Here is a 144179-nt window from a genome sequence, read left to right on the forward strand (position 1 = left end):
GACAAAGTAGATGCATTTTATTTGGCGAATGCCTTAGCCGTCCGCTTATCTGACAATATAAGGAATCAAAATAAGATTGTGTCACATCGACATTACATTACCGCCACAATTTTGGATCCACGGAACACATTTTTTTATGAACTGTAATGCAGTAATTCCTTTTTCAGAAGGGGATGTTGCTAAGTACAAAACTTTAATAGCTGAGGAAGCCACTGATTTAGAAAACGAATAGCTCTCAATTAGAGGCCTGCCAGTGCCAGCCCAGGACAGTGCAAGTACTACAGGGCATCCAGAGTCAAGTTCTTCTTCAGAGCATGAGAGCAGTGCGTTTGCTTCCCAGCATTCACCAACACTACTAATAACATAAACAACAGCACCAACTAGATCGGATTCATCAGACACAGCAAAAAAAAGTTGCTTGGTTTCTACAGAAAGGGATGGGTAAGTCCGTTGCTGGTGCAAAGTCAAAAGAGGCCAGGCAAATCGGAGCATCCCTGAACATTGAGCGGATGGTCCAGGCCTATCTGGATGACACAACAGAGGTCTTCATGGAGCAAAGCCCATTGGTTATGGTATGGGAAAAGAAGCCAATGGCCAGTGCTCAGCAGGCTGGCGATAAAGTATCTGGCTTGCCCTGTCGCAAGTGTCTCTTCTGAGCGTGTTTTCAGTGGTGCTGGTGCCATTGTAACTTGAAAAGGACCAGTCTCTCGCCCAAAAGTGTGGAGAGGTTAATCATGATAAAAATGAATCAGCACTTCATATCACCGGACTACAAAATACGTGAATCACAGCGGGTAGAGGACAGCGACTCCGAAGAAATAAGTAGTGGGTTACATGACAAACTTCTGTTCAAACCACCAGAGTTTGAGGACGAGCTCCTATTCCCTGAAAACTAGGCTTTCAAATTGTTACTTTCTCCCTTCCTTTATTTGTGTGTATATCTGCTTTTTTGGTTCAAATCAAACCACAACAAATCCATCACCACTGTCTCTTATTTTTATTTACCTATCGGAGTTGCACGTCTGTGCATTTAACTGTCCACTCCACTCCTCAGAGTCCTGATCCATCTTCCTGACTCGCCCTAAATACATTTCCATCTTGCCAGACATTGGATGGAGATGGAGAATAGTACAATAATGTAGCCTCTAACAGCCCCTCTATAACAAGTTAAACGTACGTGACTATAGCAATCTTCTGTTTGTTTCCAATCCGAAACTCATCACTGTCTTAACACCTTCCATGCTCATGATGAGCTGAGCTTGTCATGAGACACGGTGCTCCGGTGCTCAAGATCAGCTCAGCTCGTCATGAGCAGTGGCACGCTCACACACGGGATTAAGCCTGCTACTACACATTTGGACCTGGATAATACAGTAACTTTAGTCTCATATTCGTCTTTTAAATAATTTGATTCCTTTTTTCTCTTCATTCATTTTACGAGTGTGTGACTTTGTTTGCTAATTGCTCCCTACAACTATTTTTTTAATTTTCTTTGCTAGCTTTCAGCCGGGTACAGCAGGTAATTAGGGTTTCTCTGAGGGCATACAGGCAAAGCAAATTTCATATAATACTACTTCCCTATACTGTCTAATTGTGTAGTAGTAGTTAAGTACTACTCATTAACCATCAAGTTATCTTCATCATGCATGTGTTTCCTTTTTCTCCCTTTATAGATTTATTGGATAGTGGATCATCATCGTCTTCAAATATTGTCTTGCTTTTGTTGTCTCCATGCGTACTGTTTTTCTTTGTCAGACCATTCACCAAACCCCCCTTCCCATCTATTCATCAAACCCTAACCCTCTTCCCCCGGGCTGTGTGATTTTATATTGAGGTGTGATGTGACTACATTAAATGTACACCGACAATTGATCACACGCTTGCTGGGGCAGATGTGGTGAAAGCAACACTAATTAAATGTCAACGAGGCAGGGCGAGGATCTTCTTCTGCTTGCCCACCCATGCTCAGTCTATGTACAAGCCAGTTAATTTTCCAAACGGACCCACCAAATACATCATAATTAATTGCCGGCATTGATTGGATTTACAGCATTAAAGTTTACGAATTACGATTGTGTTCAGCAGTCACTCCCTCGACACAACTACAGTTTAACTTCATAGCTACTTGTACTAGGCTGTCCCCGCCACCATTATGTTTTCTTTTAGTTTAGCAGTTGCAATATTGTTTGTTTGGCAGTCTTCATATGTACTGTACTTTTCTACTACTCCCACAGTCTCTCTCAGGCAAGTGACTGTTTTTTTTGTTTGCAAATACTAGTGCCAGTGTTTACTACTACCACCACAACCATGGCATCTTCTCTATTCTCTTGGGAAACCATGCAGCCATTGCTGTGCCGAACGTAATCCTCATCAATCACAGGTAAGATAAGTTTGCTGGGAGGTATAATGGACTAGGAGGAGCGACTGGTAGTACTAGTATGACAAATATACCTCAGTGAGGGGTACCGCATCTATATGTTTGCATGTTACAAAATTGGCAGATTATTTAAATCAAACACTGGCTGCTGTCCTGCATCTGCAAGGAAACCTTGTGATGTACATACATTCGTGAAACAGTAACCCCTCACAAAACATTAACATCCTATGTGTAAGTATAAATAAATAATATTCATTTCCTAACAAAAATAGACTATCCCACTCCTCACCTCACCCACCCCTCTCCCTAACCCCAACCAATGTCCAAGTCTAACCAATGTCCAAAAAATAAGAAATCCGAACACCCAATTCCCACCCACCAACAAACATACTAAAAAAGGGGCAAATTAACAGGGTCCATCTACAATCGGCGGGCTTTCAGGTGCTTGTCCTTGAGGATTTTGATGTGCTCCTCTAATTGGCCCCCCAGCTGTGCCATCAGTAGGAGAAGTTTCTGGTGAAATGCACAGCACTTATATTTGCATCCATGTGGGGGGGCAGCAGATGTTGAAAAATGACGGCGGTGGGTGGCTGCTTGACCGCAGCGCCGTAATACTGAAGGCGGGGCCTGGCTGCCGCCTCCTCCTCCTCTGCCTGACCCACCAGCTGGCGGTATTCCTCACAGATGGCCTGCAGTTTCCGTTTCCAAGCCCTGGCTGCCAACTCCTTCCGTGTTGGTTTTTGAGAAGGAGGATCTATAAAGAAAGAAACAGAATTGTAACCAAAACTCTTATCAAAACAGTAACACAAAATTAATTCAACATCTAGTGGCACAGTAGCACTACCAAGCATAGTACATAACATTTGCGGTAAGTATCTATCCTCCTGCTTCCCCGGCCTCTAACATTTGTTGGAGTTTTTTTCTGGCATTATGCTTGCCCTAGTACTATGGATGGACTCCAGTACACAGAAGAACACCAGTCTTTTTCTTATCTCTAGTTTAGATAAATTACATAACCTTGTTGTAGGCTGTAGCCGGCAAGCCAGCTCAGTCAGCTAAGCTTGCGTCCAAGACCAACATACGAGTCAATACGCAGACGCATGTTACTTTTATTTACTAAGCTGCAGGTGGGCAAGGTCGTATATTTTTCGATTACGAGTGGCACTGGCCATACTCTCTCTGTTACATGAAGGGCAATTGCTGAATTTCACTTTCACTGTGCCCGGGCGACTAAAAAAAGGCAGAATAATAATAATATAATATACTTCTGATCCAATGATCATTGCTTATATGGAACGACATATCAGTCCAGTAGTGGTCAGAGGTGGGAGTGCTTGCGGGCGGTGACGTGGGGAGGGGCAGGGTGGGGGGGAGCAAACTATGGATTGCGGACAAATACTGGTAAGTAAACATATAAATAAATAAAACAAATTTTGTTGTGCGCACTGCATTCAGAATCCATAGTTTACCACCACCCCACCCTGCCCCTCCCACTCCCCACATCACCACCCGCCAGCACTCTTACCACCGATTGGTACTTTGTTCATTGATTGTGTAACCAACAGATAGGCCACCCTTTCCAAGGTGGCTGAGCTGACACAAATGAAAACAAATTAACATAGGTAAGAAGTGGTCCTTGGAGTCAGAGGAAGGCGCTTGATAGTATGTATATGATGTGCTTGCAAACTACTGAGTCATCAACTGTATTCTGAAATGAAATCCTACTTTTATATAAATATATGACCCTCTGCTTTGCAACTCTGGCGCAGTTTCTTTTACATTCTCTTCAAAGTAAGACTCTAGTCTGCATCCAGTGATAGTCTCAACCTATGATGAATACATCCATGGGGCATCCATCCATTAAAAGTAAATGTCTTTCATTCTTTTGTTATATGTATCGCTTAACAAACCTTAGCTGGTTTCACTTTCACCAACAACCACCCATGCGTCCACACCTTCCTTCCTTGCCTTGGCTTTGGGTTTGACACAAACACCGATGATGATACTTGCTAACCACTATCCACCCATATTGTGTCGCCCACAGAGGCAGGCATATTCTTTCACCTTCCACCCATCCTTTAACAACCCATGCATCTAATTCCTATCAGCCACCTGTATGCTGCTTCCAAAGTATCCTTCTCTGCTAGTCGCATTACATCTTGCCCGTCCTTCCTCCTTCCACTCTAGTTCTTTCCTTTTTTGTTCAACACATCCATCAAGGTAATCTGATCTGACTTTTAGTTTTCTCCATACTTTCACAGCTGAGTTGCAGTCTGATAGAAGAAGCCATTGGTTACTCAACTCACGCTGGTAATGCTATTGCTAATGCATTGGTAATGCTAAGTAAAGGGTGTCTTCTTCAACCATTGTATATTGTTCAGTACAACTTCAAGTACATACTTACCTAATAAGTCTCACAGTACAGTGAGTGAAGTGTTCCCCTTCCAGCTAGTAATGCCAAAAAGTAATGAATATAACTTACCACCGCCCACCGCTGCTGCTTTCTCCCCCCCGGTGCTCCTGCAGGTGCCGCATCTCCTGTCCCCTCCTGAATAGCAGCATTGCCATTGCCGCTGGCCCCGCCGGTACTGGTGGTTGGTACTGGTAGTGCACCTATAAAAAAAATTACACCTTTTTAGATGCCTATACACCTCCCCCTATTTTACTCGTTTGCAGCAGGAAGGAAGATTGAAAAAACAGTTAAAGTACTACATAAATCATACTAGTCTAAATTGCGTACCAAAGTAGAGTCAGTAGACAGACATTAGTAGTATTATTATATGATCCCTAGGGTCATCTCATCTCTACTCCCACTCCTACTCTACTCTTTGGAAAGTTAGCCTGAGCCATGTAACCATTTTAGATTCATGTCTACTCTTTTGCGCATGTTACCTCGCAGCTTGTTGCGCAGTAAGACACCTCTGAGGCCACATGAGTGTTGCATACAAGTTAAGAGGTTGAAAAACAAGCCACTTTTTTATGGAGTTCAGTTAGTCCCTATTGCTTAGCCATAATGTTACACTTTTTGGCATGACTGCAAAAAGCTTGCATAATTGTATTATATAGTCTAACGTGCCCCATTTTTCTCATAATAGGCAGAAGATTCCCTTCTACGAACCAGAGGTTTGCAGAGCTTAAGAAAGATGCATGGAATCTGTGCACAGTCAATGGTGAGGGATCTCCCAGAATTCACACAGATGTCTATCATGCACTAGTTGTACAAATGTGTAGTGTTTTAATCTTCTTTATTTTGCATGTTGGAGCTGGTTGTAACTTCATGGAACAACTTACAAAGCGTGTTATTATTTGAAATAAGTAAACCTTTTGAACTTACACATAGCCTCTGTGGTATTTGGTGTGGTGTTGTGGACTTACACGAGTGAGTGAGTGAGCGAAAGTGTGTTATGTTCTGGGTTGTGTAATAAAATCATTGGGTATCTTCGTGTGGGGGTTCGGGACCTAATGACTAATGAAACAAAATAGCCAGTCTGTCAGTGAATCATGGGTTCTGAGTTCTGACTGAGGTGTGAGTAAGGTCCAACCTCTCATTGCCAACATCCTATTTTCTTGTGCATAGTTCTGTATGTGGCTGTGCAGAATGCCCACAACAGTAGTAGTATGTACTACTATCCTAATAAAAAATACTAGACAAACATCTGGTTGCGCATTTTGTTGGTGGGAATTGTCAAAGCCTAGAGATTAAAGAGGACAACGCAAAGGACAGGAGTGGACCCAGTATCTACAGCTATTGTTCTATCATAGCTTTATTCAAAAGAAAACATTAACTAAAGAGTGAGCAGCCGGGCAAGCTTAGCTACAGACAGTCAAATAGTAGTAGTACAGAGAGTCATAGCAGAGGCAGGGATAACCACAATTTGGAAAACAGATAATGAAGATCAAGGAAGCTTTTGTTAAAAATTGAATTAGGAAGCGTAATTAATAGCTTGAAAAAAAGAGGAGCGCTCCTCTGGTGGTTGTACTGCCAACTCGGACCCGTCATCTTGCCCCTGGGTGCAGATCATGTAAGAAATAATACATAAAGAGAGAAACATTGAGTGCTGTGAAACAAATAAATCATTAAAAAACGCTCAAACATTTTAGGAAATAACTATTGCAATAAAATGTACCTAGCTAATCAAAATGACTACTGGCTTGCAGGATTCAAGTCTACTTATATGCACACTTATCAAATGTTCCATAATCATTCTGATTCCAGAATACTAACAAAGCCTAAGTACCACCTGACCTACACCACCTATTCCAGAAGGGCCAATTGTTCAGTAAGTCTGCATTTACATTTTATTTTTGCCATCAAAAATGCATAGATGAGATGGAGGACACAGCATAAATTTGTGCATACACCAAATTGTTGGTTGGTTGCGTCGTATGTTGTTCTGCTACTGACTGACAATGCTATTGCTAAGCCTACCACTCACTAAACAAACTACAAAAAGGTTCTATGGAGGACTGGGATAAGAAGCAGTCAGTGACAGAGGAGGCGTCACGAAGACCGTAAATAAAAAAGAACTAATACAAAGTAAACCTATTATCCGTCCACCACTATTTCACAGAAGGACAATGGACGGACTAGACTCTAGCAAAAGCATTAACTAACTTCAGTTCTCTAAAGTAAACTCTAACATCATTAATCAGCCCAAGCTACTGCAAAGTTACATACAAGTAAGAGACGTGCCGAGCAGCACCTTTGTCATACAATCACAGAAGATTTTAAAATGGAATTGACCTGCAATGTAACTAAGCGGACCAGTAATCATGTTATTCGTCCAAGAATTATACACAATACTTATACTACTATATATTACTAGCTACTCACTAAGCCCCACAACCTCAACACCTAGCAGGTCCAACAGGTCCTGCTCCCGGTCCAGGATGTCTGACCACCGGTGGGCCAGCTGGTTGTGGGTGCGCCGGATCCCCGAGCAGTGAAACACTGCCCAGCGTACCTTCGCCCACTGGCGGTGACGCTTCTGGGTAAGGTCGCCTGCTGCCAAGGTCAAGGGGAGGTGGCGCTGGATTAAAAAAACCAGGGTGGCCACCTCTGCCTCTCCAAAAAGTTGTCGGACCTGCACCCCTGCAGGGCGCATTCTGCCCAAGGTAGCCGTCTCTTGGGCGCAGGCACCTTGCCCTTGGAGCCGGTACTGCGGCCCTTGGCCATGGTTCTGGGGTGGAGACAGAAAAGAAAAGAAGGAAAAAATAAACTTAGGGGGAAGAAGTAGGAGCTTGAAGAAAGAAGTAAAATAAAACAGTATAAAAGTAACAAAAACACAGTGAAAGTAGAAATAAATCACAAAATATAAACTTAGGGACAGAGAGACAGAGATGATAAATAAAAAAAGTGAGAAAAACAGTGAAAATAAGTAAGGATTGCAAAGATTAAAGGTGGATAGAAAACTAGGGCCAGAACCATAGCATAGAGTGAAAAACCAGAAGGCCGCGCCCATCGCGACCACGTGGGTAAGTTTACGCGATATTTCTCGCGAACAGGCACTTGTCGTCGCGAACAAGTAGATAGCGTTCCCGAACATGACATTCACAACGCGAACACGTTATACGCGACCCAGAACAGGAAATAAGGCAATGTGAGCAGGCGGGACAATTGAAAAAACAAGATGGCCACGCCTATAGCTGACGGCATGGGTAAGTTTGCGAGCTAGGATCCCCTGAGTACGCAGACAGTGCCCCGAACACGCACAACACGCTCCCGAACAAGAAAAACGCATTGTGAACGGGTCCGGCAAGCAACTACACATGCTTATGAAGCTACGCAAAGCACGTGTGGTGCGAGAACGTATTCGCGTAGCTTCGCGTAGCATGACTACGTGCACTACGCCCAGGCCTAGTTAACAATCAATGCTCTAATTGACCCATGAGCATCCGTAAATGTCCTTGATGCTGAGGGATTCCTCAAGCTATACCTGAGACCAAAGCTGATACCCACAAAGGCAAAAATATATATATATGTATGGGGAACTGTCCACATCTACCCTGCTGCAAGGAGTGATATCTGTGGAAGTCACACAAACTGTTAAGCCATTGACCCTGCACCACCGATGTGTGCCTTTTCACCTTCACCCACTGGTTGAAGCTGAACTTGAGAGGTTGTAGAAAGCTGGGTGTCACCTTTAGTGATTGCTCCAACACCCAGACAAATCTGGGGCCATCAGACTATGTGTAGCCATAGATTACCCAATTAGAGGATCAGAAGAGAGAGACATATGACTCCAACAATTGAGAAGATTGTCGCAGACATAAATTGGCCCAAATGGTCCCAGGAAGTCAACTTGTATTCAGAATACCACCAGTTAATGTTGGATGTGTCCATTGGTTACATCACAACGTTTTCCACCCATGTCAGGCTGAGAAGGCTGAAACGCCAGAGATTCAAGGTGTTCTCAGTAGTAGAGGTCTTCCAGGATGCCATACTGGAAGCCATGTCAGGACTGGTATGAGTAATCAATGTAAGTGGCGACGTGTTAATCTTCTTTAGTACAGTGGAAGAATACCATTGTCAGCTGCAGGCCACCTTGCAGTGATTAGTCGAGCGAGGGTTGACCCTTCATCGCCAAAGGAGCTCCTTCTAATCTAACGAATTGGAGTGCTCTGGATGCAGGTTCTCCATATATGGTCTACAGGTGGATCCACAAAAGGTCGAAGCAATCAGAGCGGCAGCCACCCCACAAAATCCATCCGATGTACGCAGTTTTCTGGGCATGGCCAATTACAGTGGGTGAATTATTTCTCAATTGGCTACATAGTCTGAATCTTTGAGAGCGCTAATAAAGAAAAGTTCTCAGAGAATAGAAAGATGGGCCGTCCAGCTGCAGCAGTATTTGTTCGTTGTGTTGTACCGTCCAGGGGACAAATAACCCCTCCGACTACTTTTTGCGCCACCCCTTAGCAGCGGATCCCTGAACACAGTGATAAAGTGATCCCCGGGTGAAAGCATTTGTTCTGTCTGTGAATGATCACAGACATTGCTTGCCCTCAAGCAATATCGCTGGAAGAAATCAGTGAGACCACGAAGTTGAACAGCTGGATCCAAAAGGCCAAAGAGGTGCTAAAGGAGCGCCACTGGAAGAATTTCTTGGAGGGGATCAGTGGGACAAGAATTCTGCTATGGCAGTGCCGATATGAACTAAATGGAAGTGAAGAAGGGCTCTTAATGAGGGGCCACCACATCATAACGCCACAGAGTCTCTGGATGTGGACAGTCGAGCTGGCACACAAAGGACACCATTGGGTTGCCAAGACCAAGGCTCGTCTTTAAAGTAAGGTGTAGTTCCAGAGAATGGAACCGCTGGTAGAGGACAAGGTGCAGAACTGTCATTCGTGTCTCATTGCTTGAAAATTCGTCCCTCTTGAGGCGGAAAGCCGGGAGGTAAAGAGGCACTTTGTTTTAATTATTGTGTTGGCTAAATGTCGATTTTGGGACTTTTAGCTTCTTAAAACGGTTGGTTACTTACTTGTGCACGCGATTCACACCCGGCGCCCATAGACCTCTGCTGAACCCCCGCAGACGATTAAGGTGCTGCTACAGGGCAGAAACCGAGCAAACAGCTGCCATCTTGGGGGAGGTGTAAGGGGAGCGCTCCAGCTGCCTGGCCCCTCCCACCCTCTTCCACTTCCACCTTAAATGCCTGACCTTGGTCAGAGGCGCAGAGGACGGGCGCAGCGGGCGCGCCGGAAGCACGCCGAAGGCGTGCCAAAGGCAAGCCTGTCTGTGCCCATCGGTGACCGACCGGGGCCTGGGGCAGGAACCCCTGTGGGTTACAGTTTCCAAAAACACTATAGCTCCCTAGAGCTGAGAAACTTATGTCCTCTCATAGACAACACCTGTCTACACAGCATAATCATTAAGAATGGAGACAAAAAATGTGAGCACTGTCCCTTCGCCGTCAAGAGACAACTTGGGTCTAGGTGTAAGGGAAAGATATAAAATCTCGCCCTTTTAAACTGCTGTTCCCTAGGGAAACATAAGATGGAAATATATGACTACCTGATGGACGATCAGGTGGATGCATTATTCCTTATGGAGACGTGGCTTAACACCACATCGGCACCAGATGTGCGGGCTGCCCTTCCACCGGGATATGATATAAAGAGAATAGACAGGAAGAAGGGGAAGGGGGGAGGAATTGCGATAATACACAAACAAGATCTGGCCTGCACCCTAGAAGATATGGATATTGCAAACAGCGAGACGGGGTTCTTCTCCATCTCAGTGCCCCAGGGGTACTGTCTCAAGGGATTTTTAATATATCGTCCCCCTGGGCCTGGAGCCAGTTTTGCTACTCAACTGATGGAAACCCTCATGCTTTCTGCCCTCAAATATGAGAGACTCCTCCTCCTAGGGGACTTAAAATATCATTTTGACGACCCTGTGAACGCGAAAGCTCAGGAAATTAGACAAGAGCTGGCAGGCATACAGATGCTGCTAAAATCAGAAATGCCCACTCATTGCCAAGGTCATCTTCTGGACCCTATCTACGCTAACTGGGACACCCTAACCGTAGCGCCCCCAACTCCTGTGATTTGGTCAGGCCATTTCCTAGTCTCTTTTCCTGTAGCGGTCCCGGACAATGGACCTCAGAATGGGACCGGTACCCTAAATAAATGCAGGAAATGGGCAAAGTTCTCTACAGAGACATTCAATAAAATAATAATATCGGGAGGCCCTCCCGAGGGTGAGGGAATAGATTCCGCCTGCGAAGCATTAGACATGCGAATCCAAAAGGCGCTAGACTACACAGCGGCTTGGACTCGGAAAGCTCCGGTGAGGAAACCCAAATCTGCCCCCTGGTTCAACACTGAACTGCGAGGACAAAAAGCGAAATGTAAAAGCTTAGAGAGAAAATGGCGGAGGTGTTTCTCTGAGACAGAGAGAGCTGAATATAAGAAGGGCTTAAAGGAATATCACGCCCTTATCCGGAAAACTGGAAAACCCTATTATTGTACTAGAATCAAGGATGCCGACAACTCCATGAAGGAAATGTTTCTAGTATATAGGGAACTAGCAGATCTCGCCCCCCCTAGCAGCCCCTATAAATGGATCAGTCAAAGCCTGCAATCAAGTCGCAGAGTTCTTTGCCAGTAAAGTAGATAAAATCTACGCTGCTTTTCAGGAGGCAGCTAGAGTAGGAGATGGGAGGGCTGAAATTCCCTTGACTACACAGGATAGAAATTGCCTCTCGGCATTTCTAGTACCTTCACGGGAAATATTATGCCACATAGCAGGAAGCATTAAATCAGGATCACCGAGTGATCCAGCGCCTCCTAAAAGACTCTATGGCAGCATACCCACTCTGGAGCCCTACATTAGTCACTCTCTCCTTCGAATCAGGACAAGTACCTATCTCATGAAAGAAAGCAATAGTCCTTCCGCTGAGGAAAAAACCTAACATTAGTTTAGCGAAACTGGAAAATCTACAGCCCATCTCCCCTCTCCTGTACTTTGCCAAGATTGCCGAAAAAACAGTCAATAAACAACTCTCTGCTTTTTCTGAGACTAATGGACTGCTCCACCCCTCACAGTCGGGATTCTGCGCTTTTCACTCAAAGGAGTCGGCCCTGCTGTCTTCAACGGAAGCCCTACGAAGATATGCAGATGAAGGCCAGACGGCGGCACTGATTCTCCTCCATCTCAGTGACGCTTTTGACACTGTAGTGCATCACACACTGCTACAGTGTCTTAAGAAGGGAGGTGTGAGAGGCAAAGCATGGGAGTGGTTGGAATAATTTTTAACAGGCCGCAGCTTCCAGGTCGCACAGGGACATTTTAGGTCCAAAGAAATAAAACTCAAACAGGGAGTGCCACAAGGCTCCAGTCTCAGCCCCACCTTATTCAATCGGTATGTGGCCCCAGTCGGAGAGATCACAGACAAATTTGGGGTTGAGATAGTGTCGTACGCTGACGGCACGCAACTGATTGTGACCTTGACGCAACCAGAGGAGCAATGTGCCACCAACTTCACGATCTGCCTGCAGGAGTTGTCCAAGTGGATGGCGGACAACTGCCTCCGACTTAATGGGAATAAGACGGAGGTACTGATCGTAGGCAAATCCCCATCAGTGTGGACCTCAGCCTGGTGGCCGGACAAACTGGGTGAATTGCCTACACCCAGCAATCAAGTGAAGAACCTAGGCGTCTGGCTAGATAAAAACTTATCCTTCGAACACCAGACCAAACAAATGGCAGGCACTTGCTTTGGCATGCTACGGGTTCTTAGGAAAACATTGGACCTCATGCCCATGCCGGTACGCCAGACCCTGGTCCATGCCTTGATAACATTCAGGCTGGACTACGGAAATGTACAATATCTAGGGGCCAGATTAAAATGCTTCCTGAGACTACAACGCATACAAAATGCAGCTGCCCCCTTGATCCTACAACTGCCCAGAAGGGCATCAGCACAAAAAGCACTGAGGACCCTTCACTGGCTCCCGATTAGGGAACAGGTGACTTTTAAGACCCTCTGTGTCGGACACCGTATCCTCATTGGGAAAGGCCCCAGGTATCTGCATAGCCTTCTGAAGCGGTACAAGCCTACCCGCCAGCTAAGATCCTGAGGCACCGGACAGGTGCAGGTCCCGAAGTTTAAAAGAGCTAGAATGGGTGGAAAATCTTTTAGAGTCATGACTGCTAGGATATGGAATAAGCTGCCAGAAAGGCTGCGTCTGGAAACCTCTGAGCTCATCTTCTGAAAAGATCTTAAAACAGTCCTGTTCCACAAAGAAAAGTGCTCGGACTAATGACACTCTTGCAATCATGCCTCGACTCTATTGAAGCAGCTGCAGCAACTAGCGCGGAGACACACTTGCTAGTGTAACCAAGCGCTTTATAAATATATAAATAATAAATAATTGCTAGTGGTGAATTACCAGCCCCACCGATCATTATTGAGGACCCCTGATCTTTGGTGAGCCTATGCTTTGGGAGCATTAAAGACAACCAAGTCACTCTTCTACTCATGGACAGCAACACCAAGTTTTTGGCTGTGGAACATCAGATGTACAGCTCTTGAGTATGTGAAACCAGTTCTAGAAAACATTATTGCACTCCTGGGGTTGCGTGATGAGATCTAAACAGACAATGCACCACCTTTTCAAGGTCGGGAATTTCAGGAGTATCCAGTGGCATAGCTAGGCCTCTTGCCACCAGTGGGGTCCCTGTGTTTGCTGCCCACGGCAGCTGAATGAGAGGGGGAGTGGGGAGGTGCTGTCCATTCCATTGCTTGCCGCCCATGCGACAGCCACAGGTAAGAGCAGGGGTGGAGAGACAGCCACCCAGAAACTCATGCCACCCATGGCAGACCAACCACTCTTGCTAAGCCGCTGGGAGTATCTCAGCCATCTTGGGGAGGTATCAATATATATGAGAACTCCCACTAAGGTCTTTAGGATTAGAGTAGACCATAGAGTGAAACTAGAATGTTACTTACACCAGTTTCTGAGGGCCTACTGGTAGATTCCCCATAGCTCAACAGGGTGTGCAGCGAGTGATATACTCATGAAAAGACAAGTTAGCGATCTAGTACCGATAAGACTACAGTGGAAAACTCCATTTTGGATGTGACTGCCACTCAGAACAAAAGAAGAAACAAAATGCTGAAGAAAATCCAGGGTGGGGAGCCACCTGTGGAAAAAGAGGACGAAATGCTTAGTGACTCTAATCACAAAATCTGGGAGGACTGCTCTGAAAGTCCCGAGGGGGAACAAAAAAAAGCCACAAGATTGAATGATCTTCTTGGACCATACCCCAGTTGTCTGATGAGGCGATGGTCAGCAGTGACAGTCAAGTATCATAGCGAGGCCATCCCTATCACTTGAGAATGACTTGAGAATGACTACATCATGATGAACACAGATATACTATATTTCTATACGCATGCTTAATTATTCATACTGCTTAATTAAAGGTTATGGGGTTGTTGTGGGACACCTGGTGTTAGACCTGGCATCCTTGGCGTGGTTTCCCCCTACCTTTTTGCCTCTGTCTGCTGTGCTAGATTTCGTTTTTTGCTGGTTTAGGTGCTTTGGGCACTTTGCCACTGCTGATCAGTGTCAAAGTGCAAGTGCTCCTTGTATAAATTGTTATTGTGATTGGTTATCCATGATTGACATGTTTGTATTACCAAGTCCCTAGTAAAGTGCACTGAGAGTGCCAGGGCTGGTGATTCAAATGCTACTCGTGGGCCTGCAGCACTGATTGTGCCACCCACATGAGTAGCCCTAAAATGGTGTCTCAGGCCTGCCACCACAGTGCCTGTGTGCAGTCTGTGAACTGCCATGTCCTCCTGATCAGTGTCCCCACTGACCAGGCCTAACCCTTCCCTTTCTGTGCACATTGGTCACCCCATAGAAGGCCCAAGGTACCCCCTTGGGCAGGGTGCAGTGCATGCTCTGGTAGTGAATTACAGCCATTTTCGTTTTTCTCTATTGTAAGGCTAGCTTGCCCCTTAGGCTATCATGGGGAATTCTGGCTACATTGGCTACCAGCATACCTTCCCATAGGGGCAAGATAAGACATAAAAGTCTAGTATCCCTAAACTCAGAATTTAATAACACATCTTTTGGTAAATGTGTTTTTTAAATCCCGTGTTTGAGAACAGCACTTTTAGAAAGTGGCTGGTCTCTTGTCTGACCTTTCTGTGTGCCTTGGCCTGTTTGTGAATTGACTGTCTGGTTTGTGAGTGACAGGGGATGGGTGGCTCCCAGAGGCGGAGTGGGCCATCCCTGGGCTAAATAGCTCCATCTGCATCTAGAGTAGTGGGAGGGGATAGCACCTGGGCCTGAATAGGGCTCTGCCTGTCTTCCACAATGCTGGCTCCACCTCCTGCCCGGCGGCTGATGACCCTGCCCCTCACTCTGAAAGGAAAGTAGAAGCCAGGAGAACAAAGTGCTCAAGGAACACCCAGAACTGGTTCAGACCGAGCTCAGAGCCCTCTTGCACAAAGGGAACAAAGACTTTTTGGGGTATACGTACAGGACCACTCACTACAGAAGATTAGATCATCCTGGAATCAAGAAGGAACCTCTGCCAAGGAGAAAGCTGGAAGACTGAAGAAGGAAGACTGTCCTGCTGTTGCTTTGCTGGACTGACCTTCAGTTGCTTTGCTGCCAAGGAGAGGGGAAGGACTTTGTTGTTGCTTTGTCCCGTTGCTTGAAGAGATCTCCAAGGGCCTGTTGTGAGCTGGCCTCCTGATAAGAAGTCCCTGGAACAAAAGGACTTCACCCTCAACTTTCCCTGAACTCTGTTGAGAGAGTTCTGCCCTTCCTGATTGCTGAATCAGACTGAGGAGCATCTGGAAGTTGTGGCCTGCTGTTTGGAAAACCGGAGAGCGCATACCCGTCAGTGCAAGGAAATTCCTGCCGCCATGAAGATCGAGATAGTGGCAGTGCCTGTTGTCCACTGCAAGAACCGACGCACCCTTCGCTTGCGGAACGCATCGCTTCAGGAAAAGTACCATCGCTGCGAGTATCGTCGCAGAGCCTGTCATCGCTGGGTGAGATCACTGCACCGCTTGCTTGCGGACTGCATCACGTCGTGCGAGTATCGTCGCAGAGCCATCGCATCGAGGGGCCGCGAGAGGAGAAGTTTGACGCTGCGCCGCGCATGGCAGCCACACCTGAGATCGTCGCCGTCCCGAAGATCGTCGCATTGTGCCTTTGCAAGACGGAACCTATGCACCGGAATCCATACAAGGTATCGCAACCCTCTCCATACAGACCAGATTCGTCACAACATGCCCGCTGCGTCCAGCGGGGCTGTCACATCTCCTCCCCATGGTCTCAGGAGTGACGCATCGCTTGTTTTCCACCGCACCAGCTTTGTTTTGGAACTTTGTCACATCTAAAGGTACTGTTGGCTAAACGTGACACAACTGTGAACTAGTCTAACGCAACTGTGGATTATTTTGACGCAACCACTAAGAACTCTTTAAAAACCATATCTTGAACTGTGTATGTTGGATTTTTGTAATTTTGGTCTTGTTTAGTTTAGATTAAATACTTCTATTTTTCTAAACTGTTGTGGAGTCCGTTTGTGGTGTTTTCACTCTGTTACTGTGAGTGTTGATACAAATACTTAGCACATTGCCTTTGATAAGCCTGACTGCTCGTGCCAAACTACCAAGGGGGTGAGCAGGGGTTATCTAAGAGTGGTTCCTCCTTACCCTGACTAATAGCAAGGGTCCCTATTTGGACAGAGGTACCTACACCTGCCAACTAGAGACCCCCAGTTCTAACACCTGGCTACTGCGATACTTTATTACCACCTGCACCCTGACGGCTGGGGTTGGCGCAACTATTATAAATTAAAGGGCCATGCGGGCTAGTGCATGTAGTACTCAGCCAGAGCGTGGTGTGTTATTATTACTGGCTGCTATTTGGTCCAACACGAGGCCAGGTCCTGAGAGATGCCCTTGCTACAGTGTGGCCTGGCTTTTGAAAATGGGCTTTTCCCTGCAGAATTTATCAATCAACTGCTATATTACTGCTAAAGCCTACATTTTACATATTTTGTGTTCTCTGTTTAAACAGTGTGACCCTTATCCCAAAAATCTTCTCTTGTCTCCCTTTTTCCTCTACTGCCCACCTTCATCCTCCTTGCCATTGGATACAGTGCACTCATTGTACTCATTGTTGAAGACACTTTTACATTCTGGGGTCGCTTTAACACTTTTACACCTTTTAACCACCTTCTTCCATTTGGTGCTAAATTATCCATGCAAAATCCCTGTTTTGCAGCTATTTGTTAAATAAGAATCCTCCCTACATCGCAATAGTGATTTACTACTTTGGAATTTCTCCTAAGTTATCGGATTTTCCAATCACAAAATTACAAAAGTGCTATTTATTTGATTCTCTAAGGCATTCTTCAGAATGGCATTCCATGCATCAGAAAATAGAATTGTAGCAGTCGCAAGCCAGTTTACATCTGACACTTTATCTCTCATTCTTTAAGGGAAAACTTACTGTTGCTATGCTTTTAAGAAACATGAATACTTTACACATCCACCATGCCACATATATTTCTAGATTGGCCATTAATATTGACATAATGCACTGACATCATTGCTGATATTGACTTAAATCAGCGGTTAAAAGGACTCAGGGCCTGATGTACGACCATTGTAAACTGTGCCTCGCAATTTATGCTCGATTGCGAGTCACAAATTGCGAATCGCAATATACAATGTACACTGATTGCGATTCCCAATGGGGTTGCAAAATGCGAGGCTCATGAATATTATTGAGCCACTCACAATTTGCGACCCCATTGGGAATGGCTGGCCCTCCTAGGGATGGTGGCCTGCTGGGCTCAGCAGACCACCATGTCTGGGACTGCTTTTAAATAAAGCAGTTTTTTTCCTAATGCTGCCTAATTTCCTTGAAGGAAAACGGGATGCATTTCAAAAAAAAAAGATGAAATGCTTTTGTTTAATTTTTTAAGGGCAGGTAGTGGTCCCTGGGACCACTGACTGCCCCTAAAAAATATTTTGCCTGCATTTGTAAAGGAGAAGGGGCCCCCCGGGGACCCCTTCCCTTTTGCAAATGCATTACCACCCTCTTGAAGAGGGCAGTAAATAATAATAATAATCCACATTTGTAAAGCGCACAATCACCCTTAAGGGTCTCTAGGCGCTGGGGGCCGTCTGGAAGATTAAGCAAGCTATTGCCCAGAGTCACATGGTGCTGGGCTAATCTGCCGCCGGTGCCAGGGATCGAACCGTGATCCCCAGATTCCACAAGTGTTTTACGACCTTAATTGCTGTCGCAAAACATACGTATGAGTTTACGGTCGCTGTTAGGAAGGGAACGCGTCTTCCTAATAGCGAGTCACTGAACATTATTTTGTGAGTCGCTATTTATTTGCGACTCACAAAATAGTGTTTGTACATCTGGCCCATCGTGCTTTTCCAATGAGTAATTTTTATGGACACATTAATAAGAAGATTAACATTGCACAAATCATTGCAGGAAAGGATGTACCTGGATCTGAGTGTGAACTGTGCTCAGTGATACACAACTGTGTACAGCCAACGTTTGTATGTCATTTGTAATGTAGTTAATGTGTACTTAATGAAGTATCATTATTTAACAATGTTATAATCCACTGGGGTGGGTTTTTCTGGTGCTGCACAGAGCTGACTGCATGATTTATGCACCTACATGGTGAAAATTGAATTCATGTAACCAATATTTCTCTGACTTTGTGCTTTATTTTTAGATAGTTCAGCTTGGAAACAGGGTATATGTTTTCTTCCTTTTGTTTCAGATATGTGCTGTCTGAAAATAACCCGCTAATTCAGACAAATATCAGGCTAAAAGAATTCACTTTATGCTCTGCAAACACAAAAACAGGCGCCCGACTCTGCACAAGAAAAATCCATCATGAAACGGCCCCCAGGGGTCACTCGCTATTCATATGATAGTCTGTGCAACATATGTGTTCGTCCTACTGGTGCCTACTAGAGAGGGACATCTGAGCTGCACTTGATACAGGTTAATTGTCAACCTCACACAATATCTGATTATAATCAAGGCCATCTTGTGTGCATGCATATCCTGTGTGGACCATCCAAGGGACCCGCTGGAAAAGTGAATTTTCTCTCTATTTGATATCTGTCTCTTCTATTTTCCTATCTAAACTTTTTCTGCCTACGTTTATTTCTGACTGCCTCTCTCTCTCTGCCCAGTATCATCTTAAAGATTTTCGGTGTCCCAAGCAAGATATATTTCAACAAAGTTTAACATATAATTTAGTATTCTTGGTACTATTTGGGCCTGAGTCAACTGGAAATTTCTGAAAAGGGGCCCCAAAGTATGCCTTGCCTGGGGCCACCAAAATCTTGAAAATGATACTGAGACTGTCACCAAAATGAGGGGCATATTATCAAGGACGGCGTTAAAATTATCGCCGGTTTAGCAGCAGAAAACTGCAGCTAAAGCAGCAATAATGGGCCTGATAATATGCCCTGGAAAATGGCAATAGAGGCCCGTGTTCACACCAGAACATGGACTCCTATTGGAAATTTTCAAGGGCATAATATCAAGCCCATTATCGCTGCTTTAGCAGCACTTTTCTGCCGCTAAACCGGCGATCATTTTTAACGTTGTTCTTGATAATATGCCTCTGAATTCTTTATTTTTTGTTGCCGCTGTGACCTAGCACACTCTATATGTAGTTCCTCTGCTTCCTGATATCTTTGATCCTTTTTGTGTACTTACATCACCATTGGCTTTCTGTATGGTATCCCTCCAGATTGTGACCTTATTACGAATCCCAAACAGCCTTGGATCTGCCTTTTATATTCCCTCTGCAGAAGCATCTAATTCTCCCCAGAATGGATTTTTCGCAAACTACTCATTACAGAAGCTGATCTGGTGATGTTCTGTGTGCTCTACTGTGCTTTTGAAAAGAGCAGGGCTGTTTGCACACAAGGCATTTAAGCATGTTGCTGGGAAAGACGCCATGTTTGTCTTCAAGTATTGCTATTTGCGCTGTGACGTCTGTGGGCAGATGTTGTGCGATCTTTGCTTGTGTGCTTCATTGCATGTATTATTGCACTGTGTGTTCTGTCCGTGCTTGTTCAGTATGCATTTCAGCGTCCGTTTTGTGCACTGCATTAAATGAGGTGCTGCGCTTTGGGTCGGCCAGTTTTGACCGGTCAAGTTTTTTTGTAGATTGTTTCAGGACATCCTTGGCCAACGCGTTCTAGTTCATCCAAGATAAAAATAGAGCAAAAAAATGTAAGCACAGTGAATAACAGCTGTCTTCTGTCGCGAAGGTTGTTTCTGGGAGCTCGAGGGAGGTTATGTACAACGAACAAAGTTTAATTATACATGACTGCTAAAAGTGCAATATTGGGACTTTCACAAAACAAAAGTATCGTGATATTACTGAAATTAAAAAGATTACGGCAGTGTACCACAAATTTCTCCTGGGCCTAAGCAAGTAAAACCAGAGAGCTATGTATATTATGATCAAACACAACATAAGAAATAAGTGTTGCCAAAGAGTTGGATGCTAATGATTTCTTTTCATAAACTTGGTTTGTACTTCAAAGTCTTTACTCTTTGAATGTTATTTTTTTAACATGCTCAGCCCTTGCGAACACCAGCACTTACCTTTCAGAAAGTCTTGAACTCACTTGCTGCAACCCCAGTGTGAGATAATGACCCTTTAGGTAGTTTGGTTTGTTTATGTGATTTTTCCTAACAAGTTATTGTAAGTGACAATATAATAGTTAGGTGAATATATCAGTGACAACATTAACATTTTGTACTAAAATAAAAAACAGAAACTCGCCAGTTATTGTTAGCAGTTTACTATAACTTGTGCACCGCTTATGACCTCACATATTACACCACTGATGCCATTTTCTATGACATCACTGATGACATCTCAAGTTACATCATTGATGACAACACAGGTGACCAGATGGGAGCATGTTTCCCTGCCCGCAGTAGTGTGGGCAGGGAAACAACTGTGTCCTGGAGGAGGGCTTCCCAGTACACAGTAAGTGATCCAGCTCAAGGTTTGGGGTACCAGGTGCTATTGAAGGTTCAGGGAGGGGGCCGCAATCCTCTTTATTTTAAGTTTCAGCCCTGGGAGTGTGGTCTCCAGGGCCCCTTTAAGACTCGTACTGCCTGCTTCCCTTTTTATTACATTTGAGCCCTGGGGGATGTGGTCGTCAGGGCCTAAGTAGGCACAGGGGGCGCATGGACCACTCCGCATTTTTACAAAATAGTCCCGGGGGATTGGGTAGGGAGGGGGACAGGGCACCCTCTACTCTTAAAATATACCTACCCCGGGGGTGGAGTCCCAGAGCCCTGTTGAGCTTAAGAGGGGGACTTTACTGTAGCCCCCTTTCCCCATATATAGATGTATTTAAAAAATATGGGCCGTCCTTTTCTATGTTTTTCTGCCACAACCCTGCAGGACTCCTGGGTGGCATCAGGGCACCCATCTATATAAAACTCAGGCCCGAGTGAGGGGGGGCCCCAAGGCCAAAATAGGCTCAGGGATGGGAGCTGCGTGACCACCCTCCGCTTTGAAAAAAATACAGCCCTGGGGGATGGGGTCCCCAGGGTTAATGAGGCTGGGGTGGGGGGCATCTGGCCCCCTCCCCTTTTCAAAGGCATTGGTGATTTGTTGGAACTCAATCTTTCCTGTAGTGTCTGTCCAAGATGAGTGGGTTCTTTCTTAGTGACTCCTGGTCTGAGAGCAGAGATCATGGTTGTCCCTTTTAATTGCTAATGAGTAAGCAAGGGTGCAAAATCACCTACAAGCTCCGCGCATTTACCCTGGCACCTTCCAAGTTAGTAGTATGAAATGGTGTTCCCGCCATTTTTCCAGGCTGTTGGACAGTGTGTTTTCTTTGCAACTGCACATTAAAAAACTATCTGAAATCCTTGATGGAGATGAATGCCTCATACATTTGTTTGGAAGACAATCTCTTCCGTAGTGACTGTTCAAGAGGAGTGGGTTCTTTCTTGTCGTCTCCTGGCTGAGAGCAGACACCATGATTCTCCCTCCCAGAGTGGGTCTGTGAGTGGGTGCATGTGCCTCTGATTGGGTCTGTGAGTGGGTGTATGAGTGTCTCAGTGGGTCTGTGAGTGTCTGCGTGGGTCTCTGAATGGCTCTGTGAGTGGGTGCCTGAGTGTCTGAGTGCCATCTGTTTTGCCCTCTTCTGCTTCGTTTATGTTTTCTGCAAATTTTTCTGCCCACTGTATTGCCTTTTTCTGCCCTTTGTTTTGCCTTTCCTGCTTGTTTGTCTGCCTTCCCTTTTGCATTTTCTGCACGTTTTTCCATCCTCTGTTTCCCCTCTTTTGCAATGGGGGAGGGGGCCATGCTGCCTCTCTCCACAGGCCAGTTTTGGCTCCTGGACCCCATTCAATGAGGCCTAGCCATAATTCAATGGGGTAGGAGGGCCATGTCGCCCTCTCCTCAGGCTGATTTCAGTACCGGTGGACCCCGTCTCCCAGGGCCCAGTCACACCTTCCTGGGTGCCCTCAAGGCCCCCGCAGTCAGGTGGCTCTCCGCCTTCTGCTGAAGCTGGCATTGTACCTGCACACAGGCAAAATATTTATTTATTTATTTATTTAGCTCTTTTATAGCGCAGGAATTCGACCCCCCGAAGAGGTATCTCCGCGCTTTTGTTCTTTCAGTGTGCTGAGCCAGACAGAGACATCTGTGCAACATTGGTGAGAGGCTACTAGATCGAGAATAGGTGCGTCTTCAGGCATTTCCTGAACGCAGGCAGATTAGAATTTAGCCTAAGAGTGAGAGGCAGGGAGTTCCAGAGAGTGGGGCCTTTGTCTGATAAGGCTCGGCCTCCCTGTCTCTCTCTTTTAATCCTAGGTATCTGGAGCAAGGCTTGATTTTTGGAGCGCAGGGTTCGACCTGGCTCATAAAGTTTAAAGATTTCCGTTAGGTACCTGGGGCCAACTCCGAACAAGCATTTATGGATGATGCAGCATATCTTAAATTTCACTCTCAGGCGACTGGATAGCCAGTGTAGCTTATTTAACAGAGGACGAGAGGGGGATCTGGCTGGAGCATTTAAAATCAGCCTAGCAGCCGTGTTCTGGGTTACTTGTAGCCTGCCTAGCTGTTCCTCATTAGCAGAGATGAGCAGCCCATTGCAGTAATCCAGCCTGCTGATTACTAGGGTCTGCACCAGCGTTTTTCTGTGATGGTCTGCTAAGTAGGGGAAGACTCTCCTCAATAGGCCAATTACTCTCAGGCAAGTTCCTGTAACCTGTGTGGCATGATCTTTGAGTACCAAGGACTGATCAAGCTTAACACCTAGGTTTTTTACAGTTTCTTTTGGGCATGGGGCCGTACCTAATTCAGGAGGCCACCACTCAGGTGACCAGAGGAGCGGGGCATCTCCAAAGAGCATGACCTCCGTCTTGCCTACATTACACTGCAGGCAGTTGGAGGTCATCCATCCGGCTATCACTCTCATTCCTGCAGCAAAAGAGCTTTTTACCGCTGGTGTCATGTTCTGGAAAGGGAATAATAGCTGGGTGTCATCAGCATAAGATATTGGTGTGAACCCATGTTCTCTCACAATTTTCGCTAGGGGGGCCACATACACATTGAACAATGTGGGGCTTAGGCATGAGCCCTGTGTAATCCCCTTTGTGAGCTCCCTAAAGATGGAAGAGTGGGAGCCCATTCGAACACTTTGTGAGCGACCGGATATAAAGCATTTTAACCATGATAGGGCCATTCCTATGCAGCTTCCTGCATGCTGGAGCAATTGTTTCATCTGTTTCCCTGCTCACATGATAGCGGGCAGGAAAAGAGGTGAAAACTGATTCCTACAAGCTGGAGAAGTTTGACAGCTTGCTGGAAGCTGAGTTATGTTTGATCTTATTTGGTGGAAACTGTCACAGCTCCCATCAAGGGAGAGCAAACAGCTATGTCCCAGGGTGGGTACCCCAGCGCATAAGGAGCCAACCCTAAGGGGTGACGGTACTCAGGGCTAATAATGGCTCCAGGAGGGAGGTCACATGGCCCCTCCATTTTTTTCATGGGCCGGCCCCGGGGAGGCGGTTGTCCCAAGTTCCTTTTTTGCCCCAAGAGAGGGCCATCTACCATTTTCTCAGTTTCTTTGTGCCTCGGGGAGGTGGCGCCCCCCCTCTAATTTAATTCAAAAGCCCCAGGGAGGTAGGGGTCTCCTTTAAAGGCCTCAGGAGGAGGGCCATGTGCCCTGCTCCTATTATTAATATTACCCCCAGTGTAGTGGCATCCCCGGGGGAGAAGTTTCCCTTTCGGAGGGGGCTGCATGTACTACCCTCCAATTATAATTTTTAAAATAATGACCTTGGGACCTGGACAAGCTGGGGGCTCATAAAAAAACGTGGGAACCTGTGCTTGTTTTTTTTTCCACTGGAGTTGCGAATCCTTTACAATTTCTGCCAAAAAAGAAAATGCTTTTTAGCCCTGGCAGGATGTCAGGAGGACCCAGGGCTAAGGGGTCAGGGTATTCCTACGCTGTCCCCTTTTCCTTTTTTTAAAAGTTTTTTGGGGGACTCAGCTTAAGTTGAGTCTCAAGATGGCTGCCAACATTTCCTCGTTGAATTGTTGACAGTTAATCAGATATCAGCACAGGGACTGGCGGTTCCGGAGTGGATCCAAGGGGGTCATTATGATGGCGGAAGAACCGCCACTGCCGGGCCGACGGTGGAGATCTTTCCACCATCACCAAGCAAAGGCTGGAGGGGATTGGGTTTGGGGGCTTATTGTGGGCCCCCCTTGTGTTGGGGTAGTGTTGCTGCACTGGGGGGTACCCATGTACCCCCCTCATTTCCATGCACCAAGTGGCAGGCACCGTGTGGTGCTTGCCATGTAGTGCAGGAAAATGCTGTGCATGCACTTTTCACATTGCGTGCGGTGCTGCAGCCAGCAACACCACCCACAATGTGAAAAGCCCAGGGTGCACCCCCCAGTATGGCGGGTGCATCCTAATTGCAGTGGTGGGACCGCCACATGTCTAGCAGGTGGTCCCAAATACTGCTACGATGGTGGGCTGACCTAGTCCGCCCGCTATCGTAATCAGCCCCCAAGTCCCTGAAAGATAAATTTGGAATTTTTTAATGACTCTAAAACTACTGAATGGATTTTCACAAAATAACAAAAATCACTCTTCTCTTTCAGAAAGTTTCAGGGTGATCCATCAAGCGGGGGCTAAGAAAAAGGGGGGGGGGGTAAAACAATATGAGTTTCCCATGTTAATTACCATAGAGGTTTTGAACACGACTATAGCCAAATCTGCTGAATGGAATTACACCGAATTTGGTAGAAAACTAGCTCTTGGTCCAGAAAAAGCCCTTTTTGGGATTTTGTGTAAACCCTTTCGGTAGTTTTTGAGATATTAAAGGAAAAAGAAATGGGTATATCTGGGCAGAGTCTAACCACATATGTCATGATGAGATCTGATTGGTTGTCAGCACTTCAATCAGGAAGAGCTGGCAGCCATCATGGGACCAATAGCACCCCATTGAAATGCATCGTAGTGAATTGCAGGGTTTAAGGGTCACAAAAAGGAGAATGTATAAAGAGTAATAACAGATTTTAGTTATAATATAAATTGGTTGTTAATGGTACCATACTAATTTTATGACAGAGCAGAGTTTGCATAGCCACACTACGCGCAACTCCTCAAAATTTTTTGTCTCCCCATTCAGATATTTTACAGAGAAACTTGGAGTACAAACTAAAAGAAATAGTACCCAGGTGTTTATCACGGTTTTAATTCATCCCGATCCGGTTACAACCGGGAGTGGAAGTAAGATTAGTCTGGTTAGAAGGCAGTGAATTAGCGAGTTAACCTAATTTATTTATAGTAAAATTGTTTTTGCTATTATTTCTCCTTAGATTTATCCTATTTGTTCCAGCACGTTTTCCTTTTAATTGCCGGAACTTGAAAGGATGTGTTAACGATCAAGTCATACCATAAGACTACATTGGAGATATCTTCTCAAAAAGTAGCTACCACATGATCCCCTTTTTTGGACTACATTAGCATGGTCTATTGATTGGAATTAGGAGATAGTAGACTTATACAAAGAATTTTTCTTTAGTTTTGTTGCAGCGTGATCAGTGAGACGATTGAAGTACATACCAAGTTTTATTAGTTTTAGTGATCAGGACTCAGATGCAACATCATTGTGGTGGATAGAAGGTAACTTTAGGCTAGTATATGCCTGGGGGAGTGATTGAGTTTTGGAAGTAAGGACAAACACAAGGGCATGAACCTGGCTAGTAGACATGAGTGACACAGGATTGGTTAGATTGGAACGGAAGATGTAATAAGGATGAAACCTTTGAAAAAGTGAATGAAAGGACTAATGGTCCTCTCTTTTCTTCCCCTTCATTTTCTGTGCCCTTTCTATGTTTCTTTTATGGTCCCAACCTTCTTTCTATTCTTCTGTTGGCAATTTCCTTGTGTGGATCTGTCTTATTATTAATTACCCCCTCCCCTTTTTATGTTTTTTTTATTTTCTCTGTTTTTCCTCCAATTTCTTTCCTCCGCCTTCCTTTGCCTGACAGAGCACTCTTGTCAGTTGATGACAACAAGGGAAAAACCACTAAATGATGGTTCTGGTACTATAACTATATAGTAGGTTTTTTATTGTGGAAAAAGATTGCTCAAAATTCAATGACTAAATTAGTTTTAAGTATACGTTTAATGTTGTATTAACATTCTAGGTGTAAGAAATGTTTGTTTTGAATGAATGTGTTTTGTCTTGACGAATATAATAGACTTTACTGTACGCACTTATTTTATACACAGAATTACGTTGTTGGGAAGTAACATACCGAACAACAGAGAGAAGTCAAAGTATTTGTTGTCTTGATAAAGATTGGCGATAATTAGGCAAAACCATTGAAACGTGTCAGCGCTAAAAAACAACATCATTCGTGAAGCTACTGGACCTGTAGATACTGATATATAGGGTTTCCGGTTGCAGTAGTAACAATTGTTACACGAATATGCCAGTTTCAATGACAAATTGTATTGTCTCATAATTTTCTCTCTCCTTTTGTGGTTGATTTATTTTGCGTTTTTGATGTGGTAATGTGGTTTTGATCTTTGCTATGACACAGTTTTTATTGTGCAAAGCAATTTTTATTTGTGTAAAGTTTTATGAAATACATTGTTTTTTAACTTCAGCTGTCAGGATTGTGTGTAATACAATTGTGCAATTCTAACTCTAATTAGTTTTTTCTGGCTCTTATTTTTCTGACCCATTTATGGTTTCTTTTCTATTCCTCTTCTTGATAGATGGTGCGCTATTGGTGGGTTAAGGGATGATTGATTGTGTGGAAGGTAAGAAGTTACCAGAATAAAATTCCTTGTGGCTAAGTAGTGAAAACATTAGAATTCACTCTGAGTTTGTGGGTGTATCTTCCATATTGAGTGTGGAACGAACAAGTGAAAAGACACAATTTTTACTAATATTTTTTGCCAAATAGCAAGAATGCTGCTCACAAACAGGTAAGTTAAATTTACAAATAGTATGTCATCATTATTCTAGACAGGTGCTCAGTGCTAACTACTTGTACTTGTTGGCGCTCGCTTGGGCTGATTATGTAAGAAGTAATGCAGAGACTCCTTTGTCCTGTCACTAAGATAGTGGTTGTTAGTATTAGTAATTTCGCAGCACGCGTCCTCTCACTTCAGTTCTTAGAGCTGTTATGTTTTTATAGCTTGTACAGTGTCAAGCAACCAATTTGGTGTATTAATGTGTCCATCAATGCATTAAAGAAAAATGCTGGCTTAGAGAATTGGCCCGGTAAAGGTAGTTGAGATTGCCAATGAGATGAGTAACAAACTAGCAGCCAGATGCATCAAGCAAAGAAATAGAGAATCCTTATTTGTGTTTTTTAAGGAATCGCAAATAAGGTCTCACTATTACCTATACATGATAGTGATTGCAAAAAAATAAAGAATCGCTAAAAATCGCTAAATACATTAGCGATTCCTTGATAAAGAATCGCAAATGTGTAAAACCTGTGTTCTCGCAATTTGCGATCTCGCTATTTGCGATCTCGCTATTTGCAAGATCGCAAATTGCGAAATCACAAATTGCGAGATCGGAAAAACTACAGAGTCGCATTGGGAGCAGGCTGATGACCTCACAACCAGGAAGTCAATCAGCCCATTCTGCTTCCTGTGCACAGAGGAACTTAGAGGCAGAAGTAGAGCGCTGGGGGAGAGAGCAGAAAATGGAAATTGTTGTTTGCTGACAGGTTAAGACAGCCAAAATGTCCCAAACACCAACAGAAGAGGATGCAGTGGCCAGGAAGAGAAAATTAAAGTTCAGTGAGAGAGAACTGGAGAACCTCATTGAGAAGGTGACAAACAGCCATGATAAGCTTTTTGGGAAGCTCTCACTGAAAGTACCTGAAGCTGAAAAAAGAAGGATTTGGAACAGGATCAAGAACAAAGTAAATGCTGTGGGGTTGACACACCACAGATTAGATGATTTAAAGAAAAGATGGTACGACCTGCGTAGCCGTGCCAAGGAGCAGATTGCGCAAAGGCTGAAGGAGGCTAAGGTGACCGGAGGAAGAACCTCAACAGTCCCAGACAACACAGCCCTGGAGGACCTGGTTGAGGGCACTATCCAGCCTGAAGCAGTGGTGGGAGTAACGCAGCTGGATACATCTGGGGCAGCCAGTAGCACACAAGGTAAGATACATGAAAATCAACATATTAATGTACATACTAATTGTGCCCAATCTGTAGTTAACCACCAAAATCACAGAAAATAAATCCAGACCACATTTCACATAGGGACCCAAATGCATTATTGGACCTGTAGGCTGCAGAACTAAATTGCCAGTCCTAATACAACATTTTAAGCCCAAATGCTACAATAATGCGGCAAAGTCAGTGATGAGAGACAGTGAGAGCTGAAAGAAAAGTAATTTAATGTTGCGCAACTTTAGCACAAACACAAAATAATTTTGCACTGTTTCACATCACAGATGCAGCCGAAGTAGACACTGATGACTGTGAATGTGGAGACAGCAAACAGGTCATTGAAGAGGCTACCGTGTCGAAACCTGTGACACCACCAACCCAACCCAAGGCACCGCCGAAACGCAGGGCCACAGTCACACCACTGCAGCCAATCGAGACAGATCAGGAACATAAAACTGCTCCTGAGGCAAGCCGTCCAAGTGTGAGCCCCACAACTACACCTCAGGCACATGTCCGGATGAGTAGGAGACGCAGGTCAAGGACACTTATCGGGCCACAGGAGGCAGGAACTCCCAATGTGTGGGGTGGCGTGGAGTCACAGATGTTGCGGGTGCAGCGCCTGCAAGCAAGGCATATGGGAGCCATTAACCTGCAGATGACAAAAATGAACAAGAACATATCAGGCATGGCCGAGAGTGTGAGGGAACTGACTACAGCAGGTGTGGAGGCAAATAGACAGTCAAACAACACACTGCAGGAGGTGGCTCGTGTGATGCTGGAGGGACACAACACACAGAGGAGGAGGCATCACTAGTTTCTGACGTGCATGGCTGGCTATACCAGGTCTAACAACAAGATATGCAACAGCATTGCACTGCTGTCATGTAGGTCGGTGGAAATGCAAATAGATATGGGCCATTGTTGTGGGGATGTGTCCAAAGCACTTGGCCAAATGACCACTGCTGTTGAACTGATGCAGTCTAGTACTAGTGAGCACGGCAATGTTACAGGGGAAGAGGGTAGTGAGGCATCTAGCCTTAGCAGCCTCTCTGCGCAAGTCAGCAATGTCAGGAGGTGCAGTACCCGTAGACCAACACCTCCCGTTGCATCCCGGAGTGATGATGCAGATGCAGGTGAAAGATGTTTGGTTGTGAGAGGGAGGAAACGCTAAACAAAATTAGATTACTGGAATTTACCATGGTGACATAACCATGTTCAAGACATTCTTTGTGACTGAGTATCAAGTCCTTTGTGGGTCTCATTTGTCCTTTAGTGCATGCAGTTAATGTGCTAATGGCCACCAGCTATGTTCAAATAAACACCCCTACCACTTCACGTGCTAATAAATACATTTCCTTTCTGAAATTAAGTGTTGTGTCTAATCATTACATACCTCAGAAATAATGCTGGGTATGCTGTACGTTTCCTTTGACCCTCTGCTTAACTGGCCAAATGGGCCCGTCGTGGGTGTGCCTGGGGCTGGTTGCCCTCAGTGTCGGATTCCTCTATGGGAATACCTCTCCTTGTTGCTATATTGTGCAACATTGCACATGCAGCCACTATCCTACAGCATGTTTCCGGCTGGTACAGTATTGCCCCTCCAGTTTTATGCAGGATGCGGAAACGACTTTTGAGCAATCCAAATGTCCGTTCAATTACATTACGTGTCCTGTTGTGGGCTGCGTTGTACCTCTGTTGTTGTGGGCTGGCTGGGTTCAATTATGGAGTCATGATGAAATCCCTCATGGCGTATGCACTGTCACCTACAGGGTATTAAGCAAAGTGTTAGTGTCAGGTATGCATTGCCATTTTATACTTCAGTGATGAGTATATGTATTTTATTTACCTAGCAGGTGTCCCTCGCCAAATTCACCCCTGAACAGACGTGTGTGAATGCTACTATGTCGAAAGATGTATTAATCATGGGTGCTCCCAGGGTATTGCGCTACGATTTGCGGTTACGGAAGATATACTCACTTACTGCTGGGGGACATATGGCTATGTGGGTGCAATCTATGCATCCGATCACGTGTGGAAACTGGGCAACTTGGTAGAAGTCGAGTTTAGTTTGGGTCAGTTCCTGTTGGGTTGTGGGGAAGGTGATGTGGTTGTGAATCATAGCCATCATGGCGGCCAGGAAGGATTTGAAGAACCGCGAAAGGGAGATTTCTGATACCCCTCCAGCTTCTGCCACTACATCCTGGAAACTGCCTGACGCAAGCAGGTGCAGGCAACATAGCACCTGGACATGAGTTGGGATGGCATGGGTCCTAAGTGTCTGGCGCTGCATTAGTGGTTCCAATTCATCTATTAAGTAGTGAATCATTGCAGCATTCAGCCTGTACTTATCATATATTTGATCAGCAGTTTGTCCCAACAAAGTGATGCGCAGGCGGAAGATTCTCTCCTGGATTCTCCTTCTGGCCTAGCCTTTTGCAAGGGTCCTCCTCCTCGCAAACATGTAGAGTGCTGCCATTATGAAAGGCCACTCTGGGCTCATGGGTCAGCTTAAATAGCCTTCTGGTGATTTGCAGCTCAGTAGAATTATTTTTCTTTTTTATTTACACCTGATTGTAATTCCCCTTAATCTGCACTTGCTAAATAGCGATTTTCGATTAAATCGCTATTTGCGATTTTTCATGCATAGTATTGCGATTTTTTTTTGCGATTCCTTATTTGCCATCGCATTTTTGATTTCTCGCTAATAAGGAATCGCAATATCTCTTTTCCCTAATTTAGCGATTCAGTATTTTGCGAGATTGTAATTTTTGGTTGATGCACAGGAAAATGCTAAAAAGCGCTCGCAAATAGCTAAACGTTATTTTTGCGAGCACTTTTTGGTTTGATACATCTGGCCCATAATTTGTTGCAATTTATTAGTAATTCCAAAATCTAGTTTACTAGATTTGGAATAGGTCTAGGTAGCTTTAGGACATTTAGAATATTATAGGATGGTCCACTATAATACCAGTTAATCTGCTTTAAAAACGTTCCATGTTATTGCGATTGCCTTTTCCTGCCCAAATATTTTTTGGGAGAGATTATTTTATTGATCACCAATCTTTTTTTGTCTTTATGCCTTACATCAGCAGCAAGGGGCAAGAAGAGGACTGAGATGGGTGAAGGAGCTGTGGGGGTGCCTTCCAAAGTTCCTCTGCTGATGGCTCTGCTAGCCCCATTAAGTCTTGCTGTTGTTAACATTAATATTTATTTCCCCAACTTTTACCGCTCCTCATTTTGAATTATTATTCCTACCTGTTTCCTACTTGTTTTACAAATCCTCTTCGATCTATATGTTTCTAAATTCATATTTTCCCTGCATTATCCTATTTACTTATTTTCTATATTTCATGTCTCTGTATTTTACTTCAAACTGTCTCTGCACTATTCTGTCTGTAGCTTCCTTTCTTCTGCTTTGTCAGTCAGCTTTACCTCTCCCCTTGTATATTTTGTTGACTGCCTAGTGGTGGTATTGTAAGACTCAGAGAACCCATTGGTCACATACTACTACTCTGCCATGAAGATTGCATGCCCAAGTAAGGTATTCTATGCATGTTTGTTGAGATGAGAAGGCTTTCTTTTAATTTCTCATACTCAATCATTAAAAGAATAGAGTAGCTATGGGCGCGTTGGACATCCTAGGTTTGTGTATTAGCTAGTAGTTGGTGATGACCATGCACCATGGCTGGTAGGAGGTATGAGGAGGACAGCCCCATTGCATTTGCCAACCAAGACCATATGTCCAGTTGTCCACTCTTTCATTTCTTTTCAAGAACTCAGATTCATCAATAGCTCTGTCACTCCAGTGCAGTTTGTCGTACGGATTTTAAAAAATTGCCACCAACAAAATGCCTAACTAGATTTTTTTGATAGATAATACTGTAACCAAATTGTAGTGGTGTGTATGGTTGTATGTTGCTAGAAATGTGTAGCGGAAGGTTTTTCTGGCATTTAAAAAATCTGTAATGTTGTTTTCCTGCTGCACCAACCACAAGAGCAGGGGCCAGTAGTGATAGCGCCAGCCAGTCAGCAGATACAAGGGGGTGATCAAGCGGCAGTGGCGGGCAGTGGCAAGTCAAATTGCTTGTTTTTTGACAATTAATGACATACTCACTGCAAGGGTGTACTGGTGAATTGTGAACAGTTGAATACACCCCTCTTTCGCAGATACAGCAGGAGTTGAGTAATAGCCTCTTCTATCTGCATCTCAGCAGACACAGTTTCAGAAAGACCTTCAACTATGATGGGTTGATGGAAACGGAAAAAAAGGATGGAAGGAGACATGATGGGTGAAATGTAATATGATTGGAAGAGAAGGATGCGTGGGTGAAAGGATCCATACAGGTGGCTGATAGTATGCATGGGTGGATTAAGGATGGAAGGAAAGGTATACGGGTAAAAGGATGCTTGCCTGCGAGGGTGAAAGAGTATGCATGAAAGGATGCCTGCCTGCCTGGCTGGGTGAAGGGAATCCTCGGGTTCGTTTGAATGGTTGCATGGGTGGGTAAATGTATGTCGGAGAATGGTTCATTGAGATTGATAACCATGTTCGGACGGATGGATATATAGATGGATTGATGGATGGTTTTCAATGGTGTGGACTGGATGGAGAGAATGTAAAACTTGAACGGTGAGCAGCAAAGCCAAGGGTGAAAAATAATAATACTTGAAGAACAATGCAATGATATATGGAAAAACCCTTTGAATGAAGAAACAAGGGACTAGGGTGCTGCTCTGAAGTGGTGTTCTTCTCACCTTTACTTGCTTAGAATGGTTGTATCAAGGTTTTGATTCAAAGGGTTGAAGTGGTGTAACAGACTACTCCCTTGACTCACAGTAATTTTCAAGCACAACGTATATCATGTATATTCATACCTACCTACCCTTCATCAGTCACCGCCCTCCTTACCCATGGCATTTCCCCAGTGACACCAGCTGCATGGCTACTTCGGCGGCACTGCATTGTTGTCTGTGCACTGTGCATGTGCTTCAACTAATGTGAAGGCCCATTTACAAATTTCATGGCAATGCGAAAAATTGTGCATCCTTTCACTCCCAGTGCCACCTAGTAACTTCCTATTACATAACTCCTTTCCTAAATTTCTTCCATCCCAGCCTTCCGTAAAATTTGAAAAAAACATTCTTTGCATGTTCTACATTCTTCGGGCCAAGTGTTATATTCAACATGTGACTCAGTACTAGCAAAGGCTTAGGCACGGATAGTCAGTAAAACTTCCAACTACCCGGCCTAATACAGCCAACTTACCCGCAATAGAGTAATGTAATAATTATATTCCTTATTGCTAGACAAATCTTTTTTGTTGGAAAAAAGTAATGTCAACATTGGTGACAAAGGGTGAGGCCAGGAAGTAAAGTGGGACAAAGAGTAAGTGCCTTTGCATTTTGCAGATGGGATAGTCTGTGACGAACATGCTAAATACAATATCCTGTTCCTCAATCCTTTCTCTGTGCTGTAGTGCATTGCTTTTCAAACCGTCGACTTACGGGCGGACTGGGTGAAATTGAAAGGCATTTAACAGAGCACGACCATGCTAGAAACAAGATAATTCTCTAGTAGAGCTACCCTACCTGCATACATTAGCAAAGTAACATGAGTATGTCAATGATGCCAGCTGAGCTAGCATGTCTTCATTAATTTAGCTCAACAAGAGAGAGAAGAATACGTATGTACTCCATTGTGCATAATGTCTGAAACTCTAATCACATCAGACCCGAATAGCCCGAGGATACCAGCAAATGTACTGCTACTGTGCCAATATAATTTTATGTGTTTTGCTAAAAGCATTGTTTACAATTTCTCTTTTATCTTTGTGATATAGCTACTCTTGCTGATCCAACTGTTAACTGCCAGGAGATAGAAGCCAAGACCCGGCAGAGGAAACTGGGTCCCATCAGGGGCGAATACCAGCTGCTGGTGGTCCTGGAGGAGAAGGAGGCGGCAACAACAGCTGCAGATGCTCAATGCCCTAGCCAGGCGCCAGTGCCTCCTGTACGCTGTCGCCGCAGTCTGATTGCAGCTGTCCACCGCCATTCCATCACTGCTGCTCCCCCCTATTTCCGCAGCTTTCAGCAACACATCATGCAGAGGCTGCCGTGCATAAAAGCCAGGCATTAGGAATGGATGGAGAGGCACATGAACACCGTGAAGAAGCTCCAAGCCCACCATTAGAGCTCTCTTCTGCCCTTTTTTAATCGACTGTTTGGTGGGTGGGACTTGTTGTGGGAGAGGGCAGGAAATGTGGGATTTGGGGCATTTTGGGGATTTTCTTTATGGACAATTTCATTTGTGGTCTTTTGACGCTGCTTGGGACATTTGTTGGGGACAGGTAGAGGGGTGGGCCAGCTCTGTGGGTTTAGCTTATATTGTATGGGAAATACATTTTTTATAGTATTACGTTATGATTTAAATCTTTTTTGGGGTGTTACTGTTTTACTTTTCATTGTTGCCTTTGCCGCAGCCTGTTTTTAAAACCTGCTGGTAGCTTAACAACAACATTTTTATGCGGTACCCTCCCTTGTCCTACTACTCTCTCCTCCTAGTCTCTGCAGTCTGCAGATATATTAACTGCTAAAGGTTTCGAGTGGAGGGAGTGAATTTCTATTGTTTGAAGTTTGAAGTTCAACAATCAACCACAGTTCTCTTACCTGATTAGAAGAAGCGAGGGTTGTATGGTTTCCCAAGGTGGACTGGTGGTTGTAGTAGGAGCATGCTAGCGCACTAACAGTGAAGGCATCAGAAACAAGGTTCCAATCCCTGCTAGGCGAACTCAAAATGTATGATAAGTATGAACTAACTAAATTGAAATAAAAACTGAGTTAATGCTGTTATATGCAAGCTTTAAAAAATAAAAATCGACAGTGACTTGACTACTAGGAAACAAGAAGAGAGACAATAGAGAAAATATGATAAGCAATGCTAAATTGAATTTTTCAGAACAATGGTGAGCTTGTAAAAGTTACAAACTGAATTGGAATTGAACTACGAAGAGGACAAGGCTTGGCTATGATGCAATACAGTACCTAAATAATTATGGGCGATGGTGGTGGTAGTAGGAGCATGCTAGCGCACTAACAGTGAAGGCATCAGAAACAAGGTTCCAATCCCTGCTAGGCGAACTCAAAATGTATGATAAGTATGAACTAACTAAATTGAAATAAAAACTGAGTTAATGCTGTTATATGCAAGCTTTAAAAAATAAAAATTGACAGTGACTTGACTACTAGGAAACAAGAAGAGAGACAATAGAGAAAATATGATAAGCAATGCTAAATTGAATTTTTCAGAACAATGGTGAGCTTGTAAAAGTTACAAACTGAATTGGAATTTAACTACGAAGAGGACAAGGCTTGGCTATGATGCAATACAGTACCTAAATAATTATGGGCGATGGTGGTGGTAGTAGGAGCATGCTAGCGCACTAACAGTGAAGGCATCAGAAACAAGGTTCCAATCCCTGCTAGGCGAACTCAAAATGTATGATAAGTATGAACTAACTAAATTGAAATAAAAACTGAGTTAATGCTGTTATATGTAAGCTTTAAAAAATAAAAATTGACAGTGACTTGACTACTAGGAAACAAGAAGAGAGACAATAGAGAAAATATGATAAGCAATGCTAAATTTAATTTTCAGAACAATGGTGAGCTTGTAAAAGTTACAAACTGAATTGGAATTGAACTACGAAGAGGACAAGGCTTGGCTATGATGCAATACAGTACCTAAATAATTATGGGCGATGTTGATGGTAGTAGGAGCATGCTAGCGCACTAACAGTGAAGGCATCAGAAGCAAGCTTCCAATCCCTGCTAGGCGAACTCAAAATGTATGATAAGGATGAACTAACTAAATTGAAATAAAAACGGAGTTAATGCCGTTATATGCAAGCTTTAAAAAATAAAAAGTGTCAGTCAACAGACTAGACTACTAGTACACAAGAAGAGAGACAATAGAGAAAATATGATAAGCAATGCTAAATTGAAATATTCAGAACAATGGTGAGATTGTTAAAGTTACAAACTGAATTGGAATTGGACTACGAAGATGACAAGGCTAAGCTGTGATGCAATACCGTGCCTAAATGATGATGCTGGCAATGTTTTTCTCTGAAAATATCGAACACTGTTTTTATGCGTTGATGGATAAATAATAAATATGGCCAGTGTGGGCTATACTTAGAGCTGAAGATCCTCATCCTGCACTGTACTGGTGTTGCTTTAACCACATTCACCCCACCAAGTGTGTGATTAATTAATGGTGTGAATTATTAAGTCATGCCTCAATAAATCACACAGCAGGGGGAAGAGTGTAAGGGGTTTTATAAATTAATGGGAAAGGGGATTTGGAGAAAGGTTTGACAAAGACAAAAACTACACAAGTACTACATTCATCTTGGCAATGAGCAGCCAACCATCAGAAATCTGTTATGGGGGGAAAACGAAACGAAGTAATGATGAGTACAGATAATACAAACCAAATTGTCAGTCTGCCCTCAGAGAGACCCAAGTTACATTATATAGCTTAATGTTCTATGTTACCGAGCTTTGAAAGATAGCAAGTATATTACACATTAAAATATCTGTAGAAGTCAAGCAAATAACATACACTGTTCTAATGATTACTATAAAAAATGATACTGTATTGCCTAATTGGGAGTTGCATTTTCATTCTACTTGGACTGTCCATCAATCTTGGAAGCAAGGCAGATGCAGTCCAGTAAGTTAAGCATGAGTGTTATTTACATTTTCCAGTTTGGCACAGGGTAAGAGGCCCTGTGGATTGAAAAACAAAAATGATATTGAGAAATGATAAGAAGTGTACTAAGAAGGCTCATAGGCAGTGCATGAGAGAAGAGATAAATATTTCTGTTTGCACTCATTTATTTATGCATGTGTATGAACAATTAGGGGAGGGCATTATTACAACAAACAAAAATCACAAAAGTGGCTGCATGTAACAATTGGTATTGGGCTGATCAAACTCACAACTGTCATCATGGTCATCAATTCATCATCATGAATTATAACAATATTATGCAGCCTAACAGCACATGCATAATGTGATGATCATTCAAGAGTAAATGTCTGTTTTCAGGTACCTTCAACAAAAGGCCCCCCACCCAACCACTATTTAGCTTTAAATTTGAGCCAGACAGCACTAGGCACACAAACCTAGAAAAACTGCATGCCATTTTCCCAATCAAGTGAAATCAACGCACCGCTGTCATCATCACTCACCACCAATCCACAGAGTTCACTAGGCCGATTTAGGCCACTTTAAAGTCATCACCAAATCGGTTGATTTCAGTGAAGTTAAAAAATTCCTTCTTCTGTTGGCAGTTCTCGAAGTACTCACGCCCATACCCTGAGTCATTACATCATCCCTGATCCTCCTGACTCTGAGTAAGGTGTCCAACTCCTTGTTGACTGTGTCCGACTCAAATGCAATAGATCAACCTGTAGTATAATGTTGTTGTTGCACAAGAGAAATATTGAGCCATTTATTGTGTAGCATAGATTTGTGTTTGCATTATCTATTCTAAAGGGACTGGACAGGTCTGACTCTTTGAAAGCAGAAAACAATTAAACAAAGCAGTATGGAGTGAACCTGGTGAAGAAATGTTGCAATCTCTAAAAAGGGAAGGAAAAAATCACCTTCAGGGAAAAAATTATCAGCCGTCTGTAGGCCACCAACATTGTATATCCTCACAATCACATTTAAGAATAATAGTTACAGATAAACAAACACCCAGTGCCACTGCCTGCCTCCATATTAATCAATTCAACACCCTTACAAACAACAATAACTCAGCATGCAATGTATACAATTTACCTGTTCTAATTCAGGTGTGGTCACTGTGACTGTGACTGCGGTACATTGCAGATCCACTGTTCACGAAACGGACATTGGCTAGTCTAAATCAAATAATGTGGGGCAGTCCAGCTAGGGTAATAATAAACTACGAAAGGATAGATTGTCACGGCCCAGGGTTGAAGGCAGGCACACATTTGTTTGTATCTTTCCATCCAATGTCCTTGGGGGAAATGGGTGGGGGGATTCTTTTCTGTACACTGTTGGAACACCAATGTAGCAATGAAATGTGTCTAAGAGTAAGACGGTGGGTCTGAATTAATCAACCAGACACAAACAAATGAAATTAAATAATGTTCCCCTATCTATATCTTTTTTTCGGCCTAAAAAAAGAAAGGATATCAGTGATAGAGACTGAGAGTGTAAGTTCTATAGTTAGCCCAGGCCTAGTAGTCAGGGAAGTAGAACTCACCCTCAAACTCTGGTAGTTCACTCAGAAGTGGGTCACCTAACATACTACTTCCATGACCTGAGTTTCTCTCATCTTCCTACTGTCGTACCTCAGGTGTGTAATAATCTGGTGGTATAAAGTGCTGATTCATTTTAATCATGCTTAATATTTCCAAGTTTTGGGCTTAGATACTGGCCCTTCTCACCTTGACAACGGCACCAGCAGCACTGAAAAAACACTCAACGGAGAAACCAGATAGTTTATTGCCAGCCTGCTGCGCACTGGCCATTGCTGACTCTTCCTATATGAATATACCAATTTTGTTTGATCAAGGTGGACCTCTTATGGGTTATCTAGATAAGCCTATACCAGCTGCTCAATGGTCATTGGTGCTTCACCTTGCTCAGCCTTTTTTGCCTTTCACTCTGCTCTGGATGTAAGCCCTGCCAATAGAAACCATTTAGTTGCATATTTTGGGGCTGATGCTCCTATTCTTGTTGTTGATTGTGTTCTTGTTGTTGGTTTTGGCTGTTGTGAGACAACAGCACTGCCCTCCAGCTCAGAAACTGAAATCTGCCCCACAGAACTTGTGCCCTGGAGGAGTGGACCTCTAATTCTCTGCCATTCATGTTCTGGCTCACTCACTTGCTCAGCTATCCATGTATTGTATTTTGAAACATATCCGTCTGAAAAAGGATTGAAAGTGGACAGTAATTGTTTGTACCGTGGATCAAGAATTGTGGTATGGATACAATATTTGGATGAGCTTTCCACCAACTCATATGCATCGGTTTTTCCTCCATACCTGTGTACATTGCATACACCTCCTTTAGCTGTTCCTGTAGTTTGTGCAACAACGGGATAGCTTGGCTCATGGTACTGTCCTCCTTGCTGACTTTCAATGTGAACCCCCACATGGAGACAGCATCTCTGCCAGGCATTTGACTAGTGCCCATTGGTCCATCTCAATGATCATGCTTCTCACAGTTGCATCCCCTCTTCGCATGACATATTCATTGATCAGTCTGTACTGCTTAAACAGGCATTCAACCATGTAATAAGTCGATTTTCAACATGTTGGCACCTCCTGTATGAGTGCTTTCACTGGCATTCTATTATCACGCTGAATAACCCTCAGCTGTTTCAGGGCTTTAAGTAAATGGCTGAAATGAGTGCAGATCCTTCTGCAAGTAGAAAGTAAGTTGCATAATTGGCCTTCCTATATGAGAAAGTCCTGTACAATGGTTTTGATGCAGTGTGCCAAACACAGAACCCTGAAATAGTAACCATCAGCCATGGCCTTGACTATGTTACTCATGGAAAGTAGATAGGTTGCACTCCTGTTTTTAAGTCATTCATCATTTGTTTGTGTCTCAATTAAACCAAGCGTGCTCAATGGTTGAGTGCCCTGCCCCAATGGCACGTGCAAACAGACCATCCAAACACTAGGGCACTAGATAGTGCCCCAAACCACGGCACTGTAGCTGCTGCTGTTGCAGAATTATTCCACTTTTATCTTTAACTGTTTTTTAGTGCTGAATACACTTATTTTCATCACTTTTTCTTCAAAATTCATTTTTACATCTTCTCACATGTTACATCCACTTGACTATGTTACTGCCATTGTCTGTGGCCACAAATCCATTGATAAGGCCTTTTGGTCGCAGCCATTCAAAGACCTTATTGTTAAAATCTTACAAAATGTTTGCAGCTGTATGGGATTTCTCCATGGCGAACATGGCTATTGTTATATGCTTCTGAGTGCCATTACAAATCTCAGCAGTGTCAACACCTGCAGATATCTCTTCTCCAATCCCCACAAGAGAGATTCAGTGTGCACTGATGCACATGTAATCAGTGACTTGGCAACTGGGCCACCTTTCTGTCATCAGGTGGATAGTGTGAACAGCACTCCGCTGCAAAGCTTGTCCAAGCAATTTCAGCACATCGTGATGTAGTGCTGAAAAAGAAACTCTGGCAAAATAGTATCGGCTGGGAACCTTCTACTTCAGACAGACGGCTTCCACAAACTCAAGAATACCCACCCCTTCCACAAAAGAAAAAGGGAGGAGGTCCAGCACTAACATTTGAGCCAGCTTTGTGTTGTACAAATGTGTAGTTGGGTGGCTATGTTCATACTGCCCCTCTTGCCTAAACATGCCAGGAATAGAAATCGGTTTTTTTTTCTGGTGCCCCTAATGCAGGTGAGTTCTTGAAAGCAAACGTTGGTAGGCTCAATGTGCATTTCAGCAGGGCAGTCACTGTCCTCTCTTGCCTTGGTGTGTCGACCTGAGTCTTATGCACTTGTGATGTTGCTGATGTGGGTGATACTACTGCACTGCTGGGGAGAGGGCTGCTTTGTGTAACAAAAATCTCTTCCTCGTCTTCACCTTCCACTGTGATCAAATCAGATTCCCTGCTCAACCATTCACCCGCTTCACCAACAACGCTTGCAGTTTTTTGGCTGCTAAGGTGCGCCTCCCATGGCATCATATGGTGCTTTCTCAAATGGGTTGTTTGGTCCCTGGTTCCAAGTTTACCCTGACTAACACTTGCTCCGCAAATGGAACATATGGCAATGTTCACCTCCTTCTTCCTAACCGTAAAGAAGTCTCAAACTGGGGAGGTCAACATTCTGATGCTGGTGCCACTGCCAATGTCGGATGAACTGGCTGTAAGTGGGCATTTTGACTTTTACTTTCTGTAGTACCTACTTCTGCTGAGGTGGTTGTGGATGTAGGTCACTGCTGGGATTTTGCAAATATGGCAGCTGGCAGTGGTGGTGGTATAAGTGGTGCCCTCACAGCAAGTTTGTATGGGGTAACGTCATTCTCCACTGGGGCTGGGCTAACATCCATGAAAACTGACTCGTCATCATCCTCCTCTTCTATATCTGCATTCATAACTCTAAGGCTTTCAGGAACCTTCATTTTCCCTAGCCTCTTGTGGCATGTCTCACTCTCAGATTGAGGTGGGATTCAAGTGGTATCTAGATCATCAGAAGGGGGGCTTGGAGAAAAAGAAGATGCACTAACCCTCGTTTTTCTTACTGGAGATCTGGAAGACAATGAGTGATGGAGCGGCTTCCTGTACTTCCTCAGCATGAAGCTCAATCTCCTGAACTGCTCCTATTTTGTGAGGAACTATTATTGGTGGTTGCGGCTGTTGTCGTCCACTTCTCTGAGTTTCCTGCAATGGTTGGGTACCACTTTGCGATAGAGGTAAGTCAATTTCATTGTCATGCTTGTTGGCATGGCCATGATTAGACTGGCCAGGGATATGGCAGACATTGGCTTGGACCTAGGTTGGTGTAGGTCCACTGATGTGGTATTGCTTCTCTGAGCTTGCTCCCCAGATGCCGGTGCGGCAGGCACAATTTTTCCCCCTAAAAAAGGTCTGCAGCAACAAACCACTGGCAGTTTAGCTCCTTCTTCTTTTCACTGGCCACTTTCTTGGTAGTACCTTTCTGTCTGACAATACTGTGGGTGATGTCTCTTGTGCACTTAAACCTAGCAAGAAGAAAATCAGTAACATGTGGCATTGTTGCAGTTCAATTAGTGGTACAAACAATGTCATTTGGTGTGGTCACTGTTTACTCTTATTATAAATAACTAACAATACAGTGTATCCATTCGTAAAACGGAAAAACACACCAACATAAACTTTCATAATGTACCCTCAGGAAGGATAAGAAAGAGCAACAACAACAACATACAGCTGTAACTGTTTGCTTTTTTAGATCACGTAAGATGGCACTCAGGGAGGTGAAGCTGATAAATGACAATGGAACAATCCTTAGACAATGAATACTGTTGTGCACCTATAGCAGTCATGGGGTTGATTCATTAATGCCAGATGTTATGAAATGTTTTTTTTAAATACATACATAAACAAAAAAGTAAAACAATTAAAACAATTTAAACAAAATTAAAAATAACAGTTAGTTAAAACAAAAATATTATAAATATGTGAAGTTATCCTCAAAGATATAATAATACTTTATTAAACTGCTAACTCATTACGCAAGCATATGGCAAAGGTCCACACTGGCTGGACGCACAAAATGCCTGTTTGCCACCTGGCACCTGGTCAGCAACATCAACAACAACACTGAGCAAGAAGGCATTGGGAACAAAGAGGGACATGAAGGCCTATGGCAAATGCACACTGGCTGGCTACACAAAATGGCCCACAGCCACAGGGTCACAAGCAACAACAAGCAAGAAGGTATGGGGAACCAACTAAAAAGAACACATGGAGGCCTATGGGGAAAGCTCACTAGCTGGCTACACAAAATGGCCACCAGACACATGGTCATTGGTCACAACAACAACCAGCAAAAAGGCATGGCCACAAACAAAGAGGACATGAAGATCTATGGCAAAAGCGCACTGCCTAAGCAAACATCCCGCCAGCCAAATGGCAACAAGAAGCCGGAGGCCTGAAAAACAATGAAAACATGAATGGCTATGGATACTGACTATACAAAATGGGCCCTGACCACATGGCATGGAAAACAAACTATGGCAAACACACACAGGAAGTATGGTTAGACAGGCAGAACACACCAATGATTAATTCAGCAATACCAAAAACAAAAGTTGTCGAGGGATAAAAATGTTTACAACAACAAACATCTGCCAAAGTCATTAACCCACTGTTTGCAGGGGGAAAAAACGAGAAATACCACAAAAAACATAATTTTGTATTTTAATTCAAATGCAATCTATGGCCTAGATGATGGTATAAAGTGACAGACACCTCAAAAACTGTTGTTTTTCATGCACCCATGGATTGTACAGGGCCTACAAAATGGTAGGCCCATTCCATTGGCAGACTAGGTCACATATTGCATTAAAAGAATAAAGCAAATTTATTGAAAAACTTGGAGAAAATCTACTAAACTGTGGAACATTTTTCCTGTACATAAGAAGAAAAATCACATGAAAAAACCCCAAAACTAGCAAGAAGGCATGGCCACAACAAAGAAGACATCCAGGCCTATGGCAAAAGCACACTGACTGGCTAGACAAATTGGTCACTGACCACATGATCAAACAACAAGCAATGAGGCATGGACACAATAACAACACATGAAGGCGTATAGTAAAAACACACTGGTTGCCTTCACAAAATGGCCACCAGCCACATGGTCATAACAACAAGCAAGAAGCCTGGAAAACAAAGAACACATGCAGGCCTATGGACACTGGGCCAACTCATGAAAGTAGCGACTCGCTATATGCGACAAATTGCGACTCACAAATACTGAGTCGCTATTTGGTACCTACAACCCAATAGATAACAAGATTGTGAGCCGGTATTGACTCGCAATACTATTTCGCGAACTCGCTATTTGCGAGTTGCTAAAGTCACGCAAATAGCGAGTCCTGTTAAAAAGACCCATTTTGTATCCCCAATTTGCGAGTGTGCTTGAAACAGCCTAATAAAGCACTCTCAAATAGCACATTTCTTTTAAAAAAAGGGAAACATTTCCTGTGTGAGCTGAAGGACCCCAAAACAGGATGTGGTGTCCAAGGATACTCCTGATCAAAAGCTAAGCACATTTTCAGTTGCAGCAGCACTGCTCCACACTTCTGATTTAGCACTACAGACAGCATTAGCAGTAAGGCCAACAAGAAGGGTAACAATGAGATGCTAAAGAAGCTGAAGTTTTCTGACAAAGAGTTGGACATAATAATGGAGGAATGTTGCAATGAGGATTTCTTTGGTAGTGCCTCACACTGTCTGCCTGAGTCTGAGAAGAGCAAGATCTGGCGCCGTATGCAGCAGCGCATACTTGCGCTTGGAGTTGCACACCGCTCCGTTGACGACATCAAAAAGTGCTGGTATGATCTTCGCTCCAGGGCAAAGGAGAGGGTGACAGCATGGCTGAATGGCTGACGGGGGAAACATACCAGAGGGGGACCATCCACTGCAGCTGAGCCATTAGCAGCTGAAGCAATTGTGGAAACTACCCTGGAGAGAGCAGCTGTAGCAGGCTTTGGTAGACTTGACACATTCCAGCCAGGAAGAAATCCTGGTAAGTGATAAATGTGAATGTGATGTGTGAATACCCACTAACGCCTGTACTAAGCAACCAGAAACAAACATCCATGTACAACAAACAAACAACACTAGTGTTGCATCATGGGCAATGTAGTCTGTGACAAATTCAGTGTAGTGAGGGAATGACTTGAGCTGATAAACAGAGCAACACCACTGAAACAGTGACTCACGTTTTTTTCTATCATCTTTTGTCACGTATACACAGCATTGGAAGGAGAGAACACTGCTGATGACACAGTGGATAGCCAGGAGCCTGAGCAGATGGAGGAAGGGCAGGATATGGGGGAAACAAGTGGGCACAGATCATCTGACATCCCAGCAACTGAGGCAGCAACCACTTCACAGGCCTCACCCATTGTTACTTCAGCTGCACAGCAGAACCCAACACCACAAGGCTATCTGGCCACCAGGGTGAGGCTCTCACGGCCAACACAGCAGTCCCTGCATCATAAGAAAAGTCTGTCCTCCACTGGATCAGCCAGTCAGGCCATGTCTGCAGCACTAGATCGTGAGATGTTGCAAATCCAGTGCCTGCAACACAAGACACAAAGACAAAGAAATGTCAGGATGACCCAGGTCTTCCGCATGGTCATGGAAAAACTGGCTGAGAATCAGGCCCGGATTGAGGCAAAACTGGATGCCCTCACAAACACAGTGGCAGACCTAGCCAAAGAGTGGGCTGCGGAAAGGGAAAATCTTAGGCGCATGGATCGCAACAGGGGACAGAAACTAGACACATTGAGCAGGGCCATTAATATGCTTGCACATGCTACCAACAAACACAGCCAGCGTAGCCTTGGCCTGCAGGTGGAGATGGGCCACTACAGTGGGGATGTGCCTCGTGGTCTTGAGAGTATAACAGCAGCAGTGGAAACACTGCAGATCAATATGATCGATGGTGGAGGTGGCATCGGTGGCACTGAGAGCGAGGTATCAAGCTGTAGCAGCATTTCAGCTATGGAGACACGAGTAATGCACCGTAACAGCAGCCGGCACCTTGGGTTGGGTAGTGGCAGCTCTGGCCAGGCTGCTCGGAGGGGCAGGAAATAAACTGTGTTGTCTTCCAAGATGTTAATATGACTTAATATTCATTATTTGTGGTGACGTAATCCCACCTTTTTTTCTTTAAATTTTATGCCTACATTTACAGATGCAAAAAGAACAGTTGATGGACAGAATGCAGAACAATATCATACATTCACCCCATTACAGAGATCAGGGCCTGAATCCATTGTTTTTTGCTCCCCATGTCATGATGATGGATTAAACCCAGATCAGTTGACTTGGGGGGAGTGCTTGCAATGTCCAACACTCCGTCCATCATCCCCTTTGGTTTTGCTTTGTTCGCCCTAAGTTGCCAGGGTATGCTCAGACGTCGGTCCCTTGCTCTCTTTGCCACTGGATTCAAGCTAGCCTGGCTGATGACGGCTGATTAGCCAGAAACCGGTCCCAGGATGCTTGTTTCCAGTCCAGGGAAGACATGGCTTGGCAGTTCGGGCTGGACTGTTCCCATGAGGCACAAGGTCAGACTGATTGCATATGGCCATGTCTGAACTGGGGTGGCGGAGTGTGCTAAGGAATGATGATTGATTAAACCCAGATCAATTGACTGGGGTGAGTGCTTGCACTGTTCAAGACTCCGTCCATCATCCCCTTTGGTTTTCTTTTTACATTTACAGATGGGCATGTTTTCCTAAGTTAGGGAATGGATGCTTGCACAATAAAGCACCCATTGATAGTCATAAATTGTTCTGTCTTATGTACAGGTGAGTGTCTATCTGATGTGTACATACTTTTCAAAAATAGTTGTTAGCAATATGGTCCCTGCGCCTTCTCCCCTGTGCTGCAGCACTACCTTCCCTTTGATGTAGGGCAGGTGACCCGGGTCCTCATCCTACAAATCTGCATCAGACACATCCATGGGCATTCAACCCCTGCAGGCCATGTTGTGCGGCATGGCACATGTTGCCACGATTTTACAGATTGTCTCTGTTGCAAGAGCTCCACTACTCTTGTGTAGACACCTGAAGCACGATTTCATGAATCCGAAAGTACGCTCAATCACTGCCCTTGTGCACCTGTGTGCAGTGTTGTACTGCCTTTCATGTAGATTGTTGGGAGACAGATACGGCATGAGGATCCACGGATGCAGGGCATACGCACTGTCACTTGTTGTGAGATATGTGATGGTGATGTTAAAAGCTTACAGACATACAAGTGTATAAACATTTATCTGGGGACTGGTAATAACATTACCTGGGAGGTATTCATTATCAAAGTCACCTCTTTCTAACCTTTGGTATAGACCACTGTGTCTGAAAATTTATGCACATGGGTGCTTCCAGGGAATTTGGCTACAATGTCTGTGATGATGTTTTTAGGGTCACACACTACTTGGATATTGAGGGAATGTGTGTTTTTATTGTTACGAAAGATGTACTCAATGTTGGATGGTGGACATATGGGCACATGGGTCCTATTTATGCACTCTCTGACCTGTGAAAACCTTGCTATTCTGTAAAATTCAAGTTTTGTTTGGTCTACCTCCTCATTATCTCTGGGCATGTATATGTCTTGATGGATGTGGTATAGCATGGCGTCTAAGAAAATATGGAAAAAACGCGAAAGCATACTCTGACATACATGACCAGCCACTGCAATGACATTCTGGTGACTACCAATTGCCAAAAGGTGGAGGGGTAGAAGACCTGCACATGTGTGGGAATTGCATTGCTGCACAAGGTTACGCTCTGAAGTTGTGGCTTCAAGGTGTCTATGAGGTCTAGTATGATACTGCTCTTAGCCTGTACTGCTCATAAATCCCCTCCCCTGTCTTATCCAACAATGTCAGCCTGACTCTGAATATCCTCTCCTGTAAACTCCTCCTCTGCAGTGCCGCCATTATCCGCCTCCTCCTCACTAACATGTACAGGGTAGCCATTGTGGGAAGGTTTGTGATGCATTCTGGGTCTGTTTTTATAAATTGGGCCAGATTACCACCTGGTTCAGGTGAGTGGTAAATTGCATGCACAAGTGTTCATTTTTGCGCTTAGTCGCAATTTGTGACTACTCAATACATGCAATTTTGCATGTCGCAATTTGCAACTCGCAATTTTGGAAACGCAGAATGCGGTTTCTTTTTCTGGAAGTCGGTATTCACTCGCAGCTCAATTTTGACAATTACGATTGCCTTTCGTTCATTGTAAAAGGCCATTTTTGCATGCGCAAATCATTTTGCGAGCAATTTTGCACATGCAAAATGGTCGTAAGTCTGGCTCACTGACTATAAAAAATGCAGATACATTGCCCCAATCAAACAAACAACACCAGTTTTTCAACTTACAAGTCTCAATTACAAAGTCTGTAAATCCAATGGCATATGCAGCAGATGCAAAGAGTGATCCTTCCAGCTCCAAATCCAAATGAAATCTGACCAGAAGATGGACAAAGCACTGTGAGGAGCCTGATGGACAGAAACAGGCAGTTGGAGACTCTGGGGCACATCCTTCCAGTTGAAAAAAAGACACCACACACAAGAAAACCAACAGCAAAAGTCCATTTCGGGAAGAATTTAAGGCTTCTCGAGAAGAGAATCTTCCCCAGATTTCAGTTGCGGTAGATCCTGCACATTCTTTGGGATCGCCTACAGCTGAAATCATCCGCCCGAATGAGGTGTTGGCACCACAAAATCTTGTAGGAGCAAGCAGCTGGCTAGCACATCTTGTAGTGCCTGCGAACAGCTCTGAAAATCTCATGGGCAATTGTGAGTGCCCGGCAAGTTTATCAGTATGATTTGCTAGAGTTAGAATGGACGCCACTTTTTCTTATGAAGTGTGGCAGTCTCTATTGCAAAGGCTTAGCCATGCATCAGCAGTTGAATTTGCATTCTTTGGATTTGATCTTTGTCATAGCCATGTGGGTTTTTCGTCTGGACTGCTCAAGGCCAAAATACAAAACTTGTACAGGTGACATATAGGTTATGGGTCAATTGCATCTGGTTGCGTTCAAGTGTTTGTTTCGGACCCAGCCAACAGTCAGAGAACCTCTAAACAATGGTTGTGGAAGACAAGCTGTGGCAGGAGGAGAAAGCAATAAAGTAATCTTAGAACAAATTGGCGAAAGCCAGAAAGGAATGTTTTAAGCCATGATTTGAAAGGAAGGGAGAGAGGGTGTGGGATAAAGAAGGGAAAGCTACAGAAGGATGATGAGAGGGTAGACAAAACGAGGTGAAGGGGGAAAATAGAAATGTGCCAGATAGCAAGAGAAAGGATAAGGGAAAAGCTTTAGGACTGGTGCAGATGGAGAAAGGCAAAGCTGCAGTACAAAAAGGTCAGGTTCGGAATAGCTGATAGCACAGAAATAACAGAAAGAGTGAAGACCTGCTAGAGGAGAGTCTAAGAGAGAGAGTGAAAAGAATAAAGAAAAGGAAAGGGGGAAATAGAAGTGAAAGCTGCAGGGAGTAACGCAAAATGAAAGGGAAGGTGCAGGTCTAAAAGATCAAACCTGGGGAGGTGAGAGATGAAACCTTAGGAGTCATGATGGGCCTCAAGTCAAGACAAAAGTCCTACAGTAAATATAATCTAAAGATAGATAAAATGTTGTTGCTCTTCAATGTATGGGATGTGCTAGCACCATGACACCTATTGGAAAGTGTTACAGCATTCTATAGAGAGATAGAGATGCTTTCTAGGGTAAGACCAAGCTGTACGTCAACAAATGATATCACTGTCAATCAGCAAATATCACAAACTAACCCTCCAAGTCAGAAGGAGATGAGTGCTGGAATGGTACCTTAGCGCAATAATCCTCCTTACACTGGCCCTGTTATAGCCATTCCTATTTCGTTGGCATTGTAATGGTTACTTGCTTTTGCATGTAGGGACGCTAATACCACATGAAAATCTCACAGTCACTCAAAAGTGCCAAGTGGTCCTTCAGAACATATACCAATTGTATTTGAGTACCTCACACAGTGCTAATATATATAGGTTTTAGTAGTAATGTGGAAGGGACAAAAGGGAGTGAGTGGTTAAAGGGCAGACTTACTGCTAAAGGAAAGGAGATTAGTGAAGAGTAAGAGGGGTTTACCGAGGGGCTGAGAAGGCTTTAGAAAGGGCTACCACCCACACAAGAGTAAGAAAGTGTCTTTACCCTGGGAGTGGAGTCATGTAACTTACACTTTTTGTAGTAAGATTACATTTGGAGTTTGAGAGTACTGAAAGTAGTAAATAGTCAAAAGTGTAAACAAGCTATCCTAGCTGATATTTGGTGAAACCCCAAACCAAGCCCCTGGATGCTTATTTCTATTCCGGGAAGTGCCTGGCCTGGTATAATGGGCTGGAGTGTTCGTATGGGGAACAGGGTCAAGACTGATTTGAATATGGCTGGGTCAAAATTGGAATGGTGTAGTGGGTGAAAAAAATATGAGTTTAGGCCCAGTTCTCTGAACTGGAACTTTGTGTTTGATATTGCTCAACATTCCATCAACCAATTTTTCTTTTTGCATTTGTCGCCCTTAGTGGGACGGGTATGCCCAGACATGGGTCCCATGCTCGCATTGCCCCTGGAGTTAATCTATCCTGGCTGATTGGGGGTGATATCCTGAAAGCAGACCTAGGATGCTTCTGCCCAGGGAGGACTTGGCCTGGCAGTTTGGGCTGGATTGTTCCCATGTGGAGCAGGTGCAAGAATGATTTGCATATGGCTGGGTCCAAACTGGAACAGAGTGGTGAGGAAAAAAACAATGGATTTAGGCTCAGATCTTTGCACTGGGAGTAAATTGCTCAACAGTCCGTCCATCAATTGCTCTTTTTTAACTTTTAAAAGTGGCATTTTCAGAACTGTAATTTAAAATCTGAATTCACCGTAAAATAGTATTTTAAATTGGGATAATAGAGACACCGAACTTGGAGGTTTCATTTCTTCCCAATTGAAAATGACACTTATAAAATATATGTCATGGGAGAGACATGCCTTGCAGTAGTGAAAAACGACTTTGGGAGCTTTTCACTACCAGGAGATGTAAAACTTAAAGTACATGTCTTGCCTTTTAAATACATTGCACCCTTCTCTCTAGGTTGTCCAGGGCCTACCTTACGAGTAACTTATATGTGTAAAAAGGGAAGGTTTGAACCTAGCAAAAGTTTTATTGTATTGTATGTGTAAAAAGGGAAGTTTTGAGCCTAGCAAAAGTTTTATTGTGCCAGGTCGACATGGCAGTGTAAAATGCACACAGAGGCTCTGCAAGGGTTGGCCTGAGACATGGTTAAGACACATAAACACACAGAAATGCCCACTTCTAAAAGTGGCATTTCTAAAATAGTGATGACAAATGCGCTTACACCAATTAGCTGGATGTATCACTACTATTCCAAACATACCAAGCATGGTCCTGCTACCCCTATCATGTCAGAAATTACCACTAAAGCACATATCAGGGAATCCCCAATGCAAACCTATGAGAGGCAGCCTTTCAGCAGTGAGAACCCAAATAGGCTGTTTGTCACTAACAGGTCATGCCACACAGTTAAGGCACATTACTTACACAGCACCCTGCCCATAGGGCTAGCTAGGGCCTACCTTAGAGCTGACTTATATGTAGTAAATGGGTAGTTTCAGACATGGCACCGCTTTGTATGCCACGTTACTGAGGCAGTTAACTGTGCACGCAGGCTCTGCAGTGGCAGTGGCTTGAGACAGGTTTGAAATTCTACTTCGGTGGGTGGCGCAAGCAGTGCTGCAAGCCCACTAGTAGCATTTAATTTAGAGCCCCTGGGTATAGGTAGTTAATTAAATATTCCAAATGGGGATGAACCAATATTGGCCTGTTTACAGGAGAGAGCACAAGCACTTTAGCACTGGTTTGCAGTAGTCAGAGCACAGAGTCCTAATACCTGCAACAACAAAGTCAGAAAGGTGGAGTGGGCGGGCAAAAAGTTGGGGGGGAAGACCACCCTAAGGCTGTTGGGTCTAACAGGATTCATTTCACCAGCCTTATACATCACTGCATATGCAAGTAGATATACAAAGTACAAGAACTCCATGTTTTAGTGCATAATATTAGCCTTATTCAATCATGATTGGAGGCTTTTGTACATTTAGCATGCTATTTACATATGTGGCATTTACATTGCTGACAGTTGCTGACAGCTTGCTAATCTGGGTACTTGTAGGCCTAAACCTTCAGCCTTTTGGATGTTAGCTGTCTGATGTTGAGTACCTATTGTGTAAAATACTGTGGAGCATAGTTACAATCCCCTATCGCCACAGGAACATCACTGTTAATGACATTCCTGTGGCAATAGGAGCTTTGCCTTATTCATCAGACGGGTTAAGCCACTTAACACAGCTTAATGCCGACTTGTGAATAAGGCAAACTTTCACGCTATACTTATCGTGAAAGGGGAGAGCAATGGGTGTTGCGGTGAATGTTCCACCACAACAACCTATCGATTTTGACGCTGCCCCATGTTTAGAAGAAAGATAAAAAGGGGACAGCGAAAGGGTTTCTATAAGACATCATACAGAGAGAAATATAGGATTCACATATGAAAAAACGAATCAACTCTTTATGCAATCAATAAATTATTTCTTAATCTCATCTCTAATACATTTCCCAACTGAAGAGAGGGACAAGGGAATAGTGCACCACCGTAATCCAAGTGATTTTATTACTACGGGGAGAATGAGAACATGTTAATTCATGTAGGTAAGGTGAGTTGGGGTGTCCTTGTGGAGGTGGGGTGACAAGGTACATTCAGTTGAGCTGTTTGAGCTAACAGTCAGCTGGCTCAGCCCGGCTCGGATGTGAGCAACGCACCACTGTGGGAGGGGTCTGGCTTCCACCATGGCTGGATGGCTCTGTGCGGCTTGTGGGGATCTGGCCCCCACATTAAGGTGAGTCCAGTCACTGGGCCTTCTGGTGGTGACGAAGTGCGGGCATATGCGCTCAGGAAAGCAGGGCTTTTTCAGTAACAGTACACAGTGGCAGTACGGTAATAGGCCTCACAACTGGGGAATCTTTGGAGGCCCCATAAGCTGGGAGAGTGTTTGGAAGGTATATCTAGGGAGCCTCTGCATCAGCCAATTCCAGGCATAGGGCTGAACGTGCCCTTCTGATTTTGCCTTACTATGATTGGGGCAGTCTTGATGAATCCAGCTATTCATGGAAGAGGAGGCTTATGATCCTCTGAGTGGCTTGCTCAGCTGGCTCAACCTCAACTTTGGATCCTAAACAACTGGACCTTATCATTTGGAGCCCAGAGCAGAAGTAACAGATGGCAGCTAGAAAATTGAGGTCGTACACGGACCTTCAGACTGTGCCAAAAGACTAAAGCAAACCCAATGAGGAATAGAGCTCCCCATTTAGTTATACTCAGAGGTGGCAGTAAAACACCAACTTTCTTTCAAAAACTACGTGATAAATTCATCCTGATAGAAGCTGCACAGTCAACTCCATTAGTGGTGCCAAAGGGTTGGACCCCCCCCCCCCCCAACGTACAGGTAATAAAGGTGGATAATCAGTTGGCTGCTTCCATCTAGTCACATTATCAAACTCAAGTGTCATATTTCTTTGGCCAGGACTGTTCCTTGTTCAATAGGGGAGCAGACCTTGTTATGGTCATTGTCAGGGGAGAAACAATACTGAGGTATCACCCATTCCCTCTCCCACTCAGTCTTCACTAAGTTTGGACTATACTTTACCTGAAATCTCACCATTTAAGCCAGTGTCCCCAGTCTAGGACAGGAGGGGGAGCTACTGCATGAAACACCAAAGCACCAGAAACAGTCTATGTCCCAGTTCTCTGATAAAAGCACAAGGGTGAGGACACTGTTCCTAGGGAGGTGTGCAGAATATTGCTCACCCCTGAAGGGAAAGAGAGGGGAAGAACAAATCTTGTCCCTTGTTGCCCTCACACACCCCTAGAATGTCATGCTTCATCATCCGGCAGTTGCTTCTCGTCGGGCTGGCGCTGCAATGCCCTACGGGTCCCCCGAAGGGTCACTTTGTTGGAGATCTTCCACAAACTGCCGTATGGTGCATGCGGGTGTGCTGTGAGAGCCCTAAGTGGGAAGTGTGCAGAGTGTGTGCAAAGGTTAAAATTGACTAAGGGATACCAAAGGTATATGTTTTAATATGACGGTACTGTGTCAAAATAAAAGACCCATAGGTCAGGTGTTACCTTCAAAGCGTAATGTGCCTGGGTAACTTAAAAGGTCAACATGTTTTGCGCCTCTGGGGTCCCGTAGGATCCATGGCGCTTCTTCAGGACCAGGTGTGTGTTAAGTGCGGTGTGGTGCATTTGCAGTTCTCTGATAACATAGTGCAGTAGTAGAAAAGCTTTATGCGATTTTTGTAAAATAAAAAATCATAAAAGCATCAACATCAAAAATCAATGCATAAATAAAACAGTACAGTACAAGAATTAGGTAACAATTTTTGCAATGATTTTAGGAACATGATAAAATTTTCCTTTTTAAAAAGACACTCTTTAAAAAACTAGTCATAGTTGCCACACAAAGTTCATCATTTAAGAGCTGGAGATACAACAAAGCAATCCGACAATGTCGCCATGGGCCATATTTGCTCAAAAGTGGTTTAATCCATCGTACTCTTTCATGATGATAAAAACCACAAAAACAGGCAAAAAATGATCAGATCTCCCATCGCACGGACACTTAATACGTTTTTTGGACCAATCATTAATATGAGGGAAAGACACTAAGCGGTAAAAAATATCGAATCTAAATCTGGTGAATAGATACCTATCAAAGCCCCTAGGACACCAGATCAGAGTGTTATGATCTTGGATCAGGGCAATCTTTCTGCTACATCATAGTTGAACCCTCCAGTGAACACCTCAGCAGATTATATATGCTTCACTAGATCCTTGCAGAGTCTTGAACGTATTTTGGCATCCATTTTGTCCCTATTGGAAAAGAATACTGACATGTCAGACCACAATTTTGACATTCTATCAGTTATACTAAGGAAATAACTGTAAACTAAAACAAGGAATAGAAAGAGCCCAATGTAAAGAGTATCGTATCCAGTACAGCGAACATGAGTACCCAGACGGGTGAGCTTGTATAGTCAGGAAAAAATATGTGATCAATCCTTGGTCCTAAGTGATCTTAAAGCCCTCTTTATGGAGGAAGGTATACTCAGCCTTTGAGGCTACAAATAACGGACCATATCCCCGCTGCCCCACCCAGGCTCATCAAGGTGAAGATTTTCCCGTTTTTAACAAAGTCACTGGGATTAAGCTTGAAGTCTTTATCCAAGAGCCAGGCCATCAGCCGGGAAGGGGACTAACTCACAATAAACAAAAAAGAAAAAAAAAGGAAAGGTAAAAAGGAACGTGAGAAGAATAACCAAAATAAATGTATAGCTGGGACTACAACACCTGCGTAGTGTACAGTGGCGTATATTACTGAAACTGCCTCTGTTTCCATGGGTCCAGCTTCTCTTGATGTGGTAGCAATCCCATCCAAGCCCGTGGGGTTGATCATGAGGTTCTCTTGGCTCCTCAGGCAGAGGGGGACACACCTGTGTTAGCAGGAGTGGGGTATGCTAGATTGTAAGAGGACACATGGTGGGGGCTAAAACCCACTGCCAATTCCTATGATGATACCGCTTGGGTTCTCCAATTTGTGGATATTTTTGCTGACTCTAAGACAGATTGGATGCTCAATAGATCACATGTATTATCTTGTCTTTAATCAATCCAATAGCTGGTGAAAATCTCCTCTAAAATAGTTGCTTGGTCATCAAGTAAAATACTAGTGTGTCCTCTGTGGCCTGGTCACACGTATCAGTTCACTTCTGCTCCAGGGTAGTAGCGGTAGAAGTACGGAAATCACTGGACGCTCTTTGGCAGTCAAGTTTTGATGTTTATTCCACACCAATCCATCATCAGGATCGCCCGTTAATTCATCCATTGACCAGTACAAGTTGTGGGGTCAGGGTTGAGTCGTATTCCTCCTCATCCAATCATGTGTCCCTGCCTTCTGTTGCGGGAGGCCAATGGGGATTAGGTCTGGATCAGATACTTGTAGGGAAGACGGATAAGGGCATGCACATTTTTACTAACCGGCTGGAGCCTCCAGAAAAGAGCAAATTTACATGAAATTGGATGGGGGACAATCAATTCAAAAAGGGAGTCTGAAAAACCTTTCTTTCACTGATCCTAATGCTTCCGTGGTCAATCTCCTGTCCTGGAACATAGCTGGACTGAAAAGGAACTTTGAGTTGCTCCAGTCAGTTAATAAGGATAACAACGTAGTGATTGTTGCCTTTGAAGCAACCTGGGAAACAGAGGACTTGGTGTTGTCTGACTATGTTGTATTCAGCCTAAAGGCAGTGAAGTGGCAATTTGGGTGACCTGAGGGGGGGAATCTAATATCTTTAATAGCAGTTGAGCATGATATAGTGGTATCTGTCCTCTTTAGGGATTTCACTAATTTCTTGTAGTATCGGTATCCAGGCTTCCTTTAACCATTACACTCAGGGAAAGACCATATAAGGTGTCCTAACCTGATGCTAATAAATATATACTTCCCTCTGGAACTTTGCAAAGATAAACAACTCAAGGAGTTGCCACTTCTACTAGATAAGAATCAATCAGTACTTCCCTATGTGTCTATTCTTTTAACGGATTACTTAAATGTAAAAGTCTCTTCTAGGCATCAGAGGGATGCTATCCAAAGAGACAAAGAAAGTGCACTGAATATTCCCTGTCAGGTCTTGGGGAGTCAGAGAGGAGAGGGGCCTTAGGCAACTGGGGATCCTACTTAATAGTTTTAATATGACTATAAAAAATGGTAGGTGTCAGGGGAATCAGCCGGCTCAGCTGACGTTTGATATTGGGAGGGTAATGACCCTGCTGGCAGTGATCATAATCCTCTTATTCTTTCATTGTATGTATGTATGTATAATGTATGTATAACACACTTATAAAGCGCATTCTGTCACCCGACGGGCATCCTGGCGCTGAGATCAAACAGGTCCTGAAACACGATCAAAGAAGGATCATGGAGCAATTATCCTGACCTAGGAAACAAATGAGTTTTTAATAGTTTTTTAAAAGAAGGGAGGTCTCCTGAGCATCTGAGCGACAGTGGCAGGTCTTTCCACAGCTTGGATGCCGTGAAACCAAACGAGCGGCCACCCATTCGCTTTCTCCGGAACTTAGGAACATAGTCGGCAGGGCAGTTATGCTAAAAGATGTGTGGGCCAATAGTTTGCCCCGTACTGTAAAAATGATTGTAGAATAGTGTAGTCTGGCAAGGTAAAACATCATATTATAAATGCAATGAAGGTGTTGCTAAATGTGCAATCCCACTTACCCTTACACCACACAGTTAAGGCTTATAAAAAATGTATTTCTTCCATCAGGGTTATGGCGGACACAGGGTTGGAAACGAAATGGTCAGAAAGTACGCTCTGAGTTTTGAAAAGTCACAGACTAAAGCAACACTTATTACGAAAATCAGATAGGCATTTAGAGTAGGTGGGGAACAAATGAATAGTCTGATAAGACAGCATAGGAAAGCCTTAAGGGTAATACATGTGGCAAATCGAGTGGCAGAAAAAAAAAAACTATGGACAAAGGCAATATCTTCCCTGCTCACTTGCAACCTAAAGGGCTTTTAGAGTATTTCAAATGGTGTACTCGGGCTAGCCATACATATCACAGCAGTTTCAATCCCTGAAGAACCCTGCGTTAGTTACATCTCCGACTTGTATAAAGTCAAAGATGATGGGGAGGGCTGTGGAAATGCTGTTGATGAGTTTGAATGTTAAGTGGGGGAAGAGAGCATTATGCTCCATGTAGTTAGTGGCATAGAACCAGTGATCAAAGGTTTGAAAAGTTCAAGAGCGCAAGTCCAAATGACATTTACTCAGACATCATTAAACTTAAACCCTACCTGTGGGCACAGACCCTAGTACCGCAGTTTGGAGAACATAATTGTGGGGCATAATTTGCCGGAAACCTGAAAAGGCAGCATCAGGGTACCTTTGTTTAAAAAGGTTGATAGGGCCTTGCCATCTAATTATAGCATGATTATACTGATGGATAACATGTATGCAAGGAATCTGCTGAGTCTATTAGAAGATTGGGTGTCTCTTACTAAAATACTCTCTTTGACCCAAATGTGCTTTCGGAAAGGGTACTCAACTATAGACAGCTGTGCAATACTAAAGTTACTGACAGAAGATTATGCCCTCAAAAGTAAACAGCCCCTTTATGGGTCATACATCGACTTTTCAACTGAGTTCGACACCGTAAATAGATATCTGCTATGGGAAAAGATGGCTGGGTGGAACTGTCCACCAGGTCTTTTGAAGATGGCTGTCCAAGTGCATGAGGGCCCATGGACTACATTGGAACTGGGGGGGGATGGAGGAGGGCTATGGGGCCTGGTCCAAAAAGATCACCAGCCCTTATGGGTTGAAGTAAAGGTTTATTCTGGCTGTTGTCCCTGATCGACATAGTGGATGACTTGGGAGTTCTTAATCAGGTAAGGCCCTTTCCTCTTGAGCTGGGGGCAGAGCCTATATTTGTATTGTTTTATGCAGATGACACAGTGTTATTAGATTTACCGCTGGTCAGTCTGCAGAGGCAACTTGATGGTTTTTCACATTACTACAGGTGAAATGACTTACAGACAATCACTGCCAAAACTAAGATCATGGTTATCCCCTGGAGGTGGTTAATAAATACAGATATTTTGGCCTGCTATTACGCCATGAATTAGACTTCTGGGGTCATGTCTCGCTGCAAGACTCTAATGCCATGTCAATTGCTGGAGCACTCCAGAAATTGGATTCTGCTCTGGGCCATAAGTCTGCAGAAGTGCTGAGAGAGATGAATAATGCAAAAATATGCTTTGTTAGAAAAACATGTTAGGCTCATGCAAATTATAGTAACAACCATTTGGAAAAATGGTTAGGACTGCCCCTAGGTTCTGTGAGTAGTGCCCTGAGTCTGTAGCTGGGCCTTCTTAAAATTCTTTTTAAATGAAGACAGAGGGTGTTCAATTATTGGGCTGGGTTCTTAAAAGCCTAAGAAGGCTCCTTGAGGCATATAATAAAACTCCAATTACAGGGGAAGGACTTAGATCAATGGCATGTTGAACATGGCCCTTTTTGCAGGGTCATCCCAGAATGTTTTGCTTTCCTCCTGCATTTTTTCTGACTTGTTGACGTTGGTTTTATGACTCTGTGCACTTTACCACTGCTGATAAGTGCTAAAGTTCATGTGCTCGCTCTTGTAAACTTAGTAAGACTGGTCTACACTTGTTTGCCATATTTAATTTACCTGTTAGTCGCTTGTACAATGGTATCCCATAAACCCAGTACTTGTAAATTAAATGCTATCAGTGGGCTTGCAGCGCTGCTTGCGCAACCTACCGAAGTAGCCTTTCAAACATGTCACAGGCCAGCGCTGCTGCAGGGCCTGTGCGTGCATTTTTTTGCCACAATGATGTGGCATGCAAAGTGGTTGCCACATCTGAAATTCACCTGTTACTACATATATACCACCCCTAAGGTAGGCCCTTGCTAGCCCTATGGGCAGGGTGTTGTGTAAGTAAAAGGTAGGACTTGTGCCTTAACTGTGTGGCATGTCCTGGTAGTGACAAACAGCCTATTCGTTCTCTCACTGCTGTGAGGCTGCCCTCTCATAGGTTTGAATTGGGAATTCCCTCATATGTGCTTCAGTGGTAATGTCTGACATGAGAGGGGAAGCGTGACCATGGTTGGTATGTTTGGAATAGTAGTGATAAATGCTGCTTGTTGGGGAAAGCGGATTTGTCAATACTATTTTAGAAATGCCTCTTTTAGAAGTGGGCAATTCTGTCTGTGTGCTTATGTGTCTTTGTGCCCTGCCTGGATGTGTATTCACTCTCTGGTTTTGACTGACAGGAGAGAGGGGATGTTCATTCACTCTAGACAGTCACAAGGAGGAGGGGTTGAGGTGTGTCCTGCCTTTCCTGGGTGGCTCAGTGCTAGGATGAATATACCGTGTCTTAATTTAGAATAGCAGGAGTAGTTTCCTTTGAACCTGAATAGGCCTGGTCTGCATTTGAAGTGGTGGGAGAAGTTGCACCAGAACTTAAATAGAGCGGTGCCTGCCTTCTACAATACTGCCTCTGCCCCTCTGTGGTGTGTCTGGAGCCAGAGCTTGAAATGTGAAAGGGGGTGTTGTGCACTTCTGAACAGAGTTTGAAGTGAACCCCAGAACAAAAGTCTTTCTGACTATAAGTACAGGGTCTGTAACTCTACGAATTTGAACACTGCGTGGGACTTGTAACCAGCCACTGATGGCTCTACAGACTGTACCTGGCCAGAAGGAACTGTTGTGATGCCAAGAGGAACCGCCAGTAAACTTCCTAGGCTGTTGTGCTGACCTGTGGCCTGTTGAGGCAGGAAGAATGACTGCCAGCTTCTTTGCGAGGACTCTGTGTGCTGGCCTGCTCCATGCACCCTGGCTGGGTACCCTCAGTGACCTCCCAGGGCTTGGTGGCCAGCCCTGTGGGTGGGTTAAATTAGCGCAGGGTGAGTGCTTTATTTTTACAACAAGTGCATGGTGAGCACTTCATTTCAAAACATGAGAGGAGCACTTTGGCTCTGCGCCCATATCAGCGCGCTGGTGGCCTTTCCATCATAGTACTTCGTATACCGATTACACTACAGCTGGGTCTCTGCTGAAGTGCCCCAGTTCTGTGTGGACCGGCGTGAAGCATGATCATTTGGCGTCAGTGGGAAGGCTGCACTGAGAAAAGGAGGCAGCTGCCAACGTCACCGCCCCATTCACTGCCTTGGGCCCGAGATTGGGAAAAATCGACACCTTGCTCGTGTGGCCACTCGTTAGTTAGACTGGCACAAGCCAGCCTGCAGCGCCTGCACCGGTTGCCCAGCAAAATCCCCAGAAGCCAGCGAGGGCGCAGTGTCATCAAAGGCTGCGGGCCCCGCCCAGAGAAGTCCCCCGAGGACGAGGCTAAGTGGGACACACACCAGCTTGGGAACACGGAGATAAGAGCCCCACCCTTAATGCACTGGCTGACTGAGGCCGACTCAGGGAGAGCTCTGAATGCAGCCTGACCGGCGACAGGCCATGCAAGGAGCAGAGTCCCTGCAGCTCCATTTGCCTGGTGCAGCAGATGCCCTTGTGGTTGTGGACAGCTGCCCTGAACAGACTGGGTGAGTCTGGCCATAATGCGGGGACCCCGAGAGGTCGCCCTACTAAGGGAGGTGGTCCTCCCCTTCCTCCGTCCTGACATTTGCCTTTGGGGCAATTCTTCTGTAAAATTGTATCCCGTTTGCTGGCAGCAGCTGAACTGCGCAATCACAGGCAGCTGCACTTTGGATAAGTTAGGGATACGGGGTCCAACTAAGGTCTGTCCGCCAACGGGGGCATCCTTGTTTTGCAAAAGTCCCCTATTGCCCCTAAAAGAAGTGCAGGTGGTCCTGCACTCTCCATTTCCTGATGCCGGAGGTATAAGTCCATTTTGTACCTGCAGTGACAAGATATTGAATGTCACCATTAGGAACTGCTCATTATACACAGTGATGTTGTGTTGATGATCTGGGTGCTTTATATGCCTATTTATGCCACGGGCTACATAAATGTATTTATTGTATTTCCTTACCTATTGTGTTGTGACGAATGCAGGTTCACAAAGTAAGTTATGCCCAGTGCTCCTTAGGAGTAATTACATCAGTGCACTATGTGTTACGTTGATGACAATTCCCTGTTGGCAAAGTGATTTATGATCTAAGTGACATCATGACAAGCGCCTAGTGGCGCAGTGACTTATGTGATTGTGCGCTAATGTGTTTTTATGAATAATACAAAGGATATTTTTATATAAACTTGTTTGGAGTCTCTTTCTGTGGTGTGCCTAGTGTGTCACTGGTGTGCATGTGTGTGTTGCGCAAATGCTTTACACATTGCCTCTGGTATAAGCCTTACTTTTCTGTCAAGCTACCAAGGGGCTGAGCAGGGGTAAGCTTAGGTGTGTAACTCCCTTAACCTGATTAGAGTGGTGGATTCTGCCTGGCTTGGGTCAACCAGAAACCCCATTTGTAACAATGGATAAATAACAAACAGGTCTTCGATACAACCCTGAATTTTACTGCAGGGTATTCCCCCGAAACATGTCTGTGCTCCAACAGAAACAAGCACTAAAATGCCTAATAAGAGAATGGTTGTTAAATAGCGACTTTGCTGATGTTCATAAGAGAATCAACTGGAAGCATCTATGGAAAGCAGGTTTAATCCAACCCTACTTGAGGGATATTAAGAGCAGATCTGTTAGGCGGTGGGACCTGAAGATGAGGCCTGGTCAGATCCCCTCTTTTATTAGGTGAAAAGGGATTAGTCAGGCGAGGCTGAACAAGGATCCTGCCCTTTTGTAAGCTTAATGCACATTCACACATTATTGCCTTTTGTGTTTCCTTCGCTACAATAAGACGCAGCCTGCCATTACCAGTTTTCAGAAAGCTGCAGGTACGCAATATCAGAGATCTGGTGGGATAATTCTGCAGTGTAACAATATGTTGGCATGCTGGGCTCTGCCAAAATTCTTATCCATTGTACAAAAAAGTTAGATACTAGGGCCTTGCTTAAATGTTATTTGCTCTCTGCACAATACTGTTGACCGTGGGTAAGTAATCATTTTATTCTGACACTACTTTTTAAATCCAGGAGCGTGAATTTTTAGGCAGATTTGCACACTTTGCCTCTTTTGCACAATTTTTTTAATACATTTTCTGTTTGGTATTACCAAATTTGTATATATAGTTAATACCCGGTATTCATTTGGTCCTGGTCTGAGTTACTTTTATAGCTATGTGACCGATACCAGAGATGGGGTCTGTATTGCAACTACCTTTTCAAGTTTTATGTGAGCACTCTTTTTTATTTGAAGTTCTGGTCAGCCGCTCCTTCATTGGAGGTATTGAACGGTCTGTGAACATTAGTTATTTTATTTGTGTTTTATGAGTTTTATTGACTATTGTGTTTTTATCGATATGTTATGAGATGTGACGTTTGTATTGCCTAATTGGCTTGATGTCAAACTAATAAAATCTACAATAGAAATTTACCCTCACAATATTTTTGTCCTCGAACTTCTTGGCACATTATTTTGTCCCATGATATTTTTGTTTCCAATATTCTGTCTAAACACCAGTTAGCTAAAAAAAAAAACAAGACATTTGCAACATAGTTAGATTTTCTTATTTCCTGTTATTTGTTATCTGTTATTTTAGTGACACAATATGCAATTCATATACGTTAAACATTGTCGACTTTGGGAAGTAAACATTGCTAAACATATTTAAAGCCAAACTTATTGTATTTGCATGTCCGTTATTGTTGTTTACTTAGAATTAATTGCTCCTGACTATTAAGTTTACAGGAAGTTGTTCTAATCGAACAATTAAAAGGAATAAAGGCTTTGTTTGTATGGGCGCCATCATTAACGTCTGAGTCATCTACCAAAGGCTCCAATCTTTAATGAAGCAAATTACTTTGTATCTCTTGCGCTCTCTGTAACACAGAAACGTTTTAGCTCTCAATCGGTCTAATGAGGTAAGTGTGGAATGTGCGTTTGGGGAAGGAATCATGCACAGCAAAATGAATTTTGTGAGTTCATACAAATGTGAAAAAAATCCACTTCTTATGCCTTTAACTGGTGCCTTAATTCTAAATGCACTGAGAAGCAAAATTAAAACAGACTGCATGCAATTCCAAGCACACATTAACAAGCAATGGGATAGCCAAAAGGTATGGCTTTAAAGAAATGTTGTACAGGAACGTTAAGCATCACAACTAAATAGTATGAAAACCTATTTGTGTGGAAGCAAAGAACTGTAGAATACTATTGGTGTCAAGTGACAGTTGCTCTATCAAGCCTGAACTAAAAATCCATGTAGGTTAATTACTACCCTCCTCCCTATTTTCACTGTTGCCTCAGAAAACACTGGAAGGTATTTAGGGGCATATTACCAACAACTAGTGATAATTATCACTAGGTTGGCTTAGCGGCAATAATTTTATCACCGTGTAGCGACGATTTTTATCACTTAGGAGCCTTGATATTATCAAGGTTTATCTCCTAAGCGATAAAAATCGGACGAAATGCATGAATATCGCTGAAAAGTCAGCGGTATTCATGCATTACCGAGCAAATGCTCTTAGCCATGCTATCCACCTCCAATTGGATAACATAGCTAAGAACTGCTCAGGGCAGGCATTAGCTTTTGGAGATATTGGTAATAGGATATAGCGATGTTAGCGACTGTTTACAGTCACTAACATCTTGGCACGCCCACTTTGCATATCATTAGTGATAAATTTCTGCGATATGCAAAGCAGGGCCCAAGATGGTCGCTATCTCCTACTAGCTGTCGCTAACTGGTGTTAGCGACAGCTAGGTAATAGGGAGATCATTTTATCTCCGCTTTCTTGGCTTAAAAAGCCAAAAAAGCGGAGATAAATCCCTTGATAATATGCCCCTTAGTTCGTTAAGACTCTTTAATAGCATTACAATGTCATGTGTGTACCCTTTAAAGATCAAGCTTAGGCAGCTAGATAAATAAATGGACTGATCACAGCTATGTGGAGGGCCACACTTTTTTTTTGTGGAAGAACACTACTTCTACTTAATCAAAACATGTACGCCTGGTTCCCAAAATGTGAGTGGAGTCAAAGCCCCCTCTCTAATGATGGTCACATAATTATTTGATGACAGCTGTTCTGTCAAGCCAGACCACAACAAACACCATTGACACACCAAACCAAAATGTATTTCATACAGACAATATTGTGCACAGCATGAAAAGGAGGCATTCTATACAGATAACAGCATACACACAAACAAGAATGTATGACCAGTAGACACATCAATATTACACCCACAAACACATGTAAGACCCTCCTTCAGAGTGGCCCATTAATTTCAATCAGGCTGATACCAAGGGGTGGATACGTGAGTGTCTGAGCCCAGCCTAATTATAAATGTAACTGAATACACAGTGCCGTTTCAACAATGAAATTTCACCTGGTGCAATAAAGTCAGTGAACCTCATCAATCAAACTGATGAAAGAGGTATTGCCTCTTTGATAAAGTGAAGCACAGCTAGTAAACAGCCTTTAATGGAGGGCTGCTTCATTATGGGAAACAGACTTTACCATGCAGGCTGTTACAACGTAATGCCTTTACCACACATCTATTACCATGTAATGCCTTTACCACTCATTGCCTTTACCATGCATTTTCAACCTCACAAATATGCTTTTACCACATGCCTTAAACTTAAAAGAAATTGTAAGTGTATGTAAGATAAGTGTGTGTGTGTGGGTATATATGTATATATTCATTGAAAATAAACAAAGGTTTCAGGGGTGTTATAGTTAGGGAATAATTTTTTTTTTAAACGTAGAAATTCACCCAATAAACCAAAGTTACAGGGATGTTATACTTAAGTTCAGATTTTACTTGCACAAAACCAGTGAAATTCAGCAGTTATAGTTACTAGCTAACTATAACGTATGCCCCCGCAATGCACTTCTTATGACCCCATATATTGCATCAGTCATGGCATGGTCAGTGACATCAGTAATGGTATCACTGATGACATCTCAAATGACATCACTGATGATATCATACAGTGACTGAGAGTGTTTTCTAAAAGTTTTGTGTGTTGAACATATACACTATGGTATCACAAAAGTTAAATTAGCATACTTTGTACACTACGTGATTCCTTTTTTAACATAGTTTATGTGAGCCGTTGTGTGACTGTGTGTACTTTTGTGTGACTGGGTGTGACTGTACAGGTGTGTGAGTAGGTGTGTGAGTGGCTGCATGGGTGTATAAATGGGTGTCTGAGTAGCTGTGTGGGTGACTTAGTGGCTGTGTGAGTGGTTGTTTTGTTGTGTTAGTGGGTGTGTCAGTGGTTATTTGGGTGGGTGAGTGAGTGGCTGTGTGAGTGGATATATGTGTCTGTGAGTGGTTGCATGAGTGTCTGAGTGAATGTCTGAGTACATCTGTGAGTGGGTGCATGAGTGTCTGAGTGGGTCTGTCAGTGGGTGTTCTGTGTGGGTGGTGTTTAAGTGTCTGTGTGGGTGTGTCAGTAGCTGTGTGAGTGACTCAAACACAAATGGAACCACACCTCCCTTTTATACACAAGAGTCCACAGTTTTGCACAAAATACCTACCCAAGTGGAGTTCTTTCTAATGGTTAATTACTAAGTGCAACCTCCTTGGCTACATGTCTAGTACATATTCTACACTACAGCTGCATAATGGAGCATGAGTAAATGTCACTAGTGACCTTGGGTGCATTTTTGGCAATGTGATTGCTCCTGGTGCATCTTTATCTAGAACTATGTGATAACGTGAATCCTTCTATAGAGAAGGTGACAAGACTACAAAGAAGTAAATCTCTACAAAACAAGAGTCCTTCTTAACTATATGAAGTAAGTACTGCTTTATTTGGTGGAGATGTCCTCATATTGCTTGGCATCATGAAATCCTCACCCAAATCGGTGGAGAACACGTTCCTTAAACTGTTCATCATCCTGGCAAAAGCCAGCAAGACCTTCATATACTACTAAGGTGAGTGGGGGTCAAAATGGTGAAGCTTCCAAGTGATTAGCACATTTCCATACTTGTAGTAATTAAAATGGAGATCCATAGACTCTGCTCTCACCAGAACAGGACAACAAAGAACCCACTCGTCACGGTTACATGCTGATTACGCTCCAATAGATCAACAATGTATTCACCACCATGAAGCATTTCACATTGGTTTCAATATGGAACTGAACAGAAAACTTGCTTTGCCTTCCCCAAGCCCAGGAGTTAGGATCATGTTGCCTTTACAGAAGTGGAGCTTCAACGGGGGCACCTGCTATGTTTATATTTGTAAGTGCTTCCCGTTGAGGTTTAATTTCTGTGAAAGGAGCATCAGGGCCAAAATGGACATGGGGACCCCATCTCCCAGGCCCTCTCCTTGACTTAATGTGGGAAAGGCTGCACCACCACCCTCCCCGGGCCAATTTTTGCCCCATGGACCTCATTCCTTGGCTGAAATATAATGAGGAGGGGGCCCAGCGCTTCCTTCCTGGACTGATTATGGCCCAGGGACCCCATCCTTTGGAGCTTGGCCATGTCTCCTGGGTGGTGTCGATCCCACCCAGGTCACCCAATGTGCTATTAGACTGGGGTGCCGCTCGCAGTCGGGATTTGAGAGGAGTGTCACAGCTGCAATCACCTGCTGGGGAAAGCGTTACTGTTCCAGGACCACGCCGATTTGGGGCATTTTGCGGAGTGTGGGACTGCGAGGACCAGGGGGCTTTGCGGCTCACAGACCTGCCGCACCTGTGTCCTCTTCCCGCCCTCCTCCTCCCACCAGCACTTAACGACTTGCGGCCCCCGCTCCGCGGGAGCCGCTCGCAGTCAGGACTTGAAAGGAGTGTCACAGCTGCAATCACCTGCTGGGGAAAGCGTTACTGTTCCAGGACCAGGCTGATTTGGGGCATTTTGTGGAGTGCGGGACTGCGAGGACCAGGGGGCTTTGCGGCTCACGGACCTGCCGCACCTGTGTCCTCTTTCCGCCCTCCTCCTAATCACCACCATTTAAGTAATCCCACCCACGTGCACGCGGGACGCGCACGGGCAGCGCCGGACGAAGCCCTGACAAAGGGCAGGCCCTCTGAGGCCCTCAGAGACTGAGTGAGGCCGGGCAGGGCCTACCCTCTTCCATCTACTGATCCTCATAGTTATCTGGTTCTCCGATGGCTCAAAGTCCGTCTGAGAAGGCTGGGTGTAGTTTTAACGGCCCTCTTGATAACTATTTCACAAAGGCTCCCGCTGATCAAGATAGGGAGAAAACCCTGGCAGAGCGTAGGGCAGAGCGCCGTCGCTCTGTCGAAAGTATAAAGAATAAGGCTTCTGCTGTTTCCCCGCCCAATGCCCTTTCGCTTACTCTTGGATGTACTTCCTCCAATGAAGATCCTTTATCCTTGGAAAGATTCCCACTCTTGTTACGAGACTGCACTCCTACACCCTTGGGTCATATAGACCAGCCCGTAAATCACATCCCTCCCTCTAGTTCGATATTGTCTGATGTTGACTTGACTACTCGGACCCTGGCCCAGCCTAAACATGCTCTAAATAAATTGAAAAAACCAGTGCAGGCAAAGAGTCACGGCCCACCGCCTGCAAAAAGAAGACGGAAGGGGGGGCTCCGCAAAAAACAAAGATCAGTCACTCGGATTTTGGAAAACCTTCTAGATCTATCATCAGAACTGCTCCGAACCCTGTTGTTGCTCAACCTAACATGCCAATTCAGGCTCCCTTGCCACCCTTGGCACCAGCTGTACAATCTGTGAATACGATTGCTTCAATCGACATTCTGGATGACCCATCCCAAATGGATGTTTCCACTGTCGCCTCACTGGATAACATGGAACACCTAATTAGGTCTTTCATCTTACCCATTATAGAGAGGCTGAGGAGGGTGGAGAAAAAGCTTGAAGTGATTGAGGCTGCAGTTATTAATCACCAGGGACCATCTAAGGCAGTGGTGAGTGGGGTTCCAGTACCTCCAGCCGCGGTGCCTACGTGCACCCTCGGCATCTCAAAAGGTACTTATCAATCAACAACCAACTAATCCCAAGCATCAGAAGGTTCCCTCCCCTAAACAGAATATGAGCTCAGTCCCCATACCAGTAAGTGTAGCTGCAACGGGACCTGGAAAATCTTCTGTGGGGATTTCACAGCAGACCACAAGGGGTCCCATCAGACACACCAGGCCACCCTCTCGAAGAATCCCCCAAGCAGAATTGCCCCCCGAAGCTGCCCCGTATGTGGTTGTTCTGACGGGGGTCCCCAGCTTGCCAATAAATAAGAGGGAGGGATATTTCCAGCTCAAAAACCAAATCATGCACTGGCTTGCCCAATTTAGACCATTAACACATAACATTGATGGCGATATTGTGCATGTTAGACGACTCCCCTGGTTGGCTAGTAGGGTCAAGGATATCGATGGAGATTTAGTTGTTATAAATTTTAGAGACCCTCGAGCAGTCACCTATATATTAAATTGGCCCCAGGGTGGAGGCAGTAACTCTATTGTTCCACGCCCCTTGACCTATTTTTACCCTAGATCCCTGGTGTTTCCTCCTACCCACACTGGCGCTCAGATACCTAACCAGACTGTTTCCCTAATGTCCTACAACACTGGGTTTCCGCCAGAACCTTCACACTATCATCATGCTGCTGACCCCTTTGGGTGGAATACGGTACCTCTCAGGTCTATCAGAAATCCTAATAGGAGGATGGAACACCTGAGACCCTTCACACCCCTGGAGACAGCAAACAGGTTTGATGTCTTCTCTGGTCTGGATAACTGTGATTGAAGATCACAGAATGACCACTGTACGGCTGGTCAAACAAATGAAATGCAAATAGAGAAAACTGGTGGTGGCTGTAAATCGAATGAAAAAACACAACAATTACTGCTGGAGAGCATAGGAACAGTCACACCAATTACCTTAGAATCTGCTACAAATAGGGATGGGTGTGATTTAATATTGAAGTCTATTCCTGTTGTAGAACAAGTGGTTCATGATCTGATGTTATCTAGGTCCAACCAAGGGGGAGCTGACACTGATGTAGGAGGTGTCTTGAACACAAGGCAAGTGGGCATTGCCCCTGTCCCCCCAGTAGCAAGCCCTATATTAGGGGCAGGTAATAGTGTGGTCTTGAATAAAGGGGCAACACTAGCAGGGGAAAGATCATTCATGCAACACAAAATTACCTTAATATCCTGGAATATCCCTGATTTGACAAAAAATCTTTCTGACCCTGACTGGTCTAATTATATAGACTCCTGTGACATTTGTCTGCTTCAAGAAACCCGGACCCTTGAAATACCACATAGGGTGGGATATAGGACTTTCAATATCGAGGCAGTTCCATCAGTCAGAGGTAGACCATCAGGGGGCTTACAGTATGGATCAGAGTGTCATTGGAGGTAAAAATCACACAATTAAACACAGATTCAGCAGATATACTAGGACTTGTAGTTAATCTGAAGGATGGTAGGCGTATTGTTGTGTTTAATGTTTATAATCGACCCAGTGGGTTATCGAAAGAATCTGAAATTTTTGATAAATTGGATAACCTCCTCACTGATCTTGTAGATACGCCTAGTAGTATAATAGTCGGCGGTGACTTTAACTGCAATTTTGAGCCGATTATAGGGTTTGGAGATGTTTTTTCAGATGAGGATAGGGCCAATAAAATCCCTTCCCTATATACGAAGGGAGTGGGCTGTACGATCCTAGCAACCCAGAGAATGAGATTCGTATCAGTACATGGTTTGAGGGCCTGCAATGGTTGTTTCCCATCAGACTCTCCAAAAGCACCAACTTTTGTCAAAAATAATTCTCACAGTTGGATTGATTATATTCTGGTATCTTTCGACATTTGGTCCTTCCTATCTGACTTTGTAATCGACCCTAGGTATGAAAGTGACCATCGGCCGCTGCACCTGTCAATAGACTATAGAGTAGTCCCTAGTACTAGGATTCCGATGGATTACTGCATGTTGGATAACTTAACCACTGATGCCCCTTTAATGAGTAACAATAGGCGCTCCCTTAAATGGGCTAGCTTATTGAGTAATAAGGAGGCATTATCCAGCATTTACCTACTCCTTGCAGATATTTTTGCAAAACATCTGCTTCAACCAGTCGAGGGTAAGGTTTTTACCGACTTGCATATTGAATTTTTTAAAGCCTTAGTACCATTTGTGTCGAAAATGCCAAATAAAAAAAGGTTGCAAAAAATTAGTTCCATTAGTACTAAACCCTGGTACAATAAGGATTGTCGAAACTGCAAGGGTACACTCCTAGAGGCAATTAAGAGCAAAAAAACAGATGTAATCAGGACCCTAAGGCAAGAATATAGGAGGGTGCAGAAAAAGGCTAGAATTAACTGGGATGAGGAATGTTGGGAGAATATGCTAATAGCTGTCAAAGCGAAAGACAATGTGGGTTTCTGGAAACTAGTTGCCAACGAGAAAATTAGAGGAAGGTCACCGGATGATGTGTTCATTGATGAACAAACTTGGGTCAACCATTTCACCCATTTGTATGAAGCCCCAGTTAGTGACGTGATAGCTGTTTGAAATAGCCCATGGCTGGTACCAGCCACAAATACTATAGAGTTTAGTCTCGAGGAAACCGAGCAAGTAATTATTGCTGTGAAAAACAGCAAAGCCCCAGGCTTAGATAAAATACCTGGGGACCTGTATAAGCATGAGATCAGTGTATGGGCGCCTTACATCAACAAGCTTTTTAACATATTAGTTGCAGGTGGAAATTTACCAGATAGCTGGCGGGGAGCAGAAATTATCTTAGTTTTCAAGAAGGGAGATAGATATGATCCCTCTAACTATCGTCCCATTTGTCTTTTAGATATTTTACAAAAAATCTTTTCAAGGCACCTTTTAAATCGAATGGATTTGTGGATAGATGAGAATGAGATCTTTACAAAGTTCCAAGCCCGCTTCAGACGGAACACGAGTACAATAGATCAGGTTTTTAGGTTTTGTTGCATTTGTTGGAAATATGTTTTTTTATTAAAAGGACACATTTATGTAGCTTTTGTTGACCTTAGGGCAGCTTTTGATTTAGTTTTGTGGGATCGTTTATGGGATTGTCTGTTTGCACTGGGATTACCAACTTGTATACTCCAGCAGATTAGACGATTACATGATAATAACTTTGCCAGAGTACGCTGGGGCCCGAAAGGGGAACTAACAGAACCTGTACCTATCGGACGGGGAGTCCGCCAAGGATGTGTGTTGGCCCCCACACTCTTTTCTTTATTTGTCAACGACATTCCAGACTATTTAGATGGGTGCAACAATGATTCCCAAAGCTGAATGGTGTGAGGGTCCCCTCACTCCTATTTGCGGACGACACAATCCTGATTTCGCAAACGCCCATTGGTCTACAAACCCTTTTAAATTCCTTCAAAATGTACTGTGATTCAAAAGGCCTAGAAATAAATACGAAAAAAAACAAATGTATGTCCATAAATCCCCATAAATCTTTCAAGGGGCAATTTTTTCTAAATAGTCAAAGGCTTGAACTTGTTTCAAATTTTTAGTACCTGGGTGTCTCCCTAGATTCAAAAACCTCATGGAGAACGCAAATCGAAAAAAGTAAAACCATTTTCAACCAGAGTACTCTACCTATTATAAAGCGTCATGGGGCAAGTCTAAGCAAGTCCATTTCGCAAGCACTAGAAGTTTTTAAATTTAAGGTTCAATCTGGTGCTTTATATGGAGCAGAAATCTGGGTAATAAATGCAGGTAACATTTTTATGACTAGTGAAAACAACTTTTATAGAAGGCTTCTGAGATTGCCCAAACGTACTCCACTTGTACCAATATTTATGGACTTAAACATGAAATGAACAGATCATATTGCATTACTTAGGCCACTTTTGTTTTGGGTCAGACTTTGGAGAACTCTTGAACTTACAGATTATAAACAAGGAATTTTAGAAGTTAAGAACCTTGATGTTTATAATACCAACCCTTGGCTGAAGCATGTCAAAAATTGGTTCCATCGGATAGGCCTTGCACACTTCTGGGACGATCCAGCGTGTTTGAGACAAAGATGCAAGATTCTGGTCAAGGCAAGATTTTGGTTTTATATAACACATAATTACCTAAATGATCATTCATGTGGATCCATTACACGTAGTTTTCGTGATTTTAAGGTCTCTCCACTTTTTGAAGATTTTTTAAATGAGATTCAACCACCCCTTGCAAAAAGCTTGTACTTAAAATTTAGATACGGTATACTCAAATCAAATTCAGTACTAGCTAGAGTCCACAGGTCCACAGGGCAAACAAAAAGTGCAAATTGTACATGTTGTCAGTTAAATCAAAGAGAGGATGACAACCACATATTGTTTTTTTGTACTGTATACGATCTAGCAAGGAGAAGATGGATTAAACCCTTGTGCAAAGCTCTAGGTATACGATGATACCTGGAAGCATACAGGATCGTTAAAACAGGCACCAGTCGCCTTACAGTGTTCTGGGTCAGTAGATTCCTATTGAGTGTTAGTTACACCCGCAAAAACGTGGCCCTTGATTTGTAGACATTAAATGGGTGCACTTTGCATGTAGGTTAGGCTGCCCTGATCCTGGCTGGTGGTGGTACTATTTTTATGATTTTATTGTACTAATTGATGAATTGTATATGTTCTGCTTCCCACTGGTATGTTGTATCCACTGTGCAAAATGTATTGTTGTTGTTTATGCATCTTTTATGGCCGAATGAGCCGAAATAAAGATTACATGAAAATATTAGACTACAGGGAGAGCCTCAAGGCCCCACAGTCCCAGTTGGCTCCCCGGTCTTGTGGGAGCTGGCAATGCTTGTGCATTCTGGGAACTGCAGGAAATGCAGCTCTCTGCATGCCAGAGCAATAGTTTCATCTGTTTCACTGCCCACATGTCGGTGGGTAGGGAAAGAGGTGAAAACACAGCTTCCAGCAAGTGGGAGCATTTTGACATCTCCTGCTTGCTGGAACCAGAGTTTGTGCTTGGTGGTAGCTGTCACTGCTCCCACCAAGCAAAAGCAAACAGCTGTGTCCTAGAGGTGGGCACCCCGGTACAAAGCAGGAGGCAGCCTTGGTGGTCCCCAGGGCCTTTATTAGCTCCAGGAGGGGGGACATGTGACCCCTCTCCTTTGTTTTGTGTGGATCCAGCCCTGGGAGGTGGTGGTCCCAGAGGCTGTGCATGGCCTGGGAGGGGGGTCACACAGCCTTCCATCATGTTTTATTTTTGTATTTGCCCCGGGGTGGTAGTGGTTCCCAGGGCCGGGGTCCTCACGGACCACTTCTACATTTTTTAGTTTAGCCCCAGGGATGTGGCTGTCCCCGGGTTTCAAATAGCCCTAGAGGGGTGGTTTATGCACCCCTCCTTTCCTTTAAAAAACCAGGGGGAGGTGGTGGTCCCTGGGGCATAAATATGAACTTGGAGCAGGTCGCATGTGCCACCCTCCATTTATTTAATAAATATCACCATGTTATGTTATGTTAAATTTAGCTTATAAAGCGCACGTACGCCCGTAGGCTTCATGGCGCTGTAGGAAGTTTTCAGAGCATAACACAACAACAGGAGGACCACTTAGAACATCTAGGGATAGGCTTCTCTAAAAAGCCAGGTCTTAAAGGCTAGTCTGAAGGCTAGAATATCTTCGTGCGCCCTTAAAGAAGCTGGCAAGGAGTTCCAGAGGGATGCAGCAAGAAAATGAAAGGAGCTGCCGCCCTGACGTTGTTTCCTAACAACCGGCACAGTGAGCAAGTTTTTGTGACCAGAACGGAGGTTGCGGGAGGGAGTGTATCTGGCAAGCAGGTTGATGATGAATTTGGGGCCTTTGCTTTGTAATGCCCTAAAAATAATGCAGCCGGTTTTAAAAGCCACCCTCTGGGCTACCGGCAGCCAATGCAGGTCTGCCAGGCCTGGCCTGATGGACTGCCATTTAGGAAGCCCGCAGATCAGCCTGGCCGCCTGATTTTGAACCAGCTGCAGCCTCTTGAGCTGCCCGGCTGGAAGGCCCAAATATAAACTATTTGAGTAGTCCAGCCTAGACAGCACAAGGGCGATGGTCACCTGTATCAGGGCAGAATGGGTTAGGAAATGGGCAATCTTTCTAATCTTGCGCAGCTGAAAGAAGCATGCGGAGACAACTGACCCTACCTGGCTTTTCAAGGAGAGGTCTTCACTGAAGGTGACTCCAAGGCTCTTAACCGTGTGGGATTTGGAGGGGGGATTTCCCATCTCCGGAGGCCAGAATTGAGGTCCCCAGCTGAGTTCGCTCTTCCCAGGCAAGATCAATTCAGTCTTGCCTGGGTTAAGTTTTAGGTGGTTAAGACCCATCCATCTCTGGATATGAGCCATGACCTCCCTAAACTCAGTGACAGCATCCGGCGACCCCAGGGGGAAAACCAATTGCAGATCATCTGCGTAATTGAAGATCCACACTTTGAATTTCCTCAAGGAGTACAAAAGGGGACGCAGGTACAAATTAAATAAAAGGGGAGACAGGGATGAGCCTTGAGGGACACCGCAATCGTTCTTAATTCTAGGGGCTGTGAAGGTGCCCAGTCTCACTGCTTGAGTCCGGTCGGACAGGAATGATTCCACCCAGCTCAGGGCAGTACCTCTAAGGCCTGCCTGCTCGACACGGCCGACCAAAATAGTGTGGTCGACCGTGTCGAATGCAGCAGACAGGTCAAGAAGCACCAGTGCCTGGTGGACATCCCTGTCCGCATTGCACCGAAGTGTATTCTGGACTGCCAGGGTTACCGTCTCGGTCGAATGGCCTGGACGGAACCCAGCTTGATTTGGCTCCAGAAATCCAGTGGTTTCCACAAAGTTGGAAAGGCAATTGGAGACGTGAGCCTCCAATATCTTGGATAGGAACGGCAACAGGGATATAGGACGATAGTTTGATGAGTCCTGAGGGTCCATGTCCCTAGGAAATGGCTCGCCTGGGGGTTTCTTGAAAAACAAGCATAGGAGACCGTGCTTACTTTAAAAATAATTCATGCAATATTCACAAATATTCACAAATTTCACTGTGAATTAAAAAATAAATTCCTTTTTTGACATCAGGGGCCCTCTGGGACCCCAGGATAAAGGCTAAGGGTTTTTGGTACTTGTACCCTGCCTCATTTTCTTTTTTTTTGCATTTAGCCGAGTCCAAAAGAAGGCTACTAATAATGCCTGCCTGAAGTTCTGGCAATCAACCAGAGCTCTGCAGATCGCTAAACAAACATGTTATAATTTGTTAGGGCTTCGCAGTAGCAGATATCCAAATTTGGATTTCCTTTAATTTCTCACAAACTACTGAATGGATTTACACCAAATAGCTAAAAGCACAATCAGTGAACCAGAAGTTACCTTTCTGCCAAATTCAGTGTAATTCCATCCAGCGGTTGGGGCAGTAGGTATTTTCAAAGCTCCTATGGAATTTACATGGGAATCACTTTTTTTATCCCCCTCTTTTTCGTGGCTCCCACTTGACGTATCAGCTCGAATGTTTCCGTGCACAACTAGTATCACTGGCGTACTTTTTTGGGGAAAGTGTATGAATATTCGTCAACTGGCACCAAAGACATTGGCAAGTCAAAAAACGCTTGTCCAAACCATAACTACCTACTGACGACTGGAAGTAGGTAAGCGGGTCGCCAGTAGATAGTTATTGCTAGGATATAGTTTCCATTGGAAATGCATTTTTTGGCTTGCCCATAACAATGGTGTTTTTTGACCAATCTTTATGAATTTTTCCCCAAAAAACTTGTCAATGTACATTGTGTGTGTCATAGAAGGTTTAGGGGTGATCTGTGCAGTGGGGACCAAGAACTAGGGGTGAAATCTAAGGGTGTGTTTGTGATGTTAATTCCTGTAGGAACATGTTGTTGAATCTACAGCTGAACTCCTGGACGGAATTACACCAAATTTGGTAGAAAAGTAGATGTTGTTATGCAGATGATGTTTTATGTTATTCCATGCAAATCCGTCCCGTAGTTCTTGAGAAATTAAATCTGAACAGTAAAGTGATATCTCTGACAGTGGGTATTTCATGGCGGTTTCGCTGTGATTGCAGTGAAATTGCGACATGTTCCAGGAAAACCGTGAAAGTGCATGCCAGCCGGAAGCACTGATCTTAACAGAAAGTTGAGACTGTTTCACAATTATTGCGGTTACATCGTGCTATGTTTGAGGTGAATCACGAAAGCGCGCCGACAGGAATGCTGTGATTGGCTGGATGCAACCTGAACAGAAGTTTTAGCTGCCATTTTATGTATCAACAAGGGTTCCTAAGGCTGAGAATGTTTTTGGAAAGTGACATAAGGGGTCAGGGTAGAGGTACTCTGACTACATGTTTGACACATGGGGATATTAGTGACACAAGTTATGGCTTGAAAATAGATTTTCTTTATTACGTGCGCTATTCAGGACAACAGCTTGACTGCCGGCATGGCCCCACCCCCGTGTACCGTCACAGTGCACTAATAAACCCTAGTGTCTAAAATACTGTAAAATGTCTGCATATATGTGTTTTACACTTTATTAAATAAAGCATGATCATCGCAGTTACAGACATGTTTGCGAGACTCAAAATACTTACAGGCATTGAAAATTGGTTTAAAATATTGTTTTTGTGCAAACTCCACATAAAAATATGACTTTAAACAGTGCAGTAATACATCTAGTGTCTAAAATACTGTAAAATGTGTTTTGCACCTTTTGAAATAAGTGCAATCATCGCAGTTACCGAAGTCATTGCATCATCGTGAAACAGGAAGCAGGGTTTAAACATATTTTTTTTAAATGTTAAAAAAATATATGTGAACAAACATGTTCTTTAAGTTAGTAAGTTAGTAATTTGTGTATTGTAATAGTTAGAATTCATTTCTTAACTTATAATTTTTTTATGTGGTGGTGGTCGTTAAATGTCTGCTATTTTAAAAGATAATGATCAAAAGTTTAGGCTCTTAGGTGGCTCTGACAAGAGCCTTTATGTTGAGAGTGTGTATAAGACAGCTACAGATATGACTATATGCAGAATTTCAGGTTGCTTAGAAACAACGGGGCTGATTCACAGAACTAACTTAAGACAAAATCCCGAACTTACTACTTTTGATATTCACAGAAGTTAGGATTTTGTCGTAAGACAGACTTAAGACAGACTTAAGACAGAATCCCAACTTAAGTCTGTCTTAAGACAAAATCCTAACTTCTGTGAATACCAAAAGTAGTAAGTTTAGGATTTTGTCTTAAGTTAGTTCTGTGAATCGGGCCCACCCTGTTTCCTTTGTTTGTAAAATGAACTCCATCACTTCTATGTATTCCATGGAGGTGTTTTTAAAATATATAGATATACATATTTCATTGGATGCTGTCAGCATGTAAGTGAATACAATTGGGCAGTGTGTTGGATGCATTGGCAAGAAGTCCTGTTATTGGCTGTTTAAAAAAAGACATTTAATATAGACCTGGATATGCTTTTGAAAACCACATCTTTGCATCTCTTTTTGAAGTAGCATGTTTCTTTTAGAATGTGATGTGACCTTGTGACCTTCTGGTCCCACTAGGTTGCTAGGGACACTGAGCTAAGAGTGTATTTGGGGGAAAGGGTGTTAAAGAGACAGAACATTCTTTTAAAGTTGAGGAGTTATGACACAATTTAAGTAATGGCAAACTTTAATTTCCAATTAAGGACTATGTACTTAACAGTTGTGCAGTATTTAAATTTTAAAAACTTAAGCTACATATTGGATTGTTGTTTTCATGATTACTTTGTGATGATCACTAAAACATTGTGAACACGTGAGCCAGGAACCTCATTTTGAAAGAGAGGGAAAGCATTAACAGATGCTAGCCATTCACATGTGGAAATACAGTAGTTTAAAAGGAAATACAGGATTTAATTTGCTGCCTTTCTCATGATCGTAGAGTGGAAAGTTTAAGATGTTGCCATTTTAAAGTTGCTTTCTAAAAGAGTGGTGTGCCATTCTCATGCCTAGTTATTACACATTTTAACAGTCTCAAACCTATCCAGAAAGAGGTAAAACAACAATATAATCTACAAACTAAATTCTCTGGTTTGTATATAACTTATTTATTAGTTAAAAAATGTACATTGGAAATGAAGATGTATATGGGTGTTTGTTAAGAAGAGTGTCACAGTAATGAGAAAAAAAGATATTAGAAGAACTGTATCTGGCAGAGGATATGTGTTTAGGATGTTAGTACTGTTTAAAGTTACCATGAAAAATGCCTTTGAAAATGACAATGTTTTAAATGTCTAAACATCATGTGCAGGTCAGACAAATCTATGTTATTTGCATTCTGGGAACTGTAGTACTTTTAGTCGCATTATTAAATAGGAGTAGTGTAGTCATGAATAAAACATAATGAAATGTGCTGTGTCTCTGTATGAATTATAAAGTAGTAATACTTGTTAGGTATTTATTAATGTTTGTCAATGTGGTTTTTAACTTATGTGACCGGTTTGCAAATGTTTAGATGGTGAGATATGTTTTTCTCTGGTTGTAGATTGCTATATTGACAATGAGAGTCTTGAGTTTAACTAAAGCTGTAGAGAACTACATATTTTTGGAAAGATGGACTGAAGGTGAATATCTATCATGAAATCACCTATATGTTTACATGGTGATCTATGTTTTTTAAGGCTAAGGCTGTTGGAAATGTCATGTATATGGTGAGGGTGGTGCATTTCTTTAAACATGATCTGTTTAAAATTAAGCAGGATAATTATGCAGAATGTCTCTTGAGAGTTCTAGTGCTATCTTCAATTGGTGTGTAACTTTTGTTTGAGAAATGGTGAATATATGTTTGAAAGACACAAGAAATAATTCAGAAATAATGTAGGTATACCATTAAGAAAAGGTTTTGTGCTTTGAAAAAGTTAGAAACATACTGATGCATGTGCACACTAAGTAACAGAGCAATGTTTGCTCCTAGAGAGACCTGTATCCAATTATGTCAGAAGTGTGATATCTAGACTTCACTCACTCATGGCTCGGTAGAAAAGGATATATACATTAAAACAGGTAGTTTCATACTGACAGGAGGACTTAAACAATCAGTAATAGATATAGTCACAACTGTTATGTATCGAACATCAATGGAGGTACTTTCACTGTAAGCCAGGCGCTCATCCAATCAGTTCAGTCTATACTACTAAAGCAGCCATCAAATGACTTACACACTGTCTACGCACTTATTCAATTACCCAGGCACTACATATGCACTCTTGCAATTATGCAGGCACTAATTAAGTAGTCATCGAACTATGCAGGCACTACCCATGCATTCATCCAATCACCAAGGAACTAACCATTCACTTATACAATCACCATGGCTGCACATATGCAGTCATTCAAATACCCAAGCACAACCCATGCACTCATCCCACTATCTAATTACAACCTATGCACCCATTGAAATACTGAGGAACAATCCATGCACTCATCTAAATACACAGGCAGTACCTTTGCAGTGAACCCATCCAGTACTTATGCACTCATTCAATTACTGAGGCAATACTGTTGCACTAATATATTCACCCTAGTAGTACACTTGGTTTCATGCAATCACTCACATTTCAACAATGGACTCGTGCAATCATTCAGAAACTAGTTGTGCACTAATTTAATTAGCCAGGTACTACTAATGCATTAATTCAATTATCCAGGCACTACCCATGTACTTATCTAAACACCCGGGCACTAACTGTTCACTCAACCAAAACCACATCAGCAGCAGCCATGTACTCATCCAAGAATTGAAACTCTACATGCGCACTCATCCAATCTGCCAAGTATGTACTTAAACAATCACATATGCACTATCCATGCACTCTATAAATCACCTACATACTATGCATGCACTACTGCAATCCTCCAGGCACTAGAGTTGCCCTAATCTAATCATCTGATTGGCAGGAATTTAATTATTGAGGCAGTAGTGAAGCAGTTTTCTAATTATTCAGGCACTACTCATGCACTCATTGAAACGCCCAGATAGAAGTGATATATTCATTCAAAGACCCATGGAAATCCAACATACTCAGGGAATCATCCAGGCATTGCGTGTATCATCAGGGAATCACCTAGGAACTACCTATGCACTCATTGAATCATCCAGGAGGTATTCATGTATTCAACCATAAATACATGTATTTTTTGTGAGGAATATGTAGTCTTTTAGACTCATCTGGTGAATTATATATATAACCTAACACACTCTCTTTGCATGGCCTCGGAAGAATTAGTGAGCTATATGCTCTGTTAGAGATTAATGTGCAGATTTTTATATGCACAATTTTGCAAAATTAAATGTGATGCATTTAAGTAGAAAAGTACTATGATACTAAATACACAAGTGGCACAGTGGTGGAGAGGCACACAAATAGGTCTTATGTTGTTTTTTCGTGTTAACAGTGTTGAGGCACTGTATGTACTTCTACACTTTGGTTGATGTCCATTTTAAAATTTACTACAGAAGAGATACATTGGTCTTTCACCATCTATATATTAGAACTGAGATATAGTACAGATGTGTTGTAGGAAAGGGTGCTATAATGTAAAAATGTAACTAATAATAAAGTTTTGTTTTTTTCTTTGGGTTTGGTATATCGAAGTAAGTGCATGTAGGTATATAGCTAGGTTCATAGATTTAACCTGCAACCTAGCATAAAAACAGTTTTTGTATTATTTGTAAGTCAGTAGGTAAGTAGTTGGTACGTTAGCTAAAGCAAAAATGTAATTATACTTTTTTTCACAGAGCAATAAATACATAACTACAAACAATTAGAATGCCTACAAACATTTGGACGAAAAAGCAACAGAAGCAACTACTGTATCTCTGCAGAACTGATACACAAAAGGGGAAAAATGCACAGAAAGTGGTGAAGGAATATACAACTACTGGTAAGAGGACAAAGTCATTTCTTAAAGGATACCTGCAAAAACTTGAAAATAATGTAAATAAACCCCAAACTATGAAAAACGATAAGAGTAGTCAAAACCTATATTACAAGAACAGGAAAGATCATAACGAAGATGGACACACCTTAACCAGGGACAGTACCAGTTTAAGGAAATCAGAGCCAAGATGTTTCGAGGTAGAGTGGATGTAAATGTACTGAGAAATATGAAGACATTTTGGAGAAGGACAGAGGCACTGAAACAGAAAGAACACGTTGAGGGAGTAGTGTATAAGGCCTTTTCTTTGAACAGGAAGCTTTTCATTTTGATTATAAACAGAATTAAGTCTCTTGACAAAATAGTGTTGTACATAAGGAGACAACCCCAGAAAAAAAGATTAGTCAAAAGAAGTAACTTTTGTAAAAAATGTTAGTGGAGAATGGACACATAATTCTACTACAGAACCTTTCTTTATTGACGAAAGCTATCTCCAGGATAACACATTAGTTCATTCTATTGCTGAAAGAGGACAATGTTATGAAATGAAGAATTGCCCTCCTATAGTGGAAAAAGGGATGGTATCTAGAAATGCATAATTAGTTATTGCTGGAGTGGTATAGCGAAGGTGTAGTCAGGCCCTGTATACAAATGGTTTTGTAGTAGTGTTTGCAGTATTTAACCGTAATCCATTGATATTCTAAGAATTTTTCTACATATCTTATGAAGGTGATTTAAAACACAAAATAAGTACTTTACAAGGATTGGTTTGTTGCAAGGTTAGAAAACATACATATTTGGAGGTACACTCAGTACCTTGTTTATGAAAGATAGTGTGGCAAAGCACCTTTCATCATGTAAGCTGTACACCTCTCAATAATGCAAAGTTTAGTTAGGAGGTTGTACTATGTGAAAGTTCCAGCCGTATGCTTAGAAGAAATGAATAGAGCATTTTTCTTTTTCTTCTTTTATTATTTTATTACCATCGTTGGGTCATTTGACAATACAAATAGTTCGTTCATAGCTTTATATGACATTAAACAATCAATATCTTCTTTTACAATAATATGTGATTATGGCAGGTAGGTGGGAAGGACGGGTTCCCTATGAAAAAGAAAATGATTAATCCTCTAAGTACTCTTTGAGTATTCCCCAAGTCGATATACCCAATCGTTTTTTTCTAATACCCTTCAGAGCATACAAATTCCATTCTAGTTCATATATATTAAACATTTTCCTTCTACAGAATTCAAACGTCGGTGCTTCAAGTTGTAACCATTCTGTAGCTATACATAATCGAGCTATAGACATAGCCATAAATAAGAAATTTTTAAATTTACAAATGTCTTCATTTTCATTCACGATTTGCCCTCCCCCTACTAACATAAGTGCTGGGGATATTTTAATCGGGTGGTGGATGACCAAGGAGATAAATTCTTCTATGCTTGATATGAAGGAAGATAATTTCGAGCATTTATAGAAAACATATACCAAAAAAACAGATCGGAATAATCTATTGATATATCAGAGTTTCCATCCTAGCCCACTCAAACAACATTTACCGTATTCCCAACTATTGCGAGTAAAAAGGATTGTCTCAGACCCCCAAGTATCACTGACACAAACAGAGAATATGTTACAACGCTTTAAAAAACGTGGATGCCCAGAGAGCACATTGAGAACAGCCCAACAAAGGGCACAGCTGAAATCCAGAGAGATGTTACTTGACTCAAAACCGATCAAGAAGGATGCAAAAATAACATGCGTAAGTAAGTACTCTACCGTAAGCCATTTGGTTAAGAAAACAATCAAAAAGCATTGGCCAATGCTACAAACTGAACCAGACTTCCAAAACATTTTTTTGGAGGAACCCGTGTTTGCATACACCAGAGCTAAAAATCTGGGTGAAATCATTAAATATCCGGATAACAAAGAGGTCAAAAAAACCCACAAAGGAACCATCCCTTGCCACGGAACGCAAATTAACAGATTAACAGAACACAAAAGCAATATTAGAACAAAAGTGATGAAATCCACGTTGGCCACACATTTTCTGGAACATAGACATCAAATTAACCAAATAAAGGCCTGCATCCTTGAAATTGTTGAGAAAAAAGATGATAAAGACAACAAAAAATCTTTACTCATGCGGGAAAATCACTGGATTTTGTATTTACAGAGCTTGGTACCTTATGGAATTAATGAAAGAGTGGAATACAGCGGTTACTTATGATCCACTAATGAACATATAAGCTTCTTGACTGGCATACATACCCTTTGATTTCATTGTTTACTATTATGTGTCGACTAACTTGTATTTCAAAACGAGTTATGTATCTCTTAATGACGTAGAATCATTGACCTATGAATGTACACGCTGTTTTAATTGGCGCGAATGTTTCTCTGAAGGCATTGTTTCTTTAAATGCACTGGGTCTTTAAACCCACACACTTCCGGTTAGCACGTCACATGCCGCCGTTAGAGGAGATCGTGTTGAACGCTGTAGACATATAGTGGAAAGCGCGCGTAATTTTGACTCATTACGGGTAAGAACTGCCGATTCTTTAAAGTAAGCAGCGCGTAACATGTTTAGTTACTGAATAGAATTACGATCAACCCGGATGGGCACTGTAATCAATGCGCAGTTTTGAGAAATAACATCTTGCATGCTATAACGCGTATATGATACGGTACAATTTTGAAAGACCTTGGTGAATTAACTAGCAGTGTACGCCCTACAATCCATAGGGAAATGGTATAACAGCATACTAGGAATGCATGTATCGTTTATAACCGAGTGGTTATATATTTTTTTGACCTACAAGGATTTAGAACTTTATTAGCACTAGTTGTGTTTAGAATATGACAGTGTGATGCAACATAACATTTATATATGATTTGGTGATAGATATATATTTTTTTATGTCATAGATTTCCCTGATGAAGCCCTATGGGCGAAATGCATTGGGTTTTCCATGGATTGTGAAATTTTAATTCATGTTTGAAAAATGAAGGAAATATGAAATGTGATTACATCACTAACTACCAGTACATATGGTTGAAACTGAAAAGGATGAATTAAAAATACTGAAAAGAACAAGAAAGACTTTGGTTTATTTTGCGAATTAACTTTATTGACAAAGGCTTAGCTGAAGCATTCAGCAACATACGACAGTGCCCTGGGAGCCACCATCGTATGTTTACGATTGTGCTATCCATATTGCATTACGTAACTCCCGAGCAGGGAGAAAATCCCAAGGAGCACGCCATACACAGAAGATTCGAAAAAAACAGTGTAGTGCACAGTATATAACCACGTTTTTGATCAAAACAGCCTCTATTATCCCATTAGGGCAGGGTCATTCCACAGAGCATCATGGCTAGAACATTCCATCATGAAAGGGGATGGTGCAAGGATACTACAGTCTGTTTAATTTCTTTAAGCAAAAATCTCTAATTTGAAGATATTTAAAAAAAGATGACTGTGCTATATGAAATTTGGTACAAATATTAGAAAAAGATTTGAATATTCCATCGGTGTCATATAGATCTCCCATTCTACTCATACCTTTTCTGCCCCATTCCTTTGTTACATTGTCCCAAAATATTGATGGTAATATTTTTTCAGCAGAAAAGGGAGTATGATACACAATTCTTTCCAGCTTCATTATCCTTACAACCCTTTTCCAAACTCTATATACAGATTCAAGCACCTTAAATCGGGTGTGTTTGTAGTAATTCCCCTCCAATTCTTTTAACAAACATCCCTTCGCATGTTCTCCTAGTAATAAATAGAATATCGACGGGGATTCTGCCGGATCCTCAATTTGTTCTCCCGTCAACAATATTCTCATTCTTTGTAAAAAACAAACATAATAATAAAACAGAAAATCCGGAATCGCACGCCCTCCTCTCTCAATAGGAAGGGTCAGCCATTTCATTGCTCGTCTTGTTTTACCGGGTGCCCCAAAGCATTTTGTACATAAACTTTGCAGTTTGTATATACGATTTAAGGATATCTCTAAGGGGATACTGCGATTTATATATAAGATTTTGGCTAATACATTCATCTTAATGATATTGCCTCTCCCTATTATAGACAATTGAAGTCTCCCCCACCTATCTAAAGATTGTTTAATTTGTAACATAGTTTTATCCCAGTTAGCCTCTACTATCTCTTGTGTATGGGATTTAATTATAATACCTAAATATATCACTTCGTGAGTGACCCTGTGATCATTAAATTGAACAGAATCTGAACAAAGCACCTGCGTTTTCGCAGCATTTAATTTGTAGCCAGAACTATTTCCGAAATCAATAGCCAGACGTTCAATCTCTGTCATAGCCTGTCTTGGGTCTGTGGTAGTAATAGCGATGCCATCCGCGTATGCGAATACTGAATGGGGTATAGATGAGACTACAAATGGTTTAATGTATGGTGATTGTGAAAGTTTTTAAAAAAATGGGTTGATAAATAACGCAAAAAGAAGTGGAGAGCAAGGGCACCCCTGGCGAGTACCTCTTGTAATAATTATCTTCTCCGATTTTCTACCTATAGCTATAACTCTCGCATTAGGTGAGCGGTACAATGTTTTAATAGCTCTTAAAAACTGTTTACCAAATCCCATTCTTTGCATTACTACCCACAGATATGCCCACTCTACGCGATCAAACGCTTTCTCAGCGTCGAGTAGTATCAACGCCAAGTCTCTTTTCTCAATTTCTGCTATATCTATCAAAGTGATCACTTTGTTAATATGTGATATGGTCCCTCTATTTGGGATAAACCCATGTTGGCTCAGTGATATTAATGGTGTTATTACCTTAGATATTCGATTTGCAAGCATCTTTGAATAGATATTGCTGTCGCAATTTAGCAAAGATATGGGTCGATATGAGGCCGGTTGTTCCGGTGGTTTCCCTTTTTTAGGAAATATTACAATTGAAGCATCATCCCAGGACTGTGGGGCCCTCCCCAATTGTGCCATTCTAAATGTCTCCAACATAAAGTTTTTTAAAGGTTCATAAAAACATTTATACACTTCCCCTGGGATATAATCAGGACCGGCTGCTTTTCCATTCGGAATATTTCTTACTGCTGTTTCCAGTTCTTCTATTGAGAAAGGTTGATCTAATAATTCTTTCTCAAGATTAGTTAATTTATTGAATATACCCTCCTGCAAAAAAGCTTCAGGAGAGGGATTAGGTTGACATGTATATAATTCAGTACAAAATTGATATAGTATTTCCAGTATTTTCTCTGGGTCTTCAGTCGTTGCCCCATTTTTATCTTGCATTTTCTTAATTTGACGGGCAGAGTCCTTCATTTTTAGTTTTAAGGCTAATGCCCTTCCTATAGACTCTCCGTACTCATGGATGTATCTTCTGTAAATTAAATATTTCTTAGCTATTTCCTCACACCAGACTCCTGTAATATTGGCACGACATTTGGCGATTATCCCCTCATATTCCTGAATTTTAGTCATGTTATCTCTCTTCTCTATTTCTTTTATCAGGTTTTCTTCTGCTTTACCCAACTGATCATACAATTCCCGCATCTTCCCCTGTTGTAGATTTTGATTATAAAGTCCAAAGCTCACCGCCTCCCCTCTAAAACAAGCTTTCCAGGTATCCCATATTATTTCAATATTAGCGGAACCCATATTATTCTGTAGAAACTCTTTTATCCATTTACCCATGTGCTCTCTATATTGTGCATCCAAGCACAATTTCCTATCGAACGAGAAGCTCCTGTTTTGTCGCATTTCACCGATTTTGGTAATCTTAATTATTAAAGGGGAATGGTCCGATGTTACCCTGGGATAGAGTTGGATCTTAGTATATGATTGAATACTAGTTGAAGTAAAGAAGTAGTCCTACCGGACAAACTTTCTATGTGGTGAAGAATAATAAGTATACCCAGGAAGTGCTGGAAAATTTTAGCTCCAAATGTCAACCAACGCGTGATCTTTAACTAAATTATATAGTGCCTTGAATACACTAGGTTTACGCCCCTTGTATTTCTCTGGGCCAGCCTCTAATTCCCCCCCTGCCAAATTTATATTTAAGTCACCGCATAACACTAGGGGAGAACCCCAATTAGCCAGCTCAGAATTTAGATAGCTGAATACTTCCCCCTCATCCAAGTTAGATCCATATATAGAGCATATCGTTATATTTATGCCTCCTAGATTTAATGTTGCTATCACCCATCTACCCCATTTATCAGCTAAACTGCGTACAAGTGTACCTAGATTCGGTCTTATCAAAATCATTACCCCTCTTATCAGACTTGTTTGCTTAGATGCCGCCAAAACTATATATCCTAACTCAGTAGCTAGTCCTCTTTTCTCCCAGGGAAGGTGGGTTTCCTGCAAACACAAGATATCTGGTTTCAAAAAACGAACTTCAGATGCAATCCTTTTCCTTTTATTTATGTTGTTGAGGCCTGAGACATTAAAGGAACATATTTTGATATTACTACCCATTATATTGATTTCCTGTCCTCTGTATCTTCTACGTAGTCAGTAATTACTTTAGTACATCCCATCCTGTATCCCATCCTACCCTTATTTAATACTCTCTTGTTAGAACTTAATTTCTTTGTCTTCTCTATAAAGTCATTAGGACCCAACGTGAATTTTTCCCCCTTTAACCCCAGTGTCCCCCTCCACCAGCAACCCCCGAGCCCCCCTCCCCCCTCCCCCCTCCATTACCGAGGCTTTCTGACTCCTGGTCCTGGTGATGGTACCGAGCTCCACATCTCCACTGACTTGCCCCACAATTTAACATTTCATTCATCATTAAATGAAAATTATATCCAACCTTACATATTTTCTAAACATATGCCAGTGGAAACTACTAAACTATCTTCCTATCTGATATTTTTTCATAGGTACTTTTGAATCATATATAAACGGCATTTTAAGAGTCTTTTAAATCATGCAAGTATCCTTTAGCTGCTGCCACATTAGTGAAAAATCGAGTATTCTCTTTATAAATGAATTTCAACTTAGCAGGGTTCATGATGTATGCTTGTGCGCCTTTTTTTTTAAAAGGGTTCACCAATTGTCTTAACTGCCATCGAGTGTCCATCGTATATTTACTGTAGTCCGGTGTTGCAAAGAAGGTTAACTCTTTCCCCCTGCTTTTACTGTTTGGTCTGGTATTCATATAAACATCTTCTCTAGCCCGGAAACTGTTAAAGGCCACCAAAATCGGTCTGAGTTTGCTGACATTTTCCCCAGGCCTAAGTTGAATATTAAATGGATTTCTATGGGCACGTTCAACCTCTCGACCCCAGTCCCAGCTCTTCAGATCAGGGAATGCCCTTTGAAACAGTTCCACAATAAACTTGCGTGAGTCTTGTCCTTCTTTGCCTCCGGAATTTGCATTATCCTAAGATTATTACGTCGAGAGCGATTTTCAAAATCGTCCATTTTCCAAAGTATATCCTCCTTATTAGCATTTAAATTTTCAGTAACAGTTTTTTGTTTTACTAGTTCATCTTCAATATTAGACACTCTGGTCTCAACCTCAGTGAATCTTTCCCCAAAGTCCGAGTGTGACTTTGCCAGCCTGCGTATAGAGCTTTGTAGCTTCCGACAAGAATTTTGAATTTTTTGACTATCTCGCTCCGTTTTGACCATATGACTTAAAATAGTCTGATAAATCGTTGCTAATGTGATATTGTCGGTTAAGTCTTCTTGGCGACCTCCTGTAGCTCCCTCTGTTAGGGAGGCATTTCCCTCACCTCTCACTGTATTAGGGCTATCTTCAACATATTCCTCTGCTTCATCTTCTTCGTCAATTTCGCTCTCACCTTCCTCCAAACGCATTTGTTTTGAGTACTGAGCGGCTAGATCTTCACATGAAGAAGCAGAGTTCTCAGAGACGGAGTAAAAGTCCAGTGACTGTCTCATTAATTAATTTTGTTTCCTGGTTTGTATTTATCATATTAAGCCTTCCGCCAAATCTACGATAGCCCCCCCCGGTTGACCGGAGCTGGAGTCACCTCCTGAGGGACTGATGGCTAATTCTTGATTTACCGGTGCGGCAGTTGCTGGCGTTACTACTATTTGCGGCACTACATTTGTTATACATCCACCTTGCAGCTCTTCTCCTGCATTTACAAGTGTATTAAGCTCACCATTGACATCATTAACTACTGATAAAGCTGTCTGAGGGCTGCGCAACGCTTCCTTCCGTTTTTTTCCTCTGCTGCCATAAACAAAGTAGTAATCGTTTGTTTAGCTGCATGAGAATTTTCCACTGATGCCACTCCCACTGTTTTCTTCTGCACAGCCATGCTCCCATCTTTCTCAACAGCACTCATACTCACATTTGTGCTGGTCTCCGGTTCTCGTTTTTTGCGTGTGCCTTTGGGAGCCATGACAAATCTCCTTTACTTTTTACTGTTACTCTCTCTTTCCATGCCTCTCAGGACACGATGTTCGCAGCGTTCAGAAACGTAACTAGCTTGCAGCACTCACGGCAGCTATTTGAAGAAAACGCCCACCACGCTTGGCAAATCTTGTCAGCTCTACCAGTGCCCGGCGTTTTCAAAGTCTTCAGGCGTCTTCCAGCTTTTCAGCATAAGCAGGTACGGGAGAAAATACCGCTCGCGTGCTCATTTATTTCAGTTGCAGCAGCTAACAATCCTTTCCGTGTGTCCCACTGGGTGCTCACATATAGGAAACCTGTGGGTCAGTGGAGAGCAGTGCTCAGACGTCCGACACGGCTCGGCGTTCGGGCGTCATCTTGCCTCCGCCATCTTGTCTAGGAGGTTGTACTATGTGAAAGTTCCAGCCGTATGCTTAGAAGAAATGAATAGAGCATTTTTCTATGATATTGTGGCAGAGGTAGAAAAGATTTGTGATGATGTGGAGTTTCATTTCTTTTGTCCAGAACAGGACTCTACGGAAAATGAAGAGTTGATAACAGGAGCAGTTGCAGATCAGGATGCAGGTATTATATTTGATAGCTTTGAAGAAGAGATTTCAACATGTTAGTTTGTTTATGTTGTCGACACACTCACTACAAGACTGAACCACACACTGTTGACTTGTATGTAAAAAGTGAAAAAGAAAATAATTATAATTGGCCTACGTTTTGCTGCGTACTTATTTGTAGAAGAATGCTTTGTCTTGCTACACAGTTGGTTATATGTAAGTACTGTTACAATAAATTAGAGGATAATAAAATACCAGCTAGACCTGTGCATAACAAGTCAATACCGGTTCCTCTCCCAGAACCACTTCAAGGTTTTAAATGTTAATGAGGCAACTACTTATCTAAAGTGTACATCCATTTCAGGCTATAGTCTGTCTGGAGCCAAAGACAGGCAAGTTAACACCAACAGAGCTGCAGAAAGGTCTAAAAGGTAGAATACTGTTTTGGATTACTAGTACTGTCTCAAAATGCTCAGCAGGATGCAGAAGACATTTTAATGGTAAGGGTAGGACTGTTAGAGGAAGAGGATGTGAATATCTATGAATTATTTGCTTTAAGTTATAAATGGAACAATAATTGTGAACATTGGGAATTCACCTGTAGCACTGAAACTAATTCAGAAAGATTTCTCTATTTGATGTCACCAGATTGTAAAGCTATGGTCTTTGAAAACTAAACCAAAAAAGCCCATCAAGATGATACCTGTCCAAACTGCAGATTAGAATTTAGGTGTATGTTGTTATTACAAACGTATGGGAAACATGTCATTGTCATGCTACAATCTAGTGGTTGGTAGTAAATTGGAAACTGAAATTACAATCTTTGTAACTGGACAAATTTCCATTTCAAAAAGTTTTACAACTATAGCAAACATATTTCATTAAACAGTGAATATAACCTCTACACACTGCACAATATATTAAAGATGTCAATGACATAGAGAGGTCATTCAAATCAAGACTATGTAAAAAGCTAACTAACTTCTATCAGCTATTTCTAGAACCTAAGTCCTAAGGACAATTTAGGATAGCAAAATGTGTTATTGTTTTGAACTGTATATGAATTATGAGTTTCAGAGACATTATAGGGCCTACTAGAGTTATTGTGTGCAGCATGTTGTTAGAAATGAAAGACTCTTTTTAACTGAAGGAAATTAATTTATAAAACATTACACAACTACATTCTGTTAATACAGATAAAAACTAAACAGAGGTACTATAATACCAGCAGTCTTAAGTTGCACCTAAGAAGTCTATTTTCCACATCATCACTGTAACTTGTTTCGGCTGCCTAATGTTCAAAATTAATTCCTAATATATTTTTCTTTGTTCACAGTTCTTGAACTGCAGCGATAAAAGACAAATAATAATTGTCAGCAATCGTTTTTCACATTTTGGAACATTAGATCCACAAACTGCTTCCCAGTTGTTATGATGGTGTTATAGTTCATGCAGAAAGTAGCAAAATGCTTTAGTTCTGGCGGCATTTCACTGCATCTTCTCTCCACTTTGGCTGGAACTTTGTTGTCAGGAACAGAAGCTGGAGGTCTGAAGGCTGATGATCCCTCTCCTTTTTTTCTCTGTGGATTTTTAAGCTGCGTCTTATGGTATGTTTTCAAGTGGTACAACATACATGTTGCACCACATGAATATTTTTTTGCTGTGCCCCGAGATCGTGTCTTGTCACATATGCTGTACCTTACTAATTGAGGTATAAAACTGTGTAAACCATTGAAATTTCTTTGTTTGATAGTTATGTTCTATTTGTGAGTTCCAATGTTGAAAGTTGTTTTTTTAAACTGTTGTCTTTTTACAAATTAGGTGTTAAAATTAAGTTAAACCATAATTTTACTAAACAGCTAGACTTAAACTTTCTGTAAAATATGTCTTTATATCTATAGTGCATTTTGTCATTTGGATTCGTGACTACTGGTGTCATTGCCGCCTCTGGTGTTGCTGCGATGAAGGAAAATGTGGTTTGATGTAGTTATTTTGACAAATACATACAAAGGGGAAAGTTAAAATAGTATCCCTCTAAATAGCTACACAGAAACTTTATGTAAAATATGTCTTTGTATGTGTTTTACACTTTGTCAAAAACACCCTGTATTCGCAGTGTGTCTTTGGCAATTGCACTCATACAATCACACAGGCACTACCAATGCACTCATACAATTACCCAGGCACTACTCTTACATAATTACCCAGACATTACACACTCACTTACATACCCACTCACTGACCTATACAGCCACTCACAAACCCACTCTCAAAGTTTACAGGTTACAGTTGGGAAATACAATTAAAAATACCTTTGAAATTCACTGAAAAAAACAAATGTTACAGGGACGGTATAGCTAGGAAATAGAATTAAAAAAACCTTAGAAGTTCACTGAAAAAAACAAAGGTTACAGTGACGTTATAGTTAGGTGGATATTTCACTTGTGCAAAACCAGAGAAATTCAGCAATTATAGTTAGCCGAGCAATGCCCTGCTTATGACCGCACATATTATATCGCTCATGACATGGTCGGTGACATCCCTAATGACATCACTGATAACATCTCGAATGACATCAATGATGACATCATCCACAGAATCTCTGACACACCCACTCACACCCAAATATAACCATTAATACACCCACACCCACTCCAACTTCTGCACTACCATTGTAAAAACCATTGACACACCCATACTAGTACTTACACACCCACTCAATGATTCATAGGTCTATATACACATACACTCACTCACTCATACAGCCACTCATGCACCCACTCACTCACTAATACAGCCACTGACATATCCACTCATATACCAATACAGCCACTCACACACTGTCACACACTCATAGAGCTACTCACACACCTACTCACTCACCCCTACAGTCAATCAAACACCCACTTACTCACCCATACAGATACACGCACACTCACTTACTTATAAATATGCTAACACATACTCACTCACCCATACAGCCACGATCACAATCCCTCACTCATACATACAGTCACTCAAATACTCCAACACTCACCTACACTGCCTTCCCATGTGCAGTTACTCACCCATATACCATTGTCACATCCATTCTTTCACTGACACAGCCATACACACAGTCACCTATAAAGCCCCTCGCTTATGCACATACTAACCCACACAGCCACTGACTCACCCATTCTCTCATCTATGCAGGCAGTCACTCAGTCTCTCACTGACCCACACAGACCGTCAGACACCCATACTGGTACTCAGACAACCAAGCAATCACCCATACAGCCACTCCTGTGCCCACTCACCAACTCATATAGCCACTTAGACACCAACTGAAAGACTGATACAGGCATTCTCACAACCTAGTCACTCTCCCATACATTCACTGAGACACCTAATCACTTACATATACAGTCAGTCACGCAACCACTGAATCATCCAGACAAGCACTCATACACCCACTAATTCATCAATACCCTTCGGTATATATATTTAACACTAATAAACTTTTCAGAAAAAACTCACAGTCACTGGATGATGTCACCAGTGATGTCATCAGTGATGTCATTTGAGATTTCATCAGTGATGTAATCAGGGATGTCACAGATTTTTAAAAAAATATCTTTATTGTATTTTTTATCATTTGCCTGATACAAACAAGCTAGTCATTGATACTTGTCGCACTTTTCACACCATCATTGTTGCTATACCATTATGTTCACCTTTCTAGATATTTCAATCTTTTGACCATAGCACAATTAGCATCTATATCGCAGGAGGTAATATACATGTACAAATTGCCATGAGTGTCCGTAACCCACGCATACTGTCACCTCCAACCTAGGGGCAGGACTTATTTTTCACATACGGCTCCTCATAGCAGTAATAGACCACATGCAGATATGACAGTTATTACAGGAGTGCATGGCCATACGTAATTCACTTTTAGGATCACAGCAGACAATGGTATTTGGGCAATAAACAATGAACATCACCACTGATTACAAGATATCTTCATTTATAACATTTTGACCATGAATAACAAAAACAAAATAAAAGCAAAAGAAAAGGAGATATCAATTACATAAAGGACATATATGTAGCATGTCATGCGCCTTCTGGGTGGAGTCGTGCCAGGGGCCATGTGTGCATAGCGGATATGGATTGCTCTTCTTGTTTTGTGCATAGGCATACAGGCAGTAAGGTATTGTGCGTCTGGAGTCATGTCTATGGAATGTCATGAGGGAAAGTGGGGCCATTGCCTGTCTCGACAGCTGTGGCTGAGCGCCTTACGTGTGTAGCCCGTCTGCTCTACCTAGGCTACAAGCTAGGCATCATCTCCTGCCTGCTGCGTGGGCGGTGTATGTGGTGTTGTGTCAGCTTGCATAAGGGCTGTTAGAATATCATCGCAGGCCTGTGCGATGGGGAACTTGCACAGTCCAGGCGTTTCCTCCCTATGAAGAATAGTGCTTTCCGCCTGTGCCCAGATTACCAGGGATTTCAACCAATGGGATGCCTCAGGAGGGTCTTTGTGTTTTTTATCTCTTGGTTATCAATCGTTTCGCGGTTATTAGGCCTAAGTCTTGAAATCTGAAATTTTCTTTGCTGGCTTTTGTTCGTTTGTAAAGTCCTAAAATGCAAACCTCCCATGTATTCGGCAACTCGGTGTTAGTGCTCTTCATGAGTGATTCCGTTATCTTGTACTAGTAGGACAGAAGTAGGGGGCAGGACCTCAGCATATGCAGCGTCCAAGAGATGGCATCTCGGGCAATCAGCGATGGTGATGTTAAAGTATTTATTGATCTTATCTGGCGATAGATAAGCTCTGTGTAATATGAAGGTTTGTATAAGCTTAAATCGTGAATTGTGTGGTATATGTATGGCACTGGCTAAGACACATTCCCATTCTCTATCGGCCCAGGGTCTATCTCTGTCCTCAGTCCAGCGAGCACAGAGTCGCTGTGGTGGTTTTAATACATGAGTAAGCAAGGCCTGCACCAGCCACTGGACTACATGTGACCCTTCCCTCATCACATGCAGAAACTGTAAGAACTGATGCTTTGATGTCTCAATTGTTAAGTCTCCCCATGTTAGTGTCAGCATCCGCAAGATGGCTGCATGCAGAAGGAACTGACCCACCGGCAAACTAGTATTTGCCGCCAGGGCTGCAAATGGCAACAGGGCGGCATCCACAAATAGGTCTCCCAGCGTCTACACTCCTGCTTCAGTCCAGGGCGTCAGTACTACATCTGTTACAAAATTCCCACCTCTGGGTGTCCCGACAAGTGGCAGTATTGGGGCATGAGGAATGACGTCTTTTGTAAGTTGAAGGCTCCTTCGATAGCATCTATAGGCTAAGTCTATATGTATCTGCGCCGGGCGGGAACGTTTTGCCTATGGGTGAAACAAGCCACAGATTCGAGTCTGTGTCCATGATGATGGCTCGGTCGCTGTATCCATTAGGTTCTTGCCACTCAGCCATCTTGCAAGCCATTGTAACTGCGCGGCTAAGTAATATAATACTAAATGAGGAACTGCTAAGCCCCCACTTTCCGGTGGTGCATATAATTTCTGCAATGCTATATTGGGCCATCCCATGTTACAGATCAGACCTCTAGCCAATCCCTCCAGCTCCCAAACCAGTCACGCCGGAACATATACTGGAAGATTTGCAAAATAATACAACTGCCACGGCAGTACAATCATCTTAGTCAGAGTGATGTGCCCCATGACATTCAGCTGTAGAGTCTTCCAGAATTGTATCTGCGCCCTTATGGAGGAAATGGCACGTATCAGGTTCCCTTCCAGTATATCTGCCGGGGATTTGTATATATATATATATGCCCAGGTATCTGAACGTGATCGAGTACCAAGCAAAAACAGTCCAATTAATGACTATGTCCGTCGTGGCCACATCCTCCTGAAAAGAATAAGCGTCCAATTTAGCCCAAGGCCGGACACTTCCTTGAAGTTATGGAATATCACAGATATGGCCGGCGGTACAGCATGAAAGTCTCGTATATATAAGCAACAGGTTGTCTGCATATAGGAACACCATATGAAGACCATCATCTAGGGGGACACCCCAATCCGCGCCGTTCTCTCGAAGTAGAGACGCCAATGGTTCCATGGCTAGGGAAAAAAGCAACGGGGACAAAGGGCATCCCCGCCTGGTAACACCCCTAACTCTGATTACATCAGAGATGAGTTTACCTGTGCGGACCCGTACTGTGGGTCGCTGGTATGGCAATTGCACCAGTTGGAGGTACCCGTCCCCTAGCTCATATTTATGCAGAGCCGCTGGAAGATAGGGCCATTCCAGCAAATCAAAGGCCTTTTCTAAGTCTAGCACTAAGCATCCAGACCGCGGCAAGTTTTTCGTTGCGTACTCCTGAACTCTAACAAATCAACGTATGTTAAGAGAAGTGCTCCTGTTTGGGACAAATCCATTTTGATCGTTATTTACCAAAGCTGGTACAAACGGGGCTATTTGTTTCGCTAGCGCGGAGGCAAGTATTTTATAGTCTGCATTTAGCAGAGCCAGTGGGTGATAAGAACCAAGGATTTCGGGGACTCTGCCTGGCTTCAAGAGGGAGACCAATGTCGCCTCATTTTGCGTAAGTGTGAGGGCCGAATCATCCAGGGCCGCTGAGTATACCCGCAACAGTTCCGGTATTAATATATCTGAGTAGGCTTTATAAAATTCAGCCGGCAGTGCATCCGGACCCGAACATTTACCATTTGAGAGGGAGAAAATACTATCGCGCAGTTCTTCCTGTAGCAATGGAGCTCCCAGCTCCTCCTGCTGATGTTCTGTCAGTTGCAGCAGTGTCAGGGCAGAAGGAAACTCCGGTATGTCCACGTCTGTAGCTAGCAGGTAAGACCTATACACCATTGAATAGTGTTCTACAAAGGCGTTGTGTACGCCCATCTGGGAATGTACTATTTCACAGTGTGCAGTTAGAATGAACGTCACGGGTGAGATGATTGCATCCTGTCTTATTAGCCACAACAGCAGCTTGCCCGGTTTGTCTCCCATATGGTGGGAGCGTGCTGAGTGTGCTGCATAGTTCAAATTTCAATGTCGATCTAGCAATCTTGTATGTTGCCCTCTAATTCGCACCAAGGACACGTCATCGCCTTCCAGTGCCTCAACCTCTCTCTGGCGCAGTTTATTTTCAAGGTGTGTGAGTTTAGTCTCAAACTGTCTCCGCAAACCCGCTTGTGTACAAAGGCATTCACCCCTAACCACTACTTTAAACACGTCCCATTCGACTTGAGACGTAGTGGCTGTGCCAGTGTTCTCTTCAAAGTATTGTGTAATATTCATAGCTAGGAGGCTCCGGAAGGGTGTGTCCAGTAACATATCAGGCTGCAACCGCCAGGTTGGAACCGGCGGTTGGGAGTGCTCCCAAGACACCTCCAATAAATGAGGGTTGTTTTCCGAATGTGTCCTGCCTAAATAGTATACTGCAGATATATGTGGGAGCAGCTCCTCCGAAAGCATGTATCGGTCTAACCTCACATGCAATGTGTGTGCACCGGAGTAATAGAAATACACTGTGTCGTGGGGGTTCACTGGGTCTCCAGACATCTCTAAGACGCCACTGCCTTGCCCAATTGGTCAGCGACTTCATAGCAATATGTTATTTGTACCCGGAAGGGGTGGAAATGAGCGGTCCAATGAAAAGTTGAGTACGCAATTGAAGTCCCCCTCAAGAACATAGGGATATCATGCCATGACGCCAGGACGTGCAACATATCATCAAGGAAGACAGCCTGGTCCGTGTTGGGTGCGTATAGTGAGACAATCACTACCTGCTAGCCATCTAAAGTACCCTTGACCACTACCTATCTGCCCTCCGTGTCCACCAACGATTGTGTGATTTTAAGTGGGACCCCTGGTCGTACCCAAATAAGCGCGCCTCTCGCATAAGCCGAGTACCGTGTGGCATACAGTTGGCCGCGCAAGCGGCAGTGCAGGCGTTGGATTTCTGACTTGGGCATGTGTGTCTCTTTCAAAAGAGCTATTTGATGTGATGTCGTTTGAGGTACGAGTATATCAGGTACCTACATGGCGGCGTGTGCATGTCCCGCACATTCCATGTACCAATTTTAAATAGAGACATAGTTTTTACCATTTATTAAGTGGCCATGTGTCCGTAGCAGCACATCGAACATATGCAGTGTAAATTGCCCAGCAATGTACCACTTCCTCAGCGCAGTAACCCGTGGCATTGTGTGTGAATAGCATACAATAAAGGATATCTCATAATAAAACCAAAACAAGGATATAAACATGAAAGAAATTCCAATAGGGCGATAATGCACCCAGCAATTGTCAAAACTCCCATTAGAGGTAGCAATCACAACCAATCCGGGGGGGGGGCGTACGCTGCGTATCACGTATAGATTACTTACAATATATGTGTCTAGCATTTCAGAGGCTCCCCACCTGCAGACATACTACAATATAATACAAGCAAATTTGTACCCCAGCTCAGGACCGCCCGCCGGGCCAACAACGCGTGCCGGTGACTGCGCAGAAGCAACCAAACATAAGGCCAAGTCCCGTTCCCTCCACCTCGCATCATGATATCACTCACTGTTCCTAACGGCACTCGGAATCACATCAGAACCATTACATGTGACTGCACCTTGAGTGACTGCATACCCCTATACATAAAGTACATTACCTCAGGCCACAGTCCAGACGAGGATAAAATCTCGCAATGTTCATATGATCGTATCAGCTGTCTGGCTGCTCAGTCGAGTCCTGTGAGTTTTGCAGCTCGTATATTCTCTCATCATCACTGGATAGGTCGTGCTGGCTGGAGTTGGATGCATCCTTGGCCACCAAAGAGCCACTGATCTCTGCAACCGCCTGCAGGGCATCTCGTTGACCGATAAGAATCAAATCTGTGTGTGGTCCCTTCGCAGGCGATGGTGGCGTCCGGATTCCAATTGACCTTCGCTCTCTCCGGCGGCGACGGAATGGGCCCCTTAGTTTCGGTAGGGTTGTCGCCACAGGAGCGTCACGAGGCCCCACAGAAGAGAAGGTGTCCAGCCATTCCTCCACCTCTTCTGATGTTGCAAAGAAATGCGTCTTGTCACTTGCTACAACCCGCAAGTGCGCCGGGAAGAGCAGTGAGTATTTCAGGTTGTGTTGCAATAGCCGCTTTTTCACTGCCATAAACGAAAACCTTTGCCTCTGCACCTGGATGGTATAGTCCGGAAAGAACATTATTTGATGATTATCTATTTGAATATCTTGCAGCTTTCTGGTTTCCTGTAGGATGGCGTCCCGGTCTCAGTAATTGAGGAGACGGAGAAGCATGAGCCGAGGGTTCGATCCCGTGGGGGGAGGAGGTCTTGTATCAGTGATGTCACTGATCATGTCATGAGTGGTGTAATATGTGAGGTCACAAATAGTGCATTGCGGGGGCACGAGTTATAGTTAGCTCAGCTAACTATAACAGCTGAATTTCTCTGGTTTTATAGTGAAAAATACAGCTAACTATAATGTCCCTGTAACCTTTGGTTTTTCTGTGAATTCCTAAGTTTTTTTAAATTATATTTCCTAACTATAACGTCCCTGTAACCTTTGTTTTTTTCCACTAAAAAAAGAAATTATATATATATAGATAAATTCACACAAGTTGCCCCTGTGGAAGAAAAACCAAGTGGGTTTGTTTTCGCCTTATTTTAATGTAACGCTGCAATGTCACCTCCAAAAGGACCGGCTTTACAAAGAATTCGTCCCTCGGCCAAACGCGTTTCAAGTTTCCCCTTCGTCAGCAGCCTCGGGACCGCAAGTGTTCAAGGCACAGCTTGTGCATATTTTATTTATTATTTATTTATTAGTGATATTTCTAAAGCGCAAACAAAGGCCCGTGGGCGTCTCGGCGCTGAGATATCTGTAGTTTTTAACCTGAGAGGGGGGAGCGGTGTCTAATGATTAAAAAGCCAGGTCTTAAGTTGCTTACGAAAGGTCCAGAGAGAAGGACTGGCTTTAATCGAATGGGGCAATGTGTTCCACTAATTTGGAGCTGACACCAGGAATCTTCTGTCACCCCATGAAACAGTTTTGGTACGAGGAACCACAAGATCAATTATACTTGAAGAACGTAGTGTTCTGGACGGACAATAGGGAATCAGATTTTGGACGAGATAAGCGGGTCCCAGATTATGCAAGGCCTTGTACACAATACAGAGAGTTTAAATTTTATTTGGTTTCTGATGGGTAACCAGTGTAACTCTCTGATGGTGTCCGAGGCGGATTGATATTTGGGAATTTTTCCCAAAAGCCTGGCAGCTGAGTTTTGTATTATTTGCAATTTGTTTAAAACTCCTTCTTGTGCGTTGAGAAATAAAGCATTGCAGTAGTCCAATGTGGACAATACAAGGGAAGTGACCAGGGTTTTACCAGCTGTGTCATGAAGGAAGGGGAGGATTTTTTTGATGAGTCTCAGTTTGTGGAAGGCTAAAGAGGTGATCTGGTTAGCGTGTGGGTGAAAAGTGAGGCGGTCATCAAAGATGACACCCAGATTCCTCACCTTGCTGACAGACTCGGGAGGAGAGCCTGGTGAAGATGGCCACCAGTTGGATGACCATTCAGGAGTCAGCAGTCCGAAGATGACTACTTCCGTCTTATCAGAATTTAATTTTAGACAATTGGAAGCCATCCAACTCCCAAATGCTACCATGCCTGATTTCAGATCTTCCGCTATTTTGTGGCCGTTGTTCTTAATGGCAAGGACCAACTGTGTGTCATCTGCATAGGAGGTAAGGCTCATCCCATGTGCCCGAATGACATTGGCTAAGTCCGACACATAGATGTTAAAAAGTGTCGGACTTAGGGATGAGCCTTGAGGTATCTGTTACGAACTTCCCTCTATGGGTGTGGCCTCACCATCGGCCTTCTGGTTCGTGTAGTTTGCACTCTTACTCCAGTGAGTTTTGCCTTGTTACTGCTCGTTAGTTCATCCAAACCCCAGTGGGCGAAAGGCACAGAGTTCTTTTGAGGTGCACTGCGCTCACCGCGTTTCACTCTGGCTCCACCTCCTGATTCCCGATGTCATCTCTCGAAGGCATCTCAGGCCCGCATTAGCAGTGTCTTCCTTCCACAGCCGGACAAGGCTGCAAACATAAATTCACACAAGTTGCCCCTGTGGAAGAAAAACCAAGTGGGTTTGTTTTCGCCTTATTTTAATGAAACGCTGCAATGTCACCTCTAAAAGGACCGGCTTTACAATGAATTCATCCCTCGGCCAAACACGTTTCAAGTTTCCCCTTCGTCAGCAGCCTCGGGACTGCAAGTGTTCAAGGCACAGCTTGTGCATATGTTATCTGTTACAAACTTCCCTCTATGGGTGTGGCCCCACCATCGGCCTTCTGGTTCGTGTAGTTCGCACTCTTACTCCAGTGAGTTTTACCTTGTTACTGCTCGTTAGTTCATCCAAACCCCAGTGGGCGAAAGGCACACAGTTCTTTTGAGGTGCACTGCGCTCACCGTGTTTCACTCTGGCTCCACCTCCTGATTCCCGATGTCATCTCTTGAAGGCATCTCAGGCCCGCATTAGCAGTGTCTTCCTTCCGCGGCCGAACAAGGCCGCAAACATAAATTCACACAAGTTGCCCCTGTGGAAGAAAAACCAAGTGGGTTAGTTTTCGCCTTATTTTAATGAAACGCTGCAATGTCGACCTTCTGGTTCGTGTAGTTCGCACTCTTGAAGGTTGCCGGTTCCCAGCTGCTGCTTTCTGCAAATAAAGCGGTTATTCTACCCTCAAGCGTGTGTGCGGTTATTCTACCCTCAAGCGTGTGGCTTCTTCGAGGGGACACCCTTTTTCGAATTTCTATGTTACGGCCAGTCCTGCCGTGAATGAAGCCCTGCCGCGGTGCAGACTGCAAGTTGAAGTCAAGCATTATGTGAGGAAGAGGTGCGCTGCGAAAGTTCTATGGAGCAGCTTGGGTAACTTGGGACTTATTCACTATCCACTGGGAAATTATGTGGTTTTAAAAGACACTGTTTGTTACCCCTCACTGAAAGGAAAATAATGCCGCACTACAAGGACCAACAGGCACTGCATTGTGCACACCCGCTAGGGCTGGTCTCAAAGGTATTTCAAGTGCCGTGATGGTGACACAGATGTTTAACCTAACAGTCCATGATTAAGTGCAGAAGTGCACGAAACGCGTTGGGCTGGGCTCGAGACTCTGTGAAGGTTGCCGGTTCCCAGCTGCTGCTTTCTGCAAATAAAGCGGTTATTCTACCCTCAAGCGCGTGGCTTCTTCGAGGGGACACCCTTTTTCGAATTTATATATATATATAGATATCCAACAAAAAGAGTTTCCCACTCAGAAGAGCCACAACAGCAGGTAGGTACAATTACAAATGTCCACATTGTCACAGCAAGTTGGTGGCTCACTGGAGCAATACTGAACTACAAGGACCATCAGGCTCTGCGAGAGCCGACGCCCACTTGGGCAGGTGGAGTGAATAAAATGAATACGAACCACAGACTGTGAATGGACGCCATGCCTCTGAAGAAATGCTCGTAGAGCATGAAACGCGTCAGGCAAACTGTAAGGCAAACTCAAACTTTGGTGGTTTTTCACCCGCTCTGCTGCAGCTTCCTGTAAATAAAACGAAAGTGTACCTACCTGCTGTTGTGGCTCTTCTGAGTTGGAAACTCTTTTTGTTGGATATATATAGATATATATATATATCCCAAAAAAACTCTTCCAGCATGAAGAAGAAGAGGCCAAGCGAAGGGGCTGGATGGAAGCTCTTTATTTGACTGCACGGGCATAATGCATTTCGGCCTGACATAGGCCTTCCTCAGATGCCGCTCCTCACAGGGTTCCCGTTTCCCTCCGCTTTTAAATGTCCTGCACTCTTCCCATTGACGGAAAGCTTGCTCCACCCCCATCCACGTGTCCGTGCACTGACTGGCAGATCAATGGAACCACCAGTCCCAGAATACATCACTCCAGGTAAGTGCTACCTGCGGTTTGATTAATGAGGTCCATGTGGATTTCCAGGAAAGTGCAGCGTGAGGGCTGGTGTCAGAGTCCTGGTTAGTGCTATGTCACGGAGCTACCTCGCGTCCCCTCAACGCTCCAACCCCCAGAATTGAGCGTCCACCGGGCAGGGGTAGGGATGATAATACACCCCATCCGTTGTGAATCACAGCCTGCGTCGCAGCCACCCTTGTTTAGCTCGGACTGTGGGGCAGGCCTGGGCCAGCCGATCCCTCGGAAAACAAAACTGCATTCGCAGCACACAAGTGATGCCCAGGCCAACTTGCGGTGCGGGGCCTCTGTTAGCATGTCTCTGGATAACACGCACTCAATATCCCCAAAAAACTCCTCCAGCATGAAGAAGCAGAGGCCACGCGAAGGGGCAGGATGTAAGCTCTTTATTGGACTGCACGGGCATAATGCATTTCGTCCTGACATAGGCCTTCCTCAGATGCCACTCCTAACAGGGTTCTCGTTTCCCTCCGCTTTTAAATGTCCTGCACTCCTCCCATTGACGGAAAGCTTGCTCCGCCCCCCTCCATGTGTCCGTGCACTGACTGGCAGATCATTGGAACCACCAGTACCAGAATACATCAGTCCAGGTAAGTGCTACGTGGGATTTGATTAATGAGGTCCAGGTGGATTTCCAGCAATGTCCAGCGTGAGGGCTGGTGTCAGAGTCCTGGTTAGTGCAATGTCACGGAGCTCCCTCGAGTCCCCTCAACGCTCTAACCCCCAGAAATCAAGGGAGCTCCACCGGGCAGGGGTAGGGATGATAATACACATATATATATATTCACTGAAAAAACCATAGGTTTCACACCAGTTATAGTTAGCTGGAAATTTTACTGACATAAAACCATTGAAATTCCCACGTTATAGTTAGCTGGACTCACTATAACTTGCGCGCCTGCAATGCACTGCTGATGGCGTCACATATTACATCACTCATGACATGGTCAGTGACATCACTCATGACATCACTGATGACACCATCAAGTGAATGTGTGTCTTCCTGAAAAATAAATATGTTTTATATATGTATATGTAAAAGTCAATGGAAGAATAAATGTTTAAATAAGTGTCTAAATGGATGTTTTTTTTTTAAATAATTGATTGGTTAACTGGCTTATTAAGTGTATCTTAGTGAATACATATATTAGTGAGAAATGTTTAAATATTTAAATACATGTATTAGTGTTTCACTTTGTGTATAAGTGGCTGCATGGGTTTGTCAGTAGCTACATGTGTGTGTATATGGGTTATTAGATGTTGTTTTTAGTATCAGTATGAGTGTCTGTATGGTTTGGTGGGGGTATGACTTAGCACATAGATGCATCAATGACTGACTCTCTGTTTGTATGTGTTTTGAACAAAACATATGTGCAGGACTGTATGGGTGGATGAGTGTTATTAAGTGAATGACTGTCTCACTAGTGTCTTTATCAGTAACTACATATGTTTTAATCTAGTATATGTGAATATTGATGTATATAAGTGAGTATATGTGAGAGTAAGAGATTGAAAGAGTTCCTGTTTAAATAAGTATGTGTTTCTATAAGTGATTGTTTAAGAGAGTAAGTATGTGTAAGTTTCCTTAGAAGTAAGGTGGTAGTGTGTGTATAGCTGTATATGCAAATAAATGGATGTTCAATAGTTTATTTGCATGTGTGATTATGTGTGTGAGTAACTTTTGGATGACTGTCGGTGTGTAACAGGATGTATAGGTGTTTCACTACATATGATGAGTGAATATATGTATGAGTGACTATATAGAACTGTTGGTGAATGAGTGGATGTGTATATAGATGGTGGTATTACTGAATTGGTTGTTGTAACTGGTATGGGTATCTCCTATTTTTGAATATGTGTTTCAAGGGTTACATTACAAAGAAAGGAGGTCTGTCACTCTGTCACAAGGATGGTGTCATCAGTGATGTCATGAGTGATGTCACTGACCTTGTCATGAGTGATGTAATATGTGACGTCATCAGCAGTGCATTGCAGGCGCGCCAGTTATAGTGAGTCCAACTAACTATAACGTGGGAATTTCAATGGTTTTATGTCAGTAAAATTTCCAGCTAACTATAACTGGTGTCAAACCTATGGTTTTTTCAGTGAATTTAATAGGATTTTTAAATGCTAATTCCTAACTATAGCTGGTGTGAAACCTATGGTTTTTTCTGTGAATTTCATAGGTTTTGTAAATGCTAATTCCTAACTATATATAGTGCCTCAAACCTATGTTTTTTTCAGTGAATTTCAAAGGTTTTTTAATAGCAAATTTCTATTGCTATCAAATATAATATTTTTTATAATGAATCCTATATTGTATATTTATGTAATACTATTTTTTTTATGTATATTCTTCATTTTTTTTTGCCCTGGAGCGCTCCCGGTGCACGTACCGGTGTGCGCACCGGAAAGTGCAGTCTTGCGGCGCGCCCCGGTGCGCGTACCGGTGAGCGTCCCGCTTGCGCTATTGCCGCGAACGAAAACATCATCGTGACATATCGTGTAGGCGCGTCTGCGTGATACACACGGCGGAAGCGCACCCGGAAGCACCCGAGCGCATACGATTGCGCTACGTAAGCGCCCCGGGGCGCACCCGGGTGCGCGTAGCGTAAGCACATTGGGTCATGTGACCTGAAAATAACACTTTTCATTGGTTCAGAACTGTTTTTTTTCTCCAAATGATGAAAGCCCCCACCTTTTTTCCTCATTCTCACTTTGTACTTTGACTGACGAAGACCTGTTTGCAGACCTATTTTTACTGAGAAATGGCTACAGTAGCAGCAGCAGCAGGAGCATCTCAACCACCACCACCACCACAAGGACCACCACAACACCACAGTGGTGGAGAAGAAGAAGAGGAGGAGGAGGAGGAGAGGCGGTTCCTGCCTGAAGATAATACCCCCTATAAGCCAAAGGAGCACATTGTCTGGGAGTTTTTTTAAATCCCAAGGGGCCTAAAGAAAGTTAATGCTCCAAAAGTTACATGTCTGATCTGTGGCACTGTACTTCCAGGGGGAACCCTGCCAAAAAGTATTCTTTTGGCAACAATACTATGATTCGCCACATGCAACGCCGGCACCCAAACAACTATGGGCCAACTAGCCCACCTGGAACCTCCATTACACCTCTGTGCAATGCTGCCCCCTGGCGCATACTGGAGGTTCCAGGTGGGCTAGTTGGCCCCCAGGGACCCCTAGTATGCAAGGGGAATTAGTTCCCCCTCTTCAAACATGCACGGGGGCTGCGTTGCAGAGAGGTGTAAAAAAGGGTGTGGCCTCATTACACCTCTCTGCAATGCAGCCCCCTGGCGCATACTGGAGGCTCCTGGTGGGCTAGTTGGCCCCCAGGGACCCCCAGTATGCAAGGGGAATGAGTTCCCCCTCTGCAAATGCGGCAGGGGGCTGCGTTGCAGAGAGGTGTAACAAGGGGCATAGCCTCATTACACCTCTGCAATGCAGCCCCCTGGCGCATACTGGAGGTTCCAGGTGGGCTAGTTGGCCCCCAGGGGCCCCCAGTATGCAAGGGGAATTAGCTCCCCCTCTTCAAACATGCACGGGGGCTGCGTTGCAGAGAGGTGTAAAAAGGGGCGTGGCTTCATTACACCTCTCTGCAATTCTGTTCCCTGGCACACACTGGAGATTCCTGGTAGGCTTTCAAGTCTTATATAGTTAGGAATCAGCATTAAAAAAACCTTTGAAATTCACTGAAAAAAACATAGGTTTCAGGCCTTATATAGTTAGGAATTAGCATTTAAAAAACCTTGCAAATTCACTGAAAAAACCATAGGTTTCAGGCCTTATATAGTTAGGAATTAGCATTTAAAAAACCTTTGAAATTCACTGAAAAAACCATAGGTTTCAGGCCTTATATAGTTAGGAATTAGCTTTTTTAAATACCTTTAAAATTCACTCAAAAAACTATACGTTTTAGGGGTGTTATAGTTAGCTGGACATTTCACTCATACAAAACCATTGAAATTGCTCCTATATAGTTAGTTGTACTAACTATATTTCGCGCTTATATCGTATGCGCTCGGGTGCTTCCGGGTGCGCTTACGCCGTGCGTAGCACGCGGACGCGGCTACGCAATACGTCACGATGATGTTTTTGTTGGCGGCAATAGTGCAAACGGGACGCTCACCGGTACGCGCACCGGGAGCGCTCCAGGGCAAAAAAAAAAATGAAGAATATACATAAAAAATAGTATTACATAAATACACAATATAGGATTCATTATAAAAAATATTATATTTGATAGCAATAGAAATTTGCTATTAAAAAGCCTTTGAAATTCACTGAAAAAAACATAGGTTTGAGGCACTATATATAGTTAGGAATTAGCATTTACAAAACCTATGAAATTCACAGAAAAAACATAGGTTTGACACCAGTTATAGTTAGCTGGAAATTTTACTGACATAAAACCATTGAAATTCCCACGTTATAGTTAGTTGGACTCACTATAACTTGCGCGCCTGCAATGCACTGCTGATGACGTCACATATTACATCACTCATGACAGGAATCAGATGATGATGAGGAATTGGATGAGTTTCAAGAGGCAGTTCAGAATAGAAATCGAAAAAGCAGTTTGATGTTTTGCGAAGTTTGATTGTCAATAGGCATAGGTTCTTCAAACAAGAGCAGCATCAAGAGGAGTTGATAGACTCATACAAGACAGCTTTACGCATCTTAGCTGCTGATTGCGAATTCTGAAGAAGTTAGTCTCTGATAACGGGGTCTAATTTGTGTCAAGAGAAATGAGAGAATGTTTTAGTAAATCTGGGATCAAGCAAAAAGAGTTGCATCATCTCATATACAGGCAAATGGTTTGGTGGAGAAAATTAACAGGGCGATAGTAGACTGTATCTAGTGGGCTGTTAAGAAAAGTGTTAGAGTGCACATGGCTGTGGATATGCTACTTGCCCATCAAACCAGTCCAAATGTGGTTACAAGTAAGACACCTTTCAAGATAATGAGAGGTCGGTTACCTGCCAGTGAATTGTTTCACAAGTCCACCCTCAAGGTCACCACCCACGCAGACGACACCCTCAACACCGCTGAACACCTGCACTTCAGGATCCACACCGACCCCAACACCACCCTCAGAGGAACACTCCTCTACAGACCCTCCGGACCCTTGGCTCAGTTCAGAGACTCCATCGCCGACCTCGCCAGCACCCACGCACTCGCCTACACGGACTACATCCTCCTCGGGGACCTAAACTTCCACCTCGAGAACAACAACAATGCCAACTCCGCCACGCTGACCGCCAACCTCACAAACCTTGGCCTCAGACAACTCATCACCGCACCCACCCACGCCACCGGCCACGCGCTGGACCCCATCTTCTCCACAAGCACCCACGTCGCCTTCGACCACACCGCTGAACTCCACTGGACCGACCACTGCTGCATCCATTTCACCTTCAGGAAACCAACCACCGCACCCAAAAGCTGCCTCGCCGCTGCTTGAGCAAAGTCACCGAAGACCAGCTGATCACCACCCTCGCCCAGAACTCACCCTCCGACCCCACCAACCCAGATGCCGCAGCCCGCAACCTCAGACAGTGGATCGATGACTGCACCAACACCCTCACCCCACTCAAGAAACCCTCCAACAGCCATGCCAGCAAGAAAGCCACCTGGTTCACCGACGAGCTCCAGACCTCCAAACGCGCATGCCGGAAACTGGAGAATAGATGGCTCCATGAACGCACACCAGACAACCACGCAGCCCACAAGGACGTCACCCGCAGACATCACCACCTCATCAGATTAGCCAAGAGATCCTCCTTCAAAGACCGCCTGGATAACAATGCAAACGACAGCAAAGAGGTCTTCAGTATCGGAAAAGAACTCTCCTACCCCAGCACCAATGCCAACGACATCCCGCCCTCACAAGAACTGTGCGACTCAGTGGCCATCTTCTTCCACCGCAAGATCGCTGACATCCACAACAGCTTCAACACCACGATCGCCCCGACTAAGCCAGACTCCACCTCCCCTGCGAACACCACCAGCGCCAACCGCCTGACCTCCTGGTCCAAGGTCAACAACGACGAGACACCCAAGTTCATGAATTCCATCCACTCAGGATCTACGTCAGACCTGTGCCCACACCAAGTATTCAGAAAAGCAGATGCAGCCATCGCACCCCAACTATGGAAGGTCATCAACATCTACTTCGAAACAGCGACATTCCCGGAAAGCTGGAAGCACGCCGAAATCAACGCCCTCCTCAAGAAGCCCAAGGCAGACCCAAAGGACCTCAAGAACTTCCGGCCCATCTCCCTGCTCCCGTTCCCGGCGAAGGTCATCGAGAAAATCGTCAACACGCCACCTTGAAGACAACAACATCTTGGACCAGTCCCAGTCCGGATTCAGTCGAAACCACAGCACCGAGACAGCCCTCATCGCCGCCACAGACGACATCAGGCGCTAACTAGACAACAGCGAAACATCAGCCCTCATCCTCCTGGAAATGTCAGCCACCTTCGACACGATCTGTCATCGCACTCTAAAGACACGCCTCCAAGAAGCCGGAATCCAAGAGAAGGCCCTTGACTCGACCACGTCCTTCCTCTCCGGCAGAACCCAGAGCGTCCACCTACCACCCTTTCGATCCGAAGCCATTGATATCATCTGCGGTGTTCCCCAGGGCTCAACCCTCAGCCCGACGCTGTTCAACGTCTACATGGCCCCCCTTGCACAAGTGGCCCGCCATCACGACCTCAACATCATCTCCTACGCCGACGACACCCAGCTCATCCTCTCCCTCACCAAGGACCCACACACCTCCAAAACAAACCTCCATGACGGAATGAAGGCGGTGGCCGAATGGATGAGGAGCAGCCGTCTGAAACTGAACTCAGACAAGACGGAGGTCCTCATCCTCGGACCCACCCCCTCAGCCTGGTATGACTCCTGGTGGCCGACCACACTGGGAACAGCACCGACACCCACCGACCATGCACGCAACCTAGGATTCATGTCTAAGCAGGTCAACACGTCTCATCCTCCTGCTACAACACCCTCCCCACACTCTGCAGGATCTACAAGTGGATCCCGACCAAAATAAGAAGAACAGTGACACAGGCTCTCGTCAGCAGCAGACTGGACTATGGCAACGCACTCTACGCAGGAATCCCAGCCAAACACGTACGATGACTACAACGCATCCAAAACGCATCCACCCGACTGATCGTCAACGTCCCACGCTGCAGCCACATCACCCCCACCCTGAGAGACCTACACTGGCTCCCCGTCGACAAGAGGATCACTTTCAAGCTCCTCACCCACGCACACAAAGCACTCCACAACGCCGGACCAGCCTACCAGACTCAGCTTCTACCCCCCCACCCGCCAGCTCCGCTGCGCCCACCTCACCCTCGCCGCTGTTCCCCGCATCCAACGAATGACCTCCGGCAGTAGATCCTTCACCTACCTCGCCTCCAAGACCTGGAACACCCTCCCTACCCACCTACGGCAGACCCAAGACCTACTCTCCTCCAGAGGACTCCTCAAGACCTGGCTCTTCGAGCAGTGGCGACACCCCCCTCCCCTCAGCGCCTTGAGACCCTCACGGGTGAGTAGCACACTTTACAAGTACTCTGATCTTCCCATGAAAGTGACATTGATAAGTGTGTCCGTCCAAGGTGGAGAAGGCACAAGAAAAACAAAGCAAAGCTTTGATGAGAAACATGGCGGGGGCAGGCATGAGAATGATATTATGAAAGGAGATGTGGTCCGCATAAGAGAAGCCTCTCATGTGCCAAAGGGTCAGTCAAAGTTCAGGGAACCTGTAAAAGTAGAATCTGTTAATGGCCATTCGGTTAAAATGAAAGGTGATGAATGGTGGAATTGTTCAAGAGTAGTGAAAGTCAAAAACAGAGTTGTCTGTGGATGCCCAAGAGTAATATGGTCCATTTGGAGATGGTGTCCTGGGTGCAGACAATCTTTCTGGTCCGAGGAGAATCATTAGAAAACCTCTTAGGTGTTGTTAGGATATTTTTGGTTATTGGTGTCTAGTAATAGAATGTTTCTATGCATGACTAAGCGTAGATCTTAAGTTTCCTTTTAAGTTTATTTTGGTTATTGTTATTGTATTTCCACTTTAATGGTATTGATTGTAAATCACATAAGATTTCCAAAGGCCAATTGTAAGCTATTGAATGTGGAAAAACATATTTTGTCATAATCTATTACAGTGTTTACGTGGTTATTAGAACTTGGTCAGACTTGGGTTCTAAGTTCTGGGAAGGAATGTGATTGAAAACCAGGACGGCAGTTGTCACCGTGATGTTGAGATACAACGTAAATAAATACATCTTCAATCAACTCGTGTTGTGTGGTCAGTCAATACAGTTGGATAATAGTGGCATCTCTTAGTGCATCGTTGGTTGGATCATGTTAAAGCAGGATATATAAGTTATGAGGAGTTATTAATGACTGTGGATGAGATAGTCGTGAACCTGGGGAAAGTAACACTGCAAGGGGTATTCCACACTGGTGTTGGTACTTGTCCCAATATTGGGGGAGTCACAGTCATGACCTCACACCACAGTAAATATTCTGGAAAAAGAAGCTTCAAATAATTTCAGGAAGGTGGGACTGGTGTAGAACTCACAAAAAGCACAGCTAGAGATCAGTTGATGTGCCATCCCTGCTCAGATAAAATGCCAATTTTATGAAAAGCAAAAGTAGAGTCACAAATGTTCTTCAAGACAACCACCATTTAAGCAGTATTGTGGATCTATGCAAGGAACGGATGTGTAATTGAACTGCAACATCATGTGTGTGCATTGTAATGGCAAGTATGTTGTGTATTGTAGTGTAGTACCTTTCAATAGAAACCAGTTAATGGTAAGAAGATGCAAGGTATGCATGTCAGGGGGAAACAACCGTTACAACGCGGTTGTTACATTGTGTTCCATTTCATCGCGGTAATTACAACTACCACGTTGTTAGAATGCGATACCTTTACAACGCAAGTCATTAGATCCACTTGCTCTTGATACTGCTCCAACCTAAGGAATAGTAGGATTTACTATTCCAACACCTTCCCTACTGTTGCGTAGGGTGGAGTTGGAATAGTAAATTGTACTATTCTTAATGTTGGATCCTCATCTAGTGCAAGTCAGTCTAATTTCTTGCGTTGTAAAGATATCGCGTTCTAACAATGTGGTTGTTGTAACGACTGCGTTGTAATGGAACACGATGTAAAAGCATGCGTTGTAGCATGCTATATTCATTTCAAGTCATGGAGTCCTGCAATCTGCATCTTCTTATGTTAAAGCAGCAATACGGGATGAAGGATGGTTCTTTCATGTCTTTCTCTGAACTTCAATCCTCATATAATATTTCCTCGCAATATGACTCTCAATATAGTTTACTCAAGGATGTTCTTACTCGCTATTACGTTCCTACAATTCCTAACCCTCTTGCGGTTTCTGAACATCCATCTCCTTCTCCTGCTCCTATTGATTTCTCCACACAGTTTAAAGCTGCCACTATCTATAAACTACTATCTCATTCCCATGTTGCACAAATCAAATCCCCTTTGGAACTAGTCTGGGAAAAAGATTTAGGCCTTATCCTCCCCTTTCGCGCATGGGATCTACTTTGGTCCAAAATTCACAAAACTTCTCGCTCAGCCAGTACCACGCAGACCTTATATTATTTTTACAACAGATTATTTTTTACTCCTACTGATCTTTACAGATTTTTTCTTCTGTCTCCTGGTTAAAGCCTTTTGGTCTCTTATTTGGTCAAAACTGAATGACATTTTATCTGCTAATATTCCTTTTCATTTTGAACATGTCTTTTTTGGTAACCTCTCCCCTGCCTTGGTCAATTATAAAAATGCAGGTAATTTCATCAACTTATTTCTAGCTATTACACTACAGATTATCACTACCAATTGGAAGGATACCTCAAAAATACCACCATACCACGGACAGAGCGTATGCCACTTCCACCTCTTTACTGATCAAAAGAGACCTATTGTGGTTACCTTTAACTAACTATTTTTCTAGGAAGTTACATTAACTCATATTGTTAATATGGTCTTATTGTTCTTTTTTATCTTACAAGTTTCCATTATTATGCTCACTGTTTTGACCTCTTATTGGACTCTTTCTTTTCTCTCCCTCTTCTTTTCTTCCTTTTTTCTCTTTTCTTTCCCTCTTCATATCTCATCTTAAAATCTTTAAAAAATGCATATGTACTTAGTATAGTTCTGACACTGTAATGTTCTTGCCTGTTATTGCTCTCATATTTTGCTATACTTTATTATTGCTTTGTTGGCTGCAGGCACTGTACTGATGTTTTACATTGTTTATAATATCAATAAAGCATTCTAAACTGAAAAAGCAGCAATACGGATATAATCATTTGGTATCTGATGCCAACACATATTAAAAGTGCAAAGCAACACTTGTGCAATGGGGAACTGTGCATTTATTATGCAGCACATTCATGTAAATGAAAAGCACTATCTGTCACAGTGGCCATTGGGTAACTTTTAGAGCAGATTGCAGTGATACACCATGGGTGCCGGATGTTGCATGAATGGATGCAACGAAGAATAAGAGATGCATTGAGACTCATGGCAATTAAATACCTATTTTGAAAGTGCTGAGTAACAGTCTAGCTGCTGGAGTTCATAGACAAATCAGAAACCACCAATAGCAAATAGTCTAGTCTAAATGGTTTGGGCATTGAAAACACTTTGAATGGTGGATATTGGTTATATGGAATTCAAGGTTGTAACAATAATTCTGCCATTGGAATGTTTTCACTTGTTAAGCTCCACATAATGCTGATGGAATGGCTAAGCAGGGGTTAACAAATAGCAAACCTGTTGTACTTTTCTTTTCCTTTGTAAAAAATGTAAATTAGCTGCACCCAGCAACACGTTTTAAAACTATTAGGAAAAACAAGTACACGTGGTTCATTAAAATGCGATTGTGACATGAGCCTTCTTTCCACTTGCTGCACTTGCCGGATGACAGTTAAATGACACCCCCCATGCGTTGCTCCTCTCGGACAAAACAGAATAAAAAGGAGCAAATGAATAACAGAAGTGCTTGGTCTCGTTGGCAGTCTCCCGCTTACCTGGAATCCAATGCCATGTCTCACCTATGCATTCTTCTTCCTGAAGCCTACGCTTTGGTCTCCGATCACGCCTCCAGCGAGGTTTCCTCTCTTCTTCCTCCAGTTCCTCTAGCGTTGTCCCTGGCAACGTCCTTGGAGTCCTAGTCGTTGCCGTATCGCTTCTTCCCCTAAAGAAAAGAGAACAAGCATTTGCAATGCAATAAGTTTCGCATTTAGGCAAGTTTGAGCTATTGGCATTGTAAATGACAATGCCTTTTATTTATGTTTTGGTTTTTAAAACATAAATAAATGGCATGGTCATTTACAATGACAATAGCTTCAACGCGCGTAAATGTGAGTCCTATTACATTGCAAATGGTATAACGTTGTGCCGCCCACTTGCTCCGCCCTAACGAAAGCAGCCTGCAGTATTAATAAAATAAATAAATAAGCGCGTCGCTATAGGTAAAGCGGATGCAGTATAATTGTAATAAATACATTCGGGAAGCGGCCAGCGTTAAATAAATAAATAATTAAGCGCAGCCGCGATAGTTAAAGTGGATGCACTATAATTTTAATAAATACATTACGAAAGTGGCCAGCGTTAAGTAAACAAATAATTAAGAGAAGCCCCTATAGTTAAAGAAGATACGCTATCATTTAAATATATACATTAGTATTATTAGAGGGCCGCTGAGATGTCGTAGGTGGAATAGGGAAGATCAATGAAAAAACGTGCTTATCAACATATGAAGGAGACCGTGTAATACCACAAGTAAATGATCCAGTCCTCATAGGAGGTAACAAACGGCAACAAGACGGAAACAAGGAGTGACTAACAAGCCTCATAATCAATCGGAAGCCAGCATTTACCAAGGACAATGACACCAGCCAATGAAAAATATGGGAGGAAAGTAGGTGAGGCTTCCACAGCATACTCAACTACAGCATGCCTCGCAAAGTAAGCAGTGCATGCGCGCTGCCGCTAGGGTCGACCTAAAAAGGACAAGCAAGTTTCAGGTATTTCTCGACACTCGCATCTTGAAGGTTCCGATCGCGAATTGTACAGGTATTTTTCATCTAGATGAGATTTCTTGCTAAAGTAAAGAACTCGAATTAAAAAACATAACTGTTTTACAAAAACTCACTAAGGCATTTTCCTGAGTTTTAAAGATGCAAAGTTGGACGGAAATATAGATCATTAAAGAACCTTTGTAAGTTGTAAGCACAGCTCCTGATTGTTTATTATATAGCGATCCATACAGACATTCGAGAAAGGTTATGCATTAATGATAACTTATTTGAAAGTTTCTCTTTTAATGCTTTGTGTAGAGATAACAAATGCCGAAAGGGAACCGGATACCTTCTGAAAGTCTAAAAAGCAACCTAGATGTGTACATAAATATTCCTGATTTTTTTTTAGAGGTATTTGAAGTGACATAACTGAGAGTTTGCATTATTTGAAGTTGATTTTTGATAAAGATGTTCCCCTAATATTTTTTCTAATATTTTATAGATTAAGAGCACATTAACAATTTTTTGTGTACAAGGCATTGACATATGCTCAGATTCTTGAGCTATCAGAAGGGAAACGTTAATCCCCACATTAGTCCTCTAGCATGTTTGTGCTCACAACTGTAAAAAGGCAGTAGAGGACTGAATCCATGCAAGTGTTCATTTCTCCATCTATACCTCTCAGTACACTGAGAGGACACATTGAAATTCATATGTATTACTTCTTCCGGATTGGAAAATTGCACTAAAGCAACAGGCTGCAGAACACGAGCTGCCATTAAGTAATAATTAGCTGACATCTGCCTCTCACTGCCTATGGGAGGATCAATACCTGCAGAAAGTTGGAGAACTCAAGAAAAAGCATATGTTAATAAAGAAGCATTGCACATTGACTGTGTCAGGCAGCTCTGAGGGGAACCGTACCTCAATTTTGATTACTGCTTTGTATCTACTGTGCTGAACGACTGTAAGATTGGTGAAGGAAGGTTTAATAAAGTTTTGAACACTTAATACAGAGCACAGGGGCTTATTGGGTTTATGCTACTAGCAAATTGGAACGGTCAAGGAGTTAGCAATATGCGAAATCCTAGTACAAGGAGCGAGTCTACCTAAGGTGTATACAGTTCGCTAATCATGCTGCTCCTGATTTAGCTGAGGTGATTTTCCCCTATCATCGCTGACAAATACAGAAGTGAAGTGCCCATCAACAGGCTGGTTAAGTCACTGAACAGGTCGGCTTTAACTGTGGAAGGGGTCGGGCGAGGACGGGGTAAGAGGTCAATAGAATGTAACAGGGATTACCAACCTCTTCCTACGGCAGACCTGATGGAAATATTGAGTTTAACTTCGCATGAGGCCTCTTCTCATAATTATTTAGAGATGGAATCTATTCAGGAAGCATCTGAACTTCAGATGAGTACCAAAAATCAGCGATGGGGTGAATAGCACAAAATGGGAAACAGGAGAGCAGAGGAGGCCTAAAACCTCTTTTAGTAAAATTCCAGTCTAAGAAAAATATTTGGTAAGAGCTTAACTGGTCAATCAGTTAACTCTTGAATTAAATTATTTACTGCCAGCAGCTGATACCCGATCACCTTCAAAAGGCTCAGTACACCCTGGAACTGTCAGACATAAATTATACACAGAACATAAAGGTGCCCTGTACCAAAAGATCCAGTTTACTGGATCCTTATGACAATGCTATGGTGCAGAATATGGCTAAGCAAGCACAGACTGAAAAAACTGGATCATCTTCATGGCAGGCGAATTCCAAGGCTATAAGCATTATTGACTGGAAGAATCAGAAAGTTCCAAGCCATGAAGGATGCCATTTTATTCTAGTAGGTCCGGGTGACGATCTTGGCGGACAGGGTTACTTCATCACAAATGTGGCAGATATCCTGTCCACTTAATTACAATCCCATTATAACCTATGGAACTTGAAATTTGGCAGAAGGGATATCTGTCAGGTTTGTGACGGAGTAACACTGTCGGCCAAGAACATAATCAGGCCCTGGGTCTATGTTTAAAAGCACCCTTAAAGAAATCAAAAGCATTTAGGGCTGCAAATAGAACAAGGTCTCATGATGGAAATATTGGCAAAGAAAGTGAATGCCTTGAATGAGCAGTAGGGAGCATACATGGAAACCAGAATATCCTGATTAGAAAAGCACATAAAGACAACACCAAACAGACATTAACAGCAAATTAAAGCTTTAGCTCACAAGTACGAAAGTCTTTAAAACTGATCCATATACTGCAATATTGGAAAAATCAGGGTACTGAAAGGAAATGAGCTACGAAAGGCCGATATGACGACCTGGGTTGCCAAATTACTGATGGAAAAAAACTGGAGAAAAATTTAGAGGAGTAATTGCAAGAGCAGCCTGCAGCTGTGCCTAAAACTAGGAAGAAAATCCAGGACCAATATCACTTATTTTCAGGGGGGTTCCTTAGCATTGCTAGACAAAAAGGAGAATTTATGGCCAGCAAGGATTTGTCATTACAATATTCTCAGATTTGGCTTGGAGACTTCGGAGAGACAGCATAAATCACATGCCCTAATCACAGAATTTAGGGCTCTATCCCGGCAAAATTGAAGGGCCACATTTAATAATTATTTGACAAGGGTGTTTGTAAGCCTTCATGGACGCAAGTGAGACCCATAACATAATTTTACAGCAAAAAGTCCCAGAACTTTCCTATTATATAAACAAATCTGGGACTAGACTTAATAATATCGGAAAAATAACTACATGGTGAAACTCACTAATGTTGGGTAGAGGGGAACAATGGGGGAGGGGAGACATGTCCCTGGATTCCATTTCCAGCCTCAGACATGAACAGGAAGGAGCCCATTAACTGACTACCATAGTCCCTGGCAGAATGGAGGTGGGGGCAAGATAGGGGTGCCAGGAGAGCACTTGGAAGTGGGAGGCAAAAGAAAATAGGCAAGTGATTATGGAACTAAGATAGAAGGAAGATACATTTTTGAGATGATGCAAATCTAGATAATTATTTTGGATGTAAAAAGGGTTTAATTCCAGAGAAAACAAAAGTGGGTTAAGTGAAAATTAGACCATTTAAAATGCCCAGTATGGCTCGCTACAGTAAACTAGAGTGACTAAGAAATTTCCACTTCTTTAAAGGAGGCTATGAGGTAGAGTATTTAAAATCAATGTTCAGATTATTTATAGAAGGTCAGCAGTGGATAATAATAGGCCTGCTAACAGGACGTAGTACTACTCTATATTCATGTTTCCTGTATGGCCTTAATCAGAATATCCTAAGTATATACTGGGAGATACGGGAGACATTTGGGCTTATGTATTGCAGCAGATTTTACTTGTATTCACTGCCCACCCAAAGATAAGCTAAACAGCACAGGATATGCCAGGATGACTAAAGTACAAAAGCTATCACATCACTAGGGCACACTTCGATCCATGGATGCGGCAGAATCCAGGCACAAGAACATAATCTTTATTCACCTAGTACATATGCAATACCCCCTAATTGACTAAATCCTGGTAAGTAAGTCTAGTTACACTTTCATCCCACTTGGATTTCATATTATGCACCTCTGTCAATAACAATAGAATTTGTAGACATTGCACGACTGAATTATATAGGGACCTTTCCTGAAAACGTGCTTCAGGAAAAGGCCTACATACAAGAGCGTAAGATATACATAAAGGAAATTATAAGGACTTTTCAAGGAAAAACTATCAACCAGTAAAGCATGGAAAAACTATCAACCGGTAAAGCGTGGGATGCAAAGAAAACAGTTATATGAGGGTTCACCCAAGTATATATAGTGCATAAATGAAAAAGAGCACTCGAACAGCCGGAACAGCAGGTAAGGACTATACGTGGAAACTAAGCAGCTTCATTTTCAAATAGTATCCGATGTAAATATTCAGCAGTGAGGCACTGGCCGGGGATATTGTTAATTAGGGACTACATTTAATAATTAAATATCAGTGCTAATGCACACCATATAGCGTCTTCTGGATATCTACACATGGTACATGGAACAAAACATTCCTCTATTAGCTGCTCAAACTCACTTATGTCTGCCCATCTTAAATGATGCTTGAACTCAATACCATTGAAGCGAATATTATTACTACCTTTATTGAAAAGGAAGGTGAATTTCGACAATAATGTAAGCAACTATAAATTCTTCCAACAGAAGCCTTACCCCTTGGGAGGGTAGTAATATTGTCTTTACAACAATGACATCTACCCAGATTATGCAGTAACAGGAAGAAGAAATCTCTAGACCCATTGCATTGCAGAAACACATAAACAGAATTGAAAGTGCCCCACTAGGAAAAGCCACAGGTGTGGATGCCATTCCAAGTAAAATATAGAAAGCATTGGCTCTGAAATTTGCCCCACTTTTTCTCAAGAACATCAAAATAAGTATGGGGGAACTCATTGCTGGAATCCTGGAAATGTGCACACATTATGACCTTGTATGAAAAAAGATAAATGATCTGCAATTATTGAATCATATAGACCTATATCCTTATTAGATATGGTGTATAACATTTACACAAAAATGGTAGTGTATCATATTAACCAAGTAAGTACTATTTTGGTCACTCTCTGGCAACAGAGATGTATTCCAGGCAGAACTACTACTGCAATACCAATTTAGCTGCAATATTTCTTGATTTGTCAAAATCTACACATCCTCTCTTATTGATAATAGTGTTGGATGCTGAGAAAACATTTGATCGGGTGGAATGGCCATTCTTTTGAGGAACTATGCACTAGTTTGGGTTTCCGGAAGTGGTATTTAAATGGATACAAAGCATTAATCAAAACCCGGCTTATATGGTAACTATAGTGTGTCTTCCAACCCGTCCCTATTATTAGAAGTACTCGCAGGGAAGCCACCTGTCGCCTGGTTTGCATGCATTGTACTTGGAACCATTCTTGAAAATTATGATTAAGCATTCTACTAATGAGCCACTAAATCTCCCTCAACCGAAATTTACAGTATTGACCAAAGAAAATGATGTTTTATTAGCCACTCACGATCTGAATAAAGCCTTAGCAGTAAATAAAGAGGAAGGGGGCCTGTCCTTTACTAATTTTAATTTAAGTATCCTCGCATTTGCAAATATCTATAGACACCCTTCTGAGATGGCTCCTACTCCTCCTTAATCTGTTGATAGAGTATAAGAGAGCCATCCAAATACTGGCTTCTGCAGAAATTGAATTTTAACCCATGGGAAGATAGACCTCAGATGGAGGCATTACCATGCTAATTCAGAGAGAGTTTGTGATAGTGATAGTTGGGATCAGAAAGACTTATTAAATAAGTGTGTGTAATCTTATTCCTCAATCAAAGTCATCCTTATTTGCATATAGCACCCCAATATTAGGATTGCAAATTATGGACTCCCCTGACTATTAGTTGCTGTAAGTATCTCAAGGCACATCTAGATTTGAATGTGTCCAATTAAAGGAAGTGATTAAACATCAATTTTCTTTAAAACGAGGGTAGGCGATATATGGTTATATAGTACTTTACAAAAAATGTTTATTATTAATAATAATAATAATAATAATAATAATAATATTGCTTCTGCCAAAAATGAACATGGCCATCCTTTCCATTTATTAAGCATTTGAGTGATTTCTCTAAGGATTCTCTTACAGTAAGCATTCCTTAATTAACAATATAACAATATTTTTGAGTAAATCTGACTAAAATATTTCAGACTACTTACCGCGTGTTGTTCATTCCTTTCAAGTCCTGTGTCATATGTTTAAAATATTGGCGTTATCCTAATTTGTAAATGTAAATGTACAGGAATTTATATAGCGCAAATCACCACTGGTTTCTAAGCGCTTGCTTAGGGAACCCGTCCTGGTATTCCCCTCTGAGTTAACCCCGGCAGGGTATCCGCAAGGTGAAAGCCAGGCATCCCGCCGCGAGGGGCCGTTGTGGAGATTAGGCAAGCTATTGCCCAGAGTCGCAGAGTGTGAACCCATGAATGGAGTAGGCACCGGAGCGAGAATTGTCGAGTCCATGGACATTTTAGGACTCAAGACCCACCGATCCGGGAATTGAACCCTGGTCCCGGGCTGACCTCTGCTTCCAGGTCTGCCTGCTCTAACCGGTGAGCCACACTTCTCCACTTTAACTTATATCCTGCAACAGTTCCAAACTGTGCTGAGATTACTTAGCTAAACTATGTGCAAACCTGATAGAGAAGGACCTGCAAAAGTGTTTGAGGTACTATCATTTTTTATTGGAGGTGGAAGGCATGTCAGACACTCCTTGGGCTCAAAAGTGGCTAAACTTGGTTAAAAGTAGAGGCTAAACATGAAGGGCCTCATTTATGAGAAGTGACGCATCGCTGCGTGAAAGCAGCGATGTGCCACTTCCCAGTGCGCCCTCCTTGTGACACCAATGATGCGTCATATTTACAGTATGACGCATCATATCGCAAGGAATGACAGATACATCAGTTTTACTGGTGTATCTGTCGGCGCAAAAGTGGCGCTATGCTGGAGTTGTGTCGGAAGTGTGACGCAACTCCAGCAATGTTCCTTTCACTTGAGGAAAGCCATGTGAAAGGGCCTGTGTCACCCTCACGAAGGTTTTGACGCACTGGCGTCCTCGAAGTGGCGCAGCGAAATCTCATTGATTTCACTGCACCACTCCTAAGACCCTTTCTGGCAAGGGAATGCCCACCCTGCATACATTATACCTGACGCAGGTATAATGTAGCACATGGGTTTACCAAGTGACGCATCTGCCTAGAGGCGTCACTTTTTGTAAATATGGCGCAATGTGGCGCATATTTTACGCCGCTGCTGCATCATAAAAAATGACGCAACGGTGGCGCAAATGTGACGCAGGGGCGCAATCAATAGCCTTAGGCTGTTCAGTAACTGGAACAGCCAAATACCAAATTCAGCATTACTGCATAATTAGATCTTAACACCACATTGGCTAAGTTAACCAAATGAAATGTTGACAAAGATATTTTGTCCAAAATGTAGATCACAAGAAGAGACCAGGTAATTCTGTTTGCTGAATGCCCTGTAAAGCGACCTATTGGAAGGATTTTTTTTTCAAAGTTCAATTGCAACAGGTCTTTCACTGGGCTATGATACTGCATCGATTGTTTTGGGCTTTAATTAGGGATTTAAGATGAGTTAAACATTTTTGGCTATATTGATTGCACTTTACATAAGGCTTGGCAATTGAAGACTAACATTCCTCTGAGTATAATTTTACGGCATAGGAAGTACTGGATGATTATAAACTGTCGAAAACAAATGAATTCAGATAGAACTACGAAACAATATGTATGGGTCATCTTCTGGTTCATAATTTGATCTGTGTTTTAATCTGGGAGAGGGGATGGCTAACTATTGATAAGGAGTATAACTGGGACAGTAGGGAATCAATATTATAATTATAATGTAATGAATAGTTATTGGAATTCGCCTCGGTTCTAACGTGCTCAATTAAAAAAAAAGATGGAAATACGAAAGCAGAGAGAAAAAACCAAGCTGGAAAATGGAATCTCAAACACACAAATCTCCAATTGCTCAAAACATACGTTGATGAAAATATTTTTTGTGAACAACAATACACAAGGATTAGTGTATAATCTCAGGTATAGACTGGTGGAAATCTGTATACACATATAACTAATAAGTACACATATCTTTGAATTCAGAAAATGGAAGAAATTAAAATAATGTTTTAAAAAGAAATAGATAGAAAGAGCACAGCAAGCAAAAATACAAATGGGATACAGCACGCTGTATTTGTGTTTTCTATATGTAACTTGATTGAATTGGGGGAATAAACACAAGAGAAGGCTACATGATGGATATACATAGTTGTGCACTTGTATGTAAAACATGTAATGGACTACGGAGAGGTGAAGTCAAGGCAAGTGGACTGGAAACAAAACTGGTCACAGATGGTGAAGAACCGGGTTTTAGAACCCAGCGGCACCAGGGGCACGCCCAAAGTCTTCGGGTTCACCTGTCTTAGAATACAGAGACACGGGATACTTCTCTGTGGCATCAAAGATCGAATTTATTGGCTGCAACCAGGAACAGAAGTCCATGAAGTACAACACAGGTATATTCATAGGAGACCGCTCAAATTTGTAAGGCGAGTCATCCTCTTTCATGCCAAAAATCACATTCCGGACAAACACCCACTATTTACAATTTGTCCAATCATAGGTATTATTACAAAAGGTATCGCATGACGACAAACCCACCTTTCAGTTGTCCGGCCCACCAATAATTATACAGGAAAGTCCAACATTCCTTCTTACACAAGCCAGACAAACCCATAATAAAAGGACCACAACCCATATCATAGAGAGGCCATAAAGGAAGAAACAGAAACAGATAAGGAGCAGGATAAGGGGTGTGTGTGTGCATACTAAACTTTATAATGTCCTGTGCTCTGGTCCTCAATCTTGAACAGCTATCGTGCAAGGAACTGGCTTAGCAAGGTCAGCTTCAGGCAACGAGGTCAGTTCACTCGGTTCATCCAAAAGTCAGCACGAACTTGAGCTAACGTGTACTAAGGACTCGTTCGGCCGCAGTCATCGGCCTATGTGAGGACAACCACAAAATGGCTGCCATGCACAAAATGGAACCCATGGTTCGGAACGAAATCCCCAAATACATAGTGAATCTGTCGGTCTAAAATGACGAAATCACTCGTACTTGCCGAACTCACTAGTTACGGTCCGCTACTATCAAATTCGTAACAAAACCATGACATTTATAAAACGGGTTTAGAATTCACAGAACCTCAGACCCTCCTTTTGCCCTTACATAGGCAATCACTCAATCTGCATCTGAATCAATGTCAATATTTATCAAATCATCAAGATGCTGCTGGAGCATCATCCTATTACTCAGTACTTCTCTCGAGACAGGTCTCCTTACACACGTAGTAGCACAAAGGCTACATATGGCAGGACCACACTGTACACAGAGACAACATAAGAAAAGAATCGCTAAAGCCATCCCAATACTCATCAGAATCTTGCATCCCCAAGTGGATAACAGTCCCTAAAACCATCCAGTCAACGACCAATCTCCTTCGTCCACATGTATAGACTCGGAGACCTTATGTAGCCTAGAAATGGCCTGGTATCCCGTAGGAGCATTGTCTGGTATGAAAACGCAGCAACTCGATTGGATCAATTTACATACTCCACCTCGATCTGCAAGTATGACATCTAAAACCATACTATTCTGTAATGTCATAAGGCGATCCGCTTGAAGCTCAGCAGTGAAATTACTAAGGGCACCGGCAGTTTCGTGTGTGTTGTAATACTTTATTCGATATTGTCATATCATAAAAGCATATTAATAAAAATATGTAATTCATACATTAAAAATAATAAAATATTAATCACAGTTATAAAAAGAAAAAAATTGATGACAATAATGAAGTACAACAGTATAAAAATAGATATGAATTAATGACAAAATATGTAAAATGTATACTTTGTTAGTATTTAACATCCTAGTGCGGATAAGCCAGGCGCAAGATAACATTTTTGCCACTCCACATACAGTAAGAAGGGATGTTGTATCAGTTGTAAAGATACGTAGGGCAACCCGGAAATCTCTGACCCCCAGCTCTATACACACTGGTTTCAGCCATCTCAGCCTAGCCCTCTTATAAGCCATACAGCCAAACAAGAAATGGGGTAACGATTCTGATTTGCACGGGCAACAAGGGCAAGCGCTATTTAAGGCCCTTGATCCTTTCCATCTTTCTGTGAATTTGTTGAGGGGTAATATCCCGTACCTCATTTTTAGGAAGACCGATCTATCTCGTGGTATTCTAATGAAATCCAAAAATGGTTCCAACTTCCAAGTGGGCTTATGATCTAAGAACTGGGTGGTCAGTGATCCCCATTTCTGGTTCTTCTGATCCATCGCGTCTACCCATTCCCAATAGGTTTTCTTAATTACTTGTTTAGGCGGGGGCTTCTGAGAGATCCAAAATTCTGCCAATCCCAATTTTATAACCAATTGTCTCAGTTTGTTTACCCACTGTATTTTATTCGGACTATTCAAAGCAATACGTTCATCCATAACCAGAGCATAGTTTGCTAGTTCTGGGGTCCTCCTCAGGCGCACCCAAAACAGCAGGGGTCGGAGATTAACTATATCAAGGATAGAACGTTTGCCCATGTCATGGAAAAGGGGTTTAAGCAGAGTTGAGGTAGGGAGGGAAACTAAGTCCCTTATAAATGTTTTCTCTGCTCTTACCAAATCTGGGACATTTTCACATCCCCATAGTTCCGCCCCATAGGTCGCAGAGGGCAACGCCCTCCCCTCATAAACAGCAAGAGCCGGGGCAATTGGTCTACTCATTGACTTCCGCTGGCTCCTAAGAATAGCACCTGAGACTCTCTTGAGGTTTAGTAGCATCTTAGCCACATGGGAATCCCACTTCATTCTACTATTAATTCTGATCCCCAGGTAGTCAAAATCCTCAACCACCTCAAGAGATGAACCATCAAGAGTGATGTTAATTTTCTTCGATTTTTAGGTGCGGGCAAGAACCATCAGCTTAGTTTTGGTCGTATTAATAGTCAACCCACGTTCATGGCAGAAGAAACTGAATCTATCCAATAGTTATTGTAGTCCAGATGGGGTTTTGGCCAACAGGAGGGTGTCATCGGCAAAGAGGAGACTTGGTGTTTTCTCTCCTGCCAGGACTGGGGCATCGGCACTGCACTCCCTCAAATGGTCTGCCACCCCATTAATAAGAGGGAGAACAATGTCGGTCCCTTCACACAGCCCTGTTGTACCCCCTGTTTACAGACACCCTCCCTGTTAGCTGACCCCGTCTCCCCCATCTAATCCTGGCATAACTGCCCTCATGGAGTTTCATTTATGGTGGACTCAACCACTCTCGTCAATTGCCGTATGTTTCTACTATTAGCATAGGTCCCCAAAACGGTAGGAAACCCTTGAGAAAGTCTCCCACTTCTTGTCCCGTGGTATCTTCCTGATTGAAGACACCTCTAACAACTCTCGTTCTGTGGTAATCTGCAGCAGTAGTATACGTAGGGGGTAACAAATATGCAACATAACAGGTTCCCGAAAAATCAGGGGGCAACCATGTGTATGCTCTGTCATAGCAAACAAAATACGTGCCCTTAGCTGCTAAAAACGGTGGGGAGGTCTGGGACGCAAAGACATACGTCCGAGTACAAACACTCTTCCCTAACTGAGCTCTCGGATTCTTGCCATTACCTTGCAGACAAAAATGACCACAATGGGGTACGATCCAAATCGGAGGTGACCTCTTTCATCTCTGCTTTTCACTCAGACCAACACTATATCCAGTCACGTTCCATCCGATATAAGCTAATGCCTCATCCTTAGGAATAGTCTCATATGTATTGATATCTCTGATCATATCCGTTATTCCCTTCACTAAGGCACTATTACTCAAGTTATCGTTCATGGAACTCAGGGGATAGAATTCATTGGCATAAATAAACATCGTCTGATATGCCCATACAGACCCATTGTAACTGAATGGCAGAATCAAATAGGGAATACCTCTATCCGTAGTATGTGGCATAAGACCACACACCCAACAATTAGTGGTGTTCACTACCAACTGGTGTTGATGCAGAAGCTGTACAAAGGAATTATTAATAAACTCTGACCTTCTAACCAGTTCATGTTCAGGTAAAGTATGCAAAGAATGCAAAGAAGTAGTAATAGGAAAAGACATAGGTTGTGAGGTGGGTGCAGATGTCAATTGGGTAGCAAAAGCAATCCAACCCACCAGAGACAATGTCATGCTAAAAAACACTAGAAGACGAGTTATTAGAAAACATTTGCTACGAATCAATTTACACAATTTTTTCATAAAGTTCATTTCTGCAACAACTCTCTCAATCTCCAAAAACTCCATCCTCTAACCATGCTGTTTGCGGCAGTTGGTTTTCTTCGCTCAGGTGTGCGTCTGTAAGTCCAGGGAACACCCTAGAACAAACCAGAACCGTCGACCTTGCATCTACACGGTTTGCCACTCCAAGTCTTGATACTACGACCCTACAGCTGAACCCGGATGGCGGTTCGAAAAAGAAAAATAGAACAAAACAGCTTCTTGGATGAGAGAGTGCAATTTTCAAAAACAAAAAGAATTACTTCTTTATTAGTCCATTGTTTTTTGGTCGCAAATTATAGCGGCCTTTACCAGGCACCGTCTGATCTCGGAACAACAATTCAGGCTCAGTGGTGTCCAATCTCAAATTCCCTGAGCCGGACTTTAGCTGTGGATAAGGCAGTATTATCTTTTAGGGGGTAAGCCTCTACCCATCTTGAAAAGGCACAGACAACTACAAGGACGTATTTCAGATTGTTACATCTCTCCATGTGGATAAAATCCAATTGCAACACCTCAAACGGATACGTCGGAGGCGCGAAATGACCAGCTGGAGTTGGGGTTCCCTTGCCAGGATTATACATCAGACAACCCATGCAATTCTTGACCAGATTCTCCGCACACTTAGGAATTCCACCATTCTCCCACACTGGAGCCAACAACTTACAAATCCCTTTCGGGCTGATGTGAGAAATTCCATGTGCCATCGTAACCACTACAAGCACATACGCATCTGGCAACAACCATCGCTGGTGTTCTGACAACTCAATCCAACAACCAGTCGAATCCGACATTCCCGTACTCTCTCTCCACAAACTCAATTCTTTCAGTAGCTTCAGCCTGAATCAATTTCACACTCTCTATTGTGTCTTCACACATTCCTCTATCCGGAATCCATCTCGCTGGACCTGCAACATACATTCGACTCATCACATCTTTCGCCGTTTCCTTCGCTACTTCATCCGCAAACGCATTACCACGACCAACGTCATCTGTAACCTTCTTATGTGCACTGCATTTCACAATCGCAACTTGCGTCGGCAACGTAAGTGACTCAAGAAGTTCATTCACCAACTGTCCATGCTGAATCTTCGTACCATGAGAAGTAAGGAATCCACGCTCCTTCCACAAACGCCCAATATTGACTATCGGTATACACAGTCACTCTCTTTCCTTTCGACAACACACATGCTCTCGTCAGTGCAATCAACTCTACTGCTTGAGCTGAATTCTGTGGAATACGTGAAGCTTCAACAATCGTGTACAAAGTCGTAACCGCATACACTGTAGTCGTATCGCCATTCGGAAGCTTAAAGCATGATCCATCTACCCATAAGGTACCATCAGAATTCAAAAGAGGAGTATCTTTCAGATCAATTCTACCCTTTGTTTCTTCCTCTGTCCTGAGAAAGCAATCATGTTGCTCTTGAACATCTGTCTCTACAGAAATCGGCAACAACGTAGCTGGATTCAACGTGTTGCATCGCTTTATGTGCACATGACTCGCCAAAAGTGTCAACTCATAACCTGACAACCGCACACTAGTCAAATGCTGAGTCTTCGTTCTATTCGATAAAGTATCCACTGCATGTTGAACCATCACAACCAACGTATTATCCATCACCAAACCAGCCGACTGTCGAATAGAAACAGCCGCTGCCGCTGTAGCTCTCAAGCAACTCGGCAACGCTCTAGCTACCGGATCCAAAGTCGATGAGAAATATGCACATGGACGCTGCTTGTCATCAAACTGTTGCGTCAGAACTGACAATGCACAACCTCTCTCTCGTGAACATAGAGTGTAAAAGGCTTACTGTAGTCGGGAGTACCCAACACCGGAGCAGAACACAATGCATCACGTAATTCAGAAAAACTTTTCTGGCATTCGTCAGACCAAGGAAGAGGATTCGGAGTATCCTTAAGAGTAAGTGCCAACAGACGTTTCGCAAGTAACAAAAAATTCGGAATCCATTGTCTACAGTACGAGGTAATACCCAAGAAAGCACGCACTTCTCTCTGTGTAGTTGGCACAGTCATTTGCGCAATCGCTTGAATTCGTTCTGGGGTCAACCTTCTTCCCTCCTTCGACAAGAGATGACCTAAGTAGGTCACTTCTTGTTGACAATACTGCAACTTCGAAGGTGACACTTTATGATGAAGGTCAGACAAATGTTGCAACAAAGAAAGAGTAGCTTCTTTACAAGTTTCCTCATCATCATCAGCAATTAACAGGTCGTCCACATACGTAATAAGAGCAGCATCAGCAGGCAAGACAATCATATCAAGCTGTGTTTTCAAAGCCTGACTATAGATGGAGGGACTTTCACAATAACCTTGAGGAGCGTGCTTAAACCGGAAACTTCGGCCTCCTAAAGAGAAGCCAAAAATATCTCAACTCTCCTCGGCAATTGGGATACTGAAGAAAGCATTCTTCAGATCTATAACCGAAAACCAGGCAGCTGAAGCAGGGATCATAGTCAGCAAAGCAGTAATGTCCAGAACAACAGGAAACTGTGGCACAACAATCTTATTAACCTCTCGAAGATCGATCACAAACCTATACACCGGCAGCTGAGAAGAGTCAGTATGCTTCAAGACAGGCAAAACAGGACTGTTACACACATTACCTCTAATTTCTTCAATCACACCTTTCTCAATCAGATCATAGATGATCGCTAAAACCGCTCTTTCACCATCTCTAGAAATCCTGTAATGGGGAATACGTGGCAATCTAGCATTTGCTTTAAGCGTCACAATATAAGGTGGAATCTCCAAAAGACCCACGTCATTAGGACCAGTAGCCCAAAGAGTATCAGGGAGAGAACGCAATTCCAGTGGAAGACGATCTTTAGACAAATACATCGGAGAGATCACTTTCTTACCCAATGTAAGATAAACTCCCGAAGGAGAACAATGCAATGTCGCATGCTATCTCTTCAATAAATCCAAACCCAACAAATTCTCACCACAACCTGTCATTAAAATGAGGGGTGCTTCCAATTCACAAGGCCCTGTAGAAAGAGACAAGGGACTAGAAACTGGATTACGAACTGGGGCGCCAGAAAATCTTACCGAAACATTCGTTAAGCCAGACAAAGGTGCGCCAGGGAGTTCAGAGTGCATGATAGAACTCTTCGCTGCACCAGTATCCAAAAGAAAAGGCTCTACCACACCCGATGTAACTACTGCAACATAAGGTCCACTCTGGGCTACTAGAAAAGACACTACTCCCTTCCTTTGTCCTCGGCTATCCTAGCAATCAGTATAACCAGCGCTCTCACTCTCAACATAATAATCATCAGCATAATATTGAGCAGATCTGCCAGTCGGAACATTCTGCTGATCAAAACAATTCATAGAACTCTGTGGGGGAAAGGAACGCTCATTCTGAGGAAATACACCATGCCCTCTACCCCTTGATACTTGCTAAAAACCACCACGACCTCTCGGACCCGACATACCACTCGCACGTTGACGTAAAACAGGACAATCATTTTTTAAATGACCTTCCTCCCTATAATATGAACACTGATTCGGACCTAACGGTGGCCTTGGAGGAAAATACTCAGGCTTCTGTGATATTCTCTGAAACTGTGGCTTTTGCTGAAACTGCGAACGTTGCTGTGACTCTTGCTGAGTCGGGCGAGGCGGATACGCCTGCTGCAACAGAACCTTTGTCTTTAAATCTTTAGTCTTTTTCTCTACTCTATCTTTCTCATCCTTATCCCTGTTCTCGTAGTACTGTGCAGTCGCCAATATCTGGGCCGACGAAGAAACAGCCCATGAACTCTCAGAATCTTTCAACTTGTTACAAAGCTCGGGTAGTAGATTAAAGACAAACTTGTCCACAAACAACCTCTGACCACCTTCCGTACTCATATCCTGACCACTATGATCTATGAATGTCTCCTCAAACCTAGTGAAGAAATCAGACACACTTTCATCTTTCTTCTGCTTGCATGCGGCTAACTTATCCCAATTCACTCGTAAAGCCGGCATCACCGTCTTCATAAGATTGATAATCCTGCCAGGTAATTCTGCAACTAAAGGCTCAGGCTTAGCTCCAACAACCTGTTTACCATCCCCAGCAACAATATTCAACCATGTATCACCTAACTCTTGCGCATGATCCTCATGACGAATCTTCGCCCACAAAGGTTGAGGAACCACATTACCGAACAACATGTCTATGTCAGCTAAATTCATGATGCATGCGTCAACTGTCTGGGACAACTTCTTGTAATATCCAGCTGGATTCTTACGGGGATCGGGTAAAGACAGTTTAAGAGCCAAAACCTCAACTCTCTTCCACGGAACATGTACCCACACTCTTTGGAAATGTGCTTCTACAGCTGGGGGATTATTATACACACCAGCAGCTACCGCGTTGCGCCATACTGGAGGAACTTCTCTTATTGGATACTGTTTCACTTTTCTCATAACGGAAAGATCAGGCTCAAACAGTGGCTGAGACGGAAACTGGCTCCTAAACGCAAGTATCGTCGCAACTGCTTTCTCAACACCGGGACCCACTATCGTCCCTTTCGCAAACTCGGACTGTACATCAAGTAACTCCAATGGGATCTGACCCAACTCATTATCTTCCCATTCCTCATGGAGGAAAGTACACATAACATTAAAAACGTACCTTTGCTTCGGTGCTTCCCACTGCTGGAAGACATCCATAACTGACTCTAGATTATATCTCAAGACATTCGAAACCCATCTACGAGCCAAAAGATCTAACACTGCCCATTCTTCGGGACTCGGAAGCTGGCTATGTAATTGTTTACGCGCTTAAACAGGGGTCACACTCAATGACCCAAAGAAAGGAGACAAAAGACCAGTAACAGTATCAGTCATTCTTTGTCGAACAGAAGGAGAAGCTGTCATCAGGACAGGAGACAAAGTATTTTGAGGTGAAAAAAACGTAGGAGTAGTAGCAGGAGAAGTCGAAGGTACAGGAGAGAAAGACAAAGAAGTTTGAGGGGAAACTGATAGCAAAGTCGGCGGCCCCAGAGGAGGCTGCGCCATAGGAAGAGGAACCAGCTGAAGAGGAGCTGGCGGCTGAGTAACAACAGGAGGCTGAACAGCTGGAGGTTGCGGAGGTGCCGTAGCACTCTGCACATAAGGGGGTTGTAATCTCAACAAATGTGACATCAAAGGATCCTTTTCAGGGTCCTTCGTTGCACCTTGAGGAAGAGGTGGCAAAGCTGGATAACATTTATCGATGGCCATATTATGTTGCCTATGCAACTCCTCAATCGCTTGATCCTCTTCATTTTCTTTATACTGCCTAGCAGCTTGCATTATCGATACACCCTTTTCTCTCTTATCTCTTTTAGCTTGTTTAGTTTCTCGTTGTTTGGCTTCCTTACGCCAAAGGCAGAGAGAGTCAAACATTGCCGGCCGGGCTTTCTTCCTGAATAATACAGTTTCCAAATTATTTAAAATCTCGGTATCGAAACTACCATGTTGGGGCCATCGTAAGACACCATCTTTCCTAGTATAGCGAACCCATACTTCATTAACCGTAATGGGGCCCACGCCATGTTTAGAATAGAGCTCATAAGTCGTAGTTCCAACCGGAGGTATCGGACACAAGTCCTCCAATCGGGAATCCCTGTTACAACCACAACAAAATATCTTCCTAATTTTGCTAAGACCAGGCATCTTCGCTCACTAATCTAGCTTCAAACTTCAAAGGATTATCAAAAACGATAGTCTCGTAAATGTACGAGTCCCTCGGCTTTGGTAATTGCAAGAACCAAATCAAAGACCCAAAGAAACCCAAAACAAAGGACTGGGAGCGACCCACTTATACTTAACTAAGGTATCAGTCATGCCACCAGAAAACCCGTCTATCGTATCGCCGTACAAATCATCACAAAGGTGGGTTCAAGACAGGGTGACAGTCAGGGCAGCAGTCCTTCGTAGCCGTCAAGAAAGCGGAAAGCCTAGCAGCAAAAACCTTCAGTCCACGTTCGACATACCGGGGTCGATGGAGTGGGGGCCCTCTTCCGGAATTTCCTCACGAAGCTCCTCACGATCTTCAGGCTTGGACCGGTACCGCTGAAATCGCCCAACAACGGCGCCAACTGAAGAACCGGGTTTTAGAACCCAGCGGCGCCAGGGGCACGCCCAAAGTGTTCGGGTTCACCTGTCTTAGAATACAGAGACACAGGATACTTCTCGGTACAACCAGGAACAGAAGTCCACGAAGTACAACACAGGTATATTCGTAGGAGACTGCTCAAATGGAAAGGGGCGACCACTCGGTCCCCCCGCACGTATGGCTGAGTGCCTCGATCCCCCCGGGAAGCCATTTTTGGGCGGGAGGCGCGTCTCGGCTGGTATGCCCGAAGCGGCGTAGCCGGGGCGCGCCTGTTCCCGCCCTAGAGTGGGCTGGCCTAGACACTGACGCAGCCAGCCACGCCCTCGGGACGGGCAGGGGCGGGTTTACGCCCGCCCTGAAGACGGATAAAAGGAGACGCAAGGCCGGAAGACGTCCTCTTGTTCTTGTGCTCCGAAGCTGCACCTCCTCGCTACACGTGAGCTCGGGACAGAACAAAGAGCCAATTTTGAGCGTTTTGATCTTTTTCTTTGTCTTCCAGATACTTCGTCGAAGAAGATGCCCAGGAAAGGCGAAAAGAGAATGACGACTGACCAGATGGTTCGGGCACTCTTTAAAGATATGTCCGACATAAAGAAACGGTTGGCGGAGCGAGATGGGGAGGAGGGTTCGGGCCCTTCGCCGGCTGGAGGGAGACCTAAGAGGCCGAGGAAGGTTCCAGCCGGTGGGGACGTCCCGGTTCCCTCTGTCCCTCTCGAGGCGCCGACCCCAGTACCGATAGAGGGGAATCCAATCCCGGGGGTCGTTTCCCCGACATCCAAGGAAGACATGCCCCCCGAGCTGGCAGCACAGCTAGCAGCGTGGTTGGGGGATAGTGGTGATGGCGCCACGGCTGCCGAGGCACAGGCACTGATAAAAGGGCTTCGTGAGAAGAAAGTGGCAGCTAGAGTGGCGGGGATAGACAAGCCGCAAGCGGCAGAAGCTGCGTCCGGTGCAGGTAAGCGGCCATTGCCGATTGCAAGGGACGAGTCAGCACCCTCTCGTAGAGAGAGATTGGGACAACATGTGCCGTTAGCTATAAAAGAGAAGATCTGGGCGGGAGAGTATGTGAATATCTTTTCCCTGCTTGTTGATCATTATGATGTGGAGCATGTGAAAAGTCAGAAGGACTTGATGCATCCGAGTGTTTGGCGCGCAAAAATGGCCGCCTTTAAGGTTAATGAGAACATTAGCAACTGGGGCAATGCATGGGGTATTTTTACATCGATTTTGGGGGAACGTAGGCCCGAGTTGCTCCCCGAGTTTCCCGTTTACCAATCACGAATTATGGGTTACTCGACAACGTATCAAGGTAACCATTGGTTTTGTTATGACAATCTGTTCAGAAAGGAAAAGGAACATAACAAGAGTTTGACTTGGGATTGTTACGATTCATTAACTTGGGACAAAATGAAAGAATCAGGAATGTTAAGAATGCCATTGGTCGGGAGCAATGTTGTTGATTACTCCCGCCAGAATGTGGGGACGCCCTTTCGACCAAGTACGAGCACCGACGACCAGTCAAGGCCCGCAGGCAATACAGGGAAAAAGGGTTTCTGTTTTAATTTCAACAAGGGGAAATGTACCAGGCCTCCGGGATCGTGTAAGTTCAAACATGAGTGTAGTACGTGTGGGTCGTCCCATCCTGAGTCATCGTGCAGAGCCAGAACGGGTGAGAATGGGGGTAAGGGAGGCGCCAAACAGGCCTAAGCTAGGCCGAGGGGCGCCTTTACCAACCCCGATTGATACCTTGGCAATGATTCCCTGGCTCAGCGAATACCCGGATCGTACTTCTGCCGGGGTGCTACGGAACGGTTTTACACATGGTTTCCGCATCCCGGTAGGGGACTTTCAGGGTGTAGGGATGTGCAAAAATCAACTTTCCGTTTTACAGCATACATCGGTAGTGCAGGAAAAAATTCAGAAAGAGGTTAGCCGGGGACGGGTCGCCGGCCCGTTTAGTGAACCTCCGGTACCAGGTTTCGTTTGTTCTCCGTTAGGGGTGGTCCCCAAGAAGGACCCGGGTGAGTTCCGTTTGATCCATAATCTGTCTGCTCCACGAGGTCTTTCGGTGAACGACGCAATTGATCCAGAAGTTTGTTCGGTGCGATACGCATCTTTTGATGAGGCAGTAGCCATCTTGAATCGCCTGGGGCACGGGACGTTGATGGCGAAATCTGATATCGAGTCAGCGTTCCGGTTGCTCCCGGTACACCCAGACGATCAGCGTCTTTTGGGATTCGGGTTCCAGGGATCATTTTACATGGATAGGTGTATGCCAATGGGTTGCTCTATTTCATGTGCTTACTTTGAGCAATTCAGTACTTTCCTGCAGTGGGTGTTCACTGAGACAGCGGGTTTCCGAAATGTAATGCATTACCTTGACGACTTTCTGTTCCTTGGCCCCGCCGGTAGTCCCGAATGTGCCCAGGCTTTAGACAAATTCTGTGTGTTAATGGGTCATCTCGGCGTGCCGTTGGCACCGGGTAAAACTATGGGTCCCACGACTTGCCTCGAGTTTTTGGGGATCGAGTTGGACTCAAGGGAGGGGTGCTTCCGTTTACCAGCTAGCAAGGTGTCGAAATTTAGGGCAGCCCTCCAAGTATGTTTAACTGCATCCAAGGTTACACTGCATCAGTTGCAACAGTTAGTGGGAAAGTTGAACTTTGCCTTGAGAGTGATACCAATGGCTCGCCCCTTTTCCCGCTCAATTGCCCAAGCGATGGTTGGCCTGAAGGAGGGTCATCATCGCACAAGGTTATCGACTGAGGTCCGCCAGGACATGCGGATTTGGTTAGCATTCTTGGCGGACTTCAATGGCCGAGTTGTCTGGAACAAGCCAGTCATGTCCTCCGATGAGCTTGGGCTATGGACAGATTCAGCAGGAAGCGTAGGTTTTGGCGCCATCTTCGGCACAAAATGGTCGGCACAGAAGTGGCCCCTATGGTGGCACGAGAAGGGGCTGACAAGTAACATCGCTTTCCTCGAATTATTTCCCATTCTGGTGGCCCTGAGTACCTGGCCAGAAGGGTTCAGAGATCATTCTGTTGTGTTCTGGTCCGACAATATGACCGTGGTAGAATGCATCAATAGTCAGGCAGCCCGTTGTAAATTGATTTTGAGGCTGCTCAAAGAAATTGTCTTACTGTGTATGCAACTGAACGTGGTATTCAGAGCAAAACATGTCCCTGGGGTGATGAATCAGGCCGCTGATGCACTGTCTCGTTTTCACATGCAGGCTTTCTCGGGCTTCCTTCCTTCAGCGGACCCGGAGCCGGCACCCTTCCCCGAAGCTCTCTGGTCTCTCGGTGCCCCGAACTTCGTCACCTCGTGGGAGAGAGTCTAGCACCCAGGACAAGGAAGGCATATGAAGGGGCGTTCCAGGCCTATTTAGCCTTTTTGGGGGCAGAGAGAGGGGGACTTTGGGGGCAGGAGGAGTTGGTAGTACTTTTCCTGATGTCCTTACGTAGGGCTGGGAAATCGGTGGCCACGGCCCAAAGGCATCGTGCCGCCATTTCCTTTGTTGCCAGGGCCCATGGCATCCTGGACCCGACAGCGTCTTTCACGGTACAGAAAGCGCTGCGAGGGTGGCAACGTCTGGAGGGTCGCAGAATGGACGTAAGACGACCAATAGGTCTAGACAGGTTGTCCCACTTGCTGACCACACTCCCTAACACATGCTCGTCCCCGTTCGAGACCTGTTTGTTCCGGACTGCGTTTATGCTGGCATTTCACGGGGCTATGAGAGTTAGTGAGCTAGTTGCAAGGAACAAACGGGATGTGACGGGGGGCTTGTGCAGGGAGCAGGTTCAGATCAGGGGTGATGCGATGATTGTCTCCTTTCTCAGGTCCAAGACTGACCAAGATGGGAGGGGGGACTGCACGATCATCCGCAGGATCCCCGAGTCATCCATGTGTCCGGTTCAGTGCTTAGAAGACTACCTAGCACGAAGGGTGGCATCATGGGGGGGGACATTGTTGAGGCATGTAGACGCCACCCCGCTGACGAGGTTTCAGTTTCAGCGGGTGCTTGCAATGGCCATTGCCGCAGCGGGCTTGGACCCGGGTGAATTTGGGACCCATTCCTTTCGTATAGGGGCTGCCACAGAAGCTACAGCCAGGGGTCTCAATGTAGAACAAGTAAAACGGGTGGGGCGTTGGTCCTCCAATTGTTATAAGAGGTATGTGCGATTGCACATGTTGTGAAGCTGTAATCATGTACTCACGCTTCTTGTCTTTTGTTTGTTTTCAGTTGCGCAAGCCTACGCGGCAGGGCGGACTGTGCAGTTGACCCAACACCAGGCCAGCGGTCACACATCACCGGCTGAGAGGAAGGAGGTGTGGGTTGTAGGCCACTCATACGTGAGACGGGCCGCAGACGTATTCAAAGCAGGTGATATGATTCACGTACCTGGGGAATACGGGTACAGAGTGTCCTTCTACGGAAGGGGCGGTCTCTGTATTGACCAGTTTCAGGCATTTTTTGAGGGTTTGTTAGAGCGGATGAGGTCACCGCCGTCCATAGTCATAGTACATTTGGGGGGCAATGATCTAGTCACCACCGGTAGACGACTTCTCCTGGAGGCTATGCTTTCCACGGTAAGTTGGTTAGCAAGGAGAGTTCCGGGGTGTACAATTGCGTGGTCTCATATGATCCCACGAAAAGTGTGGCGGGGGGCTATCTCGATCCCTGCTTTGAATCATTCCGTTAAAAAATTGAATAAACAAAGTGAGTCGGTTGTTCCGTTCCAAGACATTACATTCGATCTCGCATAGTTGTATTAATGATGACAGTATGTATTTGCGGGATGGTGTGCATTTGTCGAGGGTGGGCAATGAGTTACTCATAGGTGACTTCCTAGCTTGGTTAAAATCGTTAAAACATGACCTTTAGGTAGGAGTTTGGTGGGGGGTCCGGATAGCCGGTCAACTATCCGGACCTGTGGCGGTAAGGTCATGATCGGTGAGCACTAATTGGTAGATCCCTATGAGTGGGCGTCACCCAACACGGATGGGAGCGCTCGGGGGAGGTGGCCATTGGCCCCTCAATGGGGAGGCGGTCCCGTCTAAGGGCGGGTCGCCGGAAGTTAAGGAAAGGCGGTCAAGGCCCCTTCCTGTGTAGGAGGGGTTACAGCCCCCTCCTGAGGAATTTCCCGGGGCCAGGGTCATCTGCGACGGCAGATGCGGTAAGTTGTGTGGGGTGGGGGGAGGTCCACGATACCTTCTAGATACCACACACAAGTATTCGAACGACCTTTAAATGGCGTCGAGTCTTAAGTGCCCCCGACAAGTCAAGGGAAATTGTTAGTAGTTGCACTTGAGGTAAGCCTCTGTGCTGTCGCCCTTCCCAAGTGGGAGGGGTAAGTCTGGTTAGGGATCTTGACACCGGTTATGACCTTGCCGTTGGCCCTTAAACGTTAGGATGTACAATTTCAGTGTTTATAGAGAATGTTTCTGTAGGATGCTAGTTCGGCTAGGAGAACCTCTGTATTAGAGAATATGTTAAGATTAGCCAAACATCGCAAATGTGATAATGAAATTGTACATAATATGAAACGTTTAATGTTTAATTTTTTGTTTTAATAAATACGGCCGCGGGAGGGTCACTCCCTCCCACATCCAAAAACTTTGAAGAACTGTTTCCGGTTTCCCTTCTTTTGGGGATCGTGTTGAGAGGGGGTGGCGGGTATCTCAGCCATATGGAAAGGGGCGACCACTCGGTCCCCCCGCACGTATGGCTGAGTGCCTCGATCCCCCCGGGAAGCCATTTTTGGGCGGGAGGCGCGTCTCGGCTGGTATGCCCGAAGCGGCGTAGCCGGGGCGCGCCTGTTCCCGCCCTAGAGTGGGCTGGCCTAGACACTGACGCAGCCAGCCACGCCCTCGGGACGGGCAGGGGCGGGTTTACGCCCGCCCTGAAGACGGATAAAAGGAGACGCAAGGCCGGAAGACGTCCTCTTGTTCTTGTGCTCCGAAGCTGCACCTCCTCGCTACACGTGAGCTCGGGACAGAACAAAGAGCCAATTTTGACCCACCCACCAGCCCCTGAGGACAGCAAGTTGTTGTGCAATAAAGTGGATTTTCTAAGTATGTTCTTCCTTTTTCGTTTACAGGTTGTGAAAGTATCAGTTTTGTTGTTTTTCATAATAAAGTATGGTGAATATCATTTAGGTTGTTACGATTAAAAGGACTTGATGTAGTGTTGCTTTTTGAGCATGCTCTTTCGGTCGTAGCGACCAATGTTTTCATAAGTTCGAATTGTCGTATTTATTTTTTGGTAGGCGGTAAGGTCATGATCGGTGAGCACTAATTGGTAGATCCCTATGAGTGGGCGTCACCCAACACGGATGGGAGCGCTCGGGGGAGGTGGCCATTGGCCCCTCAATGGGGAGGCGGTCCCGTCTAAGGGCGGGTCGCCGGAAGTTAAGGAAAGGCGGTCAAGGCCCCTTCCTGTGTAGGAGGGGTTACAGCCCCCTCCTGAGGAATTTCCCGGGGCCAGGGTCATCTGCGACGGCAGATGCGGTAAGTTGTGTGGGGTGGGGGGAGGTCCACGATACCTTCTAGATACCACACACAAGTATTCGAACGACCTTTAAATGGCGTCGAGTCTTAAGTGCCCCCGACAAGTCAAGGGAAATTGTTAGTAGTTGCACTTGAGGTAAGCCTCTGTGCTGTCGCCCTTCCCAAGTGGGAGGGGTAAGTCTGGTTAGGGATCTTGACACCGGTTATGACCTTGCCGTTGGCCCTTAAACGTTAGGATGTACAATTTCAGTGTTTATAGAGAATGTTTCTGTAGGATGCTAGTTCGGCTAGGAGAACCTCTGTATTAGAGAATATGTTAAGATTAGCCAAACATCGCAAATGTGATAATGAAATTGTACATAATATGAAACGTTTAATGTTTAATTTTTTGTTTTAATAAATACGGCCGCGGGAGGGTCACTCCCTCCCACATCCAAAAACTTTGAAGAACTGTTTCCGGTTTCCCTTCTTTTGGGGATCGTGTTGAGAGGGGGTGGCGGGTATCTCAGCCATATTTGTAAGGTGATTCATCCTCTTTTAAGCCAAAAATCACATTCCGGACAAACACCCACTTTTTACAATTTGTCCAATCATAGGTATTATTACAAAAGGTATCGCATGACGACAAACCCACTTTTCAGTTGTCCGGCCCACCATTAATTATACAGGAAAGTCCAACATTCCTTCTTACACAAGCCGGAAAAACCTATAATAAAAGGACCACAACCCATATCATAAAGAGGCTATAAAGGAAGAAATAGAAACAGATAAGGAGCAGGATAAGGGGTGTGTGTGTGCATACTAAACTTTACAATGTCCGTTGCTCTGATCCTCAATCTTGATCAGTTATCGGGCAAGGAACTGGCTTAGCAAGGTCAGCTTCAGGCAACGAGGTCAGTTCACTCGGTTCATCCAAAAGTCAGCACGAACTCGAGCTAACGTGTACGTGTACTAAGGACTCGTTCCGCAGCAGTCATCGACCTATGTGAGGGCAACCACAAAATGGCTGCCATGCACAAAATGGAACCCATGGTTCGGAACGAAATCCCCAAATACATAGTGAATCAATTCAATTCAATTTCAAAGCTTTATTCGATTATTAAAAACAATCACAAAAGCATACAGTAAAAAATACACAAAATACACATTATATTGGAAACGACAAAAGAACTCATCAGTATTGGGGTTTAAAAAAGTTATTAAAACACCAGACTTTTTCTATGCGAAACAGCTTTGAGTAGAAAGGTGGCAGTAAAAAAACAAATATCAACAGAGTCAAGTGCAAATAACAATTTCAGGGCTTGGGCTGTAGTATACACAGAGTGTTTTCTAAAAACGGGTCTAAGATAATAACGGCGAAGGTGCAGGTAAAGAGGGCAAATGAGCATAAAGTGCAAGGTGCTTTGCCTAGACTGGCCATCACAGGGGCAGGGGGATTGACTATGAAGTTTCATCTCTGGGAAGGCCACTAGATTATGTACAATACCAAGTCTTAGCCTCGTAAGAACAAACAAATGCGATTGCTTGGTAATAAATTTAAGGTACATAGGCATGCCCTTGTCCTCCAACAAGTTAGAATAATAGAATGCATAGGTTGACATGGTGCTACATTTCGCCCTGCGTAAGTTAGAGTTGGTCCCAATAAAGACATTTTTAAGTTCCTTTTTGGAAAGAGTAGCAGCACTATGGGGATCATTAACAATGTCAAGGTTAAAGATATTACTGTAGGAAGATAAAACATAACTTAACGAGGGGATATTGACAGCTTTGCTCATTTTAAGACAATCCGAAATGATCTGCCTGGTAAAATCAGTCTCATCTTTAACCCAAATTGACCTCCAGACCATTAAAGGTCTCAATCCCACTAGGTCTGTTAGGTGATACAAACTCACCTCGCTATGACACAGTTCATTGGAAGCCGAGGGAGGTAAACAGAGGAGTCTTTTAAGGAACCCATTCTCGGTGACTTGAAGTTCCCTGTGCAGACAGTAGCCCGAAATACCAGATCCATATAGAGCAATAGATACGCACCTATGCCTGTAGATATCAAGCATATCCGGTATGCGGCGGCTACCAAGCTTAGAGGCAAAGCGAAAAACTCCGGAGGAGCTTTTAGCCATCCTAGCGTTTACATTTGAGAGCTCATGTGCCCAAGTCCCTTTGTTATTAAAAGTCACGCCAAGGTAGCAAAATCTATCCACCACCTCTATTTTATGATTATTAAAATGGAACCGCTTTAAGAGTTTCATACGTTTACCACAAGCCATGATATACGTCTTAGAGTTATTAATTTTCAATTTTCTCTCCTTGATAAAGTCATAAAAATAATTCATTAATTTTTGGAGCCCATTTGGAGTGCGCAAGAGTAATACCGTGTCGTCGGCATATAGCAAGACAGGCACGGCATTGCCACCAACCTGGGGGGAGTCAGCCTCTACCAGCTTCAATTCAGACTCTATAGAATTTATAAAGAGGGAAAAGAGCAGGGGGGCCAACACACAGCCTTGTCGAATACCAGACTTGACCTTCATTTTCTCTGTGCATTCACCTGCCTGGCCAAAACGAATCTGGGCTGATAAATTAATATAAAGTCTGGCCAGGAAATGTATTATTGCTGGGGGGGCACCCATACCCAATAAAGTGGACCATAACAAGTTATGGTCCACTAGATCGAAGACACTCAAAAGATCAGCGAAACAGAGAAATAGAGAACCCGGTTTCACCTTCGTATACTTTCCGATAAGGAGGTCAAGATTAATGCACTGCTCCATTGTCCCCAATCCTTTGCGAAAGCCATATTGGGATTCCGCTAGGATTTTGTTTTCCTCTGCCCATTCCTCCAACCGCATCAAAAGAACCCTACTCATGATTTTAAGGGAGGAATCAAGAAGGGAGATAGGGCGGTAGTTCTTGGCCTCTCCTCTATCTCCCTTCTTGTAGATGGGTAAAATTATAGATTCACTCCAGGTAGGTGGTGTGCTCTCCAAGACTGAGGCATTAAACACCTGGGTTAGAAGTGGGCTCCAGAGTGTCGGGTTGGATTTGTACAGGTCAACCGGGACCCCGTCGGGTCCAGGAGCCTTTCCCCCTTTACTCCGACTAATAGCAGTGACAACCTCAGGAAGTGAGATGTCCAGGGATAACTTCAATCCGGGCAACGGGGTAGGATAACTGGCACTGTCCTCCCTAGGCGGGTTAAAAATCCCAGTAAAGTGGGCAATCCAATTTGCCTCGCTCACCTGAGCTGACAATATAGGAAAATCTTCTTTTGCAAGAAAGGGACTATTGACCGTAGACCAAAAAAGCCTACTATCACGCAATGCTGAGGCTTGAGTAAGAGCATCCCAGGCTTGTTCCCTTAACTCTTGCTTCCTACGTATCAGGTTCTTTTTATAGGTGAGTCTAAGGGATTTAATAGCCTCGCTATCTCTGGGGTGTACAGCTAGAGCCTTCTTAAGTTCTCGCAGGGATTTAGTACACAAGCTATCGAACCACCCCACATTTTCCTTCTTAATTCTGGCTTTGGTGATGGTAAGACAATTTTTTATAACAGTGCCGAGCTCTAGGCTATAATACTCTCACAGGGGACCTCTGGATCTAAACATTTATAGATTGCGGCAAACCCAGCTTCAATAATTTTAACCTGCAGCTTCTCGGAATTATCCAAACACCACTTTATACGGATACCGTTCTGTCTACAGGGGGTGGCATCTTCAACTGTCAGATGGTGACTGTTAACTGGTAACCCCCAGGCGGAAATCGACATTGTGATGGCATTGTGGTCGCTACTTCCAAGGTCAACAACACTGGGGACCGTACAAAAGGGAACAAGGTGCGTGGAGACCAATAAGTGGTCAATAACAGAAACCGAGTTCGGTCCTACAAAGGTTGGGACAGGTTTGCCATCAACATCTACAGCCGGAGGATGAATCATAAGGTCCAAGCTTAACATGAGAAAATTAAGGGAATCA

The sequence above is a fragment of the Lissotriton vulgaris genome, chromosome 6 (genome assembly GCF_964263255.1).
Source record: "Lissotriton vulgaris chromosome 6, aLisVul1.2, whole genome shotgun sequence".
Classification (NCBI taxonomy): Eukaryota; Metazoa; Chordata; class Amphibia; order Caudata; family Salamandridae; genus Lissotriton; species Lissotriton vulgaris.